The 143049-nt window shown below is 45.4% G+C and overlaps 6 protein-coding genes across 7 annotated transcripts in view; 4 read left to right on the top strand and 2 right to left on the bottom strand.

The window, feature by feature from the left end:
* Positions 1–26783, top strand: part of por (Protein-serine O-palmitoleoyltransferase por) — a 73071-nt gene extending 46288 nt beyond the window's left edge. For both annotated transcript variants that reach the window (XM_075895718.1, XM_037425278.2), the window contains exons 9-12: positions 5503–5566; positions 5627–5712; positions 12009–12116; positions 26527–26783. In XM_075895718.1, coding sequence (XP_075751833.1) covers positions 5503–5566; positions 5627–5712; positions 12009–12116; positions 26527–26625 — 357 coding nt within the window. In that variant the 3' untranslated portion in view covers positions 26626–26783. The remainder of the gene's footprint in view (positions 1–5502; positions 5567–5626; positions 5713–12008; positions 12117–26526) is intronic.
* An 11520-nt stretch (positions 26784–38303) lies between these two features.
* On the top strand, positions 38304–70543 carry LOC119173810 (uncharacterized). Its single transcript, XM_075895716.1, has 9 exons — positions 38304–38529; positions 38597–38711; positions 38801–41100; positions 41185–41393; positions 49925–50286; positions 58778–59076; positions 60293–60345; positions 61152–61251; positions 70304–70543. The coding sequence occupies exons 1-9, from the start codon at positions 38336–38338 to the stop codon at positions 70395–70397; spliced, it is 3726 nt and encodes a 1241-aa protein (XP_075751831.1). The 5' UTR covers positions 38304–38335; the 3' UTR covers positions 70398–70543.
* LOC119174395 (protein phosphatase 1H) lies at positions 69791–92823 on the bottom strand. The gene is made up of 9 exons (XM_037425277.2): positions 92137–92823; positions 91857–92040; positions 91129–91385; positions 88186–88270; positions 83052–83170; positions 77960–78023; positions 77217–77324; positions 76424–76587; positions 69791–70850 (listed from the first exon to the last, which is right to left on the bottom strand). The coding sequence occupies exons 1-9, from the start codon at positions 92379–92381 to the stop codon at positions 70544–70546; spliced, it is 1533 nt and encodes a 510-aa protein (XP_037281174.2). The 5' UTR covers positions 92382–92823; the 3' UTR covers positions 69791–70543.
* A 915-nt stretch (positions 92824–93738) lies between these two features.
* LOC119174394 (importin subunit alpha-5) lies at positions 93739–114863 on the top strand. The gene is made up of 9 exons (XM_037425276.2): positions 93739–93911; positions 94202–94262; positions 94341–94469; positions 98086–98267; positions 101367–101622; positions 102117–102240; positions 105799–106253; positions 113459–113719; positions 114660–114863. The coding sequence occupies exons 2-9, from the start codon at positions 94209–94211 to the stop codon at positions 114747–114749; spliced, it is 1551 nt and encodes a 516-aa protein (XP_037281173.1). The 5' UTR covers positions 93739–93911; positions 94202–94208; the 3' UTR covers positions 114750–114863.
* A 7000-nt stretch (positions 114864–121863) lies between these two features.
* On the bottom strand, positions 121864–127108 carry LOC119174393 (vesicle transport protein SFT2A). The gene is made up of 5 exons (XM_037425275.2): positions 126888–127108; positions 126552–126803; positions 126237–126272; positions 123756–123844; positions 121864–122186 (listed from the first exon to the last, which is right to left on the bottom strand). The coding sequence occupies exons 1-5, from the start codon at positions 126957–126959 to the stop codon at positions 122147–122149; spliced, it is 489 nt and encodes a 162-aa protein (XP_037281172.1). The 5' UTR covers positions 126960–127108; the 3' UTR covers positions 121864–122146.
* A 453-nt stretch (positions 127109–127561) lies between these two features.
* On the top strand, positions 127562–141985 carry Mpcp2 (Mitochondrial phosphate carrier protein 2). Its single transcript, XM_037425274.2, has 7 exons — positions 127562–127835; positions 128493–128611; positions 128727–128906; positions 132844–133025; positions 136091–136263; positions 136811–136921; positions 141681–141985. Exons 1-7 carry the CDS (start codon positions 127694–127696, stop codon positions 141842–141844), a joined length of 1071 nt encoding a protein of 356 aa, XP_037281171.2. The 5' UTR covers positions 127562–127693; the 3' UTR covers positions 141845–141985.
* Positions 141986–143049: the final 1064 nt, after the last annotated feature.

The following is a 143049-nucleotide window of genomic DNA, read 5'->3' as shown; positions in this document are numbered from 1 at the left end:
GGCTGGCAGATTTGATGCGAATCTCAGCCTCCAAAACTTTCATTGGGTTGCAGATGCTTCAGTACTTCGACGGTCACTGCTGAGCTATTGGAATCGCTTTTATCTCCTCATGTTCTCGGTAATTTCTGATGCACTGCAGTTGCAGCAATTTCGAGTCTTCGAGTTGCAAATGTATATTTTTGCAAGATTTGCATGATGTGTCTTCTGGCACTTTCACTGAAAAGTTAGGTGAGTGGGCTGTTCTTTATATTCATGCTCTTAGAGTCCGAAAGTGAGCAACTTATACAGCCTGAAATGGTTTCTTTCATGCTGTGTGATTTTTAATAGGATGCTAAAAAGAAAATTCTTTTCACTTGTATTAGCAAATTAACTTTTCACATTACCTATAATGCCACTTTTTTGATGAGAAGACTCTTGTCGAGGCAGAAAATAGGTTGAATGAAAGCAGAGGCAGCGAGCGCCTGTGTTTCCTTCAAAACAGTGAACCACCTTGCTGTTCTCACACAAATGTACTCTGGTGGCTCTTTATTGGTTCTTATAAAGTAATATAAAGTAAAGCCCGTTAGTTTGACAGCTGTTAATTTGGAAAATTGGATCATTCGGACGCGTTACCCAATCTCAGTCAGTGTATGCATTGTTCAATGGCATCAAACTTTTGTTAGTTCGGTCACACTTAGCTGCGACCCGGTTGATACAAACAAATATCTGAGCACACTCAGGTCGAAGTGCCAGAAATTTCAAATAGAAAGGAGCGAAAATCGCATTCGCTGACAATCGAACCGAGGCGGCGCAGTCTATATTGCCATCATCATCATTTCAAACCATATAGTGACGATGTGAAAATGTTTTGAAAAGGAATGTTTCGGGTTAGCAAAAAGATGGAGGTCCTGAGCCATGGCCGCATTGTGAACAATGTCGTGTGTTGTGAAAATTGCGGCTCTTACACAGCTTCTCTGCAAAGTACAGGATTTACGTTTTACCTAATCCAGAAAATGGGAGTGTATTGATGAGATAGTCATTTGCTTATTGTTTTCTTGTACTTTCAATTTTAACTGAAGTTTTTCTGGTCCCATGAAATCCAAATGAATGAGCATTTATTGTAGATTATTAGACAGTGTTACGGTTCACTTTGCCTGGACATGGTTTAAATGAATGCCGAATGCAGCGAACAACCAGTGCACTGAGCCATCGAGCTGACTAATTAAATAGACTTGTTTTTCGTACTTGAGGAGTGCCTGTGTAATGTGCGGTGCCTACATTCCCCCCTTTGGGTTTTGTGGCGAGTGTATCAAGTGCCAGCCTATCTAGGATCCCTGTGTTTGTCAGAGCAGCCCTCACGTCCTGGGTAGCCCCGAAGGAGTGGAAAGCTCCAAGATGTTGGAAGATATGAAAAGAAGCAATCAAACTGGCAAGGGTTCTCATCTCCCTCTGCTCGCTCTTGAAAGTAGGACACCCCACATTCTTGCATTGCTCTTGGGAATGCACATCTCATCCGTTGCAATGTTTGTTTTATGTCGCGCTATCTTCTCTCTCAAACTGGGTTTGAGATCTGAGCAAACCCTGCTGAGGTTTACCCCTGCGATCACCTCCCAGAGTGTCTGCTAAGGCCTGCGTAACTTTCAAGAAAAAAAAAAAAGCTTTGCGAATACTAGACACAAAAAGAGAACTGGACTAGAGGAGTGCTCATGTTGTGCGATTTGCTCTTTGTGCCTAGTCTTCATGCTGTTTTTAACGATAAAGAGCCCATGCCACAAAATTTCTTGTGTCGGCGACGTGATTGTTAGCTGTACGGGGGAAAATCGGCATTGTCCGAAAGCAGAAAAAACAGTGGATGCAAATAATAATCATGGGCCAAAGCCAGCAGTGTGCCCAGAAGTACTTTGTTATGGGCCAGTTGGTGCATAGCACTCGTTTGGAAAGGGCAGCGCAAAGACATAGGAGCATGCGCATGTGATCCCATACGTTCACAAAATTTTGCATAGCTTGCATCAAAGCATAACATTCAAGCTGTGCTGTCCCCACTTTGGGGATTGTGGCTAGCTTGTCGCCATTGTGCGGGTCTTTTTCGTCTATTTCTGCCGTCCACATGTCCTAGCATGACTCTCTCATCCTCCGCGGTGTGGGGAGAGCAGGAGTGACGTTGTCCTCTTTCATTCGGCGCGGGATCACACCGGATCTCGACTGTGGCACCGTGTTCGGAGTCTCATGAGACGTTTCGCGTGTGTGGCAGTAGTGAGAGGAATTCTCGGGATTGCGAATGGTGAGCACGCCTTTTTTTCCCGTCTGTCGACTCTTTTGTTCTTGGAGCTTGCTCGGACAAGCTCGCCAACGGTGCCTTGCGCCTGCAGCGAACACTTACACTACCGAACACAAGCCTTACCAAACACAAGCCTCTTTTGCTTTCCCGCCACCTTTTGCAGTGGGTGCTGTACTACGTTTTTGGGGTTGCTGCAGGCAATAAAATGCTGCAAATTGTTTGAGAGCAGTACATTGTACTTGCTGCACTGCGCTCAGCACCTTGGCTGTTCGAACGCGCATGTGCAGTGGCTTTACTCACGCGAGGCGACGGTGGACACGGCGCTGTGACTTGCTACGATCTCACCCACGCTAGTGGTCTTACTCCTGCGGGATATGTGTACACTACAGCACCATGCGAATTCTCGAAGTTATGTGGCACGACAAACAAAGGCAAACGCCCCGGCCGCACAACCAAACACATGAGCAAGTTCACTGAGTGCACTTTCAATGTAGTTTATTTGATTCCCTTAATTTGCAGATGCCAGTACGTAGGCCAAACTGGCCTACGTACTGGCATCTGCAAATTAAGGGAATCAAATCGTAGGCAAACTGGTCATGTTCCTTCGCCCTTTCGTTGAGGCAGGCGCTTCAACGAAAGGGGGAAGGAACATGATTGTAATGTGTGTAATATGAATAGTGGTTTTTTGACTGACCATTGAAGGCGTTGTGGCTGCTCTCCTGGTTTTCGCAGCACACTGTTTTTGAAGAAGGGGAGGGATAAGACAGAGCTTAAGATCTTCGAAGCTTTTTTCCTTCATGAAGCAGGTGACAAACATGTTAACAGGCCTCCCATATTTTTGTCTGACTCTGAAATTGTTTCGTAGAGATTTTGTTTGATTGTCCTTTTCTTCTTGCTCTTATTGATGTAGAGTGGTGTTTCTCACCCATCACACATGCGTGAGATTCTTTAAAGTTTTTTATCGTTCTCACTATCTTATTTTTCTTTCACTAGTTAAAACCTGTCTTGTCAGCACGCTTTTAGATTCCTCACAACTGCTTCATTTTGGCACTTATACATGCACAGGTGGCTGCAATAAAAGACCAGTTGTTAGTCAGTACTCTTTTTCTGCACTGTATTTCTTTTCCCTGTGTCTTTCCGCTGCCCTTTCTAAATTAGTGTGGCCAGCCCTTCTATTAGGCAAGCAGACATTCTACCACAGGGCAGTACAATTGCTTGAAACTCCTTCACAAAAAGATCGAAGCCTTTTCAAGCTTCATCAATACGGGTGTCGCGTCGGGCAAGGAGTCGAGTGTCAGATAGAATGTTGCCTGGCAGAAGCGTAGATTGCCATTATGTGTCGCATCACGCTAACTGCTCAGCGAGTGGGTGGCTTAAAGCTGGCCAGGCATTGCATTGGGCTCATACATCATTGCTTATCGCCATCATCAACCTCATAGTGAACAAAGCATGTCACTATACAGGTGCAAATATTTCCTTACCGACACATAGTGGGTCAATTCCTACTTCGTAAAAATAGACACACTCTAGCTGGGCATCCACAGTGCTCTGTGAATGCAGGCTGCCAGCCATTTCCAATGTCAGTCTGGGTCAGCAGAAGTGCAGCAGACGCCCAACTAAAACTGTCTAATGTCATGTACACATTTGTTCCCTCGTGCCACTGTGCTCTTGACACACTCGTGACAGGTTCAGTGATGTCCACGAGTGCCAGGTGCATTATGCACCTTTCCTCCTCAAAAGTGGAATGCGAATTGGGCCTGATATTTGCTTCTTTTTCATTAATGTAATGTGTACCAACTGGCCCTTCAGCAAACCCTACATAGCTCTTTTATAAAAAATGAATTCATTCATTTCATTTCATTTATTTACTACTTCACAGAGCAGAGGGCATGGGAAGAAAAAGCTCGACAGAGCTTGGCTAGTCTTCCTAGCCAGTTACAGTCCAGCGTCATGCAGTCGCTGTACACACATTTTGCGGAATGAAAAATATTCATTACATGCAGAGAGTCATCAGCATTTGAAACAAAATAAGCACTCGGAATACTTCATGAAAATCCACTCCACATTTGAAAGACCAGATATAGGATTCATTAGAAAAACGCTAGAAGCTCAGATCTGCAACATACGTCAATGTCAACATCACTTCGTGCTAAAACACTTAAAACAGAGGGTAAAGTGATTCTTAACATTTGGGCAGCGTAATTCCTGCGAGAAGACTTCACCTCAAATCTTTACATCAGCCTCAAAGGGTATATAGGAACGTATTCGGCTAGTTCCGCCATTTCTTTAAGCATCGATGTATTTTGTTTTATTTCATGTTTATATCGGAGAGCTAGGCGTAATTCATAGAGACTAAATACTTTTGGAATAGCAGCAGTTTGGAAGAGCTGTGAGGAAGGGTAATCTGTGGCTAAAGTGTAAATAAGGCGTAAAGCTTTTTTTTTGTAGAATATAAACCTTTTCTAAATTTGTGAACGTGGTAGTGCCCCATACAAACTGGCAACCAGTAGGTCTCGTTAACCTGTGACATAAACATAGAATTGAAAAGCAAAAGTTTGATTCTGATAGGAAGGGCATGATTATTACGATATAAAAGACCAATAAAATGCGAGGCAGCTAAGCATATGTGATTAACATGAGCGTCCCACAGCAACTTTTCATTAAGCCAAACACGAGGGGTTTTGAAAGCTGGCACAATTTTTATGTTTTCGGATTCATAGCTTAAAGATTGAGAAAATGGCCCGGCCTTACCCTTTGGACAAAAAATCATCGCGTTTGTTTTAGTCATATTAATTTGCAAAGCATTTAAGTTTGATCATTGCTCGAGGATGCGAAGCATTTCATCAGCATTCCCCAGTAATTCATTTGCATTGTATCACGTTCTAAGGGAGAACAAAACAGCAAGTTTCAAGAAATGTAATTATGTCAGCTTAGTCAAAACGAAAATCTTTCGAAATCGTGATGCCACGCTGACATTCCAGTGCTGGTGTTTTTGGTCTGTAAGTCAAACAAAGTTCTGACGTTCACTTGCCTTCCAGTAATGAACCTATCATAGTGAAATTACCAGATATAAAATGAATGAGGATGTAGACCTTGAAGAATAGTGTATAAATCTCAAATGATCCAATATTTCACTTTGGTGTCTTTGTGATTGTGGCTGCAAGAACAGTTGTTGCTAGTGCTGCATGCTTGTGTTGTTCACGTGTTCAAGAGCACTCATTTTGCTGTTCTGCTTTTGCCAACAGGGCCTCAATTTCCAGTTGGCTGCAGTCTTGTTGTCGCTGGCACTTTACAGCTATGCCGAGTATGGTAAGAGGCTCGCAGGCAGAGATCGTTAGTGATGCTTCACAGTGAACTGTTGGCATGCAGTGCTCAGGCAAAAGCTGAGCCAAGTGTACGACGCTTGCATTGGAGCCCGGCCCTGTCGTCCTGACTGCGACAAGCACAAACTGCAGGTGAAATTTGTGTAGCTTCCACACCTCATCAGTGACGTTCAGATTTTATCGCCTGATGTCATTACCAATGACCAATAAAAACTCTCTGAACTGTGCCCATACTGTACAGGTTACATGTATAACATTGACTGTTGTTGCTTCAAACACTTGAAAAGAGGATTCAACAATAATCCATCTTCTGCTTCCTTTGTCCTCCACCATCTGAAAGTGTACACTGAATATTTTTTGGTTGTTGCCAAATTTATCAAATGACAAACTTTATTCTGATGCCTTTTCGTTTGTTCACTTGAACGCTAAGAATATGAGCCCCAGTGAAGGCTTAGTACTCTAGCCACATTGCCAACTTGTCATTAGCCACCAGGTCATTAGAATAGTTAAGAGTGCATGTGCAACTATGGAGCACTCTTCTGGGGTTTAGGCAGTTCATGAAACTATAAAACTGTTTAGAACTGCGATACAGAATTATAATGTTAGCAAGACTCATTGTTGCATGTTTGCTGCAATAAGCATCAGATGCAGTTGATCAAAGGTAAAAATAAAATGGTGGTTCGAAGTTCCCAAAGTACAGCTCATGCAGTGTTATGGCAGCATGAGTAATGAATGGAGATTGTTTCAAAAAACATATAGTGAGATACATATATATAAGGCATATGCAATAATGGCTGGCCATTTAATGCACAGGCCAAACGGCGGACGTTAAGAACAAAATGATTTTTTAGGGATACAAAAGATATATATATATATTCTAGGAAGGCAGAGAGTTAGATTGCGTGACAAAATTAAGAAGTTTGCGGGGATGAAGCGGAATTAGCTTGCAGAGGATAGGGTGAACTGGAAATCTTTAGAAGAGGCCTTCATCCTGCAGTGGACATGCAGGCTGAGAATGATAATGGTCATGATGAGCAAAAATACAGCTGGAACAATCCCAAAATATTGATCGCTTAACACATGAGGTGAGAATAGGTGGCAGCAAATTAATATTAAAACTGTTTTTGTCTTCAGTTTGCAAAGCATTCGTAACTGTCGCACAAATTGAACAGCCCTGTCTTAGGTTGGGTAGTATACATACCGTTACGGGAAAGATTTATTCACCGAAAGCGGGTCTTGCTAACGCCTTAAAGAGTGCACAGTCATGCAGGCCTACGGGGGAAGCTCGAGAGCCCAACCCACAACAACCACGTTGTCGTCTTCCTCCTTTTGGGTGCCATTCCAGCTGTGCCGGAGCGACAGTTCCATACACGTATCATCACCCCGGCTGGTAAGGCACCGGCTCGGTGCCTGTTAAATGAGCGAGTCCGAGTTGTAGGGCTTGAGACGAGAAACGTGGACTGCTTCAGTTCTGTGCGCAGCAGCCGATGAGTTTGTGGTAGCGGCAATCTCGTAGGTCACAGGTGTGACCTGACGAAAGATTCGGTAGGGTGCAGCGTATCGCAGTAGTAGTTTCTCGCAGAGGCCAAAATGTCGAGATGGGAGCCACAGGAGAACAAGAGATGCCGCAGAAAAAATGCATCCCGCATACCTATGTCAACGGTGTTAGAGAGACTTTTGTGCTGTCTGCGACGACAATGACCGAGCGCGGCATACTGTGCGTGCCGTGAGGGCACGGGTGATTGCATCCTGAGTGTACGAAGTGGAGGATGGGTGGTCTGTTGAAAGCAGTGTGTCGAAGGGCAGTAAAGGATGATGTCCGAAGAGTAGATAAAATGGGGAGTAGTCAGCTGTTTCATGACGCGACGAGTTATAGGCGAAGGTGACGAACGGCAGAGCTATGTCCCAATCAGTGCCCAATCAGTGTGGTCGGTAGATATGTACATGGAAAGCATGTCTGTCAATGTGCGGTTTAGGTGCTTCGCAAGGCCACTAGTCCGAGGGCAGTAAGATGTGGTGAAGTTGTGACGGGTAGCACAAGATCGGAGTAGATCATCAACCACACAAGATAGAAAGAAGCGACCAAGATCTGTTAGCAGGTGAGACGGAGCGCCATGCTGGAGAATGTCGTAGAGCAGGAAGTTGGCAACGTCAGTTGCACAGCTGGTTGGTAGCGCTAGAGTGATTGCATACCGAGTGGCATAATCTGTGGCCACTGCAATCCATTTATTTCCAGTTGTGGAAGTAGGAAAGGGACCTAGCAAGTCCAATCCCACTCGATAAAACTGCTCGGCTGAAACTTCAATAGGTTGAAGAAGACCGGCAGGGGGAGTCATAGGCTTCTTTTGGCGCTGGCAGAAGTCGCAAGATGTGACGTAATGGCGAACGGAGCGGTAAAGACCCTCCTAGAATACTCGTCATCGAACGCGGTCGTAAGTTCTGGAGACGCCTAGATGTCCAGAAGTTGGAGCGTTGTGGAATTATCGCAGAACATCCTTTCGCAGGTGATGTGGTACGAGTAAAAGTTCCGGGCCGTTGGGGTGTAAGTTGCGGTGGTACAAAACGTTGTATTGAAGCAGGAATCTGCTAAAGGAAGGGTCAGTATGACGCGATTGAAGGCGGTCAATGATGGTGAGCAGCGATGAATCTCGGCGCTGTTCGTCGGCCACGTTCAGAAAGTCACTGATGCCTAAAACGCAGGCATCGGATTCCAAATCAGTGGAGTTAGGTGTATCAACGGGGTGCTTGAAGGAGGATACAACTTTATTTGAAAAAAAAAAATCAAAGTATATGTGGTTGGGCCCTTAGACGTCCGGGAGCCCCCTGGCCGACATCTCTAGGCAGGCCTGGTGCACCAGCCACATCTGGTCGTCCGAACCAGTGACCCAAAGAGCGGCCTCCTACGAGGAAAGGGAAGGGTTAGGGATAGGGTCTACCGCCATGGGCTTTAGGCAGTTCCACAAGCAATGGAGAAGATAAGCCCGGGGTGCCCCGCAGGTGGTGCAATGTGGTTGGTGAAAAGTGGGGTAAAATAGGTGTGCCAAATAGGGAGAAATCAATGATTTTGTCTGTAGCTGGCACCAAACTGAACTTTGATTAGGGTTGAGGGAGAAGTGCGGGGCAGGGAAATCTCGTCTGCTGTTCCGGTAATACCTCGTAATCTCATGGTAGGTGCGGATTCCCTCTTGTGGTTTTCTCACGGGTTCGGGTGAGCGATCCCCCAGGGTTCGGATGGAAAGACCTCCGACATGCGCATGAACGCACTCATTCCCGGGGATACACTCATGGCCAGGCACCCACGTGATAGTCACCGGATGGAGAAGTGAAGGAATGTTGCTCAGTATGCGTGAGACTGTCTTTGGTGCTATGCCTTGACGGAAGTATCGATAAGCGCTCTGGGAATCAGGGCAAATTTTTGTAATGGTAGAATCTGCGGCCGCATGCACCACTGCTAGGGCTAGTGCAACCCCCTCAGCCACGTCGGGACATGCCGTTTTCACGAACACAGCAATACTAATGCACCCGTCTTCTGTCATGGCAGCAGCCATGGCCGTTTCTTCAAGTGGGCCTACCGCAGCGTCGACATAGAGGACGTCTTCACGATTTTTGTACCTTCGTATGTAATAATTAGCGCGTGCCTCGTGTCGGAGTTCTTGGATAAGCAGTCAGCATCACTGTGCAGCTTTCCAGATTTGTACACAACCGAGAACGCGTACTCCTGTAATCGAAGTGCCCATCGGCCGAGTCTTCCTGTAGGGTCCTTAAGCGTCGACAGCCAGCAAAGCACATGATGGTCCTTGATGACTGCGAACGGACGTCTGTATAAGTATGGACGGTATTTCGCAATGGCCCAAACAAGGGTTAAGCATTCCCGCTCAGTGATGGAATAATTTTTTTCCGCTTGCCGTCCCGGAAAACGTGCCAGGGTCAAGAAAATGGGGGGGGGGGAAGGGGGAATCACAGGTGAGGGAGCCGGTGCCGATGGCGACGCCCGAGTGCCGGTTTCAGGCATCGCTGCTGGACAAAACTGGGGTGCACTGCGGAGTTCCAGAGCCGGGTTGTGTGAAGACCTTGCACCTTCCACCTCAACATGTTACAGGGAAGATTTCTTCACCGACAGCGGGTCTTGCTAATGGGAAGCTCGAGAGTCCCACCCACAACAACTACGTTGTCGTCTTCCATCTTTTGGGTGCCATGATAGCTGTGCCGGAGCGACAGTTCTATACACGTATGAATACTTAATGACAACATTAGCACCATAGACACGATACAGTGCTGTGGAAAATAAAAGCGCTGCCTATTCGATCGCCTTGTTATGAGTTATAAGTATGTAGTACACTCAAACCTTGATATAATGAACCCGGGTATAACGAAATATTGGTTATAACGAAGTAATTGAAAAATACTTTTGCAGTAGACATAGTGCTATGAATAAACGTTTATAGCGAATTTTCGGATATAGCGAACTTGATTTTGTGTAAGATGCAACACTTGATGCTCCTGGTGCCCAATGGCATGCACGCATTTGACCCTTTTGATTAAAATGATTTTACCCGTTGCGGTGGTCCAGTCCAGGAGGCATTTCGCCGCCATACTCACTTCGATAAAGTAGAAATGCTATAGTAGGTTTGTGCTTAGATGCATTTAGGTGCATGTTAAAGGAGCACTGATATCAAATTTCAAGATCGAGATGTGCCCATCATTCGATCACTTGGTATGCATAGGTCTTCTTGGCCAAATTTGAACGGCATCCGTCACGTGGAAGTTATTTTAATTCAATGTCAAACAGCGTAGAAAAGCTAAGGAGAAGAAACGAAAAATAGACTGTTGTGCGACATCGACACTAGTTCTACGTGTTCGGTGTGATACATTCCACAAATACCATCCTGAGTGACGATGCCCTAGTAGCGATGACGTGTACAATACGAGTGTTCTTATCGTGGCGCCGAAGTGCAGAAGCGCTCTCGCTCATCCATGGCTGGGCTAGTGCACGCAGGTGCAGTCTAGCCCGGCCGTGGCTCGTCTCCTCTGATCTTCATCGCACCGGTTTGAATGATTTCGTGAAATTATCAAGATAAAAACTACCTCTAAAAGAATGGCGAAAGAAAAGAGCATGCTTAGACGTGTGCTTGTCGGTCAGCATGTCGGGGAATCATTGTGAGTTGCAGTCGTCTAGTTCGAAGCATGGAAAAATCGCAATAAGGGTGTCTTTTTATATCACGTGTGTGTTACACATTAACACGACCACAAGCTAAAAAAAGTGGAAGAGTGTGTAGTCAGATATCATCGCTAACAAGTAGCACACAGGTATCATTAAATTTTAGTTAGTCTGTAGACTTTCCATCCACGTAAAAGTGGTGATACCAAGTTAACCGGTCTAGTAATGCTAAAGTTAACCGCAAGAGGCTGGATAGGTGGCGCCATCTGGAGGTGCAAAAAAGAACATGGCAAGCAGGAAACGTATTCTATTTCTCCGCTGATGCTAATTCACGATAGCTATATTGCATTGACCCCTCTGCACATACCTGAATGCTTTGCACGCTGAAACACACCAACATAGCTAACTGAGACACACGAGCGAACATGGCTGAAGCGTGCATCCTTGGGCATTTTTGCAGTGCTGCTTGGAACGGTGTCCATTTCGAAATCACTTTCTGCAAATGGTTGAGCAAAGCAAAAATAATTTGTGACGCCGCGAATTGCGGGGATTCAAACTCCAGACTATGGTATTGAACCCGAGTCGACACTTTGTACGGCGACGACAGCAGTGCAGGTGACAAGGCATGACTGAATGGGTACGCCTAGCAGACGAAATGTTTGTGGAGCAGCTGAGCCTGACGTCACTCTTTTCTGTGGAGAAGTGGTCAGTTGTGGTGTGATCTGGAGGTGACCGCGAGGTAGTGCCACTGCTGGTGCTCCCAGCACTAAAAATGCCGAGATCGCCAGTTGTTTTTGAATGGTGCTAGATCCCAGTAATATAAATCGATAAAAGAGATAGTTATTCATCCCTCAGTTGCATTTTAGGTCGTGAATCGTTGCTAGGGGGGCAATAGCTACTCGCTGACGCAACAATCTTGGCATGAGTAAATTTGATGTCAGTGCTCCTTTAAGGGACTACAGATGGTTGAAATTCCTGGTGACCTCCACTGCAGTGTCCTTTATAATCATACTGTAGTTTTGGGATGTACAACTTTAACACTTATCAGTAGGCAGTTGTACTTCAACCTGAACAAACCATGTAGATAGAGGTGTCTTGGCTCAGCAGACTGCATTGAAGTTAGGACTCAAAAGGAGCACTTAAAATGCACATATGAGAAAGTTATTACATGACCATCAAGTAAGCGGGCAACATGAGTTCTGGCCCACTGCCACATTGACCGTAGAAACTGGGTTTTGTTCTTTTTTTCTTCTTCTTCTTTTGTTTGCAGGCTAACCACTGGGGTGTTCGGAGCGCTAATCTCGCGCTGGGCTTTTTAGCGGCTTTTCACCTGGCCTACTTGGGACTCATGTTCGACAGTGAACCCCAGCAAGAGCAGGTAAGGTGTCCCCACTCGTCCTTATATAGTACTTGCACATTTCACTGTACTCAATCAGAAAGGGCATTGTGCCACACACAACAGTGGCATTGTGCGGTTGTTTTCAACAGGAGAGAATGAAGATGTCTTAGCTGATTGGTAGTAAAGGTCTTGTCTTGCAACTACAGATAAGGACCAAACACAAACCTCATATGTGAAACCATCTGCGTGACGGCAAGTCACCATCATGATGCAAGTCACCATCACTTCAATCACTTCAGCGTTCGCTTAGACAACCAAACCGTATACACTTGGCTGCTTTGGAGATGAATCTCCTGTGTTGCTCGCATGAGGGCAGCTGCTATGTGATGAAACTGGTGTGATGCCTACAGTATATAATGTAAATCAGTATGTTTTGTCGTACCAAGTGACAGAAAATACATCTGAAAGTTTTTCATCATTATATTTTTCTTGAGGCGTGTGTGAACCCGTGGTTTGCTCTTTCTAGGCATGTATCATTGAGCGAGCATGAGCAGCAAGTAGTAGTACACCACTTATCTACAATTTGTTTTGGCTGTTTTGTGCTTGTTTTGTGTAGCACTTGCACACGACTGGCGGGAAATTCAAGAGTTTCAAAGCTGAGCGACTGAGCGGCACTTTGTATGAATGGCTTGTTTAGTTGCTGCCGTTTGAATGATTACACATATGGGCTTTAATAGAGTAAAATTAGACAAGAACGCTGTTTCTGCTTGTCTAGAAAAGGCACATTCTGCAACACCGGTTCCTGCTTCGCTGCACCAGATGGTGTTAAAAATGAAGAAAAGCTGCAGATGAGAGACAGCGGTTCTCGAGCAGAGCTTTGAGCGGGGGATCTCTCGATTATTGCTATATTGCTCGGCTCACTGTCGTGCTTCGCCGCATTGGTCCGTCTGCCTGTGTACCCGGTTTGTCACCTGCTTGCCGCTGCCGCCAGCCTCCATTATTCAGTGCATGCGTGCATGAGAAGAATTAGTCGATTTCCATGCACCTCGACAGGTGGCGCTATAAGCCATGAGCAGCGCCATCTTTTTTTTCTCCTGCCATCCCGTGGGAGAGGTGCACGTACATTGAACACGCAAATTCTTGTAGTAGAGCTTAGACTTTCTCGTAGGGCAGAGATCGTGTTTTGTAATTATCGAGTGAGGCAAGTCTTAAGGACAATTGGTGTCATAAAGGCATGGTTAAAAAGGCTGTAGTGTGTTCAGGATGCGGGGTGAGTTTGAAAATGGACCCAAGTGCAGAAGCAAATGGAGAGGAGGCTGACGTGAAGTGTAGGCAATGTGAGGTCGAGGAAAAAATGGAGAAAATGATGGCTGCCCAGAGTGAACTGCTGTTGAGAATCACCGAGCTGGAGACTGCGTTGGCGGCAAAGCACGAAAAAACGAGGGCAATGTGAGAAAGGCTGAAGTCTGCCGAGGAAGCACTAGCCAAGGTGAACAAAGGAGCGGCCGACGGAGAGAACAATAGGGCACCGGCAACCAGAATGGCGGAAAAGAAAGAGCAAGCAAGTTTGGAAAAAATAGGTTCAGCCAGTTCAATTGTCGCAAGGCCCAGTTTCAGCGAAGTAGTGGTGGGGCTGGGAGGGGACAAAGCAGCCGGCGTCACAGGTGCAAGTAACCTCCAGGTGCAGGACGCTCCAGCTGAAAAGTCACAGCATGTGATAATCGCCGGGGACTCGAATTTAAATCGATGCGCAGAAGCAGTCAAAGAAAGGGTAGGAGGGGACAAGAGGGTTGCAGTAGGGACATTCCCAGGACGCAAGCTGGAAGCAGTCGTGAGGCAAGTGAACGCAAAACTCAAAACTACCGCTGATAGACAAAACCTCGTGATAATGTTAGGCAATTTAGACAATGCCTTAAATTAAGATACGGCAGGACTAGCCACCGCACTGGCGAAAGGGGTCGATGATACGCGCGCCACTTCTCCTCGGGAACAGGTAGTGATATGCTCGAAACCGGAGGTACCGGTGCGCGATAACAATCTACAAAGAGCGGTTGTCAACGCAAACCGAGAGATATGGCGGATGAGTCGAGAAAAAGGCTTTGAGGTGGTGGAAATAAACAGAGAGGTGCATGGGTGGGGTGGTTTTCAACGAGACAGAATTCACTTCGTTGGGCGGCTAGGTCATGAGGTGGGTTGACGACTTGCAGGACGCACAGTAGCTTTATTGGGGGACACGCGGGCCCTTCGGGGGGCAGTATAGCTAGTAACGAGGAAAACAACCAGGGAGACTCCTTGACAGGTAGTATGGACAAATACGATTCCAAAGTGGCACCAGTATCTAAGATAGGTAGAGTCCGGGGCAGAAATAGACGCAGCCACGAGCGCTGAGCCAATTCAGACATAGGGCATATCAACATGCAGGGTGGCAGGAACAGGCTGAAGTGGGAAGAGATAGAATAACAGCTAAGGGAAGAGAGGCCGATGGTATACGGTTTGGTAGAAACACATCTTAGGGACATGGAACAACGTCCTAACAATCTGGACTACGCGTGGTAATATTGTAATAGAACAGAAGGCAGCAGAAAGGAGGGTGGTATTGGGGCATTCATTCATAAAAGCACAGACTGGCAAAGGGTCAAGCAGGAGTGCAAGGAACATTTATGGCTAAAAGGGAAAGTGGCAGGGCAAAGGACACTCCTTGGTTTGGTGTACTTGTGGATGGGAGCAAAGACCAGAGAGGAAAACCAGGCAATATTAGAGTGTATAACAAAGGATATTGAGGACTTAGGAGGAGAGTGCCAGGTAATTATACTATGAGATATGAATGCGCACAGAGAAGATATAGATGGGTACACCGACCCAACAGGCAAAATGATCATGGATATGTGTGAAAGGCACGATTTGATTATTTGCAACAGTGCCGAGAAGTGTGAAGGGCAAATAGCATGGGAGGTAAGAAAGCTGCAGTTGACGATAGATTACGCACTGATGTCACATAGGATGTATGATAAGCTCAGGGGAATGCACACAGATGAAGGTGGCTCCAGAAGTCTGGGTAGTGATCACAAAAGTATCAAGCTAAGTTTTGGAAGAGCAGGGAAAGTGGGAAGGAGACAAGATGAGCAACTACAAGAAAATTTTTATTCAGAAAGGCAAATATAAATAGCTACTAAACAAATTGAGAAAGTAACCACTGAGCATAATAAAACAGTTCGGACATACAGGAATCTAATTAGACTGTTTGAGCTAGAGCTTGCTAAGGCACATGACAAGTCACCCCTGAAAAGAAAACACAAACCCAAGAGTTGGTGGGATGAGGAAGTTAAGAGAGCCATAGCAAAACGTCAGGAAGCCTCTAGGGAACACAGACATGCTAAGCAGCGGGGTGAACCGACAGATGATGTTGAAAGAAAATGGGAAATCTTTCTAAGCTGTAGAAGGGATGCATACCTTCTGATCACTGAAAAGATTAGAACAAAGGGAGCTCAGTGGCTGGCAGAAGTACATAAAAAAGATAGATAGGCAGCTGCAAAATTTTGGAACCATCTAAACTCCCTAAGAAATGAGACGAGCCTAGAGAAGAGGTTTATAACTACAGCTCAAGGTGCTAGGCTAGAAGGGGACGAAGCTATTGAATATATAAGAACAAGGGTGACAGAAAAATGTCAACAAAGAAGTGCCTTAAACACCACAATAGACAAGGATGAATCAAGTGGTGCAATGGCTCCATTTTCACTACGAGAATGAGAAAGGGCTGAGAAGAGGGTTCCTAGTAGTACATCAACAGGCCCAGATGGCATTCAAATTGTACTGATAAAGACATTAGGTCCGAAGTATAAGCAGGCTTTGAGAGAGGCACTGAGCAAAATAATAATAGATGGTGAATTCCCCGATGGATGGAAACTTAGCAGGATGAGCATGATCTATAAAGGAAAGGGGGACAAAGCTGACATAAACAACTACCGTCCTATAACAGTGACATCAGTGATCTACAGGCTGGTGATGCAGATTATAAAGGAAAGACTGCAGGCATGGATAGAGGATGAGGGGCTGCTGGGGGAACTGCAGAATGGGTTTCGGAAACACAGGAGGTTGGAAGACAATCTGTTCTCACTGACGTAGTGCGTCGAAATAGCAGAAAAGAAACACAGGCCCCTGTGGCTAGCATTTTTGGATATCGAGGGAGCGTACGATAGAGTGGTTCAAGAGGACTTGTGGGGAATACTGAACTCACTAGGTGTGGAAGACGGAGTCACTAATCTTTTAAAGGATATCTATAAAGGTAACAAGGCAGTTATAAAGTGGGAAAAACAGGTATCCAAGCCTGCAGAGGTAAAACGGGGGGCTTAGGCAGGTGTGTCCTCTGTCACCCTTGTTATTCATGACGTACCTACAAGGATTAGAGGCCAAATTAGAGGGAAGTGTACTGGGCTTCAACCTCTCTTTTGTCAAACAAGAAAAAGTCATTGAACAGGCACTACCAGCATTAATGTATGCAGATGATATAGTGCTAATGGCCGACAAAAAGGAAGATTTGCAGAGATTGATGGACATCTGCGGTAATGAGGGAGATAGGTTAGATTTCAGATTCAGTAAGGAAAAATCAGCAGTCATGATTTTCAATGATAATGAAGGTCATCATCATCATCAGCCTGACTACGTCCACTGCAGGACAAAGGCCTCTCCCATGTTCCGCCAGTTAACCCGGTCCTGTGCTTGCTGCTGTCAATTTATACCCGCAAACTTCTTAATCTCATCTGCCCACCTAATCTTCTGTCTCCCCCTAACCCGCTTCCATTCTCTGGGAATCCAGTCAGTTACCCTTAATGACCAGCGGTTATCCTGTCTACGCGCTACATGCCCAGCCCTTGTCCATTTCTTCTTTTTGATTTCAGCTATGATATCCTTTATCCCCGTTTGTTCCCTAATCCACTCTGCTCTCTTCTTGTCTCTTAGAGTTACACCTACCATTTTTCTTTCCATTGCTCGCTGCGTCGTCCTCAATTTAAGCTGAACCCTCTTTGTAAGTCTCCAGGTTTCTGCCCCGTAGCTAAGTACCGGCAAGATACAGCTGTTATATACCTTCCTCTTGAGGGATAGTGGCAATCTACCCGTCATAATTTGAGAGTGCTTGCCGAATGTGCTCCACCCCATTCTTATTCTTCTAGTTACTTCAATCTCGTGGTTCGGCTCTGCGGTTATTACCTGCCCTATGTAGACATAGTCTTTTACAACTTCAAGTGCACTATTACCTATCTCGAAGCGCTGCTCCTTGCCGAGGTTGTTGTACATTACTTTCGTTTTCTGCAGATTAATTTTAAGACCCACCTTTCTGCTCCCCCTGTCCAACTCCGCAATCATGAGTTGCAATTCGTCCCCCGAGCCACTCAGCAATGCAATGTCATCGGCGAAGCGCAGGTTACTAAGGTACTCTCCATTGACTCTTATCCCTAACTGTTCCCATTCTAGGCTTCTGAAAACCTCCTGTAAGCACGCGGTAAATAGCATTGGGGAAATTGTGTCCCCCTGCCTTACACCCTTCTTGATTGGTATTCTGTTGCTTTCTTTATGAAGCACTATGGTAGCAGTTGATCCCCTGTAAGTTTCTTCCAGAATGAAGAAATAATGAAGATAATGAAGGTAGTGAGCTTAAAGTACAGGAGGTCACGCTTGAGATAACAGATACAAATATATGGGCGTATGGATGAGCAATGGGACCAAGTACCTAAGGTAACACGAAATATACGTGACGCCTAAGGGTAACAGAAATGCAGCGGTGATGAAAAACAGGGCACTGTGGAATTACAATAAGTATGATGTTGTGAGAGGAATATGGAAAGGGGTCATGGTTTCTGGTCTGATATGGGCGTATGGATGAGCAATGGGACCAAGTACCTAAGGTAACACGAAATATACGTGACGCCTAAGGGTAACAGAAATGCAGCGGTGATGAAAAACAGGGCACTGTGGAATTACAATAAGTATGATGTTGTGAGAGGAATATGGAAAGGGGTCATGGTTTCTGGTCTGATGTTCGCAAATTCCGTCTTGTGCATGAGATCAGAAGTTTAAGCAAAATTAGAAATTAAGCAACGTGGAATAGGTAGGCTTGCCTTAGGAGCTCACGGGAATACACTAAATCAGGGAGTACAAGGTGATATGGGATGGACATCATTTGAGGGCACGGAAGCTAGCAGCAAGATAAAATTTGAGGAGCGATTGAGAGAAATCAGGGAGGAGCGTTGGGCTAGGAAGGTATTCAGCTACTTGTACATGAAGAATGTCAATACAAAATGGAGGAAGCGAACCAGATAATTGATTGGTAAATATTTAGAAAACAGCAGGGGGCCAAACCGAAAAGAATTATCGGTTAAGAAAAAGGTGAAGGAAGCTGAGACCGATATGTGAAAAATTGGCATGATTAAGAAGTCCGTACTAGAGATCTATCGAACTTTTAAGCAGGAAATTGCCAAGGAAAAGATCTATGATAATACTCGTGGTAGTTTTCTACTGTTTGAGGCGAGGACAGGAGTATTGCGAACCAAGACATATCGGGCCAAATACGAAGGGGGCACACGATATGCAGTGCGTGTGGAGAGGAAGTGGAAACTGCCGAACACTTGACAATGTTCTGTAAAGGGCTTCACTCTATAGTTCAGGATGATGGCGCAGAGTTTTTAAAAGCACTGGGGTTTAGGGACAAGGAGGGCAATATAGATTTTAAGCGGGTAGAATTAACAAGAAGGAGGTTATCTGATTGGTGGCACGAGTGAAAATTAAACCATTCACTGCAAAGTACGAGTCCTCAACCTCACTATTCAAGGGAAAAAAAATAAATCTAGTTTTTGGTTCACTAACTATTACGGCTTGGTGGAGTGAGCCACCGCTTGATCTAAAGGGTACAGCCATATCAATCCATCCATCCATCCATCCATCCAGCGCAAGGGTAGAAAAAAATGTGTGCATAACTCTGAAGAGGAACGGAGGGAGAGAACAGAGAAATGAGCTAAACCACTGTGTTTGCGTTGCGCAGATAATCCCGAGCAAACATGTTGTGTGCAAACAGAGTCAGCACTCCTGTCTTATCTTACTCTGTGGCCCCATCTCTACAGACATGTCTAAATACTAATGTTGCGCTATATTGCATATTATAAGAAGAGCAACTAAAATCGTTAGTCTGATCATTCTTTGTAAGTGCCTCACTGATTTCGAAAGTTGTGCAAGAAAAAAGTGTTGGTTGTATTCATGACGCTGTTCAGGAAATACATTGATTTTGTAATGGAACACTTGGTAATGTTGTATGGTTGATGTTTTGTGGACTGAAACACTGTGTTACCCAGAGATGGTGGTAGTTTTTTGCACCTCTGCTGTCGCTTCTACCAAGCACCTTGTAGTATATATCAACACTGCAGCCTAGTTAAGCTCTAAAGGAGCCTCAAATCTAACTACATAACTTAGATCAGACAACTGCTTATGAAGTATCCAAGTGCCAGTGTGCTTGGTGGCCATGAATGACTTGAAGATACAAAAAGTGATGTTGAAAGTAAAAATTTTGAAAGCGTCTACTGTACTTGCTCACGTAATAGTTATGTTGCTGTCAGGATGCTACAAGGAAGCCGTGTGACTCAACAGAAACGATTACTTATTGAGCAACTCGTTTTTACACGAAACGCATGCGATGTTGTAGTGACGTGCAATGATAAGAATGAATACTGCTGACACATCGTCTTTCCCCCCTGTTAAAAGTTGTAGCATTCAGGTGGTTTCCCTAGCTGGTTGCTCTTCACAAAAGCTGTGGTGGTGCTGATTCTGCCGCTGTTTCTTTCAGGTTGTCTTGTACCTTCTCCCCGGTATCTTTGGCTGGCTCCTGCTTGTTTTTCTGGCCAGGGACGCTGTCCGCTAATGCAGCTAGACGTCTCAGCTGATCTTGATGCCGTCGGTGCCGTCATTGAGCACAATACACTGTGACGATTGTGGAATCTTGTTGGTCGTGCACAAGCCTTAGAATTGACCTTTGACTTCTTTCATAACTGCTCATCCACACAGGATCACCTGCATTACATTCTCTCGTACCGCTGCCGGCAAACATACTTTTCTTCGGGGTCGGTGCTGTCTGTCTTTGACCTAACCTGGTAACCCAGCAGTAGTTCCACTGGTGACTTACCATCCTCTCTGGGTGTTCAGGGCTACTTGAACTAAAATCGATCCAACCAGGGTATAGAGCACAGCTCTTGGCGCCCGTTCCTGCATTGAGTGGTGTTGTTGTGGGGGTTGGCGTTGTGGGGGTAATTGATATAGCAAATAAGGACAAAGGAGAGCGAATGTAGAGCCGGTCTACATCACGAACTACTTCCTCCATCACACACGTTGGACCCTCAGTTGAAGTTCTTGCGCATGGAGGGCTGGCTTTGCTTGTCGCAACGGGGCTCTCAATGTTTCACTTGTTTCACGATGACTGCAATACACAGAGTCATGTGCATAGCCCTCGAGCGGTGGCACTTTGTGCAACAATATGTAACGAATGTTACATTGCTATAACTGCGGATAGCTAGAACTTCGAAGAGAGTTGGCGTTGCCCCAATGCGAAGCTGCGCTCAGAATTCGCATTTGATTGTATAGTAATCATCAGCGAATTGTTTCTCTAGTCTCTACCTGAGCATGTGCACTGCTCTCTCTTTGAACCCAGTAGGTTGTGGATAACAGGGTGCTGTTGTGAGCTGCTGTACCTTGTTACGTGCCAAAAACACTCGAAAAAACATGCTCATAGGTTGTGGCCTATTGCGAGACACTAATGTTTTTGGAAACCCAAACTGTGCGTACATTTACTGCAAAGCTCTGACCCTAGTCTTGGAATTGGCAATCTTCATCGGCACTGTTTCGATCCATTTTGTTTCGGAGTATACAATGATCAACACCATGTGTTCATTCACTGGACCTGTGATATCAGCGTGCAGACAGCTCCAACTTTCCCCATTCGCTGGCCATGTCGCAGGTGCCTGGGCTGGCGGCATCGCGAAAGCTTGTGCACAAACATGGCATGATTTGTCCGGCCGCTCGATGTTACATTGCTTTCTGGCCATACCCATTATAAAAACCATACAGGGATGAGTTTTGTGCAGCAGGCTTAGTGAGCATCTTCTTGCTGCGAAGGGTAAAACAATGCGATGACCCCAGTACACCGGATTGGCACTTCCGGTCAGTTCTGTACTTCTGTTAAAGTATTGCCAGTACATACTACTATTGATCCTGGGCTTCAAACAGTGGCCATTTCTCTGAAGTTCATTCTTTGACCCGTTAAAGAGTGGTGTCTCAATCGGTCATTATTTTCAACTCTTGTGCACATATCGCTGTTTCCTGAATCCCCTGAGCAAACTAAGCGCACTCCCGTTCGTCGGAACGGCCCTCTTGTGGATCTCTAACAGGCAGTTGCAATCAGCTGAGGGCATCTTCATTTGAATGTTTGCTGCCTTCAGGATATTGAACCATATAGCTTTTGTTAGCAAAAAACAAAGCTAATGCTGAATCCGTGTAGCTACCATTGACAGTATTGCCTTTTTTTGAATTTGATAAATCAATAAAAGGTTTGTGGTCTGTCAACAGAACAAACTCGGGTCTGTACGAATAGTCCTTAAACCGTGGTACACCAAACACGAGTTCTAAAACTTTGTTTTTCTAACTGTGGTTAATTACATTCTGCCCTTGTAAGCTTCCTGCTGTGGAAACTAATTGGCTAATCAATGCCACTGACGGCGTGGGACAAAATGGCTCTAATACCTACTGGTGACTCATCACACTCCAGTCTCAACGGCTTCTTAGGATCAAGATGGTCCAAAAACTTACAAGGCCTCCATTTTCTCCTTAACTTCCCGAAAACATTATGTTCCTGCTTCCGGTGTCACCTGGCACATTTGGCGAAAAGGGTGTATAGCAGAGCCAGCACGGTTTACAAGTTAGGCGAGAATTCGTCGTAATAGGTCACAATACCTAAGAATGCATTCAGCTCACTTAATGGAGTGGGCTCCAGCACTTTGTGAATGTCCTTGATGCTTTTGGCTGCAGCTCGTTAGTGTCAACACGATGATTGAGAAAGGTGAGCTCACCTTGCAAAACTTGCATTTTTTCTTGTGCAGCCTGAGACCATATTCCCACAATATTGCCACTTGGCCACTAGGTACGACGAGCGTGAGGCATGGCTACCTCTTAAAATAGAAGAAGTTCTGGGACAGTGCGCTCTGGCTAGTTAATACTGAGACAGCCATCTTTCCAGTTTGTGCGTCACCTCGCCGGCTCAGTTCTTCCGAGTTGAAGATCTTTTGTGGTACATGACAATATCTGAAGGACACTCCATAGGCAGGACATGTCACTTGTTTTTCGGCGCCGATAATGTCACCCAGATACGCCTATACTCCTTGTGTATCATTCAGCACCACGTCCATCCATTTGAAACATGGCTGTTGTGAACTTAAGCCAAAGTGCAGCTGTTTAAAATGGAAGAGGCCTTTTTGAGTGTTCAAGACTGCCATCTTGTGGGAATCCTCACCCATTGATAGCTGGTTGTAGGCCTGGCGTAGGTCCAGCGTTGTGCAAGTTTTCTTGCTGTTCAGTTTCACAGCAGGATCGTTCACTTGTTTTAATGGGTATTGCTCCATCGCAGTGGCCACATTGACAGTTATCCTTCTTTAAAATAGGTGTGTATGACTCGTTTACTTACTTAATGACACTCACTGGTGAAAGGACATCTTGGCCTACCAGCTGATCCAGCGCTTCCAACATCTTGCCTCTCAAGGGATAAGGTACAGTCAGGGCCTTGAAAAACTGTGGAACCACGTTTTCTTTCAGCTGAAATATCACTGGCAGTCCTTTGTAGAGTTCAAAACCTCGAGCAAAGATGTCAGCATATTTGCTGGGTCAGCCCTTTAGCTCAGTATTGGCTTTGTTGAACGTAATCAATTGCACACTCGTGACGACATTCGTCAGCATGGTGTCTCTGGCTTTGTTAAAAAACCTTTATCGTGTCTCCACCACACAACGCTGTCAACCACTAGTCCCACGCTGTCAACCACTATGACTGTGCACATCGCACCTTTTTCATTGCAGCACTCGAAGTTCACCCTATAGGCAGGACAGTTCTAGCTGTTTTTTTTTGCAATGGTGGCCAGTTCACGTTGTAGTTCCAAAACACCACTGCTCAAATGATTATTACAAGCCATCTGGGGTCCACCAACAGTTTTAGAGAGATGTTATCCTAGCTGATGACTTTGTAAATGTTTAACCTTGCGTATGCTTGCTTCTTGATGAAGGACAGCCTCTGTGGTGTACTAGGCCTCGCCGTCATCTGACGTTGTGCAGTCTTCAGCTGTCATTGCATATGACATCGTTCGTCCACATGTCTGCTGTCGGTGACTAGATGTGGCTGACTGGCACATTCTGCTCCAATGGCCTCTTTTGTCGGGCCCGTGGCACGTTGTACGGTGGTGTTCACATTTATTCTTGCCAAGTATTTCACTATAACACTACCCACATTGTCTGTCAATATTCGCCTATGGCCTAAATTTCCCAGTCCGGCTCTTTTGCCATGAAAAATTTACAGCACCTTGCTTTTGTTGAGTGCATTATTCGGCCGTTCTCAGCTGCTTCTTGTGCCAATAATGTGAAGTGTTCTGCCTATTTTAGTGTGAGCTTTTATTGTGCCAATCAGTGTTGCCTAATGTCTTCGTCTTGCACACGAAATACAATTAGGTCTCACAGAATGTGCTGAAAGGATGTTGCAAAATAGCACTTATTTGCCAGCCATCTAATTTTGGCAGTGAAATCCTACATCGACTCACCGACCTTTTGTGCTCGCATGAAGAATGTATAGCTTGCAATGCTGTCATTGACTCGGGAGGTATGTTTTTCTGAATGCTCGACGACTTCATTGTATTTGAGTTCATTGACCTTCTTTGGCTGGCAGTGCTCCTGAACCACTCCCACTGCGCTGTTGCGAGTGGTGATATCACGAGCGCTCTTTCCTTAGTTTTTTCTGCGATGTTACATGCTTCAAAATAAGCATCCAGACAAACTGCACACATTGGCCAGGTACCGTTGGCATGTGCAAGTTCTGGCAGCTGCCTAGCACTCCTGTTTGCACAGGTCTACTTGTCCAAAGCCAATCCGTCCCACCCTCATCGTCATTGTTACACTGCGCCAATCCCCCAGAAACCTCTTGTTGATGTAGGGGTGTGTTTATTACTCTGGGTAAAATTTGTGGGAGAAAAATTCATAGTGTCGAAAGTACGAACGAGTTGCAGGTGAGAATTTCTACAATGGCTACCTGGACCGCAGCCAGAGAATCAAGTTTGACAGGGCCTGTTCCTGTAATAGATGCATTCTTTCAGTAAACTTTGCACCAGTTTCTCTGCAGGAAGTGCAGTTAGTCATAAGGGATCTAGAAAACTGCTAAAGAAACTTTTCATACCACTGGTTTCAGTATCTCCAGTGTATTAGTCTGCACTGAATCAGATCGGCTTAGCTGAAAACACACTGTGCTCACCAAATTGGTCAGCACCAATGATGACAAAGGAGCTCGAAATAGTGCAAAAGAATTCAAGTTCAGAGCAATCTAGTCTTTCCAGGCTCAAAGGATTGCTTTTCATTCACACCCTCCTCTCATAGTGACTGTATAGGAAAACAGCACGAAAAAAAATTAATAATTATAAAGGCTTGCCTGACGAAACCCGATGATTGGCTATTGCTGTGGCAACTTGTACGCTGACGCTGAAGCCCAGTGCTAACCGGCTGGGCTTGCTTAGAAGACTTTGTTTATCAACAACTTCCCTGTTTCAGATCAATTTACAGGTAAACAGGAGTTAATTGACGTCTATTTTAAAAACATTATGAAAACAGAATCTTAGATAACATGCTAAGCACTACCCTCACTTCACCATATAATGACAGGGAGTAGGTGCGTAGGGATCACTTGGACCGGTCGTTAGATAGTGTTGGACCAAAAAGTGTGAAGTGTCTTTCTGTTTCATAATGAATCGGCTGTGCCTTGTGGACTGCCAAGTTTTGCACTATGTAGGGCAACACTGATGTTGCGTGTGTGTGTGTGTGTCATATCATTCACGAGACAACAGACTGTACTCCTGAACTTGTTGCTGTATCCCTCTGCATGGAAACAGATTCTTGCTGCTTGTGCCCTATTTTGAGATTAATTGCGTCAATGTCAATATTCGGGAAACAATGCAAAACAATGTCTAGATTATGGCTGCTGGCAGCATGGTTGCAGTTTCTGAGCTTGTATTCAATGGCCTTTACTAGCATACTGCTCCTTGACAAAATGGCATTAAGCAAGCTAAATACATGGGGTGCATTGACAGTATCGCAAAATGGAAAATGTGGAACACTGTCTTTGCCATTGCCACTCAGAGGTGGTTTGTTCGGCGCGGAATCATTACAGTAGGTGGAAGGATTGAGATTGTTCACGGCGATATACCGCCCGGTGCAGCCATTATGCAAGTACTAAATGCGGTATAACATGTCGAATCGGTCATTCTGGTAACAGCAACGTTTGGGTGCTACTCAAAGCATATAAAGCACACTTTTCGAGCTGCATCTCACCTAGTTATTACAGGGTTTTATCAGGGAGTTTTAGAAAACAGTTTGCCGAAGCGTGACTGAGCACCCTGCTTGCTTTCACTTGTGCTTCTTTTACATAATTTATGTCTTTCTTGCTTTTTTTTGTGAGCCCAGCAGTTTCCATCTCCTAACTTGAGATTGACAGAGGGAATACTGCACCAAATGCCGCACTAACTGGAGTGTGCAAAACCTAAACATTTCTATAACAGCAATTTTTTTTTCAGTGCATGGCTGGCGCTATCATCCTTACCATCAACTGCCATGACAATACATGTGCCAGAACAGGCTGACGCCCGTTTTCATGGCTCTTCAGGCTCTGGCAAAGTTTTGTTAGTGTAATAGACAGGTCTGCAAGATGTGTTTTATAACACTAATGGTTTGCTCTTGATACCGATAAGGGTATGCTGGTAGCAAGACACTACTTCTCATGCCATACAACAATGCTGCCATCACTTTTTGTGCTTGGCCACTTATGAAAGCAATTTAAGAGAGGGACACACAGAACTGGAAGTACTATACACAGCGACAACTTATCTTGGAAGTGGTGCTTTGTACCGTTTCCAAGATAATATTTTGGTACTACTATTTGGTAACACTTTGGCGAGTTTGAACTCAAGAGAATCTGGCTGAAAAAATGTTTGCGAGTCCGAGTGAATCCGGTTGAGGAAAGTATTGCCGAGTGTGAGTGAGCCCTAAGCGAAAAGTATCAAAGTATATTTCTTGTGTGGGTCTGTGTGAACTCCACCTTTTATTGTCGACCCGTAGCCACGGCCATTTCAAGCAAAACGATACACAACGAAGGCAATTCTCTGTCTGTGCTGCTGTGCAGGGCTACAGTATGCAGCACACCCTTGGCAAATGGTCAGAGCTGCAGTTTGCCAGTCATTGGGTGGCACTGGCCACTTTTGGTGTCCATCTCCTCATCTGAACAGCACCATTGGGCCACAACCGCATCACAAATGACGTGCCACACCATCAACACAACCTCACTGAACGAGCCGGTGTCTCCTGCTCGTTGTTTGCAAGTGGACGTGCAAGATGTCCAGTGCAAATGTATAGCAATAAATTCAATGTGTATTGAATCTATCCTTGCTGCATCTGCCTGGTGGTTGGAATGAGCACTCAGCCATAGGTATTTGATGGGTAGGTTTTATGGTGTTTGCTTATTGCAACATTTTCAACAAAACCCATAGGTGTACATTTGCATGAAGATGCAAACTTTCCGTTACCTGGTCCGACAAAGCCTCCTTTGTTGGGCATAAAAGTGAAACTACGTCTAGCTGTAAATAGCCACAATTCATAGCAATCTGTCTTCCTTATAATGTTAAAGTGGTGGCTTATCTGCTATACCTTTCGTCTACAGACAAAAAATATACCAGATAATCTGGTGCCTTTTGTCTAGAGAGAAAAGGCATTTAGCTATTGAACGGCTAAGATTCAAGCCCTCTCATTGATTTAATGCTGGAACTTTTTGAATGAAGGACCAACTTCTGTTGCTAAACGATGTATTCTTTGATGTGACGCATAAAGTTGATATAGAGGTGATCCACAGGTTGCTGCAAATAATAAGCGGCAAGGTTTACCTAGACCAGGGTTGGATAGAACTTGCTAGTAAAAGTAAATGTTTTGTATAAAAAATCTTGCTTAAGAATTATGCTCAATTTAGAAGACAACCTTGTTCAAGTGGTAAATCTACCTTGTGTAGTGCAGATACTTGTGCATTTTATTAATGGTAGAATTTGTTAAAAAAGAAAACTGCTATGTAACTAATAATTTGATCTAAATAGTAATGTGTGATGCTAACAATGTGGATAACTTTGGAAAGTTTGAGAGTAAATTACCAAGCAGTACACCTCTTTAAACCACCTTGTAATTTGACCCAACCTAAATAACTCGTGAAGGTGTGGATGCAAGGCAAATTAGTACTTTTGCTACAAGAAACTGGGAAAGCTGTCAAGCTCCTTTCACTCATAAAACTCAGAATCAGCTGGATAATGTTATCGGAAATTAAGTTAGAAGAAACGCCTTAAAGGGGCCCTGCAACACTTCTTGAGCATGGTCAGAAAACGCTGCCGGTCGGTAGTCGAGGCTCCCGAGAACATGCGAGCCAAATATTACAGTGGAGCACGCGGCCTGGATTTCAAAATAAATTCCCAAAGTCAGCCGAAAATCGCTTGCTATTTTTTTGACAAATGACGCTACAAGCTCAAAAAATCACTCGTTACAGCCATTGTTTCAGTCGCTAGCTGATTTGATCATGGCGCGATCGGTCGTTACTGGGGCCGCCACGGGAGGCCGCGAATCGCCCACGCGTACGTCGTGATCGCCCGGAAAAGCCGCGTATTCAATGGAAAAAAAAAAGGGGGGGGGCGAAGATCACGAGGTGCGCGTGACGTATTTTTATTCCCTATGCCATAACTACCTGCTTAGCTTTCAGCTCTTTCGTCGGGATGAGGAGAGAGAATGCTCTTGCAGCGTGCGACAATTTTTTTTTCCGATTTCACTCGTATGGACTGCTTTTATTTTTTATTTTTTGGGGTTTTGAATTGATGAGGCGATGAGCTCCTTTAGTGAATCCATTCCATGGCTACTTAAAAAAGTCACAGCTTTGCCGCAAAGGTGAAGCAATGAACGCGATAGCAACAAATTGGAGGGTCACGCGCAAAATGGCAAGCAGATCGAAGCGTACCCCGCGTTTCTCTCTCACAAAGAACGCACGAAACGTACTCGAAGGTACAGACTAACGCAAATAAGCGTCTCAGTTGTTACTTCGCTGTCTCTGAAAAGCACGCCCTTTTCGCAAACGGAGGCTGTGCAACGATTGCAGTGACCTTTGTGCGCCTGGTAACTACAACAGAATCGTTACGACGAAACTTGACGAGGCTAGCCAAGACGTACGATTCTCCTTACTGCGCCATCTTGCGGATATTGCTGAAAACACGATAGTTCTCCACCGAGATGCCTGCCAACAGCGGTAGGTGGTAGATATGAATATCTTGCCGTTTGACCGTTGAAGGAGGTACCTCTCGGTGGCTCAGTAGTTAACGCCTCGCATTCACAAAGCGAGGTCCCACTTTCCGATTCCGCGCGCCGACGCCTTTTTTCTGGGATTTTTTTCTTGCGTTTCCATATATATATATATATATATATATATATATATATATATATATACGGTGCATGACATCGACGCTGCCGCCGACGCCGGTGGCGAAATCTAGCCAAGATTGTCCATATAATTGCTATCGCAATAACAGTGTTGCGGGGCTCTTTAAACGCACCTGCATATCAATAAAAATACGTCGTACTAGTCGTAAAGTTGGCTTTGTGGCAGCAATAGTGTTATTGCGGCAAAGCTACTTTTAGAGGACGGGTCGGGTAAAGGTAGTCGTTCGTTTGTTGCGATAACAATTATATGGACACTCTCGGCCGATTTTCGCCGTCGGCGTAGCCGTTTGTCTGGTGTTGCTTTGTTCAAAAACTTAGCTCATAAGCTTTGCCGGCTACCTCGTGGGCCCACTGGACAGCCTTGAGTTGATCAGTGAGAGCGGGGCTGTGTAGAAGCATCTCCCATTCCTCCAGTGTGAAGGCTCGGCTTGCCGGTTCCTACATTGGACTGAGCCGGGTGCGTGACTCAGTCGCGCTTCGCAGGACCAAAAATAAAGTTATTTTCCTTCCTCCCTTCTATAAGCTGTGCCGTGAAAGCTGTCTCTGCGTTCATTATTACACTGGAAAGAGCACCGTGATGCAACACGATATAGCGCATGAAAAATTGCGCTACCTAAGAAGCCGTGGCTCGTGGGATGTCCTGCGTCTTAGCGTAGCGTGTTAAATAGTTGGTCGCGACGATCACCCACCTTCGCCGTCAGCAGACAAGGGAAATGGCCCGAGAATGTCCATGCCAATTAACCTGGTCGAATGGCGTGCAAGGTGCTTCAGTTGGCTGTAATAAGCCAGACCTTTTAAAAGATGATTGCTTTCGGCACTGGTATTCCCGGCACCCTTTCACGTACTATTTGACGTTTGCCTAAAATCCAGGCCAACAGTACCACTCGCTCACTGTGGCAAGGGTTCGGGAATAGCCTAGGTGACCAGACGTGGGTTCGTCATGGCAAGCGAAGAGGACGTCGTCTCGCGTGTCTCGAGGAACCACCCGGAGGTAAGCAGGGTCGTTTGAACGGGCGTTATTCAAGTGCAGCGCGCTGTCTCGCAGCGTCAACGAGCGGGACAGATGACGTGGTATGGTTGTGTCGTAAGGTCGTGGCCCTTAATAAGCTCAATTATTGTCCGAATCTATGAATCGTCTCACTGCCGTCTGCTCAAGTCCAATGAGCCAGTGGCTCTTAAGAAGCGTTCGTCGTCCTCTGCTCCCTGACTGAGGAGATGAAGGGGTGCGCGCGGCAGTGTCAGCGTCTTCATTATGGTCAGGCTTATAAACGATGGTGACGTCAAATTCCTGCAGTCACAAGCTACGCCATGCGAATCGTCCTCAAAGGTCGCGCATGCTTGCCAGCCAACAGAGGGCATAGTGGTCCGTCCCTACTTTGAAGGGGCGACCATAAAGGTAGGGGCGAAAATTTGTGATTGCCCACACGACTGCGAGGCACTCTTTTTCCGTAGTCGAATCATTCGCCTAAGCACGGGATAGCGGCTGGCGTATACACTTATATATGGAGATAAAAAGACACTAAATCGAAAAACGATCGCGTATTAGTGAAGTACAATTTCACAATCCCGGAAACACCACTCTTACCGCAGGGTAAAGCTTGGTAAGCGAAAAAAAAAAGCGAAATAAAAATGCGGGTGGAGATGGCACCTTGAGATTCCCGCATCAAACACCGTGAGGTCATAACTTTTGAAGGCGTCTACTGGATCTTGCGTATAGCTTAATTATAATCGATAAAAATGAAGCACATTGTCATCAGTGGCTGCTATGTACCTAGCATACCAAGTTTTCTGAAATTTCATCAGACCTATGTCGCGAAGATGCAAAAAAATACATTTAAAATTTTTGACGTTACGCGCGGAGATTTCTGCGCAGAATTTGACAATGAGACTTCAACCTTAATTTTTACGCTAATAATGAGCTTATAATAGTGAAACTTGTGGGATTAAAGTTATCAGAGTGCAGTTTGTAAGCCTAAACAAAGTCGTTGTTTTTTTTTTTAGTGTCCCTTTAATGCAGTGTATTACTAGAGCATCTGTGCTAAGGTAGTCTTGGTGGCTCTGACAGTTTATGTGTATGCGTGCGTGCGCGCACTCAAGCATGCACGTCTTCTGTTCGAAATATAACACACGCACTGCTACATTGCGCATTTCCATGCTTGTATTAGCCTAGCCATTCGATTTTTACAAACTAGCTCAAGCAGTATTAGATGACTATGTTTGAGTGAGCTGGAAGTTGTAACATTTGCAAAGTGATTGTTGTGATCACAGCGTGTGACATTTTGTGATCACGCGGCGCAATGTGGTTGCTTTCGCAACCTGATTCTCGGAGTCCACGTCTAGCATCGCGAGCCCCCTGACGGATCTACTAGGTGGCACTACCTGCTCTACCGCAGGCGGTTTCATATCGATTTGAAGCGTTTGTTGTCTTAACGTATAGAAAGAGAGATAGAGAGAAACGTCAGAAGAGAGAAATGCCAAAAACGCATTTCTTGTCCGCGTCGCACGAATACTGCATTGTTCGTAGGGTTTTCCTATTTCGGCTTCAGTTGAACGAAGCTCACAATTAAGAACTACTAAACGACATATTGAACATCTTTCATACGAAGTATTTTACGCCAAGCTCCACCTAGAACCTTCTGACAAAGCTTTCGTCGCGGGAATGACGCCAGTAAACGAGCAGAAGAGAAGATAAAGGAATTGGTTGACGATTTATAACGACGACGTATACTCAACTACGGGAAAGCAAGCAACAAGACGTTTTGAGCAAAAAAAAAAAATTAAGAAACCAAGAAAATTTCATATGATTTAAGGTACCAAGTACCTTGCAATGTTCCGATTATGCTTGTTCCGCAGCATTGCAGCTGTCGATATGCACACATAAAGCAGCGCAAGCGTTCTCAAGACGAAGGCTTTAGTTGTAGTAAACTAGCAAAAGTGATCGTCCGTGGCATCAGCACGAAGTCATGGAAAAATCATGATGCTGTGACGGCCCAAGTCGCCTAGATTTGTGACGTAATACGACGCCATCGTGACGTCACATTATGAGATGTGTGTCTTTGCGTGCGTGCTTGTGCATGGATGAATGGACGGACGGACGGAAGGAGATACACGACAGAAAAATATGCAATGACGTCACTACCAATAACTGTGACGTAATGTTATGTGATGTCACAGTCACTATATATCCATATATCGTGTCTGTTGGTGCTTTAATTCAATTATCTACACGAGCACACGCGCGCAAACACACACGTGTCTGTGTGTTGCAGATTATAGTGTCACGTGGTCATGACAGTGCAGAGGGCGGCGGTCGTCGGACTGTTCAACAAGGCGAAGCTCCTTTAAAGAGGACGCTAAAGAGAAACAATGGCTTAGTTTAGATTGACAAACTGCACTCTGAGAGCTCTACTGCCATATGTTGCACTGTCATAAGTTCATTATCAGCGGAGAAAATCAAGGCTGAAGTTTGATTTCCAAGTTTCGCGCCGAAGTCTCTGCGCGTGACGCAAGAAATTTCAAAATGCATTTACTATACTTTCGCGACGTTGGCTCGTTAAAAATTTCCGACATTTCGTACGCTAGTTCTACGGCACCCACAGTGCACTTAGTTCTTATTGAGTAGAAGCGATGTTGACCCAGCAGACATATTCAAAGTTCACTACGTCACGGTGTTTGGTGCGCGGGAGTCTCATGATGGCGTCTCTATGCGCATTTTGATTTCGCGCGTTTTGTCGCGGCAAGAGCGGTGTTTTCGGTATTGTGTGATTGTACTTTACTAATACGGGAAAAATCGTTTTCCTCTTCAGTGTCCCTTCAATGGGTGAACTTGAAATGAAAAGTCAAAGTAGAAACAACATGCGCTGTTGAAGAGTTGTAATGTACAAGAGCGCGAGTTCAAGCGGACACAAAACGAAGATCAGGGGCAGCGTTCGAGGTTAGCCGATACAGTGCCATAGTCTATTTATTGCGTAATTATAGTGGCTACTCTCTCAACTAATGTGGTTTATTCTACTACGCACGCTGTACGCTCGAGAAATGTACATATGCCCGTTTCACCTTTAGTATGCTGATAGCGGCGATCCCGGTCGTCGACCGTCGGTAATACGTTCGTATCTGTCAAATGCATCAGCTCTTATACGTATTATCGAGCCTTCCAGTGTTATCGCTGGCGCATGGGTTAGATCTAGCGTAAACTCGGTTATTCCTGTCGTGCGCGTAATTTCAACTGAACTGTCTGAAACAATCGCAAATTTTCTAAACAATGCAGCGTGGTCTGCGACGAGCGGTGGTTTGTTTTTGTACTTGAAACCCGATCACATAAAAAATTTTGGTAAGAAAATAAGTTCGCGGTTGGTTTAAGCTGTTTTCCCTGGAACGGAAACGTAAAATTGCGGTTTTCTTAAAACAACACTTGTTTTTGTTGTTGCCATGAGAGGTGCCTACCTCAATAAAGATTCTTTTTTCGGTTAGTCATTTCCGAATGTCTGCTGCAGCACTTAACAGAACAAAATAAACATGTTTTCCTTCTTTGAGCTCCTTCGATTATTTTGCATTTCCCAGTGAGAGGTTGAAATGCGAGTGTGCATTCTTAAATATTCCTGTTTTTTTTTCGTCGAAAAAAAAATAATCACAGCCAGAATTATTCTAGTGTCAGAAAAGAAAGAGTACTCACAAACAGAATAAATATCATTGGTGTATCCGTAAAAAGGTTTTTAAAATAGCCCCTTAGCCAACGTGAGAAACCTTATAAAGGATTATCAAATAAGTTAAACGATATTTTGTTGAAATATATTTGACATTGTTCCAGAAAGACCTTTTATAGCCTGAAGGTTTTCAATCTCGTTTGCATTACACTTAGTGAAGCTACATGAAATTACAGTCGCAGCGAGAACTTCAGTTAAAATGCACATTGTCCCTCAAAATGAATAGTGCTTGCACGCTTCTTTGCTTCATATACAAGATTGATTGATTGATACGTGTGGTTTAACGTCCCAAAACCACCATATGATTATGAAAGACACTGTAGTGGAGGGTTCCGGAAATTTAGACCACCTGGGGTTCTTTAACGTGCACCCAAATCTGAGCACACGGGCCTACAACACTTCCGCCTCCATCGGAAATGCAGCCGCCGCAGCCGGGATTCGATCCCGCGATGTACGGGTCAGCAGCCGAGTACCTTACATATACAAGATAATATTTGTGCGTAGCATCAGCAATTTCAATTTGTTAAAGATGCTGTGATGACTTATTGTATTTACTCGCTCGTTACTAGCGCTTCCTGCATTGTTGCTTCAGCTGCGTTAATTAGCCCGCAAGCCATCGCTATGGCTGTTTCTAAGTAACCTTTTATTGTAAAACCTCCCATGAAATGCTGATTGCTTTATGTTAATTGTCACGCACAAGCAGGGGATCACAGTGTGTTTCATGTGCGACAGCTTTGAAGGAATTCACCGTAATGTGAGCAGAAAATACTGCAATGTGCGTTTTATGACCTTGTTAATTAAATAAATGAATAGATGTTAGGGCCTACTGCAGTGGTCGCGGTGATTTTGTAGAATAGAAAGAAGTCACGGGTTCCGATGCTGATGCTGTACTGCTAACAAAGCGGAATGCATAAAATGAATAATAACAAGTCACACAAAAAAGTGATTGAGCATACTACAATGTCTAAGAACGTCTTTAAAAAAAAAAAACGTCATAAAGTCGAGGCAAATGCAATGATTCATTATATTGGACCAAACAATCGCGAGGATCGTAAAAATAGAATGAACATGTTAGCCTTATAAACAAAAAAAAAAGCTTTTTATGAGACCATGAAACATTCAGCATTTCGTGGTTTCTTTAAAAACATCTTTTTTTTTTTGTAACGCTGACAGTTTCTTAAACTTATTATATTTTCCTGGTAATGCACAAGTGATAAACATTTATTTTAATCCATGAAACGTTTATGCCTTAACAAATAATGCGCGCACTCGCATTTATCAGGACCACCTCATTTCTGCCCCTTTAAAAAAGTAAGATTAGCGTAAACAGAAGATATATTTCGGGCTGTTTCACCACGTAATGCCAGAAAATTACCGAAGGACCCCGGACGTGAAATCTCTCAGCTTTGGGATTCTGCTGCGGCGTTTCCGTTTTGAATCTGAAAGCCAAGTGCGCGTGCACGGCGTTCTGAAGAGCTTCTCGAGCCGGGACATTTGGACGCGCGTTTCGCGTTTATTTTCGGTCAGTCGATCGAAGAGCGGCAGAATTTGGAAAAACATTCGAGGCCCCGCGCATGGTTCTTGATCGGCCCCGGTGGGCGGGCGAAGGAATACGTGGTTCAACGAGCCGCTGTCACGCTGTGTTTATTGCATCAGCCAAAGGCCGCTGTCGAAACGCAGACCTTGGTGCGTGTAGGGCTCGAAAAAACCGCGTTTATTTTTGTAAAGCGAGCATGGTTTGTCGGTTTGAGGTCGTGCTCTTGCCGAAATTTCGATAGGAATAACATTCCGGCACGCGGTGTGCGAATCGATTGCGGGCGAGAAAGTCAGCTATAGGAGATGCCCATTTTGAAGTGCGTGGTGCCGTACGACGCCGTATGCTGTCTTAATACGTGTTCGTTGCTTGGAGTAACGCAGCCAAACCGCGAATAGCATAGCAATCGGTAGCATATTGAGCGCTAGCCCGCAACAAGCCTTCTTCCTCTCGTTTTTCGAGCGCCTTGGTGATGATGAGCGTGGAGCACTCTAAGGACCAGTGCTCACGAAAGAAAGAGAAAACCGAAGAGAGAAAAAATAAATAGACGGAAATAAAGAAAAAACAAAGAAAACTGAAAGAGACAAAAAGAAGGAAAGAGTGGAAAAAAGAAAGAGAAAGCGAATATAAAAAAAATTCTGCCCAACTCTGCGCTTCCTCCAGGATTGCTTCCCGTGGGACATAGCTGCAGTAATTTTTGTTGACCTCGAGCCAAATGCTTCGAAACGGATTATCCCAACGAAGGATAACCAATACATAGAATAGTAGCGTGGGCACAAGTGGTATATCTTGGCTGTTCAAATTCCGACAGAATTCATTTTGCGTATGGTATTTCTAATACATTAGCATAATCAATTTAGTTGGAATGACGTGCCACAACCAAGATATGGTTGTGAGAGACGCCGTATGTAGTGGAGGGTTTCGGAAATTTTTACCACCCGGAGTTCTTCGGCGCAAAGTATGGCCTGTTGATGAATTGGTTGATTCGTAAATTCAGCAGACGCGTTTCAACTGCGCGAACAAGAGAAAACGTTAGAACATGGAAAAACGGGCACACGATGCGCAGTAGAAGTGCGGTAGTGTGCGTTTCGCATCCATTGAAAATGCGGCCACCTCGGCCAGGATTTGATCTCTCTCGAGTTGCTGAAGCTTTAAGGACTACACCCGTGAGCACACGCGTAGGTTACCGTTTTCCTTGGGAGCGCACGTCTTGGCGCTTGCCTCGTCAGTTGACGACGTTTTTGAATCAGTTCATATCGAGTACCAGTGTTCATTAAGCGCTTGTTGATGTCATCGTTGCTCGGGGTTCACCGTATGCGGTGTCCGGCTATAACTACTTCAGCTACCACTGGGGTCAAGTTAAGATCGTGGACGTTAGTCGTCGGGATGGAGGTGCACCACGAGGCGTCAACATGGGTGCGTACACGTCAGCTGTAGCTGCTGAAAGCCAATAGACGTTGTGAAAGCTCTCTTACATCTATGCACAGAATAAGGCCCACTACTTCTGTGGAAAGACGGTTCACCTTCATATTATATCAATCAATCAATCAATCAATCAATCAATCAATCAATCAATCAATCAATCAGTCAATCAATCAATCAGTGACAGGCTGACATGGCTCCGAGTTTCGCGCATCGGTGCGATGCTGAATCCGCATTGGCAGCCGTAATTAACTTCACTGCAATGCACTTGTTGTAAAGTTGGCTTTTTTGCAGTAACACTATTACTGCAAGAAAGCCACATTTTAAGGGTCACTTACTATTCGAAGGCAGTCATATACACGTCGAAAACGCTTGATGAGATGGTCAATTAGCACCAAAACGCAAGTGAGTGCTCTGTTTTTACATTCCGTGCGAGATGGCAACACTTCTATATTGTAAGTGAGTGCGGTAAATAGGTTTACGCACTCCTAAGGAAACCTTTCCGAGTTGAAGTTGGAAGTTTGCTTCCCGCAACTGCCCCATTTCACATTTAAGAATGAATAAATGAGGGATTGAAAACTTTCAATAATGAGCTTTTAGACCCATGTACCAGATGGTGGTGGTTCAGTTTTCACGGTAATTCATATTGTTTTCTCGCCGATGTAAAAATAAGATAATACTGATGTCCAGAAAGCCGGTGACACTATCTTAACTATAACAAATAAATCAGTTACCTATTGCCGAATAACGATACAATCATACTGTAGCGCGCTCGCATACATTCATGAACACTCACTTTTATGACAAGCGTTAAAGCTGCAGTTATCAAACTGTAATTTAATTAGAATGGCTAATGGCCAATTTTTTTTAGAAAAGTGTGTAAAAAGTGGGGGAGCAGTTTTAAATGACGGTCGCTTTGCGTGCCAAGGTATCCACATTTTGAAAAAAAAAAACAAAGGCAAAAAAACGTTAGTGCGCTCCCGTATAATGAAAGAACCTGCACAGAAGTGGTACAAATAACGCATGTCTGATAACCTAATTATGTTTTTGGCATGTCAAGTCTCATAATGCATTTTTAAATCTTGTGTTAAATCTTCGTTCGCTTCGCGAAATCACACATAAACGCACCTGCCCGTATATGCAATGTTCAAGATGTAAAGCTGGCTTTTTTGCAGTATTACTGTTACTGTGGAAAAGCTACGTTCGAGGGCTCGTTTGCAGTTTGCGAGCAATCGCGAAACTGTCAAGACATTTTTTCTACATTCGGTAGTTCACAAAGGCGCGAGTAAATATTTTCTGCATGTAAGGTGGCTACGCTCTAATAGTATACGTCGATTTCGTGGTTGGTTTACCAGTCCCACGAAGCATCGCGGATGCACTGAAACTTTCCTCTTACTAACAAAATGTACTTATTTTCGTTAGTCCAATGATCGAGCTTGGTTAGACATTATTTCATTTCTTTCTGCATCGTGAACAATACTGCGCCGCTCCATGCTGCACGCTGTGGACTTATGTCCAAGTCGTCGTAGTCAGTGTCACCATGATTAAAGCACGTCTAGTGCGTCCTCGCGTAAGGCAGCATTGTCTGTATACTTCAACATCGTCACGACGAGTTTCAACCCTTCGCGCGCTACTAGGGTTTCCGACAAAGAAAGCTTCCCGTCCCGCTCCGCCAGGCGTCGTCCGGGAGACCCCGGCTCTCGTGGCGCCCTCCGGAGGGCGCTCGGCGGAGCGCGGTGCTTCGACCGGCGCCTGCGCGCTGTACCCGCGGCAGTGGCGACGGCCGCGCAGGCCTCGCGGCGGCCATCTTGGGCATGGGAAACGAGGCGAGCGCCGAGCTGCCGCCGGGCCGGGTGGCAGCCGCGGCGGGGCCCCGCGGAGGCCCCGCCGCGCCGCCCGACCTCGACCTGAGCAGTCTGTCCGAGGCCGAGCGGGCCAAGATACTGTCGGTGATGGCCCGCGCCCAGGACCTGGAGGAGCCGGCGCCGCCGCCGCAGCCACCGCAGCGGTAAGCACCCACCGCAGCCACTGCGGCGACACGGGCGCGCGAGACACCGTGCTCTCTGCGCGTGCAGGGAGCGATGTCCTCTGTGTGGTGGCTCGGACCTGGAGCTCTCTGGCCGGTGCGTGGACTGTGGCCGCGCGGCGTGCGCGCGTTGCGGCTCGGCGTTGCCCCAGCCCGACGGCAAGGTGAGGATGCGCGCGTCTCCGCAGCGGCGAACGCGCGCGCCGCTCCGCTCACGCCGCGTACCTGCCCCGCCCCCGTTCGCCGGTCGCAGAGGCCGTGGGTGTGCATGGAGTGCCAGTCCAAGTTCCGCCAGTCGCAAGAGGCTCGACGTCAGGATGGCTTCCGGCAGCCGGCCCCGATGTCCAAGGCACCGCCTTTAGCAGCCATGCAGCAGCAGCAGATGCAGCGCACCGCCGGCACGATGCATCAGCAGCAGCACTATCCACCGGCCGCCTCGCAGCAGCCGACGCAGCCGCGCGCCACATTTGGCGTGCAGCGTGGCGGATCTCAGCAGCAGTCTGCGGCCGTGCAGCAGAACCATCAGCACCAGCCGTACCAGCAGCAGCAACAGCAGCAGCAATACCAACAGCAGTACCAGCAACAGCAGTCGCAGTACCAACAGCAGCAGCAGTTCGCCGCAGCAACACCTATGCAACCTGCCGCTACGCAACCTGCCGCCACGCAGCAGCCTGCCGGGACGCAACCGGTGGCCACGCAGCCTGCCGTGCAGCAGTTTACAACGCCGCAGCTTACAACGTCGCAATACGGCTCGACGACGACGACGCAGTTTGGAACGCCCACGCAGCAGCCTAGTACTGCCGCGGCGCAGCGTGTCACAATGCCGCACGCCGAACAGCAGCCTCCTTCTTCTCCCGCGCAACAACGTGCCTCTTTGCAGTCATCTGTCATGCAGCAGCGTCAGACCGTGCAATCTGCTACCATGGCTCAACAGCAGCAGTCGCAACAGCAGCAGCAACACCAGCAGCAACACCAGCAGCAACACCAGCTGCAACAACAGCAAATGCAACAAATGCAACAACAGATGCAACAACAAATACAGCAACAACAACAGCTGCAACAGCAGCGGGCAGCTGCGCAGCTTGCCGATGCCCAGTCTGCGGCAGCTGCGCAGCAGGGAGCTGTCTCGTCTACGGTCACGGCCCAGGCCGAGCAGCAGTCGGCGTCGACCGCGGAGGACGAGCAGGAGGCCGAGCGGCGGCGGATACAGCGCGAGCAGATCGAGCAGCACAAGAGAGAACAAGAGGAGCAGCGCCAGGCCGAGCTCAGCCAAGCGGAACAAGAGCGTCGGCTCGAGCGTATGCAACAAGAGCAGCAGCGAAGGCTGCAGGCGCTCGCCTCACGGCCGCCGCCTCAGCCACTGCCTTCGCAGCAGGCCGAAGACGAAGAGAGCGACGAGGAAGAGTTGCCCGCGGTCGCCGCGTCCAGCCACGAAGCGCACGTAGAGGCTCTAGAGGCGGAGGCGATCGCCGAGGACAAGTTGGCCAACAGTGGCGGTGGAGGCATTCCGCGCACGGTGCCGCTGCCAGGTCGCGCCGACTGGTCGCCGGTGAGCGATCTGTCACCCATACTGGACGTGTCGCCTTCGTTGGAGGCAGCCGAGCAGGAGCTGATGGAGCAGTTCCACGAGGAGCGCCGTATGCCGCGTGCCACAAGCGGCACCATCTCGGGTATGCTGGCCGACTTCAACAAGGCACTCAGCCTGGCCTCGCCACCGCGCACACCGCGCCGCCAGCTGCCCGAGCCGTCTCCACCCGTGCCTGCGCCACGGTGCCTGTCGGCAGCGCCGCCGGCGTGCAGTCCATCGGTGACGCCAGAGCCGGCCGAGTCACCCGCCAGCAGCGAGCCGGACGCCAAGGTGCGCCGGCGGTTGCCGCCGCTGCCACGCGACCAGGAGCCCGTGCCCGCGCGTCGCGCCAAGGACCGCGCGCGAGTGCTGTCGGCCCCGGAGCGGCCCAACAGGCCTCAGCCACCTCCTCGGGCGTGCTCCGTGGACGGCGGCTTGGCTGCCTCCTCCGGCGGGGTCAGCGGGATCAGCGGCATCAGTAGTGTGATTGGCACGGTTGGCTTGTCGAACACCATCAGCACGTCTAGTACAGCCGGCGCCGTCGGAACCCTCGGCACTCTCGGAAACCTCGGGACCTTGGGTTCCATAGGCAGCGTTGGTTCCATCGGCGCACTGGGATCGACGGGCCCGATCAGTACAGTGGGCACAATGGGGACTGTAGGCACTATGAGAACTACGGGCACAATGAGTTCGGTGGGCGCGATGGGTTCGGTTGGCTCAATGGGGTCTGTTGGCACGATGGGCAACGTCGGCACAGTGGGTACAGTAGGCAGTCGTCTCCCCTCGTACATGAACTCGCTCAAGCAGCAGCTACGCGAGGAGCTGCGCAGCGTGACCGACGAGCGGCGGCGCCTGCTGGAGCTGCGCGATCGAGACATGCGTTCTGAGGGTGACCTGGCCGCTCTGCTCGGCTGGTCAGGACGCCGCCGGACCAATGACCAGTCCTGGACTACTGTCCCGGAACCGCGACGATCAACCGCCGCCGGGTGAGGACGACCACGCGCGCGGTGGCTCGTAAAGCCGTCCGTGTTACGGCCTTGCTTTGTATTCTTACACCATGTATAACGCAGGTCCGACCCATGGCGAACGCGGCGGCGAGGCGACAAGAGCCGCAAGCCGCGCTCCTGGCATCCGTCGCCATACGGCTCCGAGGACGAAGAGGACAGCTGCGAGCAGCGCAAAGCGTCCATTAAGGCCGAGATTGCCAAGCGAAGACAGCAGATCGAGGAGAATGCCCGACTGCACGCCGAACTCTACAAGCTGGCGCGGTTGCGCCAAGGTGAGTCTTAGCGGAATACATGACGCTTCAAGTGCTTTATTGGAGTGATCCGAATAACCTACATCGTCTGTCATCTTCGCTTACAGTGGTGGTTGCCTTTCTAGATTTCTGTTTCGTGCGAGATTAACAGGTGGTTACAAGTTTTCATCTCTGAAACTGTTCACTTATGCCCTTCTGGAAGCCCGTTGTCCAAACTCGGACACAGTGTTCGTTTGGCCAACTGGGCTACTGTGCAGAAGGCTGGAAAAAAATGATAGCATAAAGAGCTAGGGGTGGAATGAGTAGGCTTCGCAGTAACTGGAATTTTATTATTTTCATTTTGATTGATGGCGCTTTATGGCATTTGTTGTTCCAAAATTTGTTTATTCTTTGCCTGCCATCCCAAAAGACGCTCATGCGCACACATAAATCATGTTTAACACGCACACGATGTCTGTTGACTCTTTCCAGGCTTTTCATGAAAGCTCGCGAGAAGCTTGAAACAAATTCAGCAAGGCTTATAGAGTCACACCACATTTGAAAGCAAAAAAAAGCTAACAAACAAAACGAATACAAGCTTTTTGGATGTGCATTGCGTGTATATAGCTTAGCTCTTCTTCATTGTCATTACACTACATTTTGCCGTCATTAAAGTATTACGAATTTCTTTACAGTTGATACTACAAAACAGACGTACATTCACATTTTTTTAAGATTTGATAATAATAAAAAGGAACACAGCAGAGAAGAACTAAGACAAAGAAAAGTTAAGTACACGCTCATTCGGTTTGCTACCCTGCGCTGGAAAGAGGAGCTAACTAAAGTAGCGAAACGAGAGAGAGAAGAAGAAACGAAGCGTTCACTTGAAGGGCCCCTGTAGCGTGCTCGCGCGGTGATTTAGACTCAGACACGAGTTTTCGCACATAAAGTAAGCCCGATTACTCTCTCTCTCTCTCAAGTATTTCGACTACGTTAATTCAATAATTACTAAAATAACTTATAGAAAGGACCTTAATCCTTCATTGGGTATCTGGCAGAGGCGTTGGCGTCCGTGTGCCCCGGTGCATTATTTCGGTTTTGTTTCAAGCGCGGCCGAAGCGGATATCGGAGGCCACATAGAAAGGAGCGTGGGGTTGAGATCCTCTCCGACAGGTGACGCAACAATCCCAATCTTTCTTTGAACTCCCATTTGGTATGGATGAAGTTTATTCTCCCATTTACCAACTCAAGCAGTTAATTTTCACTAATTAGCCTAGCAGTTATTAGCCATTATCTGACGTCGTTATGCTCCGATATCGTATGTATCCAATATAACTTTTTGTTTGAACCACAGGCGTGGATTGATGTTCATTTTTATGGCAGAGCTGTTATGCTAGGGGTTTGCCGTGTGTCGTAAAAAAAATTATCCCCATTATCGATCGGCACGTGGTCACTCACACCAAGCAGTCTGCGCAGATGGCTAACAGGTTAAACTGAAATAGGCGGCCCCTAACTGGTGCTTGCCGTCCGTCTTTTCTCTTAACCTTTAGCGGACCAACGGGGTGAGTACGGAATTCGCTCAAGTTATGCGGCACACGCGTGCTATATACACTTTTTCACAGGAGGGAAAAAACACCGCCATGATGGGCTGCGCGCGGGAGTACAAAGGCTGAGGGCGCAGCCTTGTCAGTGCATTTTTGAGGGGTCACGCCAATTTGCGCTGCCCAAAGAGGACTATGGCGGCGCCCAGGGAGGCGCTTTTGAAAAGGTCTATAGGAGAGAGCAGGCCTATCCATGTATAATATGATATAGCAAGGAATGAGAACAAGGAAGCAAGTATAACAAGTGTCATAGCAATGCCTATAGCTGAGCCAGTACCAGCTACGTGCCCGCAAGCTTTGCTGTTACCCAGCCTTGCACCACTTAGTGCAAAATGCTCCAATTTTTTTCCGGAAAATAGGAAGTAAGGGCCTGACCAGGTGTTCTTTGCTGAGATAATAGAGTGTCCATGACGTTCCTGTCGCTGAAAAATTCTTTCGTTTCAGCAATTTTGAGGGTGCTTGGCAAACTAAGTTTGCTGGGAGCACCCTTGCCACAAGTGTTCGTCCGCTATTCGCATTCAAAACGCCTTCAATGACGTCACTGTTTTTCTCACATTGAAGGAGGAGGATAAGTGAGCGTTGACAAGCAACCATGTAGCAGAGAAGCGTTGCAATGAAACGATGTATTTAGATTGACGGTTGGTAACAGCGAGATATGTCTGTTACATTGGGCACATTTCTTGAAACACCCTGTATAACGGAAGCAGATTACACACGTAGCTTAAGAGGACTACGCCTAGCGTGACAGGTGAAGTGTAGAACAGGTTAGCATGAATATCTGATTAAATAAGCCAAGCGCAGTCAGGTGCGGTGGCAAGGGGGGGGGGGGATGACGAGATGGCTCGAGAGCGTGGTGAAACAAAAAATAAACATTCAGGTACAGAGGACCGGTCAGGTTAAGGCGAACGGCGGCAATGGAAGATCTAGGAGGGAAGCCTTTGTTCCAGACTGGATGCTGACGATAACCTTCTATCACCAGATAGTGATAAACGAACACTGTGATCATACAACAGTCATCGTCATCATGATTCATGATGATTGTATTTGTAGTAAGGATGACCGTAAGAATTTCTTGAAATGCGGTTCCATAGGGTATAAAATACAGAAATATAGAGAAGGGGAAAGATTTGTCGAAATAAAAAAGAAAGCCCAGAGTCTTCCAGAGATAAGAGACGTTCTCGGCTCACGCACAGACACTGGGCAGGCGCTTCTCGCTCAGCGAAGTGATTAAAACGCGCCGAACAAAGAGTGGAACCAGCCTTCCGAGAAGAGAACTCGCCCTCGTCTGGGCAACAACCGAATGAGTTTGCTTCAGTGACATTACTTCTTCAACGACTTCTCATTACTTTAAAGTCTCCACTTTCCCCAGAACTCTCTGTCACGCAAAGAAAACACTCTTCGAAGTTTCTTTACGCACAACTGACCTTATTGAAATACTCAAGTTTGTGAAGAGGCATGGTGTGCTTCGTGACTTTTATACATTTTTTCGCGGACTGCCTTATCTCCGTCGTTCTCAGTCACATCCATCTGGAGTGGCATGCTAGGCAAGCCGCCAGGCGTGCTTCTCCAGTACTCATTAAAGAAGCCTCTCATTCGCCCTCTCACCCCTTCACTGTCCACTTCTGAGCACCCTGCGAGCGACTCCGACTGAATAGGCGCTTCGCGTGAGGAATATATTAGTGCACTGCCAGCAGGCGAGCCGTCTTTCCGAAACAACCACATGACTTTCCCAACCGACGCGAGTCGTAGCCTTCGAAACGCTGCACGGAATCGACCAGACCGAGTACATACCCTTTTTTACCACAGCGTCACGATATAAACCGCCGTCGAGTAAACCAGACATGTACGACGAATTACCGTCGTCGCTTACTTGAGTCGCGTGAATGACGTTAATCGGTGGCCAGACGCAATGCCTTCTTGTGTATAGGCGTCGCAACCTCGCGCTCTTCCACGCGATTGCGTTAAGGCCAGTTAATTATTTCGGGAATCCTCTTCTACGTACGTCTGGCAGCCCGAATTCCCTGCTCTTGTAACTCACGCACACTCGTCTTCCGTGCGAAACGAATGGCTCTCTACCGAACCCGATAATCTGTGTTGGCCATAACACGGAGCGAGTAGGGCGCTCAAGACAAAAGTATTAGCAGAGCAGAAAGAGCGTATAGACGAGACTACGCTTATTTAGTGTTTGTTTACGAAGGCAATGTATAGAGGAGCCTATAGTTTTGTTTTGTTTGGCGAAGGACGACGCCACTTTCCCGCCTTATTTACGGCCCTGCGAAGAAGCCCGACAGGCTCGTCTCGGCAAAGTTTTCTCACGCAGGCAAGGCCGCTTCGCGACGAGAGACGCATCCGGCTCCAAATCACCGGACGAGGCCTGACCGAATGGTCAGGCCGAGTCACGAAAGGAAGCGGTAACCATCTCAGTCAGAATGACAGGCATGCAATCGAGACTCGTCTGTATGTCAGTACTATAACTACGCTTGTGGAGCGAACTCCGGCCATAACTCAGGCCTGAATGGTTGAATAGTAATGTTTAGTTAACCATAGCCAGTCGTGCGAGCCCAAGGTTTAGGTATTGTCAAAACCTTTTCAATGTCTAGCGCTCTGTCGTGGCCAAACATATATATATATCTTTTTCAAACTTCTTGGTCAAAACAGATGAAGGTGCTGTGACCTGGTTGGTTACAACACGTTGGGTTTAGCGAACACTTGTTGAACTTCGGTTTGTTTATCGTTATACCGTTGTCAAAAGAGATAGAGGTGGTACGGTAGCACTTGCAGCACTGTTGGGTAGAAATACCGCTGAACTATTATCATTGTGATCATCATCAGCATGACTACGCCCACTGCAGGGCAAAGGCCTCTTCCATGTTCCGCCAATCAACCCTGCACTGTGCTTGCCGCTGCCACGTTATATCCGCAAACTTCTTAAACTCATCTGCCCACCAGACCTTCTGTGTCTCTCTTACACGCTTGCGGATATCCTGCCTACGCGTTACGTGCCTGGCCTATGTACATTTATTCTTCTTCATTTCAACTATGATATCCTTAACCCCACTTTGTTCTCTGACCCACTCCTCCCTTTTCCTGTCTCTTGAGGTTACATCGATAATTTTCCTTTCCATCGCTCGCTACGTCATTCTCAATTTCTAAGTTCAACCATCTATAAAAAAGTGACAGAATACCAATAATTCTTCTTGTATTATTATTATTATTATTATTATTATTATTATTATTATTATTATTATTATTATTATTATTATTATTATTATTATTATTTCATTTGCATACGTACATGGATACACAAAGAGGGAGAGATCAAGCTGGCAACTGCCACCCGGAGGGGCACAACGCCTGCTTACTCTTTCGGGAGGAGGAAAGAGACAGAGGAAAGGAAGCATGTAAGGCAGGGAAACACAATCTCCCTTGTGCTATTTACCGCAAGCTTACAGGGGGTTTCAGGACCCTAGATTGGGAAAAAGTGAGAGATAAGAGTTAACGTAGGATACCTTACAATTCGCTGATGACATTGCATTGACGAGTAACTCGGGATATCAATTACAACGCATGGTTACTTAGTTGGACAAGGAAAGCAGGAGAGTAGGTCTGAAAATCGATATGCGTAAAACAGAAGGAATGTGCAGCAGTCCCGGTAGAGAAGAGCGCTTTGCGATAGGTAACGAGGCACTGGAAGTTGTGAAAGAATGCGTCCTATTAGGACAGGTAGCAACCACGGAGCAGGAAAATGAGAGTGGAATAACCAGCAGAATAAAGATGGGGCAGAGCACATTTAGCAAGCATTCTCAAATCATGAATGTTAGTTTACCCCTATCCCTCCAGAGGAAAAGGCATATAACAGCCGCATTTTACGATACTTACTTACGCAGCAGGAACCTGCAAGCTGCCCGACGACTAACCTGGTCACGAGGTAGCAACGCGCTTTTTTACGGGGGAGAGCATTCGTATTTTGAAAGAGCATTGAAGTTAATCTGCAAAAAAAATTGAGTGATTCATTGGAATGCTTTTTCTTAAAAGAAACTCTAAAAAAGCTTTATAGTAGCGTTGTGATCTGTTCACTTCTAGCCAGCATCGCACGTAAACGCACCCGCATATGAATAATAATTAAAAAAAACCGCACTAGCCCTAAAGAGTGCTTTGTGGCATCAGTACTGTTAATGCGGCAAAGCTACTTTTACAGGAGTTGTCGTGAGATCACAACACGGGTCACGCACGGCGCCCTATTTGTCCACCACCGCCGCCGGTGTAAGTAGCCACTATCATGCGAAAAAAGAAAACCAAAGGAAAACCATTAAAAACATAGTGGGATTTTAACCCGGGTCCACTGCGTGCCTACCACTGAGCCACGCCGGTGCTTGGGACTCGTTCCCAAACTTGCTTTCGGCAGACTTGAGGTTGGGAAAGAATTCGCATTAATCAAAGTTCTAAAACGTTTTTGAACAGCAAAGGTGCGACCAGGCGTTACACAATGCGAATCACGTAACGAGTGGGTCGTCCAATGCTCTAACACGTTACAAAAGCTCGTTCTTCATCACCTACTAAATGTGGCACATACCCATTTCAGGTGTAATTCTTCATAGTCGTCAGCCCCTGACTGCAACACAATATTCGTTAGAACCGTTTAACGGATACCACGCTTATCCGAAGAATGACGAAAGATAGCAAGATAGCACAGTTAATGCCGCCCCACTATGTAGTCATTATGAATATTTATGGGTAGTGGGGACCTAGCATGCGTGCTTCTAGCATTTACCCAAGTAGTGTTTATAGAAGGCTCTAGAAGACCGCTCTTCATGCTTCCACTGTGACTGTGCTGCGCCTTCCGCGTGCCTGGCATTTTTTTAAGTGTGAATACACTTTATAAGCGACCCCAAACCATCCACCGCCGTCGGCCACGTCCGCAGTCTTCTCTCTATCTTCAAAAGAAAGAGGACTTGGCGGGCCGCAGCGCGACGCTCTACCGAATAAGCCACGGACGCGACGCTGATATCGGTGTCGCTCCTCCGCTCTCCTCGCTCGCTGCAGCTGCGCGCGCACCCCTCTCTCTCGCGCGCCCGCCTTCTCTCTCGGTCTCCCGTCGAGAGCGGGTCATGAGGGGGAGTAAAGTTAAAATCAGTTGGCATTCGCCAGTGAGTTAACGTAAACTCCCCCGTGTGATCAAATTGCGATTCCCAGGAACCATTACACGATAAAGGCACCATAGTGTGATTAATAAATATAATAGTGCGAATTAATAAATACCCCTCATAGCATCACCCCGTGTATTCGCACTTAACCATGTTCACCCTCGGGGAAATGCTTGGGAGTTTTTTTACAGTGGAGAGCATTCGTGTTTTTAAAGAGCATTAAAGGTAAACTTTAAGACATCCTACAGTGCTTAATTGGCATGATTTTTACTGGGAGAAACTCTAGAAAAGCTTTATGGTAGTGTTATGTTGTATTTAAACCTTGCCAGTATCACGCTTAAACGCACTCGCATATCAATACCCATTAAAAAAAAACAACAACACCGTACTAGCTCTGAAGAGCACTTCGTGACATAAAAACTGTTACTGCGGCAAAGCTACACTTACAGCGAAAGCTTTTGTGAGATTACAACACGCCCCAAGCGCGGCGCCGTAGTTGTCCGCCGCCGCCGCCGTTGTCTGTAACCACTATCGTGCGAAAAAAAAGGTCGAAGAAAAACAATTAAGGGCATGGTGTGATTCGAACCCGGGTTCACTTCATGCCAGTCCAGTATTCTACCGCTGCGCTACGCCGGTCCTTTTTTTTTTCTTTAGTGAATGACATTATCACCAGTAAAGTACACAGAACATACTTCATCAGAAGTCAGGCAAACACACACAAGCGTCAATAACGGAAAGTCACTCCGGAACGGGGTCAAAAGTCTCGACAACACTGCGCACTTGAGCAGCTGCTTCTCGGAAGACAGATCTCGTCGACCTTGGTGGCTCGGCGTGTCTATCGATCATGCGACTTTTCCATAATGAATAAAGTCCTAACAACATATACAGGTCGTAAGGAGTACTTTCAGTCAGACTCTTTTTGAACGGAAGGAACCTAATACCATGGGCTGTGATTGGAAGTTCTTTTCTTAACGTTCTTTTTAGAATGTCCCAAAAAATCAAAAGCATCACGACAATGAATAAAACAATGCTCTATAGTCTCAGGTTGGTTGCAGAGTCTACAATTCAGTGTCCAGCGCCGGTCCCTGGGACTAGTTCGCAAACTTACCTTAGGCAGGCTTGATGTCGGGAAAGAAATTTCGTTAGTATGAGTAATAAATCGTTTTAGAGCAGCCGAGGAACAACCAGGCGTCACATATTGCGAATAACGTAATGTGCGGGTCGTCTAATGCTCCAACACACTACAAAAGCTTGTTCTTGATCACCTATTAACTGTGGCGCATACCCACTTCACGCATAATTCATCATCGCCCTCAGCCACTGCATGAACAATTGACTCGAATTTCCTTGCAAGTGTGTTTAGCGGATACCACGCTTCTCAGAAGAATGACGAAGAATAGCACAGAAAAAGCCGGCCTACAACACAGAAATTATGATTATTTATCGCGTACTTGACACCCAACAAGTGTGCTTCTAGCATTTATCGAAAGAGTGTTTAGAACAGGCTCTGAAAGACCGCTCTTCTAGCTCTGGTTCTGGCTGTACTACGTGTTCCGCGCTGGCCTGGTGCCTTTAAAGGACGGGTTGAACGAAAGTGGGCAGTCATTCGTTTGTGGGCTAAATCAGCCAGGGCTTGGGGGGAGGGGGATAGTTGTCTTGCTTCTGAACAAAAAAAAAAGCCGAACAAAAGATGGCAGTACAGCACAGTGCACGATTGTCTACTGTCTTCTTCCAAGTTATGTCGTGCAACATTGAGGCTACTGTTACTGGTACACGCGCGCACCAGTTAGCACACCACCGACGCTGACCGTGTGCTTCACGCCTGCAGGTGACAGCGGAGTGTCGCCCGAGCTGAGTGTCGTGAGCAACGCGACCAGCACGGGCGGCAGCGTGCTCGAGGCCATCGACCAGGTGCTGCGCCAGGAGAGGCGCCGCTGGCCCCCCGCCTCCTCCGCCGGCCCCATGGCCAATGACTCGATGGGGCTCTTGCACCCAGCCGGCGGGGGCCTGGGCGTCAGCGGGGGCCTTATGCACTGCGGCACCAGCGCCGAGGACCGCAGCATGGCGCTCATTGCGTCCACCTTCCCGGACTCTCCCATCTCGTCGGAGGAGGAGGACGAAGAGCCGCCCGCCATGCCGCTGCTGCCGGACATGCCTCGCCGGAGGCGCCTGCACCACCTGATGCCTCAGGTACGTAGCTGCCAGCCGATGGCACAGCGGCCGCTGTGGGAACAGCTGTACTCCGTCTCGCACATCTGGCGCAACGCTGTAAATGCTAGCGAGACTTCTTGCGGTAAGTGCGTTCGCACTCGGAAATAGTTCAATCTTTTTACCAGCGAGACCGATTTCGACAGCGAAGCTGTTTAAGCCGGAAATTTGGGCCGTCAGCTCTTCGCAGAAAAGCATCCCCTAGCGATGACGTCACCATGCATCGCCTAGCAAAGTATCGGAGGAAGGAAAGCAGGAAGAGAGGATAGGAGGAGGTAGGGGCATGAATGAAAACAACGTAATTTTTTTGGGGCCAGATAAGATTTGAACGCAAACACCCATAGTCCGTTGGCGAGAGTCGTGATAACTCAGCTAACAAGGCACGATATAGCTGAAGAAGCATTTATGCGAACCTTTTGATTAGTTTGCTATAAGTGAAAGAACAAGCGAAAAAAAAAAGAATAGTCATGCGTTGTATAGCGCAGGAAGGAAGTGGATAAAGGAGGTGAGCGTTGCTTGCACTGGAGGCGCTATGCTAAAGAAACAACTGAGCTAATGAACACGTAAGTAGCCCTGGCCGTTTTGCTAAATTTTGCATTTTTTTCTTTCTTCCACTATCACTTGTATTTCTTTCTTCTTTATGTATGTCATTTTCCTGTCTGATTTTTGTAGTTTCTTTTCTCTCTACCTGTTTCTTTCTCTTTTATTGTCTTACATTATCTCTCCAACTATTTCCTTCTCTCTGTTCCTTCTTTTTCTCTATGGATTTCTCACTTCCTTTTTGTTTATATCTCTTCGCCCGTTCTCTACTTCTTTCTCCCTCTTGCATCGATTGTTTTTCATTCTCTCATTTCTCTTTCTGCCTTTCGTTTTCTTTGCGTCTTTCTCTTCCTTTCTGTCATGTTTCACTTTATAACTTTCCCTTCCCTCTCGATCACCCTGAAATATGTTCCCTTCACCGTCCCTTTCCTTTCTTACTCGCGTGATATGCTATGTTATACTATATACACACGGCTATGCTATGCTCTGCTAGCGCACCTGGACAGCCGAATGGTCAAGACGATCGCCGTCGGAACGTATAGGTATGCGGGTTCGAATTTCGACGCGCGAAGGAATCTTTTTTACCCTAAAATTTCTCTTTCTCTCTTTATTTCTCTCTCTCTCTCTTTTACTCTCTGTATTCAGTGCCTTGTCCATCAGAATCATTGAATTCCGCATCGGAGAAATCGGCGCACGTGTAGATGAAAGAGAAATAGAAGATAACAATGACGATGAAGAAGTGAATGAAGAGAGCATGTGCCGCTTTATGGTGATTACCTTTTCCGTGGCTTACGTCATAACGGTCACCTTAAACAGCTTCGCTGTTAAAATGAGGAAGAGATAGAGAGAGTAAAACGACTGTATTCGGTCTGCAAGAGACGCCAGTAAACTCAACTTCGCCCGGCTAGGTTCCACTCGGGCACCACCAGGCTTAACCTGGCAGCCCACTCGAGGGCCCTATGGACGGCCAGGATTTGAGAGGCGTGCTTCAGGGCTTTTATTGAGCTTCTTTATTCCCTCTTGGGTGCGCCTGACAGTAGAACAAGAGAAAAAAAAAGAAGCGCGTGCTTCGGTAAGCTCAACCTTAAAATGGTATCTATCCCTGACAAGTTCAAGCCAGGAACCAAAGTATTCGTGGATCAGGTTTCAGGATAGGAGTCTTCGCAACCCTCCCAAGAAAGAAAGTTGAAAAAGAAGGAATTCAGCAAATGTTGCATCATGTGGTTCGGATAACTTGATCGTGTACGCAGGTTATTGCGATTTAGTCGGACTACCAAACCAGTTAAGTACACTACGGCTGTTTCAGAGCACTAGAAAATGGTAACGTTGGGCATGGTGTTGGTTCAGACACAGTATTAACTTCTTTTTAAATGCGAAGCATTTTTTAGCGAACTTCGGCGACTTTGAGCGTATCCATCCATCCATCCATCCATCCATCCATCCATCCATCCATCCATCCATCCATCCATCCATCCAACCATCCATCCATCCATCCATCCATCCATCCATCCATCCATCCGTCCGTCCGTCCGTCCGTCCGTCCGTCCGTCCGTCCGTCCGTCCGTCCGTCCGTCCGTCCGTCCGGTGATGTACGGCAGGTGATGTACGGCATCATTTACCTCCACCTCATAACATAGCGCTGATTTTGGGGTGACATATCAACCTTCCTCGATCGTGCTTCGCATATCATCGATTCCCACTGTACGTGGGATCTGCCAGTTTTTTTGTTATTTCCGCAGCTTGAAAGAAACATGATTTCGCGATAACTACTCAGGCGTGCACAATTGTGTCAGCTTTATTTATTCCCACATCTCGCTGTCGTTTTTTTTTTATAAATGTCCCTTTCATTCTAGGCACGCGTTTTGCTTTTGATGATATTGGCACGGACTATTCCATAGTTTCCCTGCTCTCAAAATTGTCACCACTTGATAAAAAAACAAAGCAGCAAGATTTTCTTCTCGAAAATCACCCGCGTAACTGAACTCGCCTTTTAGTGGCGTACCTTTACTATTCATTTTGCTGCTGCTGAATGATGCACTCAACTAGTTGGGTAATAAAGCCTACATTCATTAACATTTATATTTGAAGGGAAGACGAAATCTGCAAGGTGCTTTTATCAGTGACCCACCCTAACAATTTGAACAGCTTTACGAAAAAGATTGCTTCTTTTGTAAGATGCAGACTTGTTCATTAGTGAAAATGCGTGTTGTGTTGTGGATTTTATCAGCGCTTTAAGGCATGCGTTGTGTATAAATTGAAACGTTGTTTTGCGGAATATGTTGCCACTTATTCAATGATTAAAGCAATCAGTGGTAATGTAGCGTATTCTGGCTTTCAGTGCGCAACTGAAGCATTCCGATTGCGAGTCTATACACACTCATAGGAAATGGTATGTACGTGCCTGTATCACTGTATAGAAGCAGAATATTGATGTGCGGCAGATTTTCACCTCAGACGTCTCTAAGTTCTATCACCAATGCGCTTCCGGTAGATACGTGTGAACTTACTTTTCATGCTGACCCTCTCGTATGAGGGCGTTGGTGGTCTTGCTGATACACTGCCGCACCAATCTCTCAACGACACAACATGCAACAACGCCTCCCTCTAGAGCGAGGCATCGAATGATCTTTTTTGTATGCTTCGAATGATGTTAGCTCCGCCGCGGTGGTTTAGTGGCTAAGGTACTCGGCTGATGACCCGCATGTCACGTGATCGAATCCCGGCTGCGGCGGCTGCATTTCCCATGGAAGCGAAAATGCTGTAGGCCCGTTTGCTCAAATTAGAGTGCACGTTAAAGAACCTCAGGTGGTCGAAATTTCCGGAGCCCTCCACTACGGTGTCTCTCATGATCATATGGTGTTTTGGGGACGTTAAACTCCGCATGTCAATCAAATCTTGAATAATGTTAGATATTTCGCACAAGCCGTTAACGTTGCTCTACTTACAGCGACGTGTATCCGTCGCAAGCTGCACAAGCTATTTACATTAAACGGCTTACGAAGCGAAGTTTCGTTCTTTCCGAATCGTCGCATCTTATACAGGCTTTCACAACAGTTCGCGGCTTTACAAAACCAGCTCATCTTTGTCCAGTGTTTGTGAACGGGGCGCCTGTCTATGCAAAAAGGAGTCGCTCCACAAAGCAAATTAATGCAGCGCCGATTTAATGCGTAGTCCTGCGGATAGTTCTTTAGAAGACCAACGTTTATAAACAGGTATTTCTCACGGGTCCTGTAGCACTTGTCTAGGAGAGGCGTGCTAGTGTGTTTTCGATAACGACGCGTCGCGCGCACTGATTTCACAGTAATGGCGGTGGAGTGGTTGAACCCTATTGTAAGGCTAATCTTGCCTATGTTGATACGCTCGCTAACTCTAGCTCGTTTCGTTGTCAACATTTTTATTAGCTTTAAAATATTCGATGGAGCAACTAATCAGTGTCGTAAAAATGCGTACTTCTGCCACAAATTTTTCAAAAGTGGGCTTCGCCACAATAAGGTTGTTATTAAGAAGAAGCCGACTTTACTTCAAACATTTGATTTAATTTGTCGGGTTCACTAGAATAGTGCACACGCTACGAAAAAGACATCTTTTGCGCACACTTCGTCCGGATAATCTGAGCAGTTGTATTCGTGACAAGGTTATAATGGCGGATGAGTATGATTTGATTCACTCTTTGCATGCGCTATATTTTATTGCGACTGCCGGCTTCCCCACCCTACACACACTGAAGAGAGTTGCCTTCTCATTAAGTATGTATAAAGGAAGCAGCTTTCACGTGTTACTATTTATCTGTGTAAAAATAGGCTTCATCGCTGTACCGAAAGCATAACAGAGGAAGTAGCTTTCATTCCTTAGTACCTGTCAATCTCTAAAACCGGCTTTTCCACGCAAAGACTACTGGTGGTGAAAGCTGAAAACACGAGGCACAGCACCGACCGAAGTTAGAACACAATGCACACACAAAAAAAAATTTTCGGGCTCCCACACGGGAGACCTTGTCCACAAGTCAAAGTGCTACTTGTGTACAAGGCACTTGTATGGGAGGTGAAACGTCCTATTATGTCTGTGCGTATGCGTGCGTGCGTATTACATTTTTAGTTCGGTCGGCGCAGTAACTCAGCTTTTCTACCTTCACTGTGTATCACCCCAACCAGACACGCTTCCGTCAAACTTTAAACTTCAAAATCTACTGATGTGGAGAAGCTAACTTCAGCGTATGTTGCTCGCCTTTTTAAAGACGTTAATCTTTCTTGGAGTCCTTCGACGCAAAAATTTTGGTCTGTCTGTCTGTCTGTCTGTCTGTCTGTCTGTCTGTCTGTCTGTCTGTCTGTCTGTCTGTCTGTCTGTCTGTCTGTCTGTCTGTACAATTGTCTGTCCAATCTTAACAGCATCTGGTATTTGAAACGGCCGACCCCATCCGCAGCGCCCACCTATGTTGCTCAAGGATCAGCGTTCATACGTGTGCAATTGTCGATTAAAAAGCAATTATTGCGCGTGTCTGGTGCACCATAATAACACGTATATATTCTGAATGTGCGCCTTTTACTAGAAAAGGCATACATAGGTAATATTAAAGACCGTAGCGCTTATTACGCTGCGCTGACCATCCAACGCTTGCACGTAAAGGCGAGTGTTTCCAACGCTTTGCTAAGACGAGACGGTGGTGGCACCTACCCGTCGCCTTGCGTTCTACACCTTATCACCTCTGAAGCGGGCGCGCACACCCTTCTTAGAGCCACGCGCTTTGTTTTTAAAAAAAATGTCAGATGGCGGCCATGTCTGACGTGTAACATGACGATCCGCTCGTTTGCATCCGCTGCACACTCGAGGCACTCTAACGCAGCGCCTCCAGAATACCATTCTCCGATTTTCTCGAGCAGAACATCAAATAAATGTTTTGTTCACTCTCTCCACACGCAGGACTATCATCTTTCGACGACATTTGCAGATTAAATGTAGATACGGGGCCAGTTTTTTATCAGCCTATTTTGCCGCGATTATCGTGAACAAGGTGTGTTCGACTGCATGTGTCCGCAAAAGAGGCAATAGAAGGTTATTTTTCCGAATAGAGCGAACGCTGTAGCGTCCCTCCGAGCTTCGTGTCAACGATTTTCAGTTGAGCTCTGCACACGTCAAGCGGAGCTGCGCAGAGTGGCGCTATTCACAGCTCAAACAGTAGAGCCCCGCCACGGTGGTCTAGTGGCTAAGGTACTCGGCTGCTGACCCGCAGGTCGCGGGTTCAAATCCCGGCTGCAGCGGCTGCATTTTCGATGGAGCTGGAAATGTTGTAGGCCCGCGTACTCAGTTTTGGGTGCACGTTAAAGAACCCCAGGTGGTTGAAATTTCCGGAGCCCTCCACTACGGCGTCTCTCATAATCATATAGTGGTTTTGGGACGTTAAACCCCCCAAATCAATCAATCAGCTCAAACAGTAGAAAGTTTCCGGGAATGCGGCTCGTACGTATTGCTATAGTAAGCCAATTTTCCCCGATGTGCTCGACTGCCGATCACTCGAACCGGTCGGCCGGTGGTTTTCCTAGCCTGGCGGGGGATAAAAAAGGACAGTGACCCTCTGGTTAGATCGAAACTCTGGTTTCCGCCATGACGGAATGGGCATCAGCAGCGAAATGACTAGGCGACAGAAGAGTCACTCGCATGTTTATTACTTCCTTTCGAAGGCCGCTTTCTGTGCTGAAAAAAAAGGCGCCCAGGCGCAGAGGGAGAAAACGGAATACATTACGTTTTTTGATATTTTTTGTTCTGTCCGGGTTTTTCCGGTGTTGCGGGTGCGCTGTTCAGATGCGATCAATACTGACAGCCGCTCGTACGAGAGCGGCATTCCAAACTACTGATCTGGGGAGATCGCTGCGTTCCTGCGCCGCAAAATTGCCTTTCACCGCTGGGAAATGTATACGCCCCGTGCCCGCAAGTTTGATGCTTCTATTTAGCACGCGATGGAGCTTTCGACTTTGCTAGGCGTTACTGTTTACAGCGCTCGACAAAGGTGCCGGTACCCGCCGGGGCAGAAATGAATGAACTTCTCACGAAAATTACTTATAGCGTATCGACGACGCAGCAGGCAAAAAAAAAATGCACAAGGGAGAAGCGCTGCTCATACAACTGCGTATCGAATTTTAAGTAGCGTACAAGCAGTTGCAAAACTGTTGTAAGTATAGCGCTTTTTTCTTGTGTATTTTCCTTGAAGGCTGCGTTTTTCTTGTGCTATATGTGAATTTTGCCAGTATGCACAAATTACGCCCTAAACAAGTCATGTTATCTAGTTCTAGTCATTGTAATATGGATGTCAATTAAGTAGTTAAGCAGGATGTGCTTCAACAGCTTGTCTTTATAAAGCGTTTTGACCCCCCCCCCCCCCCGTCACCTTCTTTCTCAACCAATCAGTAGCAGAAGACCAGTATGAGGTCCGTCTGATAACTCAAAGCCCCGAGAGGCAGCTATAGCTGGAGAACCGGGCCAAGCTCTTCGCTCAAGTCCCCCTCATTTCAGGTGGCCTGAGACTTAGGCCGGGCGTTTCTCTTTTAAAGACGATAGTCTTTCCAGGGACACTTGAACGCAAAGATTTTCGCCTGCCTGCCTGCCTGCCTGCCTGCCTGTCTGTCTGTCTGTCTGTCTGTCTGTCTGTCTGTCTGTCTGTCTGTCTGTCTGTCTGTCTGTCTGTCTGTCTGTCTGTCTGTCTGTCTGTCTGTCTGTCTGTCTGTCCGTCCGTCCGTCCGTCCGTCCGTCCGTCCGTCCGTCCGTCCGTCCGTCCGTCCGTCCGTCTGTCTGTCTGTCTGTCTGTCTGTCTGTCTGTCTGTCTGTCTGTCTGTCTGTCTGTCTGTCTGTCACACGATATATCCACCCGGCCAAAGTTTAAGCACTTGCTGAACGCCCAGCCATCTTGAACTGGTGGCTGCGTTCATACTTGTGAACATTGTCGATCGAAAAGCAAATATTACGCATACCTGAGGTGCAACATCAAAGCGTAAATAGTAGGCGGCGTGTTCCTTTATTAAAAATACATAGATATGTAATTCTAAAGACCTTGTGTTTCTTAGGCTGCGCTAAAAATGTGACGCTATGCACGAAAAAGGGCCGGCAGCAGACTATTGTCTTTCGGCGACATTTGCAGTGAAACACGCAGATACGCGGCCAAATTCTACCCTAACAGTTGTTTTTTTTTTCAGTTCGGGCGTTTAAGGTATGACGCGAAGCTCCAATGAGCACGCACAATCTTGAAGAACTTGTGTTTAAGGGCGAAGCTCCGCTTAATGTAACCTTGTCCTGCGTCAGGCGTAACCGGCAGTATCAGACAAACAGAGAGACAGACGCGCGAACAAACACACGGACGGACAAAGGAACGGACAGACAGACAGACGGACAGACAGACGGACATACGGACAGACAGACAGACAGACAGACAGACAGACAGACAGACAGACAGACAGACAGACAGACAGACAGACAGACAGACAGACAGACAGACAGACAGGGACGGGCGGACCGGAAGACGCGTATGGACGGACACTTCGGTCTACTCATCATCATTCACTCCGTGGATATACTGGGATTTTTTAGGTACAGTTGGCGTGTCATCAGCTTCTTTTTTGTGGCATTTAGTAACATTCTAGGGTCACTCAATTTAAGTAGTATGCATAATTCACTGTAAAGGAACGCGGGATTGACCTTTCTTGGTGTCTGTGTGTGAGAATACTTGCTCTAGAACTTGCGTCTTACTGGGTCACCTCCGGCCTGGAAATGGACGCCACTGCGGTGGCACGTGAAGTGTAGAACTATTGGAGTTGGATGCACTGAATGGTGCTTTCAAGAGTGTGTGATTCGGTTAGTTCCTGAAACCTGATTATTGATTTCCATTAATTAATTAATGTAGGAGGCGTTGGGTGTCACTTGTGTGAGCGTGTGGCTCGGTGAATCGCAGGAGCCCGAACCCGACGACATGGTAGGCAGCCGGGCCGCCGCTCGGCGCGTGCTGCTGACACGTGACCCCCGGCGAGGAGGCCTGGGCGTTCGCGTGGTGGGCGGCAAGCGCATGAGCAACGGCCAGCTGGGAGCGTACGTGGCCCGCGTCAGCCGGCCCGACACGCTGGGACAGCTGAGCGAGGGTGACCGCGTGCTCGAGTGGAACGGCGTGCCCCTGACGGGGAAGACGTACGAGCAGGTGCAACGCATCATGGACACGCACACCACGGGAGACGAGGTCGAACTGCTCGTGCAGAGGTACGCTTGCATGCACGCACACCGGAAAGGTACTTTGCCCACTTTGTAGACCTGTGCAAACATTCCGCTCTTTGCAGATGTCCCGGCTTTTCTCCTCCGTTTCTCTCTCTCTATAACGGGACGTCCAGGCGAGGCTGAAGCAAGGAAGATTGCTAGTAACAATTCGCAGGCGTGGCCAGGAAATATTAAGGCAAAAAGCCCTTAAGTGCCTCGTGAAACGCGTAAATTGACCGTCGTGTTCTAAATTACATGTGACGTCATCACGACGCCGTAGTTGTGTCACCACGACGTGACAACATCACGTGGCGCCACATGATGTCGTCATCACACAACGTCGCCTCTTGGTCAGAGTTGGGCCGTTCATGGAGGCACTGGGAGACCACGTTTGGTGCAGTAAACTTTCGGGCGGGATCAGTTCCATCGACTGAAAAGAAGAATAAAAAGAAAATAAGAGTGCTTTCACCCACCACTCGTCTTAGGCAAATGCGCGTGGGACTGTGCGACATATTTTTCAGAGTGGAGGGGGCTAATGAACTTTTATGTACGTTCATGCGTGTGTTTGTGCGTGTGTGTAGACGTGTGATTAGTACATTGTGATTAGTCACTATATATAGTGCATTGGCTCGCCAACGTACTAATGACCGGCTGTGACTGATAAGTACACTCCACACAACCCCACCATACCTTACCACCACTAACAACCTGCGCTGATCCATCGGTCACAGGGCGATTGCTGGCGTAACGACGATTCAGCTGTGATAGTAAGATAAAATAAATCACACGCTTTAAGCCTTTATGTTACTACTACTACTACTATTACTACTACTACTAATAATAATAATACTACTAATATTAATAATAATAATAATTTATTTCTATCGAAGATGAAGGTGGCTGGTAAAAATTGCTTGAGAAACAAGCCGCTTGACCTAATACACAAGAAATATCAGTCGGACTTTAGTGCTTTCATTTATTGCATTATTACTCTTGCCATATTAACTCGCCATGCTCATAACTTTTTTTCTTTCTTTTCTGAATGTAAAAGTGGACAACCGCAAAAACAGGCCTAAAGGCCTCTGGTCAACACACGCGTGGGTAAAACGGTGTGCCCTGCTATTTTTAATATTATTATTATTATTATTTGTCGTACAATCCACAATGCTGAAAAATGGAGCTTTGTCCAACTGTTTCTAAGAGATGACATTACCATTCGCAGTGACTGGGACTCCTTCGAGAGCCCTGTACCCACACAACGACGCCGCCAGCACGGTAAGTTTCGGCAACTGTCGCTATAGAGTCGCTCTAACTGCTGCGTGGGGCTAGGCTCCCTTTCTTGCAAAATATGACGCTCTCGCAGAGCGCTCCAGAGAAATTCACACCTCTATTCAGCGTTTTAATTGACATAGCGTTAGTCAGCACTTGCAAAACACCAGCTAGTAAAAAGAGAGATAAAATACCGTTAAAAATGCGCCTCCCCCTTTCACAACGAGAACTTAATCCTACGGTGTAGGGAAGCCACGTAAGTTGTACGTTATATAGTAAAGAAGTTGGGTCAGTAGAACGAGATGACCATGACTTGGGCACTGTGTCAAAATTGTGCCAAAATACGTCAACCTATAGCTTTACTAAACGCAACACAGTCGAATACGGATATATCGAATCTCTGTAGCATCATAAAAGAGCTCTACATGCAGTTAATTATAAAATATTCCATACAGAGGCATGTAAAATATTACACGGAGTATATATATTCGACGAACTTTTGCAGCTGTTCGATATACGCAATAGTTCGTTATATGTGGCTACACCACGCTTCGCCAAGGCGGATGCAAAGGCTAAAGCTGTGACAGCTGCCTATTGTATAGACTGTAGCACCCCAGTTCCCCCCCCCCCTTTCTTTTTTTTTCGCGCGCGTCTTTTTCCCTCTTCGCTTTCTTTCCAATCTTTCTTCCCCATTCCCCCTTCCCCTAGTGCAGGGTAGCAAACCGGATGCCCCATTTTCTTGTTAACCTCCCTGCCTTTCCCTCATTTTATTATCTCTCTCTCTAAAGCTGTGAATGCCGTTTTTCCCGAAGGCAGGAGAGCGCGGTTCGAGTGGAGCCCGCCCAACGAATGGCCGCAGACGACAGCGGAGATGCTGCAAGCGCCACCACCGGCATCGCTACGCCCCTACAGGTCAGTGCCTTGCCCTTGTACAAGGGCTCCAGTTCTCGCTTCTCTTGAACATAACCGATCTGAAGACATTATGAAAACGGCAAGCGCACGAACACGCGTGAACAAGAAGGCGCCAGCGTTATCCGTGTTGTCTTGTTGCCGTCGTCAGGTTTTCGCCGTTTTCATAATGCCACATGTACCAAGTACAGCTCAAGCCCAGCCTCCGATCTGATGAACCGCGCTAAGAAATAAAAACAACGTTGCAGTCGACCGGGCGCGGTTTCGCGCACCGCACTTTGAAAGAGATCAGCAGACGGTTCCCCTTTGTGCGTGCTGCCATCTCACCATTCTGTTTGGTTAATGCGATAGCACGAGGTCACTTTGATCACTGTAGCGGCCACGTTTCCTTACATCAAGGAGGTTAGATGCTGTGGATCTGCTGCTAACATTACCTCTTATAACATTTCGTTTTGTTGCTGTCACATTCATTGTTTTATCCTAGCGGAAAAGCATTTTAATATATTGTATTTGGTGTCGTACGACACCACCGCCGAAATAGAGTGATAGAAGCGAATTCGATTAAAAGAAATTCAGCACTTCGCAATGTTCTTAGTAGTCAACCCCTTGGCAACACGAGTTTCACAGAAACAAAACCGGAGAAGATCGACTTAATTACACGCCAGGTAATTAAAGCACCGTCTTGAGGCGGCGCAACCAGATCGTATCCCGATTAAGGACGTCCGGGTAATTAGACTGAGCAAGTTGGTCCGTGCGTTTACACTGTTTGAACAAAATTGAACAGCTGGACCGGCAGTCTTAAGATGGCGAAACGTACGACAATGACCGCAGCTGTCATACAAGCTTTATTTCCGCACAACCACTCATCACAGCACGTAGCGTCATTCAGAAAATACGTTCGATATTTCTTGAATAAGTACTAAAGTAAGCGGATCCTTCGCGATCACTTCTATAGTCGTATGCGATTGATATTCTAACAAGAGACTTCAAGTTTGTCATCTGAAGAGTTCATTGCCACTGTGCAATGTGCCCCCGACTTAATTATGTCCTGCCCTACCCAACCCTGCCCAATATATATAAAAAAAAAACAGAACGTTTCGTCCCTTCTCCAAACGAGGGAAGAGGTGTAAATTCGGCTTTGTAGCTTTTTTATGATTTTACAGACAGCGCGTGGAAACTCGTATGTCTCATTTTAAACGACGACGAATAGTGATGGAAACTTCCTGCGTGCGCCCATGCACTTTGATTGTGGTGAACGTAAATTGACAAGCGCATCATCGAGGATTACGCACGCAGTTTGCCCAGGTGAGCTCATCCGTCTGCTTTTAAGCCGGAGTTTAAACCTCAGACACCTCTTCAAGCGCGAAAATTTCCGGCGACGTCAACGCGAGTAATGCAAAAAAAAAAAAGAAATAGTGATCACGTGATGACGTCATCACATGACATCGTCACTTTGTCAAAGGGTGGCCGATCGCTGAGCCAGTCCAAAAACAAATGAGGTGCCTCCGATCCTGGAGGCAGTGCCAAACCACGTGAGGTGCAGGAATGTTTCTGTAGGTGTCGGGGCAGGACTAAACAAAAAAACCAGAGGTAGCATATACAGGAACTCTAGGTTTTAGAGTTCCTGTTAGATAGCAGAGCAGCGGAACTCTGTTGATCATCGAGTTACATCAAATAAACGTTAAGTGCGCGGTTTTCAGTTGCTCCAACCGCGCAAACAACATGCTCAACGACGAAAATTTTCAACGGGTAGACTTGGTGCCGAAAGTCAAACTAGGAGAGTGTGCGAAAACAACTGATCTGTTGTCAAGGCGAATAGCTGGCTCTACGTACGGCTAGACCGGGACGAATCGGCGTCGTATACACATATAGTTTGCGAGGCACGCAGCTCCATCTTGTGAGCACGCTTCACCGAAGCAAGCTATAACATGCACGTGCAGAGCCACGACAGCAGTGTTTTTTTTTTCTAGAATGCCTGTGAGTGGCGGAGCTGCACAGTGATGGTAACATAAATCAATGTTTAGCTTACGCGATTAGATGCCACGAGCACGATCTCAGGCGCCGAAGGAACAAACATGATCGGTAACTTGGCAACATAATCTAGTGAACAGCGACTGGAAAGTGCGATGGGCTGGCAACCACATCAGCGATTTATTACTTGCACTATAGCGCTATCTTTACGGATAGCTAGAGGAATAAAGAGAGAGAGAGAGAGAGAGAGATGAGAGCAAAAGCGCGTAGTCACAGACATGTGGCCTACCTTTGCAGTGACGTCGACGAAGAGCTTCGTCCGAGGTTGCTTTACGAGATCGTTGGTGACGTAATAATGGGCCCACGAAAAGTTGTAGCCGTTTCATTGCTCCTGCGTCACGAAATTTTCCCTGTGAACCAGAGAGCCGATGATGTCAGCACGGTGTACTCAGGGATTAGAGGGACTACATCGTTCGTGATGTAGTCGTCGGATAGCGCCAAGGGGCCTCGCCAGTTTGGTGATGGTCCCGTTGCGCACGGGGTCAGACAGCTTGTTTGTTGTGTCACCGAGCAGCAACTTGTACCACGGCAGAGAAGAAGGACTGGTTGCGTTCGTTACGCTAATTTATCAACAGATAGCAACAACGTGCTGCTTCCCGCGGTCACATATACAAGACCACACGACACGCAAAAGTAGTGGGAACTCCCGACGTCACAGTATTGTAAATGCAACACACCTAGAACACGGAAGGTCAGGGAACACCAAACAACACGCATCACATAAACACAGCGGCAAGTACGTGGGTCGTCCACTGCGTGAAAATGCCGCCCGACCCGACGCACCGCTGCGCACGTTGCGGATCAACTGTATGAAAACATTTTTTTATGTTACCTTATCGCCTCTAAGAGAGGCGCGCGCGCCTTCCTTCGTTTTCGAAGATAACTGCCACATAGCGCTCGTGTCTAACGTGCCTCGACGCGCTCGTTCGCCTTCGCTGCACGGATCGAGACCCTCTAACGCAGCGCCTCTAGAATACAATTCACCAATTTTCTCGTGCAGAAAATCAAATAAACGTTTTGTTCACTCTCTCCAGACGTAAGACTATCGTCTTTCGACGACATTTGCAGTGAAACATGCAGATACGGGGCCAATTTTTTAATGTTGTGGCGGCCTCGCGGTCGCACAGCAGCCAGCCACCATTTTCCATCTTATCGGTGAACTTTTATCGCGTTGCGTGCAAAAAACGGAAGCAGTGTGAGTGTGCGCGACCGAGCCATAGTGACTGCACAATCACGGAAATAAAGTTGTTCGTCCTTCAGTGACGCACCACTCGTTTCTCTGTTCCCGCCGTACTCTGTCCCGCACAACAACGGTCTATACAACCAGGAAAAAAGAAGAAAAAAAAGAAAGGGAAGTGAGCATCATGTGTTACCAATTGGCCCTATTGTCCACTTTGATTAACAACAATGGTGACCGGCACCATTTTGCTTTCACTCAGTCCACATTCGAAACTACGTGGCACCAGAAGTGAATCGAATATTTTTTGCTATTGAAGTGTCTTTACAGTGATGTAAAATTATTTTAACATTTTATTTCAGTCATTCAAGAACTACAAACACAATGGTACATCAGGAACACCAGAGTGATCGAATAGTCATTGCTTATCTTACTCTCTAGGCCATGTAGGCAGCTGCGCTATGCGATCTCACAATATGCCCATAATGATGAAGTTCCTTGCGCTTCCGCATTGCATGTCTTCAAATGGAGCCTACTTTTCAGAATATTTACAACAACAACAAAAAAGACAGCTTTGCCGCGAAGGCGAAGCAATGAACGCGATAGCAACAAATTGGAGGTCATGCGAAGATTGGCAAGCAGATCGAAATGTGCCCCACGTTTCTCATGCACAATTGACGCACGAAACGTAATCACAGGTACAGATTAACGCTAATAACTTATGACAAACGGCACAGTAACTGCAAAACGTGCATAGCCATTGGATACCTAGCTGTGTTTCACGAAGTTTTTTCGGTGGCTATGTATACTCTTGCACATGTTGTCAAGAGCAGCTCGCGACTGTGGCAGGGATGATTGCACAAAATCAGTTTCACTGAAAAGGTGAAGCAATGAGTGTGATGACAAATTGCAATGTTATACAAAGTGAGGCTGGCAGTCAACTCATTTACATCCGATCTCACGTAACTGTACAAAACGCTGGCACAAGAAAACAGGGTCGCTCCAGGTACACTCTTGGCACCGTTTTTTTCGTGTTGATAGCGCAACCCGTAGAAGCTCCCGCCTGCTAGGGGGGGGGGGGGCACAAGGCGCGCGCTGATTGTTGCCGCGATGCAACCATTAGCGCCCTCCCCCATCTCTTTTTCGCTCACGAGATAAGCGCGCACGCAGACGACCACGGCCGGAAAGGCGATGTTAGTTCCGCAGAAAGAGGAGGCTAGCCAATCCTTCCCCGTGTATATATGCATACATATACGTGAATGACGGCAGCGGCAAAAAAAAAAAAAAAACAACAACAACAGAGACTGTGCATATAATTGCTATCGCAAAAAAAAAAAAAAAAGAACTGGCAGATCCCACGTACGGTGAGAATCAATCATATGCAAAGCACAAAGGAGAAATGTTGATATGTCACTTTAAAATCAGCACAACGTTACCAAGTGGAAGTAAATGATACGGTACATGACTTCCGTGTCATGATTATAATGTTTAGATGTGTTCTTGACCTTCGTCATCTATTCTCGTCACGTGATACCAAATTTAGTATATTTGAAGCTAGCGAAGCGGCCTTGACACGCGATGAGCGTGTTATGTTGTCATGTTCTTACATGACACGCGTGTCAGGATTATTATGTTTGCACCAGTCATATATTTTGTCATTTATTGACGTCACGTAACACAAAATTTGGTATATGTGGAGCTAGCAAAACGGCCGCGAGCGCATCATGAAGGGCCCAATATACTTCAATGTAGCGTTGACGCGTGCGCACGCTGGGCACAGCGACGCTACGTTAGCAAAACGCGAGCACTCTATTGTCTGACGCCAGGTACGCGACCAGCGTCCGTCGGTGCAGCCCGACACCAATCAGCGCGAAATGGGACATGCTGCATTTCGCGCCGATACGTTACCCAGACAACTCTGCGTCTCCCTCTTTTCGTGACGGAGGGATGCTAGATGCGTTGAAACGCGCATGCGTCAAAGCAACGCAGCGCGGCGTGCGCCTGCGAGTATATGGAAGGACCGGCGCCTGGCGTGGCAACGCCGACGGGACGCGACAAAATGAACGCCGGCAAGCACATGCACCGTGTCACGTCGATATGTATTGGCGCCTTGACTGTGGCATGTGGTCATGTTCTCACATGACATGCATCTCATGATTATCATGTTTGCACCAGTCACATACCTTCGTGATCCATTGGCGTCACGTAATACCAAATTTGGCATATGTGAAGCTAGCGAAACGGCCGCGATTGCATCATCAGTGTGGCATGTAGTCATGTTGTAACGTGACACGCTTGTCATGATTATCATGTTTGGATGTGTCATTTACCTGTGTCGTCCGTTCGCGTCCAGTAATACCTAGTTCGGTACATGTGAAGCTAGCAAAACGGCCGCGAGCGCATCATGAGCGTAGCATGTAGTCATGTTCTTACATGACATGCAACTCATGCTTATCATGTTTGCACCAGTATCATACCTTCGTCATCCATTCACCTCCTGTATTACCAAATTTAGTTAAAGGAAGCTAGCGAAAGGGCCACCAGTGCATCATGAGCGTGGCAAGTAGTCATGTTGTTACATGACACGCATCTCATGATTATCATGTTTGCACCAGTCATATCTTCGTCATCCATTCACCTACTGTAATAACAAATTTTGTATATATGACGCTAGCGAAACAGCCGCGAGCGCATCATGAGCATGGCATGTAGTCATGTTGTTACATGGCAGGCGTGTTGTGATTTTCATGTTAGGGTTTGTCGCTTGTGTTCGCCATGTAATCATGCCATACCATGTCAGTTTTGCAACATGCCATGTTAACGAAGCCACCGCAAGAGCTGCAGGACTGTGAATTGTAAATCTTGACATTCATGACATACCAGTCATGAATTTTATGTTATGACTAGTCAAATATGTTCTTCATACAGTCATGTCATGCCATACCAAGTTAGGTATCGATATCATTATCCAATCGGCCAGTTTAGCTAAAAGTCGTAGGCGGCTAGATAAATAGATAGATAGATAGTCGCCGAAGTTCGCTAAGAAATGCTTTGCATTTAAAATGCACGTATTAACGAAGTGACTACTCAATTCAAAGGCAGCATTGAATCCAATAAACACACTGTCCTTAAGAAATATTTAGCTGGTCCCATGCCTTGCAAGAATTGGCTTAATGCTAAGCAGTCAGGAGGAACTGCCTATGCTACATTTTTTGGCTTTGAGCCATGCGTTATGAAGTGGATCGGCGTGTTTTAGTAAATCTAGTAGTTGTGTGCATATGGTGGGCTTACCAGGAACGTCAACTACACAAGGAAATCTGTACGGATTTTTTAGACAGAAAAGCTTCTTAGTTGCCGAAAAATTCGTCCTGGTACGGTGTCCCTGCAGTTTTGTGATTACCTTTTCTTCCGATTATCCGATTTGAAATAACAGAGCTCAACTGGTTGGTAGATTTTGATGTTGCAAAGACTGAGCGGGCAAACATGGACAGTGGCATTTAAAGGGCAACTTGAGGGTCTGACGTAATGCCAGCACGTGCGTTAGAGCACAAACGTCAATATTATGGAAGCGGAATGTGCTCTACGATGTGATGTGAATATCATATGCAAGTTTCATTAGCATATTACTCCAGTCTAGCAACGCTGTAATATGGCTTGCTGAATTATATGATTACGAATGTGATGTTAAATGCTATTGTAATGTAATGCTACAAGAGTGGAGTCAATACTGGATCTCCAACTGACATTAATCCAACATGATGCCTGTGTCGTACGAGTAAATATGCAATGTTTATTGCTTTGTTGTAAAATCATACAGCCAGCACTGCAGTCACAATTTACGTTGTATCAGCATTACGCCTACATGGAGTTTTTCCTAAGAAGCTTCGATACATGGTGCAGATCTGTGGTAGAATACCTGACTGCCCGCAGAACACTTAGGTTCCGTTCCTGCTCCCATTCCAACATTTAATCTTTACATTCGTGATGTGTATGCTGCTGGTACTTTTATTAATGCACTTGCATTTAAATTACTTATGCCTGCTCTCACTGTTGCTGGGTAGATACGAACTGTCAGTCACCTGCGGCGCATACCTTGGCCTGTGGAATGTATACGGGTATGTGCTGTACACTTCTAGAAGAAAAGGCATATTACGACGTACCCCATGACAGAATTTTCACCTTATTCATCTCATGACCAGACGATCATATTCTTCATAGCCATTACCTTCAATACCAGTACACACAGTTTTTAAGAGGCGATCACGAAAACTCCCACGCGTAGACAGCTAGATATGTATAGATAGAAATGCTTGAAGTACATTTGGTTGGCTAAGAAATGCGTCACGTTTGAAGGAACCAACAACTGGTCAGAAAGCCTGATTAGATCTTAGTAGAAATGAAAAGATAAAATCTAGTCGCAGGTTCTAGCATTCTTTTCGCATTACGAGTAGCATTTATATCTTAAAATAATACTTAAAATTAACAATAACCCTCAGGAGGCGCAGCCTAGCGGAAGAGAATTGAAGCTGGATGATAAAATATTGAATCTGTCATTTTGCTATACGTAGGCGTGAAGCCTGATGCTGTCATGCGCACCAGTCCTCAAAACTGGAGTATCTATATTATTGTCCAGCCCCGTTCAATTCTGTGCTGCTTACGACGTAAAAGGAATAGCATGGTGAAGAGCGACACTGCCATCGCGGTTTCCAGTGGACCAAATTGAGCCGTGGCGCATGTGCAGCGAAGTACTGCGCTCGCACACAAACCGCCCGCGCTCACTGTTTGCAGAATGTTAGCATACTTCATATTCGCTGCAGACACAAAAACTTTGATTACAAATGTTTCGTGGCATTCTCCGCTTCGCCATTCCGTGATTAAACTCACTGACTGGTAAGCTTTCTGTACCACTAAAAAATAACACCATAAAAATTTGTTGTCGGCCCTTTAGAAGGGCACTGATTGAAACCAGTCTCTTTCCTCCACAAACCTTCTCAATGTCTTGAAGCCAACTTCAATAAAGACACTTTTCTTTAGAGAAATCACGCATGCTGCATGGACAGATAACATTGAGCTGCTTTCAAATTACCAAGTGCATGCCGTCGCCTGTAAAGCCAAGACCAAGTGTTGCAGCGACGCAGTTACTTATAATGGGCATCTGCAAACGTGAAAGCTGTAGATTCTAGCTGACCAACGGGTAAATGTGAATGCTGCAACGATTATAGATAGAAACATGATGCTCAGTTATCTCGATCTCAATTTGTGGCACTGAATGTTGCCTGCCTTAATGTCTGCAATGCAGTGACTGAGAGAATAAAAAGAACAATGACAACAGAGTGGCATTCCCAGACACTCACTTTATTTCATCCCTCCATTTCAAAGACAAAACGAAAACATAATAAAGCCTGCAGACAAAACAAAAACATAATAAAGCCTGCTTAAGCAGGTTATCACACACACACACACACACACAATCATGCCCGCTCGTTTACGCTGTACATGTACAATGCGACCAGCAGCAATCGACCTGTTTTCCTCATGACATCTTTAACATATTCCCCTGGAATGATTACAGGGACACTTAGCAAGTGTAAGGAAACGAGCTCGATTGCAGGTCATGGAAAGACGCTCATGTTATACTAAACTCGCATACTCTTCACAATCATAGAAAAAGGGGAACAAAAAGTCTCTTGATCTGCGTCTTCACATTAGCAATGAGTCCTGGAAATCCAGAGCAGGGTCCCGAGAAGTCAAGAAAAAAAAAGACAAGATAAAAAAAGCTGTCCAATATGCTGCCTGAAAAATGACTTGATGCAACTGCATGTTTTTTTTGTTTTTTTTTTTTTGCAGGGCATCGTCGGCGTCTGTGGCACAGCAGCTACAGCCGCGGCGGCGGCGTGGTCCGGATCCATTAGCGGGCCGGAGGAAAGTGCAAGTGCCTTGAGGCCCCACGGAGGGTACCCATTTCTTCTTCCAGAGGCGCACGCAGATGGCGCCCATCGGGGGGGAATGTCTAGCAAGCACGAAGTTAAGAGGGAGGAGCAGAGGATATGATGCATACACACGCGTGATCACAAGAAGGAATAAAACCTAGGAAGCGTCAGCTGGTGGTTGAGGCTGCGGCGGTGGTGGTGACAACTGTGGTGAAGACGACGTCCTGGTTGGTGATTGCGGCTGTGGCTGTGGTTGTGCTTGCGCCTGCGGCTGCGGCTGCTGCTCCGGCTGCTGGTGCATGGCAGCCATCCAGGCTCGGTGCTCCTCCTGATAGCCCCGCAGCGGAATCACGAACACACTGATGTCGTCAATGGTGGCCGCCCGGTTGTCGACTGTCCGCCAGCTCCGCTCCTTGAGCTTGCCTCGGGAGTGCATCACGAGGTCCTGGGCGGCCGAGATGTACCTGCGTAGCCCGCATGCACACGGAGCGTTCACAGACTGCTCTGCTGTACGAGACCAGCAACTCCTAGTCCCTCGGACTTGGCTTTGTGGTCTCGGTCATCGCGACCAGCACCGCACCGACATTGACGACACGATGAAGACGATGACGACGTGGACCAGACCGAACGTACTGAGGGTGGGGGGCAACGAAATCGCACAACCCCCATCTTCCACTTTCCTCTTCTATCTCCATTCCTTACCCTTTACTCCCACTGAAACAGTCACAGCTGCTAATCTGTGTTGTGCGCTCAAACATTATGTGAATGCGTTTACTCTTAACAAATGCCAGGACAGCCATGGACATTACTTATTCTTTACAAAAAAGAAAATATGCTGTGGTTGCTTGCCTACTCCCTATATTGTGTTCTTTGAAGTGTTTCCTGTAAGTCCTCTGTTGTACTGGTTGCTACTAAACATGATAAATGATGATACTTTGCAAAAATATTCAACTTCGCAGCATTTGAGTATGAAGCGATGCATAATTGTATATTTTAGGCATACTGCTAGAGTTATTCTGTAAAATTTCAATTGATTACATTTAACTTCCATGATGGATGCTTCTCAAGGGCAGTAAAAATTTAATGCACGTTGCATTAACCTAGTTTGTGTATTTGTCAAAATTGTAAATACTTTCCGTCCACCACTGATTTACAAACGTTATTCTTGAATATTACCCATTCAATTAGCTAAGATAAGAACACACACACACAAGAAAGCATTTTTTTTTTCAATTAGGTCAATGTTGGTTCTAAATACGGGAAGTTTCTTATGAATGTGGCCTGGGTTACACGAGATGGTATGGATCGGCACAATCATCATTCGCATAACACTTTTTTTTTTATTTCAAAACCAAGTCAGCGTGCATGTCCTGGATTGACGTGCATCAGGCAAGCTCCGCTTACAATAATCCACGATGCCTCCACATCCCTCTACACTTTACTGACTGTACAAAGTTTGGCTTGCCTACTTCGACATAGTAAAAGAAAGGCTCTCACAATATTGGTCTTAAAATGGCCTTTCGGATGCATTCACTTCTCCGAGACGGGCCAATGCTCCTCACCCACGTAGGTAGACCTTGAGCAAACTTTTGAGGACTAGATGACCCCTTTTCCTCTCTCTACTGATCCCCATGCGCTATGTGGTAACCGTACTGCAGCCCGTTCGAAACGGCGATACGCATTATGCATGTACAGAAACGAATATGTGCCGAGCATACTGGGTTGTAGTGGTACACGAAATTATTCGCTCGCTCCTTTTGACGGCCGCTCATATCAAACGAAGGTACTGCCTCTTCCAGTGCATCAGCGCGCCTTCGGTTTTTTTGCTGCAGCGAGTACGAGATTGGCTACCTCAACTTGTATTCCGTGGTGGTAAGCCAGAAACTACTATATAGCCTGTATAATACTAACAACAAATGAAAGAAATTCTTTTTCTGCCGTTTTGTTGCTCCCGCCTTGGGTGAATACAACACTGTTGCTGCGTCGTCTTTTTCTTCTGAAAAATAAAAAAATAATACGGTAGCACATGTGCCCTCCCCATCTGTCTGGTGTGTCCCAAACTGTCTGCATGTTTCTGTCCCCATGTACATAAACCTCTAATTTTCAAGCTCCTACAAGGCATGCCGACATAGAAGAAGTTGAGGTTTCAATTGTGGCCGTGGCAGCCACATCTCATTTAGGTCAGAAAGCGATAGAGCACAAGGTTTATAGGAGCACCTTAAAAATTTGAGGAGTCCTTCACTACACTACGGTGTGCCTCCTAATCAGACCATGCTGTAAGCATGTAATAACCCTGAATTATAAATTTTTTTACACCGAAAAAGCTCCCCAACATTCCCCAAAATTGGCACACATATTGTACTGGTTCCCAAAATATCAGTTTGATTTGTCCATTTCTAGCCGAACATTACATACAGTTAATTATATTACGAAAAATAACACTATATGTATTCAGAATATTACGGAATATACGTAATATCAAATAATATATACAGTACATGCAATAAACAAAATAGTACAGAATATTGATCAAAACGAAGTCATTCACTTAAAGTATGTGAACAATTTTTTTTTTTTACTTTCAAAAGGCAATGCAGAAGGCACTGTAAGCACAAAATACTCCTACTGAATACCTTTGACTATGGCTGATAAACCAAACTCTAGCGTGGATAATTAAAACATTGTCTTGGGACACTATGCATACTACAATACGTTGAAATGCATGCAGCTTGGAGCTTGAAAGTTAGAGCATTCACATGTTTTCTTCAGCTTCAAAAAGGTATAGCAATTTTAGTAGGGGGCAAACAACGTGGTCCACTATATCAAACAAAAACTAAATGTTGTGCGAAGATGCTGATGACAGTGATGCAACTGAGGTTGTGTGATGTTGCGCCGAGCGCGTATTTTAAGGCCTCTCCGTTTTGCCAGCTCGTTCTTTGTTCTGCTTGAGTTTGCGCCGCGTCTGGTGCTGTAGTGCAACATCTTGGAGCACAGGACAAAGCGTGCAATAGCCCTCGGAAAACAATTTATCGCAAGAAAACAAAATGGCTGCCTTAATGTTGCAACGAAGTTAGCTATAGTTACCTGGTTGTGAATGCAATTCAGTTGTACTAATCAAACCTGTACAGCTATCCTTACCGACCAAATGTAACTAGGTCACTTTCAATTTGCTTTATGAACACCCAGCGACACCATCTAAAAATAATGCATTTAGTGTTGTAACCGGAGTACGACTACTCAGTCACTTCCCTAGTTTTCCGATGACTTAGCGCATATAAATCATTTTCTTTCTCCACACACTTTAGAAAGCAATCAATCGACTGCAATGAATACTACAGAGGAGCAAAGTAGCGAATGCTACTAACGAAAAAATTTGCCTGATCTTGACATCAAGCCTATGGTATTCCTTCGGGCTGGAGTATTGTTGGTAATGTACGGGTCAAAATATCAGACGATAGACATCACAGGTTTAAAATAACAGCACGCTTAACTGCAGCAAAGCAGCTCGGCACTCGATTTAAAAGCCTTTTTGTTACCAGGAAAGGAGCCAAGGTGAAGTGCAGTAAAAAACATGCATTTTTCCATGCATCTGTTGTTTCTTCCTCATTAAACGACAGTCGTTAACAGCAACCAGCGTGTTAATGAGACTGCGGCTGTCACGGAAAATCGGTAGACTTAAATACATGTACCGCGAATATGTGGTTGCCTTAGGTACTCCACGGCAACCTCATTTGAACTGTGTATGCATTTCGGATCAGCTCAAAATAGAGCGCTTTCGTTTTTGGCAAAGCATGGCGGCTACGTGTCCATAAAACCGTGTCTTCATTTGTGATCTTTTTGTTAGTAAACTACTTTCAAAGTGCTGTGTGGTGTTCTGGATGCTGCTCATTTTCAGTGTGCAGAAAAAAATAAGAGGCTTCAGTCGTTCTGGTGGCTCGAAAAGGTTGGGCAAGAAAGGACGTTGAAGAACGAAGGTGCTAAATTGACCCTGGGCAGAAGCAAAAGATGAAGAGATGCTGGAAGTGAAAACACCCCCATGTCAACAAATGTTGCATATGCTCATATGATCTCTGTAGATGCTGCAGTAACTACAAGTAAATGCATGACATGTTTGCTCATAAATGCGTCGTTTTTTTTCCCCAACCATTGCACTTAACATTCTAAAGGGACACATTAGATCAGTTCAGATTGATAGGATTTTGCTCTCGGAACTCTGGGGCCGCTAATTTCAAGAGTGCATCAGTACACTCCATACAAGTTTTTTTCTGGTCTGGCTGCCACTGATGCGTAACTACGCATATTTTCATGCTTCTCGAATCTTTATTCTAGCCATAAGAGCTTTTTGTATCTCATCAGAAATCTGTGGTGCTTTTGGTTATTGCGATTTTTGTCATAATCTTACAATATTCTGTGAAGATTTTTTCTGCTTTGGTGTACCCAGTTTTGATTGCTTTTGTCTTGCTGAAAAGCAGAGTGTTTAGTGAATGCAATAGTGTACCAAATTTCTCATTGAAAATAATATATATATTTTTAGACTAAAATAATATATATATTTTTAGACTGGTTGAAATAATAGATGTGCTTTTTCTTAATCATTAAAATGAGAATTTACAACTTTCATAACATTTCTTTTACAGAAACTAGAACCATATAATTATCCTGGCTGGACAGTTTGACATCAGTGAAATCCAATGGCATTTCATTTAGTGATACCAAATAGCCAGATGATTAACAATGCGCTCAAATCAAGTTGTCATGAATTATAAGTTTAGAAATTAATGGCACAGTGTACACAAAAACTGAGCTCATATTTGATGTGAGTGCATGAAGGTACACAATCACAAAATTTTTTATTATCCTACCATAAATAAAATAATAAAGCACCTTATATAAAAAAATCTTTGCCCCCTAAGGCAATACCATCGTCACCATTCGCCCCCTTCCCTGGGTGTCAAACGAAACTGTAGTTGACGAAATGACACCTAGCTGGAAGCACCTTACATCCTCAAGGCTCTTCCTCCTAGTCAGAGAGAACATAGAGTTTCCTCCTAATAATACGCTAGAGAGTTTGGTGCCATTGCCTACGAGAGCTGCAACGCATGGCGCTTCAGCCAGCATTGCAAGGGATAGATAGTACACGAATTTGTCTAATCTTCGTTCTTTGGACTCCGTTAGGCTCCGTTCAACAAATGCTCAACAGTCCCACTTTATGACCTTGAGCTTACCAATTCAAATCGGGTCCCAAAGTTTATGACATTCCATACTTTTATCAGAAACAAATGCCAATACACAACCTTAAACAAAGCCACAAACATGATTAGGGAAATCCGTGTAGCACCTGTCATTTACGTGGTGGCCGAACGACCGCAACATCCGAGTTCCCTTTAGTAAATATTGTAGGAAACTCTATGGGACAGACCTCTGCTGAAGATGTTTACATGTAACTGTCAACAATGTATTGTCTCCGTTGCTCGAAGTGAACAATGTTATCTCTTCCAACAAACATTCCTACAGCGCAATTACCGATCACCTGTTGCCTGTTTGCTGGCAGCACGTTACGCCACTTTTGCTTTATGAAAATCAATCAGAAATTCCAACAAAAGGGGGTGCAATGTTTTATGTAGTGAATAACCAGGCCTTAACAAAGGTGTACAGCTCATTTCGTACTTGTCTGTGGAAGACAATCAAGATTATTTATTTATTTTACCCTAAGGGCCAAATGGCATAACACCATGCAGTCATAAAATACTCATTCCACATGCTTTGCAGTACAGTTATTTTGTTGATATACACTCAAACCTCATTATAACAAACTTGCATCTTACATAAAAATACGTTCATTATATCCAAAAATTCGTTACAAATATTTATTTTTAAAACTAAATTTATTGCAATACTATTTTTCATTTATTTCATTATAACCGTCATTTTGCTATATCCAGTTTCGTTATAACGAGCTTTGAGTGTTACAATGCTTTTTACTGAGTAACTGCGGTAAAGTTGTGAGTAAAGCCACAGTAGGACATTGCCTACTCACCTGAACTTGAAACGTTGAGTGTCGCTAGCAGGAAAGTGGTCAAGCGACTTGAGCACAATCTGAGCTGCTCTGTCATTGGGCAGCACATCCCACAGGCCGTCGGTGCCCATGACAAGCACGTCACCATCCGTAAGTTCCTCCCCGCAGACGTCGAAGATGCGAACCTACACGGGTGTGAGGTCAATGCACTTACTACGTGGAGACATGAACATACTGCATGGGAAATCACTGTATAATCACATGGTTTCTGTATAATGCACACAATTGGGGCGCTTTGAAAAGTAGTCGGCTCATTTCTGCGATGGTGCTTGTTTTTGTTTGAGCGCCTCGCGCACTTTTGCGTCGATTTCGTCTAACGCGTGTCTTTCGATGGTCTTTTTTTTTTTTTACACTAGGAAATTTAAATGGTTGTAAGCACCACGCGTCGCATGCTTCGATTCTAGGACCTGCGAGAATGCATGCTAAACACGTTTGGTGCAAGTGCAGCCCTTGAAAAGGCTGTTTTGGTTATAATGCGGTAACACTTATAGTGCGGATATTTGCAACTCGCATTATAAGCGGTCTATAATGTATAAACTTTGCCGTGTAATTCTTTTTTTGAAGCCAGCAGTGCACCTATTATTTTGAGTGTGCTGCATCCTTTCTGACACAGCGCAACATTTGGTTATCAGGCCATTTTCCTTTCTCATTCGGTGGGCCCGCTGTAAACGGTTCAACTTCCGCCAGATAAACAAGCTTAGCGTCAATCCAGCGTGCAATGTGTCGACGATGTTTGTCAAGTCTGCATGTTTACCTCGGGCTCTGGAGTCAGGAATGGCTTGATGTCCACATTGCTGCTTTGCGCCTTGAGGTCATGATCTCCAAAGCCTCTGGTCACTCCGATGGTAGCCAGGACACGACTCTGCAGGGTAAAAGAATGTCAGCATGATTTATACTTCGACTACACTATTTGAAAAGTAAATAGATAATAAAAACTTTGGGAAAAATCTTGGTTACTGTGAAGGAAGCCGCAGAAACCCTCGTCACCTTTAAGAAATTTTTTTTTTTGACACTGCAGACAGCATGCGAGCAGCTGTGTACTTTCACAAGCTCAGCGAAATTTTGTCTGTGCGAAATTCCGCTCGAAAACAGACGAGCATCCGAGATTACCTTGTGAAGTAAAGGTACGTTGACAAAAACTCTTGAAATTATTGTGTTCGTTTCGACCATTCTATATTCCGAACATTTGGCTGATTCTGACATTTTTTTTTTTCCTGTCCGTAGAAATCTGAATGAACAAGCTTTTACTGTGGTTGCTGGCGTGGAAATCTTCATTTGCGGCCACTTTATTTTCTTTTTCTCTCCGAGTGTTTTCGCAGAAAATTTTCCCCGTGTAATTCTCGCACCTCCCCAACTTTTCATCAGTTTTCTGCAAAAAAAGTGTGAGGTTTATGCAAGTAAATATGGTAGTTGATTTCAGATATTTTAGGACATCAGCACAGCAACAATGACAATTAAAATGAAATCATATGGGATCAACATAAACGACAAACTTACCCTCTTGCCCTCTCCATAAATAAGCGGAAATCGGAGGTCATCGGTTGTCACCGTCCTGTAGGCCCTGCACATACAGTGTCAAAAAGAGTCTAGGCTAAGTGCATTAAAAGAAATGGCAGAAGATACATTAGTAAGGAATTGCAGCACTTTTATTTTGATTTTATAACAGTATTATATTGACGGAAAAAGAAGAGTGGAGTAAACAGGAGTTAATTTTGTTTTAACAGCAGCAGTGCAGCTCCTGCAGTTGCCAGTATCCACTGCTGTTTGTTATAGCCCCAATCTGTTTCGACTAACTTTCGTGTTTCACATGATGGCGATGTAAAACAATAAATGCCAGTATCAAGTCATTAGTGGCCAGACCGCAAAACAGCCATGAAGTAACACTCATCCCTTCATCATCATCATCATCATCATCATCAGCCTGACTACGTCCACTGCAGGACAAAGGCCTCTCCCATGTTCCGCCAGTTAACCCGGTCCTGTGCTTGCTGCTGCCAATTTATACCCGCAAACTTCTTAATCTCATCTGCCCACCTAATCTTCTGTTTCCCCCTAACCCGCTTGCCTTCTCTAGAAATCCAGTTAGTTACCTTTAATGACCAGCGGTTATCCTGTCTACGCGCTACATGCCCGGCCCATGTCTATTTCCTCTTTATTTCAACTATGATATCCTTAACCCCCGTTTGTCCTCTAATCCACTCTGCTTTCTTCTTGCCTCTTAAGGTTAAACCATTTTTCTTTCAATTGCTCGCTGCGTCGTCCTCAATTTAGGCTGAACCCTCTTTGTAAGTCTCCAGGTTTCTGCTCCGTAGCTAAGTACCGGCACGATACAGCTGTTATATACCTTCCTCTTAAGGGATAGTGGCAATCTACCTGTCATAATTTGAGAGTGCTTGCCGAATGTGCTCCACCCCATTCTTATTCTTCTAGTTACTTCAACTTCGTGGTTCGGCTCTGCGGTTATTACCTGCCCTAAGTAGACATAGTCTTTTACAACTTGAAGTGCACTATTACCTATCTCGAAGCGCTGTTCTTTTCCGAGGTTGTTGTACATTAATTTCGTTTTCTGCAGATTAATTTTGAGACCCACCTTTCTGCTCTCCTTGTCTAACTCTGTAATCATGAGTTGCAATTCGTCCCCTGAGTTACTCAGCAATGCAATGTCATCGGCGAAGCGCAGGTTACTAAGGTATACTCTCCATTAACTCTTATCCCTAACTGTTCCCATTCTAGGCTTCTGAAAACCTCCTGTAAGCACGCGGTAAATAGCATTGCGGAGATTGTGTCCCCCTGCCTTACACCCTTCTTGATTGGTATTCTGTTGCTTTCTTTATGAAGCACTATGGTAGCAGTTGATCCCCTGTAGATTTCTTCCAGAATGTTTATATATACTTCATCTGATTCCGCAGTGTCTGCATGATGGCTGATATTCCTACTGAATCAAACGCCTTCTCGTAATCTATGAAGGCTATGTATAGTGGTTGGTTATATTCTGAGCATTTCTCTATTACGTGATTGATAGTATGAATGTGGTCAATTGTTGAGTAGCCTGCTCGAAATCCTGCTTGTTCCTTTGGTTGATTGAATTCTAATGTTTTCTTTACTCTGTTAGCAATTACCTTTGTAAATAGCTTGTATACTACAGAGAGCAAGCTGATCGGCCTGTAGTTCTTCAAGTTCTTGTCATCTCCTTTCTTATGTATTAACATGATGTTAGCGTTCTTCCAAGACTCTGGTACTCTTCCCGTCAGGAGACACCTCGTAAACAGGGTGGCTAGTTTTTCTAACACAATCTCTCCTCCATCTTTCAGCAGATCTGATGTTACGTGATCCTCAGCAGCCGCTTTGCCTCTTTGCATGCTCTCCAAAGCTTTTCTGACTTCTTCTATCATTACTGGTGGAGTGTCATCTGGGTTACTGTTAGTTCTTATAGTATTAACGTTGTGGTTGTCTTGGCTACTGTACAGATCTCTGTAAAACTCCTCCTCTATTTTAACTATCCTATCCATATTGGTAATTGATTTGCCTTCTTTGTCCCTTAGTGCATACATCCGACTTTTGCCTATCCCAAGTTTCCTTTTCACTACTTTGACGCTTCCTCCGTTTTTCAGAGCGTGTTCAATTCTCTCCATGTTATACCTTCTTACATCGCATACCTTACGCCTATTAATCAACTTCAAAAGCTCTGCCAGTGCTATTTTGTCTGTTGTACTTGAGACTTTCATGATTTGACGCTTCTTAATTAGATTCTTCGTTTCCTGGGAAAGCTTTCCAGTCTCCTGTCTAACTACCCTGCCTCCAACTTCCACTGCACACTCCGTAATGATACTCTTCAGATAATCATTCATTGCATGTACGCTAAGATTGGTTTCCTCACTAAGATCCGAGTACCTGTTCTGAAGCGACACTCTGAATTCTTGTACCTTTCCTCTCAGTGCTAGCTCATTGACTGGCTTCTTGGGTATCAGTTTCTGTCGTTCCTTCTTCAAGTCTAGGCGAATTCGAGACCGTACCATTCTATGGTCACTGCATCGTACCTTGCCAACCACTTCCACATCCTGCACGATTCCTGGGTGTGCAGTCATTATAAAGTCTATTTCGTTCTTATTTTCCCCATTAGGGCTCCTCCATGTCGACTTGGGGATTTCTCGTTTTCGGTAGAAGGTATTCAAAATCCGTAAATTATTGCGTTCTGCGAATTCTACTAGTAGCTCTCCTCTGGCGTTTTTAGTACCGATGCCATAATCTTCCACTGCTTCTTCCCTACTTTTGCATTAAAGTTGCCCATCACTATAGTATACTGTGTTTTTACCTTACTCATTGCCGATTCTACGTCTTCATAGAAGCTTTCAATTGAAGCGTCATCATGGCTGGATGTAGTGCGTAAGCCTGTACCACCTTCATCTTGTATCTTTTATTCAGTTTAGTTACAATACCTACCACCCTTTCATTAATGCTATAGTATTCCTCTATGTTGCCAGCTATGTTTCTGTGAATTAGAAACCCCGCTCCCAGTTCTCTTCTGTCTGCCAAGCCCTGATAGCAAAGGACGTGCCCATTCTGTAGCACTGATTGATATGTGGGGTTTAACGTCCCAAAACCACTATATGATTATGAGAGACGCCGTAGTGGAGGGCTCCGGAAACTTAGACCACCTGGGGTTCTTTAATGTGCACCCAAATCTGAGCACACGGGCCTACAACATTTCCGCCTCCATCGGAAATGCAGCCGCCGCAGCCGGGATTCGAACCCGCGCCCTGCGGGTCAGCAGCCGAGTACCTTAGCCACTAGACCACCGCGGCGGGGCCCCATTCTGTAGCACTGTATAGGCCTCATCTGTTCTCCTGACCTCACTGAGCCCTATTATATCCAATTCAACACCCTCTAGCTCCTCGAATAGTACAGCTAGACTTCCCTCACTAGATAAGGTTCTAGCATTAAATGTTGCCAAGTTCAGGTTTCAATGGCGGCCTGTCCGCCATTCCTTCATACCCTGATCCAAGTACATAAAGAATGGAGCCACCTTCTAACTTGCATTGTTGATGACAATTAAGTATTATCAAGACGGTTGCAGCCCAGAGTACTTACGGGACTATTATTGCGATATTGATCACAGGATGAAAGGAATGTTTGCTGCCGCTGTAGCGATAGAGTCATCAATTCACTAACTTCATCATTACATTCCTGATGATGATAACTGATGAATATCATTTAACCCTTTACAAGTCAAAGACGTACATGTACATCATCTGCTAACAAGCAAGAAATGGTCAGACTCTCACCCATGCACATCATTGCCAGTATGTTTAAAGCACACCCCTTTTTCGATCACTTTTCTTTTCTGGCATGTGCTGCCACAATGCAGGAATAAGTGTTGCAATTTGCTTCTTGCGCTGTAGTGACACGTATCCCGAAGGAGTGCGGCCAGTAGAGTGGGTCCGGTTTTAGCGAGCCGCAGGTCACGCGTTAACCGTTGCTGTGGCGAGAACACGATACTGTTCAAGATCACAACACTTTATTGTCTGTGGCAACACCAAATGCAGTACAGCCCTTTGCAAAGGCGCGGCGGGAAGGCAAATGGTCTTATCCACGCCACGGGCGTACAAGTACTACACAGGGTGCCAGGAGCATGTCTCCGTAGAAAAGGTGATTCACGGAGACACCAGAACCAAGGCCCGGTTGCTTGAGCGAGGGCAAAGGCGCTCGCGTTGGCTTCAGAGGGAGACGGGTCGGCATAGCTTGGCCACGCACAAGGACACCGTACCACCCTTCGGCCGTGCGTACACAGAGGGGCAACAAAAGGTGAGTGTTTGCCTCGAGCGCGAGGCGCCGTCAGCGAAGTCCGACGCGCCCCGAGCGACGAGAGTCGACGGACGGAAAAGATTGCGTGGCTCACTGTCAACTGTCCCGGAGAGTATCTGACCCGCTCCCGACACACGCGCGCAAGACCTCTCGGGACACCCTGAGCGCGGCGCCACAGTCGACATCCGCTACAGGGTGAGAGGGGTTAAACGTCACGTCTCTCTCCCAGCGCGGCAGACAGCCGAGGAGGGGAGTCATGTCGGAACATTAGAACGGCAGAAAAGGCAGCAAAGCCCGCGCAAAGGCAGCGGGCTAGCCTCAATTCCCACAGCGCTGATGTCTCAACATTTTCTTTTTGCTTTACTACAGAGGTGCACCGGCTAGTTTCGGTTTCGTTTTTCGGCTGGTTCTCACTTCGTTGCACCCGCACAACTGATGGGTTTTTAGTTTAGAATCTTTTAAAAGGTGACTAATTATGTGAGTAAATACGGTACGTTAAAGCAAAGGAAAAAACAGACACCTCTAATACAGTTGGTATTCCATTCATATGAACATATGATGGTCAGGTAATGAAAACAAAGAAAATATTCTAGCTGACTATAAAGCAGGGCTTTTTGTAAATAGGGATTGCTATTCCCAGTTCCACCTGAGGTGGTGTTCAATTTGAAATGAATTGAACCTCCATCTAACATCAACATAGTATATCAGTTTAATTCTGTGACAACGAGCCAACTCACACAGGCTGTACGCGTAACCACTCAATTCAAACCACGAAGAATATGCTCACCAGCCTGTCATGAAGGCGTCCCGGCACAGCAGTCGCTTGCCCAGGTCAGCTCGCACGGGGCGTCGCACAAATTCCAGGTGAGTGAACTCGCTGCCCAGCAGCTCGGGGCACTGCATGCCCTGCAGACAAGATTGCTCGTGGTTCTAGCCTTTTCAGAGGCAACATATGAAAAACTGTCTGCAAGTGGGTCAAGTTTAGGCAATATTGTTTTAAGAGACTCGATATTCTATTGCCACAAATATATATATCATCATAATACATGTGCTTTATAGTATTTAATATTAACTATATTTTAAGGAAAGATTTATTTATTCTGAAGAAGTTCGTGCTCTGTTCTAGCATAAGTAGAATCGAATCTCGGGCTAGAAATACAGTGGTACTGTTGTTATGGTTATTTTGGGCAGAGGAATAGTTAAACTTTTGACGTGGGCCATGGAAAGCATAATGTCAAACAGCTCGTGAAACATAGTACTAGTGCTTTATGAAAAGTCATTATATATCCCCCAGTGCACCGTGAGATTAATGTCTGAAACATTACAAAGGCCAATGGTTCAACTTGGTTAGGGCGGGGTGCTGGAAACTAATGCTAACGTTGTTACAGTAGGCTTTATGTTAACACTTTCACCGATGTGCTGGCTAAAGGCAAGCACATATTCGTTTGAAAAAAGGTTACGCATTTGCACAAGAAAAAAAAAAAAAGAAAAACTCTGAGAACTGTCACGCCCTTTAAAACTTCGTTACCAAAATGAAGCCACGATTTTGTCGCTTATGCTGCAAGTGGCGTTCAATGTCCCGACTTTCGCTTGCGAGACCCTTGGTGATTGGCTTCACATGAGCACACTTGTTGACACTGTCGCACCACACCACTCACTCAGAATTCAGCAGTTCAAACACTGCTGGCAATGGGTGCATGAAGATGCCTGGGTTCGGAGCACTCAAGATCTCGAAGCACAATATTACCGTTTTCAAATTAACCATATTGCGCGACCATTAGGTGGAAGAAACACTAGCTACCGTACGCCCCCTCAGCTGTTAGGAATGCTGCTGCGGCTTGGAATAACAGCTCTTTTATTTACATGCCTGAATGCCCATAAAAGCAACACCTTTAGAACATAATAAAGGCATCCCCACACTGCAGGGTCTCCGATTTTTTTTCTTCTTTTTGAATTCCGGTAGCTTTCTTTCAATTTTAAACAAAACCTTTGATATTTAATATTCAATTCAATACTTTATATATTACTGACCACTATTCAGCACCATTCGATCCTAGAAGAAATTTCGCTATTCGCACACTCCTACCATTAAGACAAATCCACTCTTAGGGTGCAGTTGTCGAACAAGAGTGTATTTCGTTCACGGTGTAAGAAAAGTAATTTGGGTGCGCACACTTCGCCAAGCTAATGTTCACCTCTTTCCTCCTCATAGCCATTGCATCGCAGCGCCACCCCGCAACCGCGGCCGGCTCATGTACTATAGCAGACGAGCTGCGTGCATGGCATCCGTAACAGCGCTGTGCACGTGAGAATACAGTGTTTGAAGTACGATGTGTTTTTTTCCCCCTCACACTGTGCAGCCAATTGCGGTGTTCGCCGCACGTGGCGTTTTTCAGTCGCGAGAAATAGCGAGAAAGGTGGTATGTGTTTCTAGAGTTGCTAGCGTGCACAGTTAAAAAATACCATGAGGTGAACAAAAAAAAGCGTGTTTGCCTCATTTCACTTAATTTCGTAAACCCCCATGTCACAGTGCTCCCCACAAAACTGCGGCCGGCGCATGTACTAAAGGCGAGCATTATCTGGACATACTCTCGATCACGGCGGGCAGAGAGTGTCCACGCTTAAATTATTTTTCTTACATTGTGCGTTTGTCACATAATGTGCATATCCAAATGCACGTCTTGAAATTATTGTGTTTATGAACACTGCGCGACAGGTATTTCCGAGTAATCAACGGTGTACACTCTACAGTTGAGCCATGGCATTAGTGACAGCAACATGATGAGCGCTGGGTTTTCAAGAAAATAAATGCAAGCACGTTGGAGGATGAGTTATTGTTATCAAACCAAAAAGACTCCTGAAAGGCCGTTTTTAGAGAACAGAGTGCGAGAAAACTGTAGTAGGAGGTGTGTAAATGAAGTGACACATTGGCCAGCAACAACGAAAACAACAATTAAGTTAATACATCTGTGATAAATCTTCAGCAGCGACAAAATAGCAAGTGTGTTGCCCTTATAAATGTTTTTGCGACACATACACTTGCAAGACAAAGAAGAAAATGCATCTACAGTGACGGAAGTGACAATTTCCTTTGTGGAGCAGATTCTGGAACAGAAAAAATTTCTATAGCTCAGGGTTGCTATTGGCGTTTTTGGAGCAATGAAGGTTCCTAATAACTCCTGAAGTGTAAAACATCACTTAAGAATCTAATAAATATTTATATTTATTACTAAACAGGCTATGCGCAAGTATGCCGCTAGTATACAAGCAGTACAGTTGGCGTAAATCATAGGCAGGTTGGGGCGGGGGTCATGAGTGTCCAGACTTTTCTGGTGTTCAGGCTGGGGAGGACAACCATTGCAAGTGTCCCCCTTGAGATTTAGCTTTATCACGTGATATATTTGAGTTAACAGTCAAGTATAGCACAATAAACTTTTTAAAAGGCTTTATATCTTCATGAGTACCTGTGTTCAATGCCCCTCAGCTGTGTGAACTATGGATATTGAAAAAAGGTGAAAAAAAGAGACTAAATAGAACAATGCAATTGCTCGAGCTCTGACCCCATGCTCGTTTTTTTAAATTTTATTTGAAAGCATGATTGAATTCCTATATAAATCAAAATACAATCAATACTGGAACAATGAATTGGACACCATGGCCTGATATGTGTAATCCCTTGAGGTTTTTCTGGATTTGCGTCACTGAGTTGCACACAAGGATGATAGTGTATATGGCTTGCTATTGGTTTCGCCTATGCTCACGGGATGGTCCCATGGCTCAACTTCATTTTTTTTAGTTTGCTACACCATTTTGGAGCAGGTCTGGAGGAGCTACAAGTAAATATTGCACTTTGGAGCAGCATTTCTCTTTTGGAGCAGTTTGGAGCTATTGGAGCAGAATTACCAAAACTGCATCTATAATTACAGTTCAACTCTTTTACAAGGGACATGCACTGGCAGCGACTTTTGTCTTCTGTAAGAGGTGTCTCTTACAAGTAAAGTACAACATGTGCACTTTCTTGTCAACACCTATTTCAATACTTCCATATCGGTGTCTTTTATACTGATTTGTCTCGTAGATCAGTGCCTCTTATAAAGGGGTTCAACTGTATAGCTAGGCTAAGCTTCACAATAAGTCATCATGTCCATCCCGTAAGCCGGCACTGAGCTAAAGTCGGTTCATAGCAAAGAATTAAGAACGTGCCGAGAGTATCTGCCACCATACATGCATGCCCTGCAGAGAAGCTGGCTTGTTGCATTTGTAAGGAGGGAAAATGCAAAGAACGTACGAACGCTTACATCATGGGAGTTGGGCAGGTAGAAGCTCGAGAGGAAGAGTGAAACGATTCAGAAAGAGTACATGAAAGTGGCCATAGAGAAGGGGGATAAAAGAAACTAGTGCACAACTGCCTTGTACGACCACGCAATCTCGACTGCACGAACACAGCTGCACTTGCAGCTGGCTGAGAGTGTAGCACAACGCCTTTCTGTTAGGGACTCTCAGTGAAGCTTGGCTGGCAAAAGAAACTTCCTCTGCGTAAATCTACACATACATAGCCATGACCTGCATAAACATGAAATCACTGCTGGATTATGCACTGTGTACCAAAACACAGTTATAAGGTCAGAGCAGCAGCTGGGGTTGAAACGGTCCTACCGATTCCTTAACATTCCGCACAAAGTTTCCTTACTGCGCATGGCCATTGAGAAAAAGTGCTAAAGATAAAACTGAAACAATAGGCTTTGCACTTGTATAAATAAACCTTATCTTAGCACTTACAGCAACCTGCCATCACGAATATTTAGGTTCATTTCGACACATTTTCTGACATAAGAACACATTTTACACTGAATACTGTTCTCACTTCCTGACCAGAAGGCGAGACCTCTAGTAAACCTTAGTATTTCTATTGCATCTGTCTATCTCTCTCTATTTTAACACTGCTTTGAATTTGGTTCCTTGTAGATTACACATTGTTATTTATGAGCCCGTGTTACAGACATTTTTTTGCTATTCTTGTTTTCTTATTGAAAACTTTTTTCTTTTTTGACAATTGTGAGCTTTGCGTTCCCATTTATTTTTATCTGTATTGCTGTTTGACAAGCATCTTGTTACTGCAAACTCTGTGGCTGTCGTGTGTCAGTTTTTATTTTTGTAGTAATTTGATCCATGATGTCCTCCATACTCAATGCTCTCCATGGAGCCTGTTAGGTACTACTTGCAAATAAATAAACCGAAGGTGCACGAATTTCAGTGAGGTACGTGCTTCCAAGAGGAGCAACCTGGGAGGATGGGATGATATGGAATGCCAGTGAAGCAACATTTGTCTGTATTTCTTTATATGATATTTTATCTTCTGCTTACTGGGTCAAGATGATAATAGGCCATCATGTTAAGCTGAGACAACCATGAACTTTTTTTTGTTATTCTGTCTGAAAATTTCGGGTTGAGCACACACACTACAGTGATGTCAACAGAACACCTTCAGAGTCAATTATTCTGCCTTACAATGCATCACACGAACATTTGTACTAGCTTTGGCATTCTATCTAACCATTGTAGCGGCAAAACTACTCCATTTATGCTGCGTAGAAAAGCCACAAGCAACCAACATGCTGCCGTGCTACATATACAAACGAGCGATAAATTTTTGACTCTCTACGCTGCACACCAGATGGGAACACCAGTTGAATGTTTTTCTATTCATGCATCCGCACATAACTTTTGTCTATTCCGTACAGGCACAGACCAACAATGTAACACACTGTAAAGCCATCAATACTATCATTGTCCAACGCAACTATCCTAGCTTTCATTTTTCTTTCCTGTTACAAACAAATGTGCTGTTAGCTCTTGATTGTTAGCCGAGGCAATGTTTCGCACATGGCAACATCAGGATCTCACCAAGATGAATGACTCACCAAATGCTTGATCCGGGACCTCTCCGTCTCGGGCGTGAAGTCGCAAGACATGGGGATCACCTGCTCCCCACGACAGATGATAGCCCTGCGTGTGCACGAGTCACGCACGTGTAGGGATGTTAGGGTTCACAGCAGGACTAACTGCTGTTTGGAGCAGTTATCAGAATGTCAGGCTGTAACAACAAGGAACTGCATACGTAGGAAGTATTTCATGCTCTCCGAGTGCCTCTTTTAGGCCATCTATATAATTTATACCATAATTCTGAAAACTTTATTGTTGTATTTTATTATTTTAATTTATTAAGCCTCAGAATCAAAGCAATGAATACAATAAAGGATAGAAAAAAAATGTTTTTATCAAAAGGCTTCTTAGACAATTTTAGTTAGCTTTAACAAAGGCATATAACGTCTTCTCAGACAAGTGATACAAAAAATGTACTAAGGTCACAAACATGTACCTAGTAATAAATCAAGCCCTGGATAACAGAATGCGCTTACATTACATGTCCAAAGTAAAAACAAAAAAAGATTATACAATATTAGCTAAAGCTGCCCAAAACAAATGATTATCATGAGTTGATACGATATTATCAGGAAGGTGATTCCGTTTAGTAGATGACCGAATAGGTGACTGAATGATGGCTTTGGTGCGACACGTTTCCAGGCCAACCTTCTAACAATGGTCAATTCGAGGCGATGTTTATAGTTCTTAAAAAGTGTGCCCCTCCCGGAGTGTATGATGATGGAATAGTTTGTGAAGAAAAAAAAAACAGACGTGTGATTTTACAAGACAGTAACATTTGTGAAAGATTTGTTTTCACAGCAGTTCGATTGCCTTTTGCAATTTGATTGTAGTTACACAATATAAAGCAAGCTGAATTATTTTGCACAAGTTCTAATGAATTTGAATGGTCTCAAAGAAAAAAACAAACAATTTTCCTTCCTTTTCTGAAGAAAAAGAGAAATAACTTCCCACTGCCCACCAAAATGTTTGCAGTAGGGCAATTAATTTTGCATGTTTTACATGGACATAATATGAAATGGCAATCAAAATATCTTGGCTGTTTTGAGAATACACTGCGTCATGGTCAATACGCCATCAAGATGTAACTTGTACAATTGCTTCGTTTCAAAGCTGACACAGACGTTAGTGCGTGATAGAACAAGCATATCAGCTCAACGTTTTTCCCAAATGAGTCGCACCGTCATAAAGGTGGAGAAGTGTGATGTGCAGCTTTCGTACAACAGTGACATGTGAACTGCATTCAAACTGAATATGAAAAAAATGAGGCCTATTGTCTTGGAACAATGGACCTTTCCAACGAGGACAAAAGGTTAACTCTATCTGGACTGCTAACTGCAGGCACAACAAAGCACGCTTCCTGCCAATGTTTCTAGCATGTTTGAACAATTTGTGAAAAGGTCAAAAAAATACAACAACACTGAGGACAGACACACTTAACGGAAAGGTCAAAGTGCATTACCAAACAAAGCAACAGAATGCCCTCTGCATCCACTGAAAACAGCCTTGCGCATCAAGGTATCACCGCACAACCTACCTACAGCAACCTATCAAGTTACGACACCTCAGTGAACAACATTTCCCTCCAATCCTATGACAGCGAGATAACACGTCGTAATCAGAAGTCTTGAGTCGAGTCCTGAGTGAATTCAACGTTTTTTTTCTTAAAGACCATGAGCATAAAATGTCACAAGCGCTATATTGACAGTCTACGGCTACCTCTGAGCAACTACGGATAAATTGTAAATAGGCTGACAATATTAACAGAAATTCTTTGGCGAAATCTTGTAGATGGTACAGGTTGCCTGAAGGGGCATACTCAACTGTGTGGTGGTCACTGCACAGTGTGACACCGAAATCGAAAAAGTTAGCCACAGGTAACACTCGACCAAGCTTGTTCTAAGTTAACTCGATTCAACCAAGATGTTCTCTAATAATGGCGCATCCCAGCAACTTTCGATTGCTACTGGGCCTGATACAGATCAAGTTTCTTCATTGTGAATGGCTACTTTGTATAATCTACGGTAAACAGACAATCATGATCGAGAACGGCGATCAAGATTTGAAAGTGCACCACGTAAGGTCGCGTAACACCCACTCATTGTATGGTGCATAGGTGGTTTCACGTTCTAGACAGATAGAAAAGCTGCTTCTGAAGGTAAGAAATGAACCCGGATCTACGCATTTGGAAGTCCCTGAACCAAAGTAGTGAATAAGTGATGTGTTCTAACACATAATTGACAGACAAAATAGTCAGCACATTGATTTTTTCCAAATTAGCCACACTTGAAGTAAAACAAGCAATTACAATTGGAATTATGAAAGTGAATCTACTACAACATATGTAACCAGCTGAAAAAAAAAAAAAAAACCTTACAAGCAAACATCAGCTATCAATTCGACAATTCAATTCAGTCAACATGTGTTTGAGAGCCTTGAATTCCAAATATTCTGAAATTTTATTTATGAAACATGTCTCAGCTATGCAATTGAGTGGAATACATGATCCAAAGCTAGGCATTACAAAAAATGAGAAGAAAGGACGTCTGAGGAGAGAAGCTACCTGGAAATGCATGCAGCTGAATGTCAAAGCTACTGTGCGACTCTGATGGGTGACCATCACAACAATGAAGCAACAAATTATGTGCAACAGGAATTTGATGCGTTCTGATGAAACCAAACATTGCAAAACAAGCCGCATTGGAAAGGTTGCATGGCTAAACAATGCATCCCCTTAGACAGTACTTTAACAAATGCTTTAACAACTATTCAGCCCCAAAAGCATTCAAAAAGTACTGGAAACATAGCATCAGAAATACTAGCAAACTGCGATGAAACCGTTCTGAGGACAAACAACAATTAAACCAATGAAGCAGTGGTTAAAAGAGAAACCAATGCAGCTTTCTTCTATTACACAGTACCTGCTGTCACCGGCGTTGGCCAGGTACAGCTTCCCGAGGATGAAAAGCGCCACGAGCACAGTGCAGCCACCGGTCATTTTGAAGTGCTTCTTGTCGTGCGCAATTTGCTTGTCCATGTCCCAGAAGGCAGTCTCCAGGGCACCAATGATGAGACTGTCAGCGGTAATCTTGCGATCACCGAAGGGTAGGAAGCCGCCTTCGGGCGCAGAGGCCCCTCCGTCTGGCACCAGCAACTCCATCACGCTCATCAATTTGTCCTGCGTGTGCATGGCACCAGTGTGAGAAAGTCCCGTGCTAATGTCTTTCTTGTTAGGTGAATGGTGTGGCGCTAAATCCTACATTAAATACAGCGCCACTAGAGTGACACCTGAGCAAGTGCGTAGCACGGGCAACCCAGCGATTCTCTTGGCTATCGCGCGCTTGTTGAAGCGGTGGCGCCCTCTCTTGACCGGCGTGGGTATCAGCCGCGCGTTCGTGAAGCGTTTTTTTTTTTTTGGGGGGGGGGGCGATTATTAGAAAATTAGTGCTATTAATTACCGGTTATTTTTTCAGCTGAATCACTGATACTTCGTTACTTTATTTCGCGCTGGTTTTGAGCATCCTTAACCTCGTTCAAGGCGTGTATTAACCGCAACCGTGGTAAACGAGACGGAGAATGAAGAACAAGCCATGCCACCAAAGTGCTAGGCACCTAAAATAGAACGTGCACTTGGGCGAGGAGTGCTCACCTGCAGCATCCGCTGGAGCACGTTTGACGCGGCCACGGCCACCCCGGATCCCGCGTGGCCATCAAAAAGCGCGAAGTAGACCCACGGCAGCTCGGCGCCGTCCCCGTGTGCCCCACGCCGCACGGCACCGCGGTACACGGCAGCCTGGTCCTCGTTGCGCAGGCTCTTGCCCGCGTTGATGGTCCTGCACCACACCGCCCACCGCCAGAATGAATGGGGACGCTCTACGTCAAACCCCCCACCACACCGCGCACCCCTGCGCCAAACCCGCGCCGCTCACTCTGCATAGCCGGCGTTCCACGGGATCTTGCTCACGTCTCGCGGCACTATGATGGGCCTGATGACATGGTCAGCCGACACTTGAACTTCGTCGTCGGTGGTGAGCTGAAGGAAGCTAGGCCTCGTGTACTTAAACTTGAGCGGCAGCTTGTCACCGTCGCCGGGTGCTTCGCCGTCCCTCACAGCCGGCAGGGCGTCGAGTCCGCCCACAACGTTGTAGAGGGCATTCTTGACCCGGCTGAACATAGCTGATCGACCACGGCCGGGCCTCGGACGGCGCCCTACTACAGCATCGCGGAAAAAGACCGACCGCTGGGACGTTCTATTACATGCTGCTCGGACCCGCTGCCATGCTTGCGAGCTGGCGTGTGCGGAAGTGACGCCAAACCGAATTTCCACGTGATGTAAACACAGGGCACTTTGGTGCGATTGAACTGCAGTGATCTGCAGCTAATTAACACCGAGAAAAGCTCACGGCGACGCGACACTGGCTTGACAGGCAGCGAGCGTAATCTGAAAGGAATTTGGTTAACGATCAATACGTAGCGGTAGCGCGTACGGCTTCTCTCGAGCGATCATGACAAGCGAAACTGGCGCGAGACACGAAGGGATTTGCCGCATATGTTATGCAACGACGCAATCACCACTGCCGCTTCCACTGTCTTGTGCTGCTGCCTGCTGGTCACTGATTGGAACCATGCATTTCTCGTTACAGCACTGCACGCGTCACAGCGTAACGCCTGTTACCACGTTTACCGCAACTTCCAGTGCGGCTAGCGTCTCTTCTGAACAATCTGGCGTACCTCTTTTGTGTGTGTTGTTTGCACCAAAGGTGGCGTTGCAATCGCTATAAACAATAGGTCCTAGATGTTTCATCTTGGGACCTTTTACCTCAGAACACCTACACACTACCATTTGCTTATACACCTTATATATGCGCCGTCGCCCATGAATTTCGCAACTTAAAACTCTGATTATGGTGGTCATGATCGTGGTAATAAACTGCCCACATCACTGCTGTCACTGTCACTACTTGCCGAAGGACTTTCTCACCAAAATGCATCGCTAAGTGGTTAATTACGCCGTTCTCAATTATTCAGCTGGCTCGATTTTGCAGCCCTGGTAGGAGACACATATGGGACACATTCGGAAACAGATCTCGAAATACAAGCATGATCAACTCACTAGTTTAACAAAGCTATTATCATTTCTTCCGTGATAAATTTGAGAGATTTTTGTTTAACACATTGGAGTTTATTGGAGACAAGATATGGCTTCGTGAATTTTCGCATCGTCAAAATTAACGGCTAAAATTAATGGCCCACCCAATTAAGCTACAAAACGCAGCTTGTGAAGAAAACACGTGTCATTTGATGCGCCACCTCGGTTGACAATAATAGTAAAAAAACTAACAACGTGTTTACACTTTCAATGTTAAAAATACTGTACTATTTATTCTGATTGGTGGGTGACGCAATAATCTGGAAAATGTTTTTTTTTTTGTAACTGGAAAGTTGTTTGTTTAAATTCTGTTTAAACGCTTCGTCACTATCATTGGTTTTTAAACCGCCTCGTCGGCGATTCCACCAATCAGAGAGCAGCTGCAGTTTCGAGCGCTGCTGCGCTGGTGGTGTTTAAAATCTCGGCCGTTTGTTCAACGCCGAGCCTGGCTTGTTAGCTTGCCGAGCTCTCTCTTCGACCCCGAGAAACACCCCTGAGCCAGGCAGATTCGGTCGCCGTGCACTGCTGTATTTCCTCGAGCAGAAAAGTCATCCCGTAAGAGCTCAGTTTACTTCTTCGCTTGTGGCTCGCTGTCACTAGTGTTTTAGGGTTAACGTATGAAACGTGCGAAAACTGTCTGAAGGGGCTACGCAGGAAGCTCCGTTGGGGTTTGCAGGTCGCTGCCGACTTTGAGGCGCGTAGTTCGTGGTGTTCGTTCAATACGAGACCTATTGCGCCTATCTGACTCGCATATGTCGCTAAAACGTGGTACATTGTCGGGATACCACATTCGCCGCGCACGTTTTACTGTGTGTCATTTGACGACTGCTTTGTCCGCTGCGCAGGTTCACCATGCCCACCCAAAACCGAATCGTTAACTTCAAAAACAAGGGCAAAGATCAGCAGGTGAGATGACGGTGACCTTTAGGGTTGGACGTTTGGCTAATAATAGGTGGCCCGACTGTGGCCCTCTTTTCTTTGCAGGAGATGCGCCGGCGAAGGAACGAAGTCAGCGTGGAACTACGCAAGCAGCGCAAGGACGATCAAATCCTCAAAAGGCGAAATGTCAGTTTCAGTGAGGACCCAGTCAGTCCCTTGCATGAACAGAACAAGGTGAGTCGATACGGTGTCGAAGACAGCCTGAATTTTTGAATTCGTTGGCTCGGAAATCCCCGCCATGCGCGTGGCGCGAGGGAAGTTGCACATGGGCCCTTATCGGTTCTTAGAATGTTGTCGCCGTCTTGTGTGTAGACAACCAATACGTTCTGCACGGCGAGAAAAATATATTTGGACATTTGCAATGGCCCAACTAGACTTCTGCCATCGGCAATGACAATGCTTTGGCAGTTATATAAGCCTGTTGCGTCCTGTGCGTGATGCGGTGAAAGACGCCTGGTGGCTTCTAGCGGTTCTTAGAATGTCTTCTTTTTGTGTGCAGAGAGTTTATGCATTCTGCACGGCTACCCAATAACGTAAATAAACAAAAAAAAATAAAGCATCGGGACACATACCATGGCCCAGCAAGACTTGTCATTCAGTAGTGACAATGCTTCGCCAGTTACGTAAGCTTGCTCTCGTGATCCGTTCGCATTCAACGCCTCCTTGCGCGATGGCATGCTGACGAGTGTTCATTTGAAATCGCGTGTCACTGGATAAAGTATGGGATTTCCTCTCCTTGTCTCGTTAGTTTCCTACATAAGGTAAAGCTGCTGTCACATTTAAAGTCATTGCTGTAGGCAAACTCCATGTGTTAATTTAACAAGATATACATGGAAAGGTCCATTGCAATGAAATGCTCTGCGGTCACGATATCAATAATATTTCAAAGTAGTGTGCGCTTTCTGCAATGAAGTGATATGGCAGTGTTTGGAAGATGTTGACATCTTGAAGAGTCCTTGAAAGTGTTTCTAACAAAAACAAGTGTCTGGTTATGATATTCTTATGAGCTCGGCAAAGCTGCCACAGCAACGGCTTGCTTACGTTGTGTGGTTACTTGCCACCATCTGACAATCGCGAGCTTATCTTTGTGGCAACAGCAGTAATTTCGCTGACTGGCATGTCTTGATTCACTGTTTGACCAGCCAGCTACAAGTGTGCTCAGTGCATTTGAAGTCTGACGGGAGGGCTGCAGCTCCAGGGAATTTTCGCTGGCGTGTGTAACAATTTATGTGCAGCCGAGCGCCATAACCATTGTTGTGGCAGAATTTTTCAAATTGTTCATGCAAGATCCACATGCTGCACCTAGTGCCATCTCATTAATCAATGGGACGATTCTGCCGGCCTGTGAGCAATCAATAAATTTCGATACCAACATAGGAGGCGCAGCTTTACGAAGCTTCACGACTTTCAAATCAGTCTATTTAGAGGTATGCTAATTGACAATTCTTTTTACTAGTTCTAAGCGAAGGGGCAGGCCCATTTGCGCTCTGCAAAACTACTGGCAAGTATGCAGTACCCTTTTTAAATTGCACAATGATTTTTTTGCGACCAAATTCAATACTCATGAGGTGTTTGCACCATTAGTTCGGAAGGTTAGGGTCATTCCATTCTTTCAATTGCTGCATCTCAAATTGATGCACACACAGCACCTGTCGGACCTTTAGCCAGGAATTTTTTGGGAGGGGGAGGGGCAGGCCCTCATGTCACTACCCCTGGCTATGGGCCTGACACCTGTTGATTCAATTTACGTGAACAGCAATGTCATCTACCCCAATTTCAATAAGCGGTCTTCTTTGTTATGAGGTCATGATAGTGTCGAACGATGTTAGGCCTGTGTCGGAAGCGGAGAGGTGTTGAATAAAGGCACAAAGGATTGCCCTTAAACCTTATAGGCTTGAACATATGCTCCTATAAATTTGACACAAATTCCAGATTTATACAGTAGGATTTGTGGCTATGGCTACTTAAAAAAGTATTGGCACAGCTGGAACTAGTTTGGTTAAAAACTGGAAACGGCAAAGCTAACGTTTGAACTTCGAGGAAGAAGCTGGCCTACCAAGCCTGTGTGCCTGTTCTGCTTGGACGACATGCATTTGGCAGGGACATGTCTCAAGACTAATTTTAAGAGATTTCGGGAAAATTGTCACGTGATAAGTTCCCATGATTTTGTCCTGTCCTCCCTTTTTTCTTTCATTTTTTTTCTGGTTTTCTTCAGTCTAGATCTCCGTTAATTATGTTCTTCTGCATGTGCTTCTCTTGAGGAGGTGTAGATGTCCGAGTGCATGCTGGCTTGCAAATGAAGGTTTTCGTGAACGCTATGCACAGGGGTTTGTCTAGCATAAATGGCTTGCTGTTGAAATATGGTACTGACAACCATTCAGAATGTCGTATTTAACCTTAGTGGAAATGGGGAAAACTAACTCGTAAAACACCGGGCAGTCACCGCAAGATGTGAACTCAGTCCCAGTTGAACAATGGCAAAAGCTGCAGCTGTATCAGCACTTGCATGTGGTGCAGATGACTTGGTGAAGGCACAGAGTATACCCATGATACTTCCAGTATTGCACAGTGGTTAGATTTCAAATACCCAACCTATAGGAAAATGTTTGCGTGCATTAGCTCTCGAGAAAAGTCTTTGGTTGCACAAAAGGACTTGCATGTACAGAATCTAAAAATATAAGGAAAACAAGTGTAGGTTGTATTGTAACTTACACCCCTTTGATGAAGCTCAATGTGCCGTGCTGTGGTGTCCATTTGGCTTTAAGTCAAATATTTTCTCTTCAGATAGTTTGTTGCCTGTAGTACGCTTTAGCATCGTCTTCAAAAGGTTTAAGAGAAGGAAGGGGTGTCCTCTGCTTACTTTTTTTTCTTTTGCATTCCTTCTTGTGGTTCTTGCACATCCCCTGTGCAGGTTCTTCTCAATGCTTCTTATCCTAAATTTTTGCATTGCCAGCCTGCTCCACTGGTTAATCCATAGCAAGCTAGGTAGGGCCATGCTTGTTCAAATGATCGTTCTCGTGTGTGTTTACCACTGTGTGGGTACATTTGTTGCATTTACTACAGCTTCCACAGATGCTGCTAATCGTAAAATTCTGATGAAAGATGTTTCGTTGCCCCGCCGCTGTGGTCTAGTGGCTAAGGTACTCGGCTGCTGACCCGCAGGTCGCGGGTTCGAATCCCGGCTGCATTTCCGATGGAGGCGGAACTGTTGTAGGCCCGTGTTCTCAGATTTGGGTGCACGTTAAAGAACCCCAGGTGGTCGAAATTTCCGGAGCCCTCCACTACGGAGTCTCTCATAATCATATGGTGGTTTTGGGACGTTAAACCCCACATATCAATCAAAGATGTTTCGTTTTGCTTCATGACTGGCAAGCTTTCCACTGCACTAAGGGAAACTAGTGCCACAGGTTGTCGGTCCCTGCAATGGTCATTCTAGTCATCAGGCAGCAATAATTTTTAACTGAATAGCCTTTTAAGCTGACTCTCTGTTCAACTTCAAGGGAAGTTTTTTGCGAGCACACAAGAGACTTGGTTGCTTCTTCAAGCTGTCGCAAAACGCCAGTTATCAAATTTGCGATATCACTGCTCCTGCTTGGAGGCACATGATTTGCGTTCTGGTAAGCAAGCCTCGCCATTCATACGAAAAGCAGCTTGTCGGTTGGTCTTCCAAACCAGTCGACACCATCAAGTTGTCCAACATCCTACTCTGTGGTGAAAAGGCTTCTACGCTTGACTTCAGTGAGCTGTTTTTAGTTATAGTGCACCGACTTGTCTCCTTGCTTTGCTGCAGGGATCGTTTGCTTCTGTGGAGGAAATGGTTGCAGGGCTGACGAGCCCTGACCCAGATGTGCAGCTGATGGCTACGCAGTCTGTGCGCAAGATGCTGTCTCGAGAACGACACCCACCCATAGATGCCATGATTCAGGCTGGAGTCGTACCTGTCCTTGTGTCAGCACTAGCCAATGATGCTTGGTAAGCATGGACATGTTGCAATGCGATATTGGTGCTAATTCCATTGTGTGTTTTCCTGCCAAGACAACAATGAGAAATGTTTTGCGATCATTGTTGGCTGTAATGGGACTAATTGAACCAGCAAATATGAAATCTGAATATTTTAAAGGGGCAGACTGGTCTTTTGGACCGAAAAGTCGCAAAAAATTCAATTTTTAAAATTGACATATTCGGTTTCTGTAAGTATTTTTATATCTGTGAATTTTCATGCACCAGGAAAAGGTAATTTTCATGTAATGTCATTCTAACTGCCCAGATTCCTGGTGCTGTTTAGTTAACATGCAGAACCTGCGAAAAAATGGGGAACAGACTTCGCGGCTTCTTGATAATTGGCTGGCTCCTGTGTTAGAAGCTCTGCTACGAATTTATAAGCACCTTTACGAGGATTGCAAAACATGTGCACCATGATTGTTGCTTTTTGAAGAAGCTGTGTTTTCAGTTCAATTTTTCTCAAAAAAAGTAAATTTACGACTGTTCAATTTTGAGGCCTCAATATCCCTGCAGCTAGGGCACGTACAATTCTTTTTGCAATGGAAACCTGTATGTGTGTATAATGCAAGTATGGGAGTAGAAGTTAGAGCAGAATCCTTTTTAATTAATTACTCATCAAAATTGTAACACAATTCCAACAGCTTTAGAAAATGGATAGTTCATTTTGCTGTAAAGTAACCAAGAAAGGCCTAAAAACAAGAAACTCTTGCAAACTTTCACTCTAGTCTATGTTGGCATATTTTAAATATCACCTTTAATTGAGCACTTTTTTTATAGCAGCCTCAAACAATAGGGGGTGAACTTAAGCTATTGCAGGAAGAAGAGTTGTAGAAAAACTAATTAAATATTTGAATTCAGCAGAAAAAACTGCGTAATACTCTGCAGTTTGATCAAGACCACTGAAGAAATAAAAAAACTCCCAAGGATTTCCCCGAGGGTGAACATGGTTAAGTGCGAATACGCGGGGTGATGTTATGAGGGGTATTTATTAATTTGCACTATTATATTTATTAATCACACTATGGTGCCTTTATGGTGCAATGGTTCCTGGGAATCGCAATTTGATCACATGGGGGAGTTTACGTTAACTCGCTGGCGAATGCCAACGGATTTTAACTTTACTCCCCCTCACGACCCGCTCTCGACGGGAGACTGAGAGAGAAGGTGGGCGCACGAGAGAGAGGGGTGCGCGCGCAGCTGCAGCGAGCGAGGAGAGCGGAGGAGAGAGCGAATGGGGAGGGGGTATAAGGCGCGTTACTGACACCGATATCAGCGTCGCGTCCGTGGCTTATTCGGTAGAGCGTCGCGCTGCGGCCCGCCAAGTCCTCTTTCTTTTAAAGATAGAGAGAAGACTGCGGACGCCACCGACGGCGGTGGATGGTTTGGGGGGTCGCTTATAAAGTGTATTCACACTTGAAAATGTCCAAGACCAGTCTGCCCCCTTAAAATAGTAGAGCTGTGTGAATACCAAATTTTGGGTGTGAAGTGAATTTAGATATTGAAGAGCATTTGTAAATTGAATTGAATATTTTCAAAGTTTACTAAATTTTAATATTTCTAAGCGAAATTGCAGGGGAGAAATGTTTGAGAGAATTTCTAAACATATTCGTATGAGATAGCAACATCAGTGTTTCTTTTGGCTAGGTAGGTGAATCACTGGCGGGCTGATGTTTGATAGTTTTAAGAAAGAGGCAATGCTGAGGCTGAATTGCTTTTATGTACATGATTTGCTGCACTAAATTGTTGCCAACACTTTGCACGCAAAAGGTGAAGATGCTATTTCCTCTGCCTATCCTCCTCTTTTCAACTTCAGTGGGGGACAAGTGTGCTCCCTTCTAGGCTAGAGTTCCAAATCTGCCTTGTGGATGTCAATGTATCTGAAAACCTTGAATTTTGGATGCTAAAACTCCTCTGCATCTGATTTTTAGATTTCCTGCCCAGATTTCAGGTCCAAAGCAGCATTAAAGGGGTACTGGCACAAAAACCATTGGCTTCGTTTTTTTTTTTTTTTTTGATGAGATACGTTGCTGGGGGCGTGTTGTCATGACACGACACATCGTTTGCTGCAGCACCCTACAGATAATTAATTACAGGCCCATCATTATCGACCAATTTCAGTTTTGATTTGAGAGAACTCCAAAAAGTGGGTGCAACCGTCGCCAGCTAGCTTGCGCAGCTCTTGACCACATCAGCACACAGAACTGTGACACACTTCTGCTCGGTTCGCATCAAAAATTTATTTCCAATAGGAAATGTGACTACTATGTTGCCAAACAAAATTTCTAAGCGTGTGCCACAACCATGCACTCGCAAGCAGCCGCAGTTAAATATATACTGCGGGGACAAACGTGACTAAAGAAAAATGTTAGCTATGACGTCGTCGTAACTTGTTTTGTTGACTGCAGTGTGGAGACGTGAGGGTAGTAGGGCGGTCCCCTAAGCGTCCCCTTCGCGAGTGTCAAGGGCTAACTCAAACTTCAAAGTTCTTTTAAGATATCTTCCCAGCTATATTTGCAGATGATATACGAATGTTTCTGGGAATCGACCCCACAGGCTAACTCGGCCGCGAAATTTTGTCAGTGCTTTTTTAATTGAGCCTTGCAGCCGCATCTGCCATCGTCATGTCGGAACCAGCATTTTCTCGAGTCAATACATTTGCGACCGTAGGAAAGCCTGGAAGGCAACTTTTTTGTAGTACAAGAGTGTAATGGGAGTCGCTGCCAATCCGTTGTTTACTGCATTTATCTTCGGGCATGTTAAATACTAGTAAAATTTCGATGTGAATGTATTAGTGAACAATATTTGAAAACTATTTGAAGTTTTGAATGTTTGTACACACCTATGAAATATATATAGCAGATGGAAATAAGGCAGATATCGGGTAGCGCACTCTTCCCACAATTCTGGTTGTAGTCTCGTGGCAGGAGGTATTCACTGAAATGCCATTGCTTGAGCCAGCAGGTCATGTCGGCTCGCTTTAGACAGCTGCATAAATTTAAATTTGTGTTTGCACCTTCGCTGACCAGTGGTTTCCATGGTGCAGAACTGGCTTTTTTTCTTTTCGTGCAGTCCAACGCTGCAGTTTGAGGCAGCCTGGGCGTTGACCAACATTGCATCTGGAACGGCAGAGCAGACGGACACTCTGATTCAAGCTGGTGCTGTGCCTCTGTTTGTGCGGCTGCTGGGCTCGCCCCACGCCAATGTGTGCGAGCAGGCCGTCTGGGCACTGGGAAATATTGCGGGCGATGGCCCCAACCTGCGAGACCTCGTCTTGCAAGCTGGCATCCTGAAGCCCCTGCTGGCCCTTGCACGACCAGACGCCCCTGTGAGTGTGAAACTGGACAATTTCCTGGAACTGTTTCAAAAAGGACCACTAAAGCAAAACGTTGGCTATTGTTCTGGGCTGACTGAGAAGTCCCCTCGTTTATATTGCTGTTTGATTTAGCACCCAAAAAGCACTTTCATTTTTTGGATTGTCGCCGGAAACCCGAACTGCCTCAATGTCAGTATAACATTTGGTGAAGCTGTGTGAATGTGCGCCGCATCAGTTGGTGCAGCAATGTGAAGGGCACCGTTGCTACTGTCCTTAATTTTTTTTTTTTCTGAGCATTGCCCAGTTTGCAACGCGTCTTGCTGAATGCGTGGGGCTTGCAGTATTCGTGCGAAGGTAATTGCTCTTTCCAGTGCTACAGAGTTCTTTTTCTTTGGTGTCCCTTCAAGCCAGGTTGTCATTTTCTGATGGGGTTGAATGAAGGAAAGTTAAGCCTGGAAAGGTTGCAGTGGCCAGTTGTAATTTATGCCTGGATGTGGCTCATGCAGGCACCATTCATCCGCAACGTTACATGGTCCCTCTCCAACCTGTGCCGCAACAAGAATCCTCCTCCACCCTTTGAAACCATTCGTGAATGCCTTCCCGCTCTGGCACAGCTCATTCATCACACTGGTGAGTCTCCACTTTTTCATTGTGTACGTATTGTAAAATATGAACATGGTGGCAGAAGTGCAGTAGTCAATGGAACCTCGTTAATACAGTAGACTCCAATTAAATTAAACCTCAAGGGACGAGGAAAATGTTTTCTTTAAGAGGAGCTTTGGTATTGAGAGATAAACAGAGGTATAATATTCAATTGGTAAACCAAACATATTTCGGGCAGCTGTTCCATTTAAGCAACAATTTAATTTAAGATTGTTTAATTTAATAAGAATCTACTGTACATAAAAAACTGTACTTAGCTAAGTGTACTATTAGAATAATTAAAATATCATGCAGTTTTGTATGTTTGATATTCGAAAAAGTTGCAGCCATGCTGCAAAAGTGAAGCAATGAATGTGATGGCAACAAATTGGAATGCCACATGAATAATTGCAAGCAGATCCAATGTGTCCTGCGTTGCCCATGCACAAATTATCAATATGTACTTGCAGGTACAGATGAGTGTGAATAAATGTCTGTTGTTAATTCGCTATGTCTGAAAAGCACACCTTTTTTGCAAACGGAAACTGTGCAGCGAGTGTAGTATTATTTGTGCACCCGGTAACTACAGTGGAACTCCATGGGGCAAGAAAACTTGTTTCATTTACTAAAAGTTTCATTTATGTAAAGACCACAAAATGAATGAAATATTGCTTTATTTCAAAAGCAACTGTGGCTGACTGAAAAAAAAATTTTTGGAAGTGCAGTGGACTCCCATTAAATGTAAAAGCCGCATAAACGTAACTATCTAGGCACATTTAGTTGGGCTACTATATAATTATAAAAAGTTTCCGGTAATCGGAACATTTTTTTGCTTACATCGGTTAAGGGGGCACACGGGTTTTTGGACGAAAAAAAACCGTCAAAAAGACGGCTTTTGAATTGTGGCATTTTAGAAATCTACATCTATTATTCTCCTTATCTGCCAAGTTTCCCATCTTGAAAGACCATATTTCAGCCGTAATATCAATTTAAAACATGCCAGGCGGCCAATTTTTCATCTGTGCAGACGCTGAAATGGCGCACGTTCAATTGCCGCGCTCGCGTTAACTACCTCGTATGCGGACATCTTGGTCGCGTTGGAAAGGGCCAGTTTTCGGCTTCAAATATCGCGCACTTTCCACTCCGTTAGGCCTATGGTTGAATACAAAAAGATCGCCAAAAATGCGAGAAGCGCACATTCTCATTTGCTGTAGCAAGCACGTGACAAAATAGTGCCATGTAGTTAGCTGTCCTCATCCTCAGCTGTCTGCTAAACGCTCTAGAGGTGCACTTCGAGGTGCCATTTTGGATACGGCTCTTAGGTGGCAACGCGCTACTGGGCCCTTCCCTCCATAAGTTTGCTTCCAAGCACAAGTATGGAAAGAGGAAGAGGTCCATTCTCGCTAACCTCCACAAACGCCCTGCCTCTTCGCAAGTTGTGGAGAACGACCCGCCGACTGCGCCAAGCGATGGCACCGATGTAGCGGATGACGACGAGCGAGGGTTAGGCCTAGACGAAGAGCCGTCAAGTGCGTGCGACCAAACCGCCAGCCGCATCCGTCGCGATACAGTTATGCAGACGCGTTCAAATCTGCAGCTGATAAAGAGCCGACGAGCAACTGCCAGAGCTCGCGTCAACCGCGGCAGTAACCCGTAAGTTGAACATTCTGTCCGCTAGCGATGTCGCGACCGGTTCGGTCGATGATAGTTTTCACCATGTTGTGTTTGGATTCGGTGAACGCGCTTCTTCTGGAGCACATGAAGTGCGAGACTTGCGGTGGCAGCGCGAAAATAAGCTGGAAGAAGCGAGAGTATGGCCTTTCAGTCAGTCTGGTGCTCACGCTCGAATTGCAGTGACTAAGGGTCTGCATGGAGCTCGCCGCGAGTGAATACCAGTTCCAGTGGATGGAACTCCGAAGCTAAATCCGTTCGCTATAAATATTCTGGCTTCGCAAGCAATGCAGAGCACAGGCAATCGGCAAACGGCGTTTAATGATATTTTTGCAGCCATGAATATCTCTCACCGTGCGCTGCATACAAAAACGTGGCAGATGTACCTAAAAACGAAGTTGATGCCTGTCGCAACTCGGGCAGCAGAGACTCTCGCTACTGAGTGCGCGAATTCTATCCGGCAGCTGTACAGCACATTGAATTTCAACTACCCAGGAAACATCGCCGTTTCCTACGACGGGTCTTGGATAACTCGTGAGCTCAGTTCCTACATTGGTGTCGGCACCATAATCGAACTTTTCACTGGAATTATGTTGGATTACGTTGTACAAAAGTGGATGATGCAGCATATGAGGAGTGGAAGACCAACCACGTGTGTCAAAAAAAAAATATTGATAAGAAGGCAGGAGGAATGGAGGTGGAGGCAGGCATCATTTTATTCAAGAGGTCTCTTGAAAAGCACAGCTTTAGGTACACCACAGTGCTGTCCGACGACGATAGCCGTACATTCCTGGCCCTGAAGGAGGCCAAAGTGTACGGGTTTATTGAGGTTAATGTGGGGTTCGTTCTACCTAGATTTCATTGTATTGTCGACAGCGTGGACTTTGGAATATTGAACTTTGTCGCAATATTCGTCTTCGAAAGGTTGTTGCGATCAAGTTCTTAAACGATTTTTATTTTCCTTGCGAGCGAAGGTGCATTGTGCTGCCGTTTTTTTTTTTTTGGTTTCATCTCAAGTTCATGATGAGACGTTGATCGCTGGATTGGCTTAGCTAGGCTAGCTTCGGTCTGTTTCATGGTTGAGCCTGCCGTGGGTACTTCTGCCGTTCATGGATTTTCGCCCGTTTTAGTTTCATTGAACGGATGTAAGCGGGGAAAAAAATGTTCAGATTACCAGAAACTTTTATCATTAAATATATAGGAGACCAACCAAATGTGCCTAGATAGTTTCGTTTATGGGACTTTTCTTTTTGAGTTTTGCATGAGAGTCCACTGTGCAGCAGAATCGTTCCGGTGAAAGCCCAAGGCGTTTGATTCACCCCACCGTGAGAGAAGCACACGAGCGTCTACTGCTCGCTGTCCTCTTCGTCGGGCAAAGTACGCATGAGAGATCAACGCATGAGTGTGCGTCGTGATCAGGCGACGTGCACTCTTTGTGCCATCTTGCTGGTAATGCGGAAAACACGATATTTCCCCCAAAATTTGCATCGCGAGCGGTATGTTATAGATATGAATAGTTTGCTTTTTGAACGTTGAAAGAAGTGCTCCTTCGTGTCTCAGTGGCGAAATTCCATGCGCTCACAAGCAAGAGTCCGGACGTTCGATTTTGTGTGCCGGAATCTTTCTCTACAAGCTTTTTCTTTCTTGCGTTTTCGTATATATAGATACGTATACATAAACAGTGAATGGCGGCAGCCACTGACGCTGGCAGCAAAATCCAACCGAGTGTCCATCGGCTGGAAAAGTAATTCAGAGTCCTCCATCGGGCATTGCTGTGAACATTTGGTAAAAGTGCCAATGGCGGAGACACCAATGGGCTGGCTGTGAAAGCCGGAAATGGGCCAGGTTCCAGCCATTCTCGTTTTCACTCTGCAGACCGGGAAGTGATGGGGGATGCTTGCTGGGCCCTGTCATACCTGACGGACGGTGCCAACGAGCAGATCGAAGAAGTTGTGCAGCAGCCTGGTGTGGTGTCCCGCCTGGTGGAGTTGCTGGGCGGTGGCCAGCACCCAGTGTCGGTGGTGACCCCCGCCCTGCGTGCCCTGGGCAACATAGTGACGGGCAGCGACGCACAGACGCAAGCAGTGATTGATGCGGGTGCACTCGTGCCTCTGCGCGCTCTGCTGCGCCACCCCAAGGCAAACCTGCAAAAGGAGGCCGCCTGGGCGGTGTCCAACATCACCGCGGGTACCGAACAGCAGATTCAGGCTGTCGTCGACGCCGGCCTCATTGAGCCTCTGATTGAGGTTCTGGCCACAGGGGATGCACGCAGCCAGAAGGAGGCAGTCTGGGCTGTCACCAACCTTACCTCGGGTGGCTCTCTCTCCCAGGTGAGCTCACTAATTGTTTTAGTAGGGAGCTTTCTTTTGCAATGCAGCTGGTCAACTTTTCATTGAGCCGTGTAGATGAACCCGCAAAGGCACTCTCATAGCCTTTTTCTCTTTCACTGTCGGAACACATGCACTGACTTGCTGGTATGGAGCAGAAAAGCTGCTACCTGAAGTGCTTTGAATCTACCAGTGGAATTTACCATCAGTTTTAAGGGGGAGGGGGGGGGGATACACTGCTCTTAAAAAAGTTTTTTTACTTCTAGATTGATTTTGATAAAACTTGGGGAGCTTATGTATGTATGCATGCTGATTTTAAATAGGCAAATAGTTTTATTGTATGAGGTGGAGTTTTTAAAATAAAAAAATATTTCATGTGCCTTTTGGGGAGCAAGATTTTTTCGAAACTAAGAAAGCTACAACATAAATTAGCATATCACAATAATTTGGAATCGGGACTGTGTGCAATGCAAGAAAAGTGGATGTTCTAAATCAATTTGAACTAAAGTTATTGTATATTGAACATTTAGAACAAGTCAACTTGAAGCTAAGATTTCATTGGAAGGTGTCCAACATTCCATGAATTTGCTTCTAGTGGGTTTAGGACACCTATATTTGCATTACAATCAGGTTTAATTTTAGATTGTTTTGATACGCTGATTTACTTTGTAACTCTTTTAATTAGACAAACACTTGTTCCCCAAAAGGCACGTGAAATAGTATTTCGTGTGCCTTTTCAGTTAGTATTTCTGTTACTATTAACGTCGTGCGAAGAATGCAAACAGATTAAAATGTGCTCCGCGTTGATCACGTGAATAAGTGTCTCAGTTGTTACTTCCCTGTGTCTGAAAAGCACGCCTATTTTGCAAACAAACTGCAGCGACTCCAGACTCCTGAAGGGTCTCTCCTTTGTGGCTGAAGGGTCTCTCCTTTGTGGCTCAATGCTGTCACGGTCTCAAACATTTTGGTACTTTTTTTCTACAATTTCTGAATTGCGTGTTGGCACCACAAGAAACGACTGCTGTTCACTGAACATGGGGGCTGCCATTGCTTGATAATGACTGCAATAAAACTGCCCTGCTTTGCGACTAAGAAGCAAGCCAGTCGCAGACATTCTGAAGGTCAAGCTCAGTTGGCTAAGCAACTGTTCACTCTGCAGCTCAGTGCACTCGCAGAACAATGCTTTTCTTTACACGGTTGGCCAGTGTGGTCAGTAGTCAGAGCAATTGTTCGTCCGCATTAATAGGGTCAGCCAGTCGCATCTAGTGGGCGATGAGCGATGAGAAAAGCATCAACCACGATACCGCGCCTGCATCTCTGCATTATCGGATACCTGCTGACAGCGGATAGCTGTTGATGCAACTGCGCAGTTTTTTGTGCACAATGGTGCCTCTGTTTGGTTTGTTTGTGGAAGCCACCGTTCTTTAGTGTTTCTTGACGTGGTGTCGCTATGCATGTATGAGAATCTACCCATGGACGGAGTTTTGAATCTCTGAGGGCGCAATTCGATCCCAAAGTTGTTTAGGTCCGCCGTTGATTTGGCCGGCATAACCTTCTGCTGCTTCCCCGTCGTGATTCGACCGCAGGTTTAGCGAGGCCGAATTTGTCGTAATGAACGAGTTTTCAGTCATAGAACAATGTACATTTTGGAGGGGACCAGATGCTGTGGCCGATTTTACTGTAGTCAGTTGCTTTCTTAGTACATCTAGTTACTAAAATATTGAGCATTTAAGCATGTTTTTCGTTAATTTGGCATGCAGTGTAAGCACCCTTATACATCAGAGTTAAACAGTGTCAAATATTTTGCCTAAAGATTTCATTGCTAGGCGTTGGCACGCTGTCTGAAGTGAATGACACCACGTACAACAAGTACGGAGAACACAGTTGCTCGTGTCTGTGTCGTACCCAAGCAGACTTGCCTAAGAAAACTGCAGGCGCACTTGTATCACGCATGGTCCTTTTCTTGCTTTAGTCTGTCAGCTGCAGAACTTCATGAAGAGTGTCTGTAAAATCACTCGGAAAGTATGAGTTGGAAAATCTCAGTTGGTGAATCTGGCACATAGCAGACAAACCTGATACTACGCACTCTATTGAAAAACTAGCACTGGAAGAAAAAAATGACGAAGTGCACTGCACCCGTGCTACCGATTATAACGCACACCTTTTTTTCCCGTTAAGCGAGTTCATAATTCGCATGCATGTTAGAATCGTGTACGAAAAACATGAATACGGTCATTCTATTGCCATCGGCATTTCCAAAATGGCCGCCCCCTACACGCGTCGGCATGGTGCGTCGGCCATTTCTGCCTATGTGTTTCCCATGTGCATCACATTGTACGTGTGCTGAGGAGTTCGTCATCTTGTAGTGCATTAGCATCGACGGCATGGAAGGGCGGACTCTAAAAACTCGAGTGCACCACGATGGCGCTTTTAAAAGAAAAGTCATCGCGTGTGCAGAAACGGACGGAAATCGGGCTGCATCGCGGTCGTTCGGAGTTCTTGAAACGTGCGTGCGGGACTGGCGGAAACAAAAGCAGAAGATTGTCGACATCAAAGCTTCACACAAAGGCTTCAGTGGACCACAGTAGGGTCGATTTCCGCAAATTGAAGAGCTGCTCGGCGAGTATGTGCTTGAGTAGCGAGCGGCACAGCGGCCAGTGACGACAGAACTGCTCCAAGTGCGGGCTATGCAATTAGCCTTAGAAAAAGGTCTAATGCGGAGCTAGTTTAAAGCGAGCAGTGATGGCTAGCTAACTTTATGAAGAGGAAAGGCTTTTCCCTCCAAAGGTGAACGGGCATATGCGAAAAGTTTTGCAGAGGAGTACAGTCGCCGACCGATTTTTCGGACCTGGCGGGGACCGAAAAAAAGTCCGAAAAATCGAACAGTCCGAAAAATTCGTTTTCGCCAAAAATTTGAAGTTTATTGCATCAGGCAGGTTTAAATAAGTCCTTGATGCTGCCTTGCCTCAAACTACGCTTTAAGGCAATTTGGTTTGCCCGTATTTGCGCCAAGGTGACATCGTCGCCGTAAACGCTCGACAAAATTGTCACCGCGTTGGCGATCTCCGCCGCCGACCGCCATCCGGCGTCGACCGTTATCCGGCGACATCTAGCTGCGAACGTCCACTCTCTATTAGCTTGATTATGGCAGCTTTCTTTTCCATCGTCAGGGTCGTATACTTCCCACGCTTCTTCACACCACCTGGCTCCCGCGATGGCACAGATAGCGGAGCCATGGTACCGAGAACACAAAATTCAATGCCGCAGATAGCCGCTGCGAAGCACACAACGTCTCGACGCTACGCGACACAACACGTGCAGAATGGCGACTGAAAAAAGCTGCAACGACAATAAAAGAATCCTTCTTTCGCCTCCTCCCCGTGCGATGTGATGACGATAGTGCTGACCGAAGACGAAAAAACGGCATCCATCACCGCGTCTTTTAAAAAGCAAACACGGCCTCCGAAACTTAAAATATGGCGTGAGCATTCCAATCTCGGAGGCAGGAAAGGCATCTGAAGACCAAGCTTAGCCAAGCCGACGGAAAATCCAACATGGCGGCGTTCACAATGGCTTGGGGCGTGGCACAAAACGAGCGATTTAGTCCGAAAAATCGAAATTTCAGGGGCAAATTCGCCCGAAAAATCGGTCGAAACAATGCATTAGCTCTATGGGATCCCTGACGGTGCATTTATGAAGTCCGGAATATCCAACAAGTCCGGATTTTTGGAGTCCGGAAAATCGGTCGGCGACTGTACGATGAAAAGCTTCAGTTTTCAGAGGTTTGTCCTAAACTTGCGGCACAACGGCTAGTTGCTTGTGCCGGGAAGAGGTGTCTGATCGGGAATGCCGATCAGACACCTCTTTACTTCGACATGCCTGGCACCACAACCGTCGCGATCAAGGGGGCCAAGCAAGTTCGCGTGCTGAAATTGGTCCACGGTAAAACTACAGTGACGGCAATGCTGTTACTCGTCAGATGAGCAAAAGCTTCCCCCGTACCTTATAGTTAAATGGAAGACTCTCCCGAAAGGAGTCTTTTTTTTTTTTTAGTGATGTGATCATGCGGGCCAGCGAGAAAAATGAGTGCGCGTTGCAATCGATGTCTTACTTTTTTTTGTTGTGGAAATCGGGTGTGCGTTACCATAACTCTGCATACTCACTCATGAGTACACTCACTCGCACTCATTCATACTCATTTGAATGTGGTGAGTATGAGTGAGTACTTATGAGTAGGAGTGAGAATGGACGTGAATGAGTACTTTCAGTGCGAGTATGAACATGAGTGGGTGATCATACTCGCTCCTACTCACACTCATGAACACTCACTCACGGTCATACTCGCTCCTACTCGCACTCATTAACGTGAGTGAGTACTCTGAGTGTGACAAGGAGGGAGTATGAACGTTAGTGAGTACTCATGAGTGCGAGTAGGCGCGAGTATGAACGTGAGTGAGGATGAAGGCTGAAAAAATTGCGGTGAGTAGTCTCTCAAAGTGCCGACCTATGTGCGTTATAATCAAGGGCGCTGTAGAATGAGTAAATACGGTAGGTGAACTGTTCGTGCTGTGATGGCCCCATCCGAATTTTGGTCGCACCAATTCTGTGCAACATGCTGGAATCGAACACACCTTAAGTACCGTATAGTGCGGAATATAGGTCGAGATTTTTTCCAAAAAATTTCGCTAAAAAGTCACCCCTCGACCTATATACCGGCCCTTGGCATAAACAAAGTGATCGTCTGGCAACAGGGAGTGTCGCATGTTTTTTGGGCATCAGCATCGACATCGCCTCCATGGGCCGACGCCTCTGCCGACGCCATTTTTCTTTTCTTGTTCATTTCGTGTTCGTAGAGAGTGGCGACTTTTACTCTGCGACCAGCTATGAATACCGGGACGCGGCGCCAGTTCACCGCCGCGTTTAAAAGAAAAGTTATAGAATTCGCGGAAGTGAATGGCAACATGGCGGCACAGCGGCAGTTTGGAGTGTCCGAGAAAAGCGTCAGATACTGGCGCAACCAAAAATCCAAACTGTCAGTGTGTAACGCGAGGAAGACGTCGTTTCGCGGTCGCCGAGCTGTGCACCCGGAACTCGAGGACAAAGTGGCGGATTTCGTCCGCGAGTACCGTGCCAAATCCCTTCCCGTGAATGCGGAGCTCATTCGCTCAAAAGCCGTCGAGCTCGCCCGTGAAGCCGGCCTGTCAAAGAAAGACTTCAAGGGATCCATTTATTGGGTCCGTCGCTTTATGCGACGCAAAGGATTTGCGCTTCGACGGCGCACGTCGATATGCCAGAAGCTGCCGGAGATGTACGAGGACAAATTGATAGAGTTTCAACTCTATGTGAACAACCTCCGGCGGCAGCATGGCTACATGCTAGGCCAGATCGGCAACGCCGACGAAACGCCGGTGTGGTTTGACATGCCGTCGTCCACGACTGTTTGTGAACGCGGGGCAAAAGAGGTGAGGCTTTTGTCGACCGGTAGCGAGCATTCGCGCTTCACCGTTATGCTTTGCTGCACGGCCGACGGCAGAAAGTTGCCCCCCTTCATAATCTTCAAGCGGAAGACGATGCCGAAGGAGGCCTTCCCGCGGGATGTCGTCGTCCGCGTCAACGAGAAGGGGTATATGGACGAGGCCCTAATGCGCGAATGGATCCGCACAGTGTGGAACCGGCGGCCCGGAGCCCTCCTGCAGCGCCGGAACATGCTCGTGTTGGATGCATTTCGCGGGCATTTGACAGCATCGGTGAAGGAGAGCCTTCGCGACGGAAGGACGGATCTTGTCGTCATTCCGGGAGGAATGACATCAACACTTCAACCGTTGGACGTCGTCCTCAATAAACCTTTTAAAGACCGTGTGCGTGCGCTGTACACCGAATGGATGGCTGGCGACAACCCGCGGACCCCGACAGGCCGGCTGCGCAGGCCACCTCTCGCGACAGTTTGTGGTTGGGTCTCCGAGGCATGGAGGTCTCTGCCTGAAGAGATGGTGGTGCGCGCATTCAAGAAGTGCTGCATCAGCAACGCTCTCGACGGCACCGAGGACGACATGCTGTGGGAGGCGGCTAGTGACAAGCAGTCGTCGTCGTCGGAGAGCTCCGACAGCTCGGAGGACTGTGAGGACTGACTAAAGTGAAGCAGTGAACGATTCCGCGTTTTTCTTTTTTTTTTTTGCTGGTCAAGGTAAGGGGGTCGACCTATATTCCGCCTCGACCTATATTCCGCATTATACGGTACTTTATTTACTTGCATAACGAACCCCCCCCCCCCCCCCATCTTGGTCTTTGAAAGAATAAAAAATAATTTTTTAATGTATCTGTTCACATATTTTCGGATGATAGCCAGCGTCGTTGACAATCGAAACAATGTCAAATCAAGTAGTTATATCTCAAAATAACGACTCAATAAAAGTGAAAACATGGTTGGGCAACCATGCTTAATAGTTGCGAGCAATGCGGGCGTGGACTTCAAAATTTATTAGTCACGCCTTTCGCCTTAGAGAACCATCTGTCGAATGCTGGAGAAACCTTTTTGCTTATAGTAGCGCCATGCAAGCACAGCGGTACGAAGCAAAGAGCATGGTCTCGAAGATGACGGGTGCGCAGCGTAAAAGCACACCGTGCGCCTGCCATCTCGGAGGTCATGCAAAGTACAAACACCGCCCACGGCACATTGTGCACTTGCAGCGTTCTTGCACCGCCATCCGTCGCTTCATTTTTGTCAGGTTTGTCTGAGTGAATTTAGTTGGACACCTGCTGCACAGGGCGCGTTCGGCCGGCATGCGCTGGAGCATGGGAACATAGCGGCTGGACGACACTTGGGCGTTAATTCCTGCCCGTTCATTGTGGGAGAAAACGGGAAGAGCTTCGGCTACGAAACAGATTCGTCAGGCATTCCGCGGGCCAACACAATCATGCGAAATTTTTGGGTGTTATAACTCCCATGACTATCTTCTCCCTGGTAATGAACCCTCTTCCCGAATTGGCGTCAACACTTATGAAAAAAAGGTGGCTCCATTACGCGAGTAAATACGGTATTTCATCCTTACGTGTTCGACTTTGTGGTGCGATTCTGAGTGTGCACACAGTGTTTGCAAAGCATGATCTCTCTTTAGATTTGTCCAAAATGTCTTGCTACAGTCTGCCTCATCTTAATGTCACTTTGGCTCTCACGTGCAGAATGCAATTTTTTTTTTTATTTTTTTAAGGCTGTGTACGCACTGCAAGCGGGTGTGCTGCAACCAGTCTGCGATTTGCTCACCGTCCAAGACCCCAAGACACTGCTGGTAGCCCTGGATGCCATTCGCAACCTCCTGGCTGCTGGTGAAAGGCTGAACGAGCGAGACCATGTCTGCTCTATGATCGAGGAAGCTGGTGGCCTGGACAAGATTGAGGCTCTACAACATCATGAGAATACAGAGGTCTACCGTGCTTCTCTGTCCATCATTGAGGAGTTCTTCTCAGATGAGGTGAGTTTCGTGAGTGCTGCGCTGACTGTTGGTACCTCGTTTATGTGTGGGTCACGCACTTTCACTGTCTGTTGCTTGCGAAATCTTTGATCAAGTGCCAGTGTGTCTGCAAAGTGACCCATTTCCAGATTTGAGATAGCATGCGTGGGCGTTTGTTGCCTCAAGCAGCCAATGCCATTGGATGCTGGGCCATTCAATGAGTGTGTCAGTTTCATGATGTCGGACAGATGTGATAGCAGATTGCTGTTCTCGTGAATCTGAGAAAGTCCGAGAGGGTCTGCCATAACACCTGCTGCTAATTTTTCACAGCTGTGCAATACTGTGCAATGGCGATGCTTAGAAAGCTTTGTACTCTTGTTAAAGGGCAGGTAGTGAGTAGTTTATTCAGCTTTTACACACAATCTCTTTTTTGTCAATAGTGCCATTTCGGAATGTGCGCATTTGTACAGTCAACTCTCGGTAAATGGAAATCTGTTCAATGAAACTGCTGCCTAAATGGAACAAGTACTTCTGGCAATATTGGTTTCGTTGTATTGTGCACCCTGGTCACCTCTTGGTAAATGGGACTGCTGTTAAACAACATAGTTTCCTAGTCCCTTCAGGTTCCGTTTAATGAGTGAGCTGTATTTCTGCCTATTAACTATGAGACTTTATTGTATTGACAGTGAAGTTTAGTATACAAGAACAGTTACAGCCTAGCAGCAAAGGTGCTGTGCTGCTGAGCATGATGAGATCCCCCCACTCTCGTACAACGCACAATAAAGAACTCCAGGGGATAAAAAAATAATCTGGTGTCTAAAACTATTGCCTTGGAACTGCATCATTGTTTTGGCACACAGGAGCTTGCAATTTAATTTTTCGTGCAGTAAAATGGTGAGTGTTCTTATCCATTGTATATGAATATTTCTTTTTTTTTTTTTTTTTTTCCCACATTTTGCAGTCTGAAGATTACAGCCTGGCACCTGAAGGTGGTGGCGATGCTTTCGCCTTCTCTGCACCAGCCCCCTCAGACCAAGGCTTTTCCTTTTGAGTGTTGTACAGCACCTCCGTGTACAGATTGTTTATAGCCTCATTTTAAAACACCACTTTGTTTTTCTGCTCCTTTTTTTTTAAACTTTGTATTAAAGCTGTGCATGCCTGGAAATGGCTTACATGATTTCGTTCTGCCTCCATTGTGTGGTTATAGAATGCAGATGACCATGCGCTTCCGCAAAGTGTGCACACAATTTCAGATAATGTACAAGTATTAGTGGCAGCTTATGATTAGTTGCACCTTGGCTGTAGGCTTGTCAGGCACAGCTCTAAGCTTTTTGTATTCTGTAGCAAGCATAGGCCTTGAGTTCATATTAAAATGTTTTTACACCAGTTCAATAATTACAAATGCCACTCACTGCCCTTCTGCTGTGATTTCTGTCCAGCTCAACTGTGCGTGCACTGGCTGCTTCTGCTCTAAAGTTTCGGAACAGATGGTCCTATTGGTAACAAAATAACAGCGTAGCAATAGCTGTCAGCTTTTCATAAAGAAGGTTGCTAGTCAGTGGCACGTGCAGCATGTTTGATTTTTGAAGTCTAGGAAGATGAGACTGAGCTTTTGGTTGTCTGAACAGGATACATTTTTTATAAGGATGAGGTTGTTAGATATGTATGATAATGTCTCAATAAATTTTAATGTGTGACTGCTTTTACTGAAGTTCAAGGAGAACTTTTCCTTTACTCTGATGATGGAGACTTTCCAATTGCAGGACTTGTTCAGATCTTACCCTGGTGCTACGCCCTGCTAGTGCAGTCGTTAATTATCAGTCTACGCATTTCAAGCGGTCGGTTGTAGGTGTAGTGCACCAAGTGCCTCGTCCAGTTCCTTGCGACCAGTTGGTTGGACGAAGCTTTCGAGGTGCATGCATTCTGTATGTCAGAATTGTGTATCAAATTATTCAGTCGTAATGGATAGCTGCAAAGTTGCAAAAACCTCTTTCTCTACCTCCACTTTCGCCCCCGAAGGGCACGGGCAGCCTCATCCAGGCAATATCGTACATATTGAAAAATTTTGGCATTACACTGGAAGGTTTGCCTATGATGGAAAAACAAGTGCATGTTGGCACCTTCCCTGCGACACAGGTGAGAGCACAAAGAGCCATGAAAAGAATGTTAATGAGAGAGATGTCTCTCCTTTCTAATCAATACTGCACGCTAGCAGGGTGCGAGTGTTAGTGCCAAATCGTTTTTTGTGTGCATTTACTGGTGCATAATTGTACTGGGTCCTGTCCATCATTCTTGATAGCATATGTTGGAGCTGGTAAAATGCTGGAGCAGGCCAAACCTAAAAACTCGCGGTATTTTGTATTGACTCTCGGCCAATCGGCAGTGTGGGCTCCCGAGAACGCGCGAGGTTAACATAGAGCAGCATGTGGCTTTACAAATTTCCTCAAGCTGCCCAGGCGAAAAGGCAGCGAGCACGCATTTGGATTATTTGTTTTGCGTACTGGCTTCGAGGCGCAGCACTTTGCCATTTTGAGCGTGAAGGGTTGGTTTTGCTGCACCCAGTTCTTGGGTGCAGCTGAAGCGGCTTACCCCATTTGGGCATCCGGCAATATCGCATCCACGTGGCATTTTGTCGCACTTTCTGTTATATAGTGGCTTTTGCGAGCATGCAATGTACATACACGCAGCAGTACGTAAGCTACCACTGAGACACGACGGTGTGTGTGAAACGAGTTCGGCAGACACAAAGCTTTTGAGCCATTCGTGCTGTTTCCCATGGTAATGCCAAGCGGTTCTTTTTTTTTTCTGCGAGACAAACTGATAAGCAGCATTTTAATAATAGTACTGAACCGAAGGTTCTACTTTTTTTTTTGCAGCTGGTTTGATTACTAGTGATCGATTGTACTTTGGACTCGCTGACGTCATTGGGATCATTCCAAAACTAAATGTCCCACTTGTGGTGCATATGGTGTCTATTTGTAGAGCACTGCTGTTGATAATATTGACCTGTTAGATGTTTTTTATCATTGATCTTTCACTGACTTCAATTGTTTGCCTTTAATATCCCTTTAAGGTTTTTCAAAACTATTTGCTAGTTCTTTTAACCACTCGCATGCTAAAGCAACAGTTCATGATCAGAAGTGGTTTTGATATTTGGAAGGTAAGTGTTAGCTGCCAGTAGTTAGCTGGTACTAGTCAAATAATTACAAATGCATACAGTTTAAGAATGACCAACAGGTCGTGGGATCGAATCTTGACCGCGGCAGCTGTATTTTCGGTCGAGGCAAAAATGCTGTAGGCCCGCGTGCTCCGATTTGACCTCATGTTGAAGAACCCTAGGTGGACGTAATTTCCGGAGCACTCCACTCGACATCCCTCATAAGCATATGGTTTTGTGACGTAAAATTCCACATCAATCAAATCACCCAATCTAAGAAATAGCTTTAGCCTGTACTAGTTCAGTTATGAAGAAAATGATGCCATGTTCGTGGTACTATGCAGTGGTGCGACAAAGTTAATAAAGCAATAAACTGGATATTGTTGGTCTACATTATAAAGCACTTCTTTGTTAAGTACATGTGAGCATTAAAACAAAAGGCAAATTGTCAGAAAATTTTTTATAAAGTAAAAAACATGTAAAAAAACACCACTTTCTCAATGGCGGATGTATACAAGCTTGCCTCAATGGACGTTCACTCTCTGGATTGATGCCATGACCTACGGCCAGTAACCCTGCCTCGCACAACTTTGCGAGGTGCATGAGTGGGACTATTTCTTTAGTTGCGAAGGTGACCAGCTGGCATGCTTTGGTCATCTGTGCGGGGTCTTTTCGAATTTGAGGCTAAAACGAGCCTTTTGTGCATTCCTGCCAAGATCTGGGAGACTCCCGGATTTCAACCATTCCTCAGTTTGAACGGTTGTGAAAACCTCGTGGAAATAGAAATTTCAGTGTGTGATCTGGCCCAATTAACAAAAATGCAGGTCAATCCGCTCCAGGCTTTTTGGGAACCCACCGCGTTTCATTATAAACAAATTTAGGAGGTGTTCATCTAAGCGTACAGTAGGATCTGTGTGATGCGAAACTGCTGCAGATACGAATTCGTGAAATTTCCCAGGCAAATTCCAGTGTCCACTGAGCCAAAATATAAATGTTCCAAACACTTTTCCTAAATCGTGGCGAGCGATATGAACTTGAGTACTGAAACCGTTGAACGAAGGCCGAGAACAGCGTGCTCAAAGTTTCGAGCACGCTTCGATAGGCAGTGCGTGCGACCAGCGCACGCACTGTCGTCAAGGGTGCGTGTGGTTGTTGGCACAACCGCTGTGGAAGAAACCGCAGTCGCTGCTGATGCGATCATGACAACGAAACTTGACAGAACTGTGAAAGTGTGTTCGCATCCAACACTTGACCAGTCAAAGCAACACTGCTTTCAGCAAATCGTTGAGGTGCATCCACTAAAATGTAAAAACATTTCTGAGCAGACTGAGTTGTCAGTTTGTCATGTAAGACTAATCATCATATAGAAATAAATTTTCTTGGTGGGGCCAAGCTTGAACCCATGCTCCAAAAGAGTCTAAACTCTAGGCTACACACCCACACTTGCTTAATGGCAACGCACATATTTCTAGAAAAGTTTCACTGAATTTAATGTTAGTGGACTGAAAGCCCCCCGCGACACCAGATTTAAGAGGCCACACGGAGGATTTGTACACAGCTGGTAAATTCTGACATTATTTACTGGCAAATGCGTTTCGGTAGTCCTAAGATACGCCTTCCAGAGAACAATTTCAGGCTCTCGCAAGTGAAGGCAATACTGCATGCCAGTGTTGCCCAAGAACAACTTTCTTGGAAGGGCTACAACTTTCTAGAAGAACTCTACACTGACACATCACTTTACCTACACCCAAAAGAGGTTCTGTGTGATTTTTTTAACACCAGACACAAACACAGCCATGGAGGCCTTGTAGTATTTTATGCAAGGGCCATGCATACGTCTTTTTTAACAGAATAGCATGATAAACATATACCTCAAAACATAGCCACCAGGAAACACTAGTGTCGTACTTTATGCGACAAATTTACAGAAGCAGCCAGTTCAATGCTAATTGAAGCCTGACATTTCTGTGACCCTTGGTATTTACCTTCTACCATCACATTGTGTGTTATTTCATGTCACGGGTGCTAATTCTACAATTGATGCACTTCTAGGCAGGTCAAAGTTTTCTACTAGGCTTGGGCAAATATTTTAGCACATCGAATATTTGAATGAATATTGCAGTATTCAAATTCGCTTCCATTTGAACTTGATTGGAAATTTCAAAATGTTATGAACAAATAAATTCATACAAGTCCACATGTAGTCCCCTGTAAAGGTGGTTTCACTGTCTATACAGGGAGAATCCGCCCTTCCACGAGTCCCACTTTATGGTTGTGTGAACATACCTTCTCACTTATTCTTCCATTTTTAATGGCGAATTCAACTGGTAGATCCAAAGCGGCCGCCGAAAGCCTGGAGGGAGTACTCGGATTGCGCCGAGTGAGATCTGCAAGTGGAACACGTGAATGGCCCGCGTGAGGTCATTCCGGAAGTTGTTCGCTTGTACGTCACTAAACCAGTACCGGAGACTTTCTCGATGTAGCTGATTATCTTTGACCATGCACAGGGCGGACCAGGAAACATTTCCTTATGCATCATTTCGTATAGCACGTACGGCTCATCGTGCTCGCTGCTGCTGCTGCTTGCAGAACTCAAAAAACGAGAAGCAAACCAGCGGCAGCACGTCCAGAAGTCGAACGACACCGTTTCAAGAATGTAAACATGTACGCAGGGCGACTAGACACTGCCTCAAAAAATGCTGAAGACAACCTAGCTGCCCGACTGTAGCGGAAATGACGGCAACGCTTTCTTTGAGTTTCAGCGAAATTCATTTCTGCAAGAAGGAACACACGGAAGTTCCGTTGCTGACTGGGTTGCGCCTAGTGGCTAAGATACTTACTCGGCTGCTGACGCACAGGTCGCGGGTCGAATTCCGGCTGTGGCGGCTGCATTTTCTATGAAGGCAAAAACGCTGTAGGCTCGTGTACTCAGATTTGGGTGCACGTTAAAGAACCTCAGGTGGTCGAAATTTCCGGAGTCCTTTAGTACGGTGTCTCTCATAATTATATGCTGGTTTTGTGACGTTGAACCCCACATATCAATTATCAAGTTGACTGGGTTGCTCCAAATCTGCCACATCTACCAGTGAAATGCAGATTCTCGGCTGCGGAGCAAGAAAACTTGCTCCTGCAGTAAGAGTGGAATTCGTCATCATAAGTATAAAAGGTTTTCCAGGCTTGTTTGCTTTAGGTATAGTACATTTTAAAAACGCATGTTAAAGGTTGTCACACGCATTTTATCAAAAGAAAAACCTTGATACTAATCAAAGTTGTTTTCTTTTAACCAGAAATAATGACATTTGCAATTTTTAAAGGACATTGTGCAGGTCACTTGGGTCATGACAAATGCTAATTTTTTTGTAATAGGCGATACATACTACGTCAACTTAATTTGAAACTGAACAATTCGCGAGTGTTCACTTCTAACCTAAAATTTACATTTTGCACAAGCACAAGTTTTTATTCATTTTGCTATCGTAAGAAAAAAAAAGTGAGCCTTAATAACCAAAAATATTATTCACTCAGTAGATCCAGATTGCGCGGATGCCGCGCAATATGTATCCAACCTACAACGAAGCACGAAGACGGGCCAGGGGTAAATCTCTGCTCGCCAGTGCCCGCTTGGACAAGGATCGAGCCTGCTTCGTCGATGCTGCTTCGTACATTCAAGAAGAAGCCTTCTCCTCAGTGGTCGTCGACTGTGATTGCAGAGTCATCAGCTGCGCTACCATCCGCACTTCTAGTTCCAGCGTTGCAGAGCAGGTTGCCATTGCTCTTGCATTGACGGACGGTGTACATGACACAATTTATTCAGACTCCAAGGCCGCTATCAAGGCCTTCCAGATGGGCATGGTGGCTCCCCAGGTCCTACAGATTATTCAAAAAGTCAAAGACCTCAAAAATCACTCATTGGTCTGGTTTCCTGCGCACCTTGGAACCATTGAGGGTGCCTCGCTCAATCCCAACGAGGAGGCGCACTCGGCTGCACGAGGTTTGACTGACCGTGTGCCGGGTAACGCGTCATCTCCTGGGCGACCTGAGCCTCTCTGCTCGTACAACGAGATATGCAAGCACCACTATCTGTCAAGAAGACTGCTGTCTCTACCACACTCCTCGCTATGCAGGGCCCAAGCTGTTACTCTCCGACTGCTACAAACAAACACTTACCCGAGCCCTGTGGCACTGCACACAATGTACCCTGAACGGTTTCCAAGCCCGGACTGCCCCCTGTGTGGTGGTTATGCGGACTTCGAGCATGTACTGTGGGGCTGCGCCTCTGCCGGTCCCCCTTTCACCCAAGAGGAAATGAAGCGACTCATTAAGGCCCAGGACCAGACCTCCCAAATCCTGGCCGTCCAGAGGGCCCGCGCGAGGGCCGTCAGGTTTAACCTGATGGTCCCCGAGTGGGCCTAGCCAGGTGACGCTGAGTTTACTCGCGTCTATTGTGGACCGAATAAAGTTGTTTTACTCACTCACTCACTCACTCACTCAGTAGAGCTCTTTTTTCTGAATAAAAACGCAGTTTTTTTTTAGTTCAATCGAATTCCCCTATTTTACTAATTGCATAAAGAACTTGAAGGTGGCTTCACGAAATGCCAAACAATGAAATACTACAATAAAATTAAAGCCAAGACTTAAATGGCCCAACATGGATGATTCTGGTCATTTAGCACCTAGAAACAGAAGTATGATGAGCATAGTTTTAATCTGTTTGCATAAAACCAATTTTTGTTGTGTAGTTATCATTGGTCATTTTGTCACAAAATCTCATGACTGTACTCCTCAATAGCAGTGGAGGCGTTTAGGGAGAAGGTCAGGTGTTTATGTGACGAATATTGTTAGACATACAATTAATAATAACTATAATAGTACACATATTCATCTTCCCATGAAAGATGTGTCTCCAGCTTGAAAAACTTCGCAACTTTTCCATGTAGCGTATGCTAGTGTTGCACACGCGCTTCTAAGGAGATGTTGGGGTGTCCACACATCAACTCACTCGGCCACATTTTGTCACCACGTAGGCACACGCACAACAATTAGTTTATTTTCTGAACGCACAACACACTTGTTCTAAATTGAAATAGTACGCAACAGTCTTAACGGCCCTGGCTGAATAATAAAACAGTCCCTGCAATCCTGGCTGAAGTTACAACAGTTACATATCAAAAATAAGTCTCTTCAATCGGTGATTGTGGTAATGTGCACAAACAACTCCACACCACAAAACAACAACCCGTGGGGATGTGTGACAACTTGGAGAGGGAAGGCACAACTTGACACCTGTTGATTCAGCTGATACACGATTGGAAGCACTTCTTGACGGCATCCCTGTGAAGGAGAATACACAGTGAATTTTATTAGGTACATTTTTTTTTAAGTGTGCAGCAACTCAGTCACACAAGCAAACTTAGTGTCACTTTGAGCGAGTGCACTCGCACCCCAAAATGTCACTTTGGCTGCACTTCTGCATGAGAAAGGGAAGTGTACTTTGGAAATGATGGTAAAGGCAATTGGTAGTTAGGTACCACAACAGATATCTGCTACTACAGGCAGTATTTCTTGAGTAAAAATGTGCTGAAACTACTAAACATGCCCTAAAATAAACTTGATTGCTAATAGCTGTAGCCATTACACAGCATGTGCTACCCATGCAACTGGTGCTTGTAGCGTTTCTAAACTGCCCAAGAACAAGAATAGCAGAATAGATATTTCCATTTAAATGCATAAACATACTTCTAATAAAAATAATACTCAAAATATTCTTCAACTCTGCTTCGAATAATGACTTATTTATTGTTAAGCCACTGCTACCGAGGCTAGACACTTCGTCACTGTGAAGTAAGTTTGGTGAACACATTCGCCAGCAAGTGTGCTTTCTAACGAGTGTCACTAAACATTGCCGAGTGAGAACGTGCACACGACACTAGTGGCGAAGTGCAGTCCAGTCCCTCAAAGTGCACACATGTTGTTTTGTGCGACAGGAGTCTAAGGAACCGATTTTATTGTCACTTTTGACAAACTTTCATATGTAGCTTTTTCAACTTTCCACACAAACAATGAAGGTCATAGAAACATTGTAAGAGGCAACAATGAGCAGATTAAGCTGTTCATTATTGTTCATTGTTAGTATAGAACTGCAGAGATAACTACTGGTGAAACTATGAGTATGTCAACACCAAGTTTTGTTCATTGCAAGTTCCTTACAGACAGTACAGTCTACCACACACAGACATACACTTGAACCAAAGTTCTGACCAATAGCAAACAAATTGCGCTGTTGCATGTGTGAACGCAGAACAGTAATGTTGCAGGGCACACATTCTCGCACTCTTCCCCCTGCTCCTCTTTTCTACAGAATGCAGTAAATCAAACTCGAGTTTCAAAGCTGAACAGTAACTGACCATAATTGCTAAGCTGTACTGCGATATGTAGATATATCAACAATACAATCACTGAGGTACAATGACCTGTACTTTTACTTTGTCTTCTAAGAGACAAAGGAAAAAAGGTTTTAAGCTTGGCACCAATTTGTGTTTCCTCAGATGTTGCAGCACGACCACAGTTTATAGTACAACAGTCTGGCAGCTAGCTAAAGTCCTTTTCTAGAATGATTCAATTAATGACTTTTTCAATACAGTTGAACCCATTTATAAGAGGCATGCTCTGGACAGCAATTCTTGTCTTTTATGTGAGATGTCTCTTATAAGCAAGGTACCTCACATGCATTTTCTTACCAACCCATACTTTACTGTAGGCACACTGTTGTCACTTATATCAGTGTCTCTTGTAAAGGGGTCCGACTGTATAGCAAACTGCCATTCGATTTAGCTTCCCAGAAGTGCCAAAAGAAAAAAAATGATGGGGCAAGGGGGGTACCAGCACTTGTGCGGTACTTACCGAGCAAACGGAATGTATGACAGGGAGTACCACGTCATGGCTACAAACTGGATTATGCAGAAGATGATCGTCAGCAATGCGTTTTTCCACTGCAAAACAAATGCGGGAACCACGGAGGTTACAGGCACCAAAAATACACGTATAAAGCACCTTTGTTGAAGTCCGCCATATCAATTTAGCAATCTTTTTACAACTGCATGCACAAGAAATGCGTCTATGGGTGAACCGATGGAGAAACAGGCGAGGAAGTTGCAGTTCTTAGGAGCTGCATGCATGGCCCTTGTTAACAGCCAAGTACATACAACAAAGCTTTGTCAGAGTAAAACTTTATTGTAGCTGGTTGATGATTGAGTGATCAGCAGCAACAGATTTAATTAAACCCATCAAAGAACGCCATAAAGGCACAAGGGAGCGAACAACAGCACCCAGGAAACGTGTTCCCTCACAACTGCATTTCATTAAATTGTTTTGGCATTTACCATTGGGGATTAGACTCTTTTCATAGTCGTAAAGCCAGCTTCCCTGCTGTGCAGTTTGCCCATCCAATAGTGACCAGTTGCTCACTGGGAACAGCGTGTTCAAGTGTAGTTTGGCTGCCTTACGGTGTGGAAAATGTAGACTCCGCTTTCATGAACACTTGAGTGTTCATGAATATGCAGATAATGAACACGTATAATAAACAAACCCAAGCATGTGCAATTAGGACCTTATCTCCACTGGATGTACGATATGGACGTGCTGCCATTAGTTGGGCAAATATGCAGTGCAAGGAAGCACACTAACAGATTATGAAAAGGGTGTAAGATCTCCCTAACTCATTCACATTTCTCTAAGAGGCAGCCTAGGTTAGAAACACAACATTGAATAATGCTCCTGCAAAAATTTTAACGAAGGTTGAATTCCTTTAAGGAAATTCGACTAGGAAATGGTTCCTCCTCTGTATAAAACTTCACAAAGCATTAGAAAAATGGGGGACTATAAGCAAGCAATTCAGGCAGCAACCTTTGTAGCAGAAGCCGCCTCTGACACCACCACTCTTATGCTTTATGGTGGTGTACCCACATGTAGACACTTGAAAAAAAAAAAAAAAAAGTTCGCAGCACAGTCGGTGGAGCCTCCAATCCTTTCTTTGGTATTCAATTCGTTTCAGCAGTGCACTCGTTACAATTTCACATAGGAAATGCTTCTCTACTCTGTCTACCACCATGCTTTTTGCATGCTCTGAAGATAAAAATTATACAACTCGCCTATAACATGCTGATAATCAATTTTCAATTACATTATCTTTAGTGAGCTTCGCAATTGACACATGACAATCCTTCACAGTCTTCTCGCTACCTCCATTCGAAGGGAGACATGAGAAAACATATCACGATACAGCATATAAATCAGCCAGAGTTCAGGACAACTGGGTGGCAAGATAAACAGCCGCCCTTATGACAACGAGATAAATAACTGCAAACGGCATCAAAAGCAATAGAGTACAAAAAAACAGAGGTACTACACTGGTTATCTATTATGAAATTACAAATAGTTGATAATTTTTTTTTTTTTATGATTCATTGCAGAATTTTTCCCATTAAGCCTACATTAACAAGAAAAGCAAGTATAAGCCAGTTTGCAGTAATTAATAATATGCCAGATTTTATCTGAACCTCAAATATTAAGACCACTGAAATGTTTATTAATAATAATAATATTATTGAGAGTTTTATGTGCCAAAAACCATGATATGCTTATGAGAGACGCCACAGCAGGGGTATCCAGAAATTCAGACCATGTGGTGTTTCTTAAAGTGCAGTGACATTACACAGTACGTGGGCCTCTAGCACTTCACCATCAAAAACGCAACCACCACTGTTGCAACCAAACGCACAACCTTTGGGTCAGCAGCCGAGCATAGTGTAATATTTATTCCACAGGTCACACTAGTCACTTTGGATATAGCCTGATCTCCCGGGAGTAGATTTCTTAGTTGCGATTCAGTACAGATGAATGCTTTACAGAAGACATTCAGGTTAACATTCAGGTTGGCTATTTTGCATCAGGAGAGAATGTAGGAGCGCAAACAAAAATTTTGAATTGAATCCTGAGCTTTTAAAAACACAACAATGTTTCTTGAGCTGTCTTGTCTGGCGCTGGCTCCGAATGCGGTCAAATAATTCTGGTTTCTATACGGGGGTTGGGTGTTTTGTTGAGTCTAGTATAAAGTCATAACCCTATTGCAATCAAAGGTAACCTGTTCTCCCGGGGCATTAGACTGGTTAGAGGCTGTGCGGTAAAAACTTTAGTGGTGTGGGATGCCCTTTTTTGAGCATGCTGCTCTCTGAAAAACCTCTGGTTGTCACAACTGCGCATAGCCAATGATACAAGTACACCAAGATCTACAATAGCGATGATATGTGTCAAATCTCTCGCGTGAATCATCTCTCTACAGCCAAACCACGCTGAAAACGGGCATAATATAAAAGCGTATCTCACCCAAAATGCGGCCATGAGTGTGAGCACCAGAAATGCCTGAAAAAAAAAAATAACAGAGCGCGTGGTGAGGGTACGTCGTAAGCTCAACGCCTGTAAAATTTGAGACACACACTTGACAGGATGCCGGCGCTATTTCGTTCGAAAAAAACAGGTGCACTAGTCAAGAAGCCTTCAAACTGCGCGGGCGCGGCTTGTAAAGCCGCTACTCTTTCAAATCACACAACTCCGCACTGGGCATGAGCGCTTCTAAGTGCATTTCGACACCTGTCAGGAAAGTGTCGAGTTCGATCAGCTCTTGACTGGAGGGCCACTTACCAACATGACGCAGGTGGCGATGGCTCGCGTGGGTGCGAACATCTTCTTGACTTGGTTGGCGGGCCCCATGAGGAACAGCGTACTGCACAGCGCTGTCAGGTTTCCCAGTGTGTAGAACACCCCGAACATCCTCAAGCCTCCCGGGAACGCCATGAACACGGAACCGAGCAGGGAAAAGACGAAACCCAGCACGAAACAGATGGCGAACCCCTTCACCCGCGTCGACCAGCTCAGTGTGGAGGTGTCCACGATCTAAAACAGTACGGAAACATTTCACACGCTGCACTGGTAACTACACAGATCGCCGCCGTGTCCACGCATATGCCGACTCCTTACCTGGGTCACAATGCCTTGCTCTTCATCGCCGCGGTCCTCGCCACCGCTCAGCGCTCTCTTCAACTTGTCCATCGTTCGTTCGTTTCGATATCGAGGGCCGCGTTTAGCCCAGCAGCATTATTAATACGCAAACGGAAACAGAAAGCGCTACGCCCCTTACACAACTACAGTAATGCACGAGTAAGAACCCAACCGCTATCTAAACCGCAACCAAGTCTCCCTATGCAGCGAAAGAAGCACCTGAAGCCGACTCTATCTACACCTCCAGTTGTTGTAGTTACCCATTAACGTGGAGGTATGTAAGTACTCCACGTAATTGCTGAAGCAGAAAAGTAATGACGCAGCCTTCCAGTGTGACTTTCAAAAGTGCTATTGACGAAGGAAAAAAAAAACAGAACTATGCGCGTACGTTTTCTAATACACTGCATTTAATTATTATTTAGAACGTCTGAGGGTCTACAAAAACAGCATTCAAGAACAACATACGTTCGAGTAATTGAACAGCGACTAGATACCATTTTAATAAAATTAAATTTCACCATAAGTTTTCTTTGAGGACAAAAAAAAAAGAACTTGTTCAGGTGACGCAGTTATAAAGTTTGTTGCTGCTGTGTTTGGCGTGAAACACGTGCGAGACGACGGCTGGCAACTCGAGAAAAGTGCGTGTCACGTGTCCTCTTTCCCGGTCGTCAGCCATTTTCGCCTAAGTTCGGCGTAAGGTCGGGCTTAAAGCTCCCGGTTCGACCGCCCTTGTATCCTTCTCCGGACTTGGTCTGCTCCACGTTGGACTCTTAGAACGCTTCAAGATGAACAATTTCAGTCAACTGTTGGAAACTGCGAAGAGGAGTCCGTTCGCGAGGCCATTTGCGCCGCGATGCGACTCGTCGGTGGACTCGACGCCGGCGACCACTCTGGTCCCAAGGACCTTCAGCGCTTGCGCCGCGGACGGTGAGCGCTCTACACGGCCTACGATTTGTCGCACGTCTTATCCCAGTGTCATGTGTCCAGTTCGAGCAGTTTCACAACCCCGCACCTATGTTTATTCTCCCGGGCTGATTTGTCGTAAATCACGGCAAATCTCGGCGTGACCTTGTGCCGAATATATAGAGGACAGGTAGCCGTTGGGAGGGCAGTTGTTTGAATGACAAGTAGGCTTTGTTAACGTCGATAGTACTTGTACACTTACGGATTTTCGCTGTTAGAACTTTGACCCCAGTGATTATTTAAGGCAGCTCTCATGCATTGCTCACCGCAGTCTCGACCGTCAGTTTTTGTTTCGGTGTTCTCGCCGCCTCTTCTCTAGATGCCTCTGCCAGGAAAAAAAGAATTACATAAGGTTGACAAATGTCTTTACAGTTTGGAAGTAATTCCACTACAAGGCGACTCTATTTCGGCTCCTGGTTTTTTTAAGTGACTACTTTGTGTTGCAGCAACACGAGAAGTATTGGCGCTGTCTGGTCGTCCCGCCCATATTGGTGCCGTTTGGTTCATTCATTTCCAAAAATGTGTGCCGTGCAGACCCTTCAGGGCTTCATGCGTTTTGTAAACGTTCGCGATCGGTAATACGTTTTATTTACTTCGAGCCCGGTTCTCGTTGCCGTCCAGAGCCCGTGGAGTTCGGCTCCCTGAAGTACTACGCCCTCTGCGGTTTCGGGGGGATCCTCAGCTGCGGCATCACCCACACCGCTATTGTCCCCCTGGATCTCGTGAAATGCAGAATACAGGTAAGACCCCCCCGCACGTGTGCCCATCACTTCCTGCTATTCTGTCTCCGTTGCGTCGCTACTCTCAATGAGACCTTTACGTCAATTGCCGGCGTGTCTTTTCTTGCACTTCCAGACCAATCCAGGGAAATACAAGGGCATATTTCAGGGGTTCAGCGTAACAATCAAGGAGGAAGGTGCAAGAGGTCTCGGCCGAGGCTGGGCACCGACTGCCATTGGCTATTCTTTGCAAGGCCTGGGCAAGTTTGGCTTCTACGAGGTGTTCAAGATTTTGTACAGCAACTTGCTTGGAGAGGTAACGCCCCTTATTTTTCGTATGTGTGGCTTTTGCTAGCACAGTTGTGTTCAGACATCTTGGGCAAACTTCTGTAATTAACTTCATTTCATTCTCGTTGATGATTGTGAGAATGAGGAACAGCAGAAGTGGACATTTGTCCAACCGGGTAGAACTTGCAAAAATACTAGTGTGCTTGTTGTGCCGAAATGTGATGCAAACGAGTGTGTGCTGTCGTGTCACGCCAGTAATGTAAGGAGTTAACACGAGTATGCTGCAATGCAAATTTGGATGGTTCGAAAAAATCGCATGAAAGTATTTACCTGATGCATAAGTACACAATTGTCAACTAGATGTTTTAAATGGGCTCTCTTGCTTGTGTATCATTTAGTCTTGTGTTTGAAGAAAACCTAGCATTGCTGAGGCTATGCATGAGCATGCAATCAATGTTGCAACAGGCAGCAAGGCTTTCAGAACTGGAGAAGAAAGATTCACCTTGGTGGTACAGTGTTTGCGGTGCGTGCCTGCTATATCAAAGGTCACAGGTTCAGTCCGGTTGCGACTCTCATTTCGACGAACGCTAAATGCTCGAGGCCCGTGTGCTATGCGATGTCGGTGCACGTTTTAAACAATACCCGATGGTCAAAATTTCCGGAACCGTCCACTGAAGCGGCTCGTGATGTGATGTTCTTGGCCTATAAAACCCCAGGTGTTGTTGTTGCAAACGGAAATGGCATGGGTTCTAAATAGAAAATGTCCTGGCAGCTTTGAGGGTTTAAGTGTTTCAGAATAAGATGCAGCACCTGGTTGGTTTCACTGTAAGGTTCACAGCTAGAAGGAACAAATAAAAGTAAAATTGGACTTCAAAGATTATGCTTAAACCTAACACTAGAATGCCATTGTAATACACACATTTCAGAAGCATTGTCTCCTGCTTGTGCTGTGGTGACACATTAGATGTTCCAAGCTCAGACTTTAGCTCTTTTAAAATAAACTAAAATAGGCAGTCGTCTGGGCCATTGGCAGACCATGTCAAGATTCATGATGCAGAAGCTTGAATGCCTCCAGTTTTTTTGTCCATCCATTCTATCGTTTACCTGGGCTTTATTGTTAAGGGTGGCTGTTTGGTGTTTTACATAGAAGAGTGATTTCTTTAGTGTTCCTTTTTTCTGTGTCATTAAGCTATATGTCTACAATAAAAATGCAGGGGCAAATTTTGTTGCTAGAGAAAGCGTGGCGAGGATGGCAATGCAAAAATTCAATGCCAATTATGGGCACTAACCTACTGGAACAATGCTAACTTTGAGCAAGTGCTGCTCAAATTTACCTTTTTTGGGATAACATCGCATGATATCGAAACCGTGTGAACAACTTGAAGAGAGCTACAGGAGCGCTGACACAGAATCTTTGCATCTTGTTTGTTGTATTGTAATAAGTAGCTTACGGACCCACTTATGACGGCTGAAAATCTCATTTGCTTAAGTGTGCTACAGTTATACCCCTGTCACACTGGATGTGTTGTTATTAACTTTAATTATCATTCGCCGAAGAGCAATGGATGTCATTCAATCCGTGGTGGTGCTATACTGGAAAATACGATTTGTTTATGATGTCAATGTCGATAATTCAAAAAGAAAAAATGGCGAGGAAAGTTGATGAGAAAGGTAGAGTGATAAAAAGTGAAGTTATTCATTTTAAAAGACATGCGGGAGGTCTCTTCGCATAAATATTTTATATTGCAGAATATATAGTCACTATAAGCCAAGATTATCTGCTTAGCCAGTTGCCACAGTCGATAGGATGAACACAAGCAACACAGCATGCGTGGCATGACGAAAGCTGGAAAGTAAACTTGTTCCTCTATTAAGGTTTTCTAGAACAGACATAACAGATGCGCACGTTTGCGGTGCAACCGCGCACTTAACAAAAACCCAGAGCGTTCCGCGTTCACTTTAAAACACTGTCTTGCGTGTGTCCATGCGGGCAAACAGCATGCAACAGAACTGTCGTAGCCTTCTGAGAGCAAACGTCTCCTCCTGGGTTCATTGCGCTTGTGCAGCTAATTCCATCCCTGCAGATACACACTTACACGTGCACAGAGGAGTCTGCTTGTTTACATCAGGGCAGGCAGCGCTGACTGCCAGACGCCACTATGGTGGAAAGTAAAGATATTTTGCGACAGATTTCTGTACTCCTGTCCTTGTTAAAATGATAGATGTCCTAAAAAAAGCAATAATAGCATGTTTGCATAAATGCAGGTCAATTTGATGATGCTGAATGCCATCTTTAAATTGTCTCTGGAGTAGAGGGTATGCATTCGATTTGACTGCAGTGGCAAATGTGTTTCTCAAACTCACTCAATGGTTCAAGTCATTCCATTCGAATGACATTAAGATGTCTAATGTGACAGGGGCATTAATTGTGTGTCGGCTTTTTTATAGTTCAAAGTTGTAGTTTTGGTTTCAAAGAATGCACACTAAAATGGGACCCAGAGTGGTTTTCGTGTAAGCACAGCTTGCTGCATGAGCATATAAAACCATGTGCACATAAGCACCACTTCGACAACTCTTTTAAAATGAGGCTTGTAAATCTGTGTGAGCTCCCCATTTCCCGAAAGTGTACTGCAAAGGCAAGGACCCGTCTGCTTTTGTGCTGCCGTGCAAGTCTGCTCCCTCTTTTCTTTGAAAAGGACTGCTAGGATGCTCGCAAGGATCATGGCAGCCAACACAAACTCGTGACCTAGGTGCAGGTGATTATGTACACAACAACCAAAGGCGTTTCACATTTAGTAGTGCGACACTAGGTTTACAATTGATTTTAAATATGTTCTAGGCTATATTATTCATTGATGTTTTTTAGATTTGTGTGTGTGCCTACACAAATTTGTCCCACAACTTATCTCTCAATAGTTTTGTATCTGTACTTCTTTAAAAACATTTTATGTGATCCAACATCCTCATTCAAATAGAATATAGTTTTCAAATTTCCGAAATCACGTTTTGGTGCTGTGGTTTCTATGCAAAAATTGTGGTAACCTCGCTACTCACCGCAACGAGAGATCATCACGGGTCAAGCTTAGCGAGCTACAGGACCACGTCTATAGCGTCGCCTGCTCGCGTGTAGCGCAGCGCGGCAAAACAGTGTTCGATCTCAATAGAAGCACTTTATTGCCTTTGGCGGCACCCAAAACACAGTACTATCTCTGCTCTCGTAGACACAGGGAGCAAAGGCATATGTGAATGTCCTGCGTGTGGGAATTCACATAAAGGGGAGACCACAAGTATGTAAAAGCTGGCAATAGTGAGCTTTGACACGGCGGTTGGGAAAAGGTTCCTCGTGGCTATGCTCGCATTCTCGCGATGGCTACTGGGCCTGGTCGCGAGAGTTGGGGCTAACCTCGTACACATAGGCCTTCGGTAAGTGCGACTTGGCTTAGTCCGACCATGTCAAGCACTAGGCACCACTGTTTGTGTATCATACGGAACCGTAGCTCGCACAAAAGTAAACACGCCCACCGAGGATGCCTAGGTATCCAGGCAGGCTACAGTCGAACAATTCCCAAAGGGGTCGCGGGAAAGAAAACACATGCTTACCGTGCGCTGGCCGTGGAGATTGAGAACCTTATCGGTGCACACGTGACTTGCCAACTGTCGTAGCCAGATATCACGTGCTGCGCGTGGTGCCATCTATTGCCACGAGCTGTCAAAAGAGCATGAGAGAAGGAAGGAGAGCTGCCGTATGGCGAAAATGCTCGGGAAATGGTCGCGGGTGCACCTCAGATCTTCGCAAAGTAAACAGTGAATGGGCTTAATTTTTCTGTGCTCCCAAAGAGGTGCAGCTTTGAAAGAATGTTGGCAAGTAATGAAATACTCGTGCCTCTCTAGTGTCTTTTTACATTTAATGATTTAATTTAACTATACTGAGTACCCGATGACCCTAAGGAGTACCTTGTCTGTAGGAACTGTCCTACCTGTGGCGAACATCTCTATACCTTGCGGCCAGTGCATCGGCTGAGTTTTTTGCCGACATTGCCCTGTGTCCGATGGAGGCATGCAAAGTGCGCATCCAGACCCAGCCTGGCTGCCCTCCTTACCTCAGCAAAGTGGCGCCCATGATCCTCAAGGAGGAAGGGCTCAACGGGTGAGTGTGTCCAGGCCATGCCCTGTTGTTCAGTCGATACAGCAGTTTTGCTGTATCGACTGTTCCTTTTACCCTATCTCCGCACTGTTTCAATCGGAAGTACCATGTAGTACCTACTGTTCCTTTATGGTGGTTTTCTACATTTATGGTGCCCTTCTACAGCCAATGAGCCACCTACATTCTGCTGGCAAGTGCAAGGTCGCAGTTATGAATTCTTACAGCAGTGGCCTTGCTGTAAGACAGAAGAAACACTTGAAAGACAAAAGAAGTATTTGCATACCATGATTTAAATGCTCGATAGAGCACCTGAGCAGGTCAAAAAGCAATTTTGACACTTGCACCACTTCTGAGCTATATGTGACAGTCTTTTATAGCTGCAGTGTGAACCTTGATTAGAATGAGCTTGGCTAGTTCGTATTGGGCCATTTTGTTACAGTTCAACAAAAACAAAAAAGCTGGGGCACGCAAACAAGAAGACAGTCCTAACTATCTTGCATATTTTTTTATTTTATTCTCAGGGCATTCAGTACTTTGAAGTAGAAGGGCAATACACAACAATAAAAACAGGGAACACAAAGCACATGTCATGTAAATATAGCAACCGATTGTGGCTGAAAGATGAATACTACCAGCAACTTGCATTATAAAAAGCAAATTATGATCAATTTTACTTTTAATTAGATGGTGAAAGCAATCAGCAAAATAAATAAATTGTTAAATAAAACATAAAGGGGGTAATTAGGTAATCATTGTTTGAAGGCTATTGTTAAAGAAGGCCTGAAACACTCCTTTCAGTATCCATGGAATTAATTCATTGGAAGAGCTTATTGCCACACAAATTCAATGCCGCAAACATTTTCGGAATTCGTCCAGTATGAGCGGAGTTGCAAAGATTTGTCACACGCTGCAATCGCATTCTCTCCTTTCGTCCAGACGAAAGCGCTGGACGCTAAGCAGAGAGGGATAGCAGTGGCAAACAAAATACGTCACGCGTGCCTCGTGACTTTGAGAACTTTTTACTTTTTTTTTCTTGAAATGTGCAAAAAAAATGTGCAACTTTTTTAGTGCGATCCCGCACGTGGACAAGTGACGGCGTCTTACGGAGATCTATGTAACGACCGAGCGCGTCATGTTCAAATAAGCCAATGGCTGATAGATGGGCATCCTACGAGTGGTTTTTTAGTGTAATCTGTCCTTGTCGAGAGAAGAGAAAGCAATTTTTAGCTGACTTTCAAAATTTATTGTGAGTTCCAGGCCGCTTGCTGCGCTATAGCATTTGGCTCTCTTGTTGTTTGGAGCCTCTACTACCAATCTGCAGCGTTTTCTGAACATACTCAAAAAGTGTTGCAGGGCCCCTTTAAATTGAGTAGTCAAAGATGCTTGTTAATGGTGCAGGCAGGAAATGGCAGTCAATGCAAGTTCTTCGAAGCTATGATTGTGCATGTGCGACTGTGTTGCAGTGCGGGACTGTGACTTTTTGTTGGTGATAGCGGCAAAAAGAAAAATGAAGGGAGCAGGTTGGAATAATTGAAAACGAAGTATTGGAATTTTATAAAAGGAATTTATGGAACAGTCAAATGCGAGTGTGCTTCTGGTGGGTAGCTAGTGGAATTAGGTTTAGAGATGCATTCATTTGGGTGACACTAGCTTAACTATCAACTGAAATTATTCAAGAAATATGTTCTGATATGGAATCCCACACTTGTGTGCCTGAGCATGGTAATTGCGACATATACATGCTTGCATAAATGAAATATGAAAAAAACGGGAGTCTCGCTCTATTTTCTTTTTGCATAACTGTGTCTAAATATTTAGCTGTGTTGCACAACCATTTAAAAGGGTGTCCTTGTGTTGATTCCAAGCTCATTTCAGTCGGCTGGCTTGCCCAGTTAAAAATCCACATTTATTGCCATGTATGCGTGGCTTTTTACCATGGAAGGGCAGTTGTGGGTTCTCTGTCAAATTAAGAAGATTGTGTATGCTGAAAGATGTGCCAGAGTTCGTGGAGAGTTGGCAATTTTTTTCTCCCTTGAGAATGGCTGCATTTAGAAAGCTTCAATGTATTGCTTCATCCACAAAAATGCTGTATTCAAGTGCAATCATCACATGTGCAGTGGCGGTCAAAATATTGCGGACCACGGGAACACGTGTCAAACAGCACCGACGTGCCGTTAAACGGCTGTCTGCAAAGCTTGAGAGAGCGCACTGCGCATGTGCGCCTTGTTTACCTGCCAGCCCGCTTGATTGCTCTCTTCAAGAGCATGCGCATCGGAACGCTAGAAGCCCAAGGTGTTTTGCATTGTCTCAAAGCTGGGTGCAGCAAGAAGCACGCCAACACGTACACAAAATGTGCCACCGGTGTAGTTTAAAAGTTTACGCTATTGAGCAGCAAGATGTCAGCCAGGCTGGGAAAGTGCATGAATGAGCGTGCGTGGAAACACGAACTTTCACTAAAAGGTAATGATCTGGCACATTTGCCAGCGCACTGCAATTTTCGTGTGAGCTGTGCTTGAATAAGTTTGCTGTTATCGGCAGAAGTAGGGACACCATGGCTCCAGAATTGTCGGAGGCATTCTACAGTAAAGCACAAGGTTCCTTGTGTATCAGTGACGCATCGGTCTCTCTCGCAGGCAGACAGCAATGTTTTAGTTCACAGGTTGTGATTAGGGTGGTTTGCACTCAATGTGTGCCTGGCTTTCTGCACTTGTGTGTGCCTATAAATTATTGATGCAGGATATGATCATTAAACAGTCGAAAGTATGCACTCCTCTTGACCTCTTCCCTCGTTTTTTCATTGCGCAACAGGTATATTTTGGGGATTTTACAAAAACATCAACCAACTAGCCGAGCAAGGATTAGTTCTAAGAGCAAGTTGTATGCCAGAAAATTTGGTAAACATTTGGAATATATGGCAGTGCCCAGGACGTTATGCTAGCCAGATGGCAATAGCTAGTTCTGCATTTTGAGCATGTGAAAGACAAGATTTTGTGTGAAAATTTACTTTGTCAAACAATAGGACTGTCGCAATGCTCTTGGATGACACTAGTGTTTATGTGACCATGTAGGTTCTACAAGGGCATAAGCCCACTGTGGATGCGACAGATCCCGTACACGATGATGAAGTTTGCCTGCTTCGAGCGCACCGTTGAGCTCCTTTACAAGCATGTGGTGCCCAAGCCTCGTGACCAGTGCTCTAAGCCGGAACAGCTGGTGGTCACCTTCATTGCTGGATATATTGGTGAGAGACATTGCAGGGCTTGTGTGAAGTTGTAGGACACAGATGTCTAACTTTGACACTATGAAGAGTTGGCTCCTCAGTTGATTGCCCTTATTGTGTGTTGTGTCATTATGGCGAAATATGATTACATACTTGCAGGAAAACAGTTTTGCTGGTTACTTTATCTAGCATCTCTGATTTTCTCTGTTTAAAATTTTAGTTTTTACACATTTCATCCATTTTTAACATGTCTAGAACTGGGAGACTGCTTTCATTTTATGCTTGTGTGTGGCACTATTTATTCCCAATATTGGTACTGTCTTGACTTATTCTTGTGTATGTCTAACTAAGCCACGCTGCATGTACTTCAGTTTTTTTTCTTGCTTCTTTCACCAAAAGCTCTTCATATAGAATCTCAAATCAAGCTTGCCGTTGCATGTTTTCGGCTGTATGACAATATCTTTGGTAACTATCACTGAATAGAAGGACTTCATTTGTATTGCTATAAAGTGGCAGCATTAGCATCTGGTTTGATTTATTTAATAACTGTTCTTGCTTTTGCTCGCAGCCGGTGTGTTCTGTGCTGTGGTGTCTCATCCTGCCGACACCGTTGTGTCCAAGTTGAACCAGGAGAAGGGCAGCACTGCCATCGAGGCCGCTAAGAAACTTGGCATGGCAGGTGAGTTTGCACCTTTGGAGCGTTGGCATGGTTACTGCAGCAAAAAATTTGCACCAGCGGCGGTTCCAGCAAATGGTCGCCTGTGCCAGTTTTTTTAAAGTGAAAGCTGTTTTGAGATCACAACAATGGCAGTCTTTGGCTTCATAGTCGTCTGCCTTCGAAACCAGAGGCCATAACCGCTATCGTGTGAATTAAGAAAAAGAACAAAAAAAATCTCTAAAGTATGATTTGAACACCATCCCTCCACAAGGGAGCCCGTATTGTGCCATTGAGCCGCACTGGCGCATGGAAATGCTCGGCAAACAAAACTTGTGTTAGGAAAGAACTCATGTTAACATATGTAATATAGCGTTTTAGAAGAGTAAATTAACAACCGAGCTTCACACAATGCAAATTGTGTAACGAGTACCGTACTTACTCGCATAATTCTTGCGCCCCCCACATCGCTCAAGAAAAATACGATTTCTTTTTTTCCTCAACTAATTAGCGCACCCCCGAAAACTGCCACAATAATGTCGTCTGCTCGTTCCAGCCACTGATGATGATAGCGTGCGTCATTTGGCGCTATTTCTTAAGCATCAAGCGTACTATTGCACGCAGATTCAATCCACTGCTGTGTCAGGAATCTTGGCACGTTATGGGGTGATACTGGAGCTACACGGCTGCTTCAAGTTGCAAGTGATAGATCATGCATTAAACGACGGCAACAGGGCCGTTGTTAGGCCCTTTGGAGTCTACGAGCTTTGTGTCGCTACTGGTGGCGGCAGCTGAAAGCCACCAAGACGCGTTGGCCTTGCCGTGGGCCTAAAACTGGGATTGATGGTAAACTTTATTTCTTCAGAAGGAAACTGCGGACAATTCTGTTAAATAGCCATCAGCCCAATACTGACGTCCTACGCTTACCTTTTGAGGGCTCCTGTTGAGTGACGAACGCTACCACTACGCCCACTACGCCCACAAGCTTTGCATATGGTATTCTAATTCTCGACTATTTGCTTGCACTTTCTGTGTCTCAAATAAATCTTGCCTTGTGTTGAACCTCTGCTTTTATTGTTGAGGTAAGTTCTAATTAGTACTTCTTAAAGCTTGCTGTAAGTTGCTGGTGTGAGAATCCCGATTTGCGGCTACTTCGTTTTCTTTTTCGCTCTGTACGTTTTCGTGGAAAGTTTTCCCCGCGTAATTCTCTCACCCCCAAACTTTGCATCAGTTTTCCGACAAAAAAAAAAAGTGCGAGGATTATCAGAGTGAATACTGTAGATGGTTAAATGCTTTCAATCCTGTACAAGAAACTCGGCCATAACTTTTTATCGTCTTAAGCCGCAGCATCAACGAAGTACATGCAATGCCTTACAGGCATGTAGTGGGTACCATGCTTCTTTGAAGAATGAATACTCAATTAGTGGGTGTTTTCCCACTTAAAAATTATTATTCATGGCATTGTGGGTGCCATGCAAGTGTAGCTGTAGCAGTTGTCTCAAAAGTGTTTAAGAAAAGCTCTCTAAAGGCCGCATTTCTAGCTTTTGTTGTGGCTGGCAGCAAATTCCGCACAAGCCCGGCGTTTTTTTTTCTCCGGTGGCTGTACGTGCGATTTATGCGTTAGCACCTTGGAAGCAGAATGAGAAGCGAGTAGAATTTATTAAATCAATGTGCTTATTGTTGCCGTAGCAATAAGACACTTGATGGGCATTTGGGGTTGCTGTCACATGTTCTGTATTAAGTCAAAATAGTAGATAGCATCGCCCTGCTCATTGTATGTAGTACCCGCGATCAAAATCACGTGAGCGCTGGCAATAAACTCGGCTGAAGCAGAAATTAAATGGGCCGTTCGTCTCCAATAACATCACCCTGTGTACTAGGCCTGCCACTGATTGCTCCTCAAGCAGAAAGGAAATGCCCTGCCCATCTTTCATCAGACGAAGGAGCATGCAGAGATTCTGGAGAAGTTGTGTGGCTGCGTTGCTTGTGCAGCAACTGTAAACTTGGGTCATAAGGGCACAGTGACGAGTGTGTACCCCCTGTCGTACATCAGTGAACGGATTTTATACCTGTATACAGTCGAAACCCGCAATAATGAAACCGCTGGGGAAACCGAAAAATTTTGTTTTCGCGAGAATTTCATTGCCGCGAGTATGAGACATAAAAGCAGTGATACGGCCAGCAGAACGAAAATTTATTGCTAGAAGTCGGTCAACTTACTTTGCCGACCCTTGACATGCAACAACTCCAAAGCTGTTCCTTCGCACTGGAGAAAGTGGTTCATTGCTACGTCGTCGTCATGTGCGCCAAAGGAGTGAAGGGTGTCCAGCGCATCCAAAGCAACACGCAGGTTGTTTTAGATGCGCTAGCGCATGGTTCCTGCTCGCTGTCAGCGGAGTTGGGGCTAAAGGCGACTCCGATGAAGCGCCACGCTCGTAGTAATCTGACCGTGCCGCCGCTTACAGCTTCGTTGCTTGCGATGAAGCACGTCTACGAGTGCACTAGCGCGTCGTTCCTGCCCGCAGTCTCGCTGTTGGCAGAGTGAGGGCTAAAGACAACTCTGATGACACACCGCGCTCGTAGTAACCTGATCGCGCATCCGCCTACTGCTCCTAACTAAAGCGTAATTAGATCATAAGTGATCATTGAGCCGTGAACTTGTCACCAAGTAGCAATTTTCGAGAGCCATGTCCTCGCGACGCACAAGCAGCAGACGATCTCTCGGAGCGAGCATCGGGCCAATGGCGAGGCGAGTTGAGGCAACATGGCGGCCACAGCCAATCAAGGGCGTCGAAACGACCTTCAAACATTTGCTTTTTGTGCACTTGGTTTTAAAGGGAGGAGCCAGCTGAGGTGGGAAAGTTAAACACGGAGAAATGCTCTTTCCGATGAGGCCAAGAAGCCAACTCCGGGCCCCGCCATCGCGAAGCCACAATTTTTTGAAAATTGCTGTTTTCTCGCGATTTCCAGAAAAAGTTTCACTACTTGGGTCGGTGAAATGAATTTTTCGAAGTACTTCTGCGCGGTTTTGAGTGTAGATATTTTGGAATCGGTTAGAAAAACTGTTTTAGAAACTGACAACTTGATTTTCAAAAAAATCTATTTTTCTTGCTATTTTTCGCGATCCCAAAGCGGTGTCCCCCCTTAAGTAAACAAAAATAACGGTACCCACGCTAGCGTGGCAAAAGGAGACGTTTATAGATTTTGAGAGCGCATAACATGCATACGAGCATATTTTCGACAGTTAACCTTTGGCGGGAGGGTGAAATAAGGCCCGCACCGTGGTAGAAAATCGCTGTCCAAAAACATTTTGTTGCTGCGACATACTTAATACATGGGCTTCTATGAACGTTCGCTGGGGATCCGGAAATATTTCGTTGCCGCAGGGATTTGATACTCGCGGGGTTTCGACTGCACTTGCTGTTCTTTCATCGCATCACTCCCTGGGATGGCCATATTCTCTTACAGCATTCTTTAGTTATATAAGACCAGGTGCAAAAGAGTTAGCTGCCAGAAATACTTATGAGATTACAGTTCATTGCTGTCGCATTCATTACTTCACCCTTGTGACGGAACCATTTTTTTTGTCATCGGAGACTACACCTCATATTTGAACTCTCGTCCCAGTACAGTTGCTGGTTGTGTTTGGTACCCAACACAGTAGTGACATCCTATGCATTTGGAAGACTAGGCACATGTTGCAGGACAAGTTTTATGCTTAAGATCAATCACTTCACTCACTTCTTCTATAAGATGGCAGAACACATTACCTTTAACTTTATCAATGTGGTCTCTAGAAAACTAGTGCCAAGCTTCACATGTGATGGGGCTGCAAGTGCCTGTTTGCATAAGTTTGATGAGGCACATTGAAAAATTGTTTACCTGGTTAGGTGTTACGAGCAAATTTGCCGAGTCTATTCAAAGAGAATAGAGCTGAGCCTTTGTACTTGTAGTATAATTGAGAATTTCGCTTGCATGTTCGCTCTAAATGCTCAGAGTGCAGTTGAACATTCTGCTTACGTGCACTCCCTGCGTCTACAATTTCGGAAAGACCCTGTGCTGCTACGGACAGTAGAAGCACAGGGTCAGCACGGACAGAAAAGCGCTCGAGAATGAACAGCGATGGTAAACGCTAGGCTTGTGTGAATATTTGAATGAATAATACAGTATTCAAATTCGTGTCAATTAGAATTCGAATGATTGAAAATGTCGAAGAAAGAATTGGTGTATATTAGTCCACATGTTACCCTTGTAAAGATGGTTTATCTCCAGTTAATGGATGCTAAGCCACGAGACCGTATATTCAGGGGAAATTGCACTGCGGCGAAGCCCCATTTCGTAGTTAAATGAACATATTACCTTCACATTATGCCATCATTCTTTTTAATTTTAAAAGCTTGGTATACCAGCTCGTATGCTTAAGTATAGTGAATTTTAACACATAACATATTTTACAAGTTACTACTAGCATTCTACCGAAAGTCAAATCCTGCTACTATACAGAGTTGTTTCCACTTCCTTCAAAGGAAAAAAAAAAACTGGCATTTGCACAGGCTTTGTTTAATTTTAAAGAAATGTTGCACATGTTAGTTAGGTCATAATAAATATGCCCATTTGTCTTCATAATATGTGATATGTACTATTCGTGTTTGATGCGAAATCATTCGACCAAAATCGCTGTTCCCTTTGAACCGAATGTTTGACTTTTCGCACGAGCCTAATAAACGCGTTTTATCGTGCGCCACTTGCTAACGGCTAATTGCGTGTTTCTCCACTTTTCCAGGTCTCTGGAAGGGCCTGACGCCACGTATCATCATGATTGGTACGCTCACGGCCCTGCAGTGGTTTATCTATGACGGCGTGAAGGTGTGGCTGCGCCTGCCGCGACCCCCGCCCCCAGAGATGCCCCAGTCGCTGAAGGACAAGCTGGCCAAGGCCCAGCAGTGATCCTGAAGTGTCCTAGGCCAGTGGGGCTGCCCAGTAGCCATTGTTATTAATTTCCAGCTGCTGCTGCTGCTTGTAGTTTGTTGGCTGCCCTTGTACAGATCACATGTGCCCAGTGAAAAGAACTCTGGATGGCTCCCACTACATACCTCTCATTTGTCTCTTTATTTGTGGTGACTGCTGTACCTTTCCACAGCAGGACTGCTCGAAGATCGAGGCTAGTGTAAAATTCCGCAGCAAAGTCTGGTCGCTCCTAGCGGTTATCGGCCACATAAATTGAGCAAATCACACTACTCCCTTTCAGTCCACTAAAATAATGAATCTACTGATAGGTTGACTAATAAATATGGATTATCCTAACGTGTCTACAAGATTATATACATACAAAATCAGAGCATTCGTCTATTTTAAGAATAAGTTTGTTAATTTAAATATATGCATTAGATCCACACCACAATTTCCTACATCGCTGTTAATCCTTCTAATATACCTCCATTATTTTAAATCTGCACAATATTTTTTAAGACCACTCAATTCTTGGCCAATCCCCTACAGTGGGTATGCCCCACGGACAATAGATGAACAAGATAAAAAATGAAGCAGTGTGTAACTAGTTTATTAGGTATGGGCCTTAGAAATTGGCCAAGCCCAACTACTTGCTCGTAGTCTGCTAAAGGTGAACAAGTCGTCTATAACTAGTGTTCGGCAATGGCTAAAGCCATGTGCTCTTTGAGAGATAGATGCGTAGGTTATGCCCAAAGACTGTGTTGCATTCAAAATACTAGCAGCGTTTTCCAGGATTCCACTTGCAACAATGTATGTGTGAACGGCGACAGTCCGAAAAATGTCGTGTTCAAGCAAGCCTCTTGTGTACTGTGTAAACTTCACTCAATACCAGCAGGGTAGCAAACTGGACGTTCATCTGGTTAACCTCCCTTCCTTTCCTCTTCTTGTGTTTCAATCAATATTTACTCGCCCTTTGAACCAATTTTTCTTGCCAGAAAGGTGATGCCAGTTTGGCGTGAGGGTTGACTACGCGGCAGAAAAAAAGTCACGGGGGTTATATTAACAGCGAAAATTTCACATGACTGTTTTAAGGAACTCGCTGTCTAACTGCTGTTGGCCTTCAATCCAGTGGCATAACCACAGGACCTGTCCTTGTTTCGGGAACTGCAGTTGTTATGGCATGCGAAATGCATGATGAACCT

Source organism: Rhipicephalus microplus, chromosome 5 (assembly GCF_043290135.1).
Source record: "Rhipicephalus microplus isolate Deutch F79 chromosome 5, USDA_Rmic, whole genome shotgun sequence".
In the NCBI taxonomy this organism is placed as follows: Eukaryota; Metazoa; Arthropoda; class Arachnida; order Ixodida; family Ixodidae; genus Rhipicephalus; species Rhipicephalus microplus.
The sequence above is the reverse complement of the archived record's forward strand: the minus strand, read 5'-3'. Positions and strand labels throughout refer to the sequence as shown.

What these genes read in the sequence shown, in the direction of transcription:
- LOC119173810 (XM_075895716.1), top strand. Translation starts at nt 38,336, where the DNA reads ATGGGAAACGAGGCGAGCGCCGAGCTGCCGCCGGGCCGGGTGGCAGCC. An exon ending in GCTGGCGCGGTTGCGCCAAG is followed by an intron (nt 41,394 to 49,924) that starts GTGAGTCTTAGC and finishes TCACGCCTGCAG; the next exon opens with GTGACAGCGGAGTGTCGCCC. An exon ending in GTCGAACTGCTCGTGCAGAG is followed by an intron (nt 59,077 to 60,292) that starts GTACGCTTGCAT and finishes TACCATTCGCAG; the next exon opens with TGACTGGGACTCCTTCGAGA.
- LOC119174395 (XM_037425277.2), bottom strand. Translation starts at nt 92,381, where the DNA reads ATGTTCAGCCGGGTCAAGAATGCCCTCTACAACGTTGTGGGCGGACTC. An exon ending in TTTATGGAGAGGGCAAGAGG is followed by an intron (nt 77,325 to 77,959) that starts GTAAGTTTGTCG and finishes TTTACCCTGCAG; the next exon opens with AGTCGTGTCCTGGCTACCAT. An exon ending in ACTCAACGTTTCAAGTTCAG is followed by an intron (nt 70,851 to 76,423) that starts GTGAGTAGGCAA and finishes CGGGCTACGCAG; the next exon opens with GTACATCTCGGCCGCCCAGG.
- LOC119174394 (XM_037425276.2), top strand. Translation starts at nt 94,209, where the DNA reads ATGCCCACCCAAAACCGAATCGTTAACTTCAAAAACAAGGGCAAAGAT. An exon ending in TTGCACGACCAGACGCCCCT is followed by an intron (nt 101,623 to 102,116) that starts GTGAGTGTGAAA and finishes TGGCTCATGCAG; the next exon opens with GCACCATTCATCCGCAACGT. An exon ending in CGGGTGGCTCTCTCTCCCAG is followed by an intron (nt 106,254 to 113,458) that starts GTGAGCTCACTA and finishes TATTTTTTTAAG; the next exon opens with GCTGTGTACGCACTGCAAGC.
- LOC119174393 (XM_037425275.2), bottom strand. Translation starts at nt 126,959, where the DNA reads ATGGACAAGTTGAAGAGAGCGCTGAGCGGTGGCGAGGACCGCGGCGAT. An exon ending in AGCAAGGCATTGTGACCCAG is followed by an intron (nt 126,804 to 126,887) that starts GTAAGGAGTCGG and finishes GTACTGTTTTAG; the next exon opens with ATCGTGGACACCTCCACACT. An exon ending in TCGCCACCTGCGTCATGTTG is followed by an intron (nt 126,273 to 126,551) that starts GTAAGTGGCCCT and finishes TTTTTTTTTCAG; the next exon opens with GCATTTCTGGTGCTCACACT.
- Mpcp2 (XM_037425274.2), top strand. Translation starts at nt 127,694, where the DNA reads ATGAACAATTTCAGTCAACTGTTGGAAACTGCGAAGAGGAGTCCGTTC. An exon ending in CAGCGCTTGCGCCGCGGACG is followed by an intron (nt 127,836 to 128,492) that starts GTGAGCGCTCTA and finishes GTTGCCGTCCAG; the next exon opens with AGCCCGTGGAGTTCGGCTCC. An exon ending in AAGGAGGAAGGGCTCAACGG is followed by an intron (nt 133,026 to 136,090) that starts GTGAGTGTGTCC and finishes GTGACCATGTAG; the next exon opens with GTTCTACAAGGGCATAAGCC.